This window comes from Pezoporus flaviventris, unplaced genomic scaffold (genome assembly GCF_033815535.1).
Source record: "Pezoporus flaviventris isolate CSIRO_AGI_PZ_B2104156 unplaced genomic scaffold, CSIRO_AGI_Pfla_v1 ptg000108l, whole genome shotgun sequence".
Classification (NCBI taxonomy): domain Eukaryota; kingdom Metazoa; phylum Chordata; class Aves; order Psittaciformes; family Psittacidae; genus Pezoporus; species Pezoporus flaviventris.
The window spans coordinates 1,005,207-1,142,692 of NW_026892656.1; the positions used below are offsets into that span (position 1 = coordinate 1,005,207).

Genomic DNA, 137,486 nt, shown 5'->3' on the forward strand with positions numbered 1-137,486 from the left:
TTTTAAGATTAAGGCTCACAGAAAGCTGTAAAGCTACACACACACATATATATATAAATTAAAAAAAGCATGAATGTCTTGCAAAAATTTCTTTTTTAAAATACAGCTGATGAATCCCCCTTTTTGAATTCTCTATTCCCACTTTTTCTTTAGTCAGGATCTTTCATGATGCATAAACTCCCTCTTGACTGGAGGAAGACTGGAATGTACAAGAATGTACCAGTATGGGAATGTACTTGTTCATTCAGATACAAGTATTTCCAAAGTTTCAAAAGTCAAGGTGGTACAGATCATAAAATCATAGAATATCAGGTTGGAAGGGACCTCAAGGGTCACCTGGCCCAACCTTTCTGGGCCGAGCATGACCTAAACTAGACATCCTAGAGTGCAGTCCCTCCAAATCTTAAGTGTTCCAAGTCAGCAGCAGTATTTCAGTTCTGTGCATGGCAACTGACAAATCCTCGACAACCCTGTGGTTAAAAGAACCTTGAAGGTTTTACATATACAAAACAACAAGACACAGTCCTACATATTTGAAATTGTTCAGGCTGCCTAATTACTCCTGCTGAAACAAGTTATGCATGTGCAGTGAACACAGAATGGGCTTTAACATAGTAGAAACTTAAAGCTTTGTTTAAAAGCAAAACTCTGTCAATGCAGTGGACTAGATCATACATTAATGCCATAAGACTGTCTTTTTTTTCCTGTGTGTGTACAGATGTGTAGGGAAGCCTGATGTCATTTAACTGAATGCTAACCACAGATAGTAATAACTAGCACTACTATTGCAAGCTGAAACAAAAGGACTCATTAATGTGCAATTTGAGAAGCAGAATAGGAAGGGAAGAATTTAGTACAGAATTATTTGCATTTAAACAGTATTAATTACTGTACATCACTTATGTGCATGGTTTACCCATATATTCTTTGCTTTTATTGGATGAAAATATCTCCATTAAATATATAAGCAGATATACCTGTTTATAATATTATATTTCATGAATATAAACCTCAAAAGGTTGCCAGTGTTTATAAACATCTGGACATAAATCCATCTATGGAACATAATGCCAAATTAAATTACAAATTTGACTCAAACAGCATTCAACTCTCAACAGCTCAGGATAAAAAAAATGTTTTACAAACTTTTCTTATAATTCATCTTTCTAGATAACTAATTTCAGAAGCATTGTTATGGTCTAGCCTGTAAGAATGAACTTGGGACTTTTGTCCTTATTAAATCAAGTTATATGAATATTGCAATGAACACTACACAGTAGGAAGTCCACAAAATGGATGGACAGGAATTAACGACCTAAAACCTCAGTCTTGTAAGAGTTGCTCCCAAGGTATATAGGATCACAGTGATGACACATGTCCACTGCAAAATACTATTTTAAACTCATCCCCTTTTACTTTTCACAAAAAGCAACCTCATTAGCTTGCATTCTGGACTAAATTTAAGGACCAGAGCCTGACACTGAATAGGAAAATCAAAACCACCAGACCAGTTCATTTTTACATTTTTAAATAACCAAAAGGATCATAGCAAACTTAAAAGTAGCTCTTCTTCCTGAAAAAGTGTTATGAAAATGAAAAAAGCTAGGGCAACAAAAATTTAATTGAATCAGTACAGATTGCTTTTAAAAAAAATCTGTGGAATTTAAGGAATAATCTTTTCTACAGTCTATTTTAAGCCTTTTTATAGAATACTATAGCATATATAGCAATAAAGCTCTACAATATAATTAAAAATCAACAGAAAGTTAAAGCATACTTTTTCTTATCTAGCAGCTGTGCTAAATATGGGCAAAGTCTATGTACCTTCTCATGTAGTGCATTTAACCCTTCTTTTTCACTTCATACAGCACTGGGTCAGAAGGAATATTGGAAAAATAGCAATGGCCATATTGTATGGGTTAAAATGCAGAGGGAAGAAAAAGACACCTAAACTGAGGTCTGTAAGAAATCCAGTGCTAATGATCTTTGGCTCCAAACAGGAGCTGCACCAAAGCCTCAAAAGGTACTGCGAGGATGTATGTCTAATTTCTCTCCCTTTTTGATGCCGGTATGTTTTTAACTTTGGAAGCATCACATGCGAACAGGTTGTGCAAAAATCTGTGTGCCTTTGAAATGTTTGTAGTATGCTCTGGTTTACTTATTTTCCTCTTTAAAAAAAAAAAATAAAAAAAAGATAAACAGGAATTTGCTAAAGCTGTGCTCTTCAGAAGTCCACCCATTCATCTTGAAAGGACTACAGCCAACAAGCAGTTTTCTTATTCAGTCTGTGAATTCCCTTTGAGAAATTAAGAGATTAAAAAGAAAAAAGAACAAAAAAAGTAGAGTTGCTGTGCCACAGATGAAAAGAAACAGTTGCTAAGTTTTGGCAAAGCTTGCATTCTTCAAACATTCTCCTTCTCAGCTGACTGCTTGATTGCATGATGAATGCTTGGTGACTGGTTTTTCCTCTCCATTTTGTATGTATATCAACCCATATCCCCATACATACATGGCAGTTTCATGGAGAGAAAAATTTTGTAGAGAAATATCAGAAGAGCAAGGTGAAATGCTAACAAGTTCTTGTGACTAGATTCATATTACTTTAGCCTTCAGTGTAGACAGAAGAAAGCTGGCTAGAACAGTGATCCACTGCATTTACTTGTAGGAAACTGCTATCCTCTGGCATGCTGTGAGCTGAATCACCAAAGATACCTACTGACCCTGCTGGAAAGTCATAAACTGGAAAAAATAAAAAAATAATTAATTAACTAGGATAACTATGCAATAATGGAGAGTGTCCTAATACTTATGCAATGAACTCAAAATGGCTTTAAACCAAATAGACAAACAAAACAAACAAGCGAATACAGGTATGAATTTAATAATTATACAACTTACTACGTACCAAAGGAGGAATTTCAGTTCTGCCAGAATGAAGAATGAAGTACAGCAGATTTAATCTAACACTTGCCCATTGAGGTTCTAAACTTCAGCACCTACTGGGTGCTAAAATTGTGATAATTTTTAAAATAAACTTCATGCATGTTTATTGAATTTTATCATACCCAACATATGACAAAAGGCAATAAAATACTGTGGAACTTATTTGCTGTAAAGTAGAACTTGGCACAGAAATTACTATCTTCTACAAGCAATAGTGGCAAGCACTAGAGTAACTGCAGAAAAACCTCTCATCTTTTGGATTACTTCTTTACATACTGTGAGATGGCTCTTTGAAGTTACATGTGCATTGGCTTTTCAATGCATTAATGAAAGACCACAACATAAGAGGTGTTTCAAAGCACAATAAATTTGAAATCATCCTGTGTGGAAAGACACTAAAGCACTTGGGCATCAATGGTACTTAGGTCCTGATTAGGCCTACTATATTGTGCTAATCCTCTATACATAGGTAACTTTCATCTTTCCAAACTACTGGCTAAACTCCTTATGTGCTTTTCAGGTAGGTGGAGATTGTGAAGTGTGCACAGAAAAGTTTTCACCCATGCAGTTCTTGCCATGGAAATGTAAATGAAATTCAAGACTGAGAAAAATCAAACATGAAAAGAATTAGAGGTTTGAATCATCTCAGGTCTCTGTTACAATACTTACAGCAATGAGGAATGGCTGCACAAATATCATACAGGGCTCAATGGGCTTTATTTCAAATACATGACCTAGTGACTGCCCCCCCTAGGTTAGAATCTGGAGAAGCCCTCAACAATATGCTGTCTGCACAGAGGTCAGATGTTACCGTGACCCACTGTGACTGGGTCCCAACACAAACCACACCACAGAGGTCTGAAAACTATCTCCTCTTTCTGAAGAGTCAAGTCTGTCATGACAGGTCCTAGCTACATATGTAGCTCAAGCAGATCTGTTGAAGCCCACAAACAGTACACAACCACCCACAAAATGCCCAGCTGTCATTTACCTGCAATACCAGAGTGTGTTGAAAAAGTCTGATGGAAAGTGTCAAGTTCTGCCTGGTCCACTGATGTGGGAACTAAGCAGTCTTCAAAAGGAGGAACTGTATTGCAAGAAACACTGTCTTGTACATTCTTCTGAGTGTCAGCATAATGTGGAGGGCAGAAAGTCTGAAGCTGCCCATATAACCCTACAACAAGGGGAAGAAAGTTGTCAATAAAAGACCTGGACAGAGACACACGGGATAGCATGTGTAACCATGGCCATAAGAATGATAAAAACCTCAATAGCAGTAGCTCCAGTACTTCAACTATTTTCCACCAAAAAAGCAGCTTTGATATGAAGCTCCTTAAGATTTTCTCCAGCTGTTACTAATTCTGAACACAATCCACTTCATGGACTCCCTGACATTCATGACTTGTGAGAAGCACTGACTGGCTAGGGGCTGAAATTTTTCAGGGAATTTCTCCCTTTACTCTGCAGTTCTACTGTCTTAACTGGTACTTTCCAGACTTCACACTGGGCTGCTGCCTGAAGTATCTAAGAGAATGCTTAATTCAGAATAAAGGAAGACAACTCAAGTAAGGCCTGCATAAAATCTGAGCATCTGTCACTAATGCCAAGACAGATGGCCAATAGTGGGGCATGCATATGAGATCAGAAAGGCTTCCTGCTGATGATCCACGAGGCCTGTTGTTTTTCAGTACATGGTGACAGTCTAACCCACTCATCAGTAGAAATGAATCCATGTGGAAGAAAATCAAAACCATTGTGTTACATGACATGAAAGATCTCCACCCGGGTTTTTGTTCTTTGTTTTTTGCTCTTTAAGTGATTATTAGAGATGTCTAAACACTGAGTAAATTCACATTGAGGTTCATAACAAAATATTATTTACATAACCCAAACCACATTTCTTTATAAAATAGGGACATGTATGTAATCTAAGAGGCAGAGACAGATGTTCTGCAGTAGGTTGGCCTGAAGATTTTTCTCATGGAAGCAAGGTCTTTTCTCCCCTTAAAATTATGACTGGCATGACTTTTTTTTCTGTGCTGAATATATTCTCAGAATACATTATAGAAAACTGGAAAGAAAAATCCCAAACACACCACATTCTTTTACTTATAAAAGCCATTCTTCAGACTCCTGAGCAAAATGTCCAAAGCTTAGACTTTGTAGCTATTTTTTAATTTACAGAATTTACTATTGTCTTGATGTGCTAGTGTCTTGATGAGGAATATGTTGTGCAACACCCCAACTCAAACAAACCTGCCTACCTCAGATACCTTTACAGCATATGCTTATATATGTGTATACAGTCTATGCTTAGAAACATGTTAGGAACATAAGAAAAAAAATTTCTGGATTGTGGCTAGGAGTTAGGTGTGTTTCCATTAACTTTCCTATGAAAGTGTGCATATGAGACTGTTGTTTGTTGAAGATGTACTGAATGTTTATGTACAGATAATACATTTCATAGATAATAGGGATAAGGAAAGGAGAAGGATGCAGTGAAGAACAGGCTGTATCACTTTTTCATTGAAGTAGGAGGAATAATGCATGATTTAGGAGTTTTATGATCCTTTTTTCCTTTGAGACTACAAAACCACACAAATGGTGGCATGCATAAGATGTGCTTGAACTGAAACAGAAAACTCAGTATTTAAAAGCATCAGAATGTGCCAGGACTATGGACAAACATGACAGTCTGAACCTGAACCCAGGAACTCAGAAGAGACCTTATGGGAAGGCCTCTGTAACAATGGTGAGGGAAACACAATTTTTCTATTTTATTCAGTAGCATCGCAAGACGCTTCCGTGTACACAAAATGAGATAAACGCCTGAATTACACGAAGGTAAGAATTGTTTAGATGAGGAAAATAGTTACATGAAAGAACAATGAAACAATTGTCAGTGTAGTGTTGTGTCTGAAAACCTGCATGAAGAGAAAGAGTATCTTGACTTCACATAAAAGAAGGAAATAATAAAAAAAATATATAAGAAAAACAGAGAAAGAAGGAATCATAAGCAGAAGCACAGTTCCTCTTCCACAGCAGGCTAATTGTAGAATTGGTGCTCACTCTGGAAAGGCCGAACACTCATAGATTTCATTGTCTTTTGCAGAGGCTGTGGGAAATCTGCAGCGCTACCTGTAAGATAATGATTTCAATAATTTTTTTCTTTTAAAGTTTGACTGCAACAAAACTAAGTCAGTTGCAAAGCATGTTAAGAATCCACAACTGTCAATCCTTAAATGTTCAGTCCTGACATATAAGAATCAACTCCAGCAAAATAAAGCAAAATGAAAGAAAAAACAATAGCCTTTCAAAACTTGACTTAGAATCTGCATTGCTATTGACAGTTTTTGCCTCCTTTAAAAATGCTTTTAAAACTAATAGGACACACTGTGCAAGTTTACTGTTGAGTCAGACTAGTTACCAGAAACAACCATTTCAATCTATAGTGGTCTTAGCCAGCTGGCAAGACCCTTCAAGACACATGCTGAAATGTCCTTTCACATAGCTCTGTGCTCATTCTCTAGTTGTGCCTTTCTCACAGCATCCTGTTCCCAGTGCAGAACAATCTGGCAGTAACTTTGACTACCACTAGCTGAAGTCTGGCAGAAAAACTGCTTACCTTGGGGTTGAGCTATTGCAAGTCACATCCCCTGTGTTTGCTCATTCCCTACGTAAGCTAAAGAATATTGTCTAGCAAAGTCTTACAATCTTTGATCCAGTGGTACATTAACCTGTATATTGCAGGAAGAACCAGGAAAATGCACAAAGCACTTTCATTAACTGATAAACCCCCCCAATATTTTTTTAAGATGGAAGAGAGAAAGAGAAATAATTCAGCTTTTGCATTTGTTTTTTCATGATTCAGGGTCACAAATATCCATCTTATAAAATACAGAGCCATAAACAGGAAGGAGCAGAACAGCGCATATATTGTTCTCTACTCCTCAGTTATTTTGCACTTTGTCCATGTCTGCAGTGCATCAGGTCACAATGTAGAGGTCTTTGAGTGGAGCCCAAATATGATACAGCAAAATGTCCTAATTTGGTATCAGAAGCTATGCTCTTTATTCATGTGTTGCCATGCCCAAGATAATCAACACTATTGCTGACGTTAGGATGACATGAAAACATGTGTAATTCAGGCCCTATACCCAAACTGTAGTTGGCCCCTTTGTGTGTTAGAGAGCTACATGTAGCTTCAGTTTTGTGTGTTTTCATGCAGTACTGGAAAAACAAAAAAAGCAAACAGTTTGGCTAATGAAGTTCCAGCAACTGAACAGTTCTCAGGACTGCAACCTGGACTGTGTCATTTGCTCTCTTGTTCACCTATTTAAAGCACACACATGCACAAGATTATGTCAATTGTGTTTCTTGGAGTCAGTGCACTACAGCCAAGATCCATGATGTCAAGATATAGAATAAATAGCTTAAACAGTTATTTTTCTGTCATGATAGAATTATTTCCTGAGGAAAGTGAAATATTTTTAAATATGATAAAATAGGTGTATACTGTAAGAATCTCTTCTAAAAGCAAAAAGCTCTTATTCTTTATCACTTACAAAGCTTTGTCCTGAGGGATGCTAACCATCAGAAAATCCCAGGTACATAGCCATCTCAAATTCCCAGCTGAAATTGTGGTCTACATAAGTCTGTGGTCAGGTCCTGATTCCATTGAACTGATGTGGACAAAGAATTCATTACAGATATGTAATGAATGATTGCCACAGTTATAATTTCCATAAGGTAGGAAGTTTGTGATGAACATCTATTTCCTTCCCAATCAGTTCTCTGCCTGGCACCACAAAGAAAGCATATTTTCTCATGAAAATAATTGTAAATGCTATTAAGAAACATACATCATGGGTGAGTAGTCTTTACTCCTATGGTATGTCAAATTTCCAGCTGTCTGGCTTGAACTACTTCAAAATAGCGTTCCTCTGCAGTGCATTTCTACAGTGTCCAATAGGTTAATTTCACAATCAGGTAATAATTTGGTACCATCTGAGTGTGAAGAACAGAAGAAAAAGTAAGTCATAGATATGAGTCACAAATTGTACTGCAAGACTGGTTTGCAAAGGTGAAAAACTTATAAAATTTTGCTTATTTAAATCTGGTTATTTGTAATTAAAAGATAGCTGTTACTAGTAGAGCTGCCTGTATAGATACACTAGTATAGCTAACTCATATCAGCTAACATTTTTTTTCAAACGGTAACTTTTTTCTTTTCCTGAAAATTTTACATGACGTTTTTATTTCTTCCATTACTCAGTCATCACTGGTCATCAGCTTACCACACAGAAACATACACCATGAGTTACAGGCATGATTTTAAAGGATGGTCAGACTCCTAGTGCAAAAATGTTTGTAGTATCAGAAGCATCCAAAATCAATCTAGCTGTGTCCATGTCCAAAGGAGCTTTTCCTTACTCTGTACTATAAACACAAGAAGCTTGACCACTGTGGAGGATTTTTCTATTGCTCTTCTTTTCTTTTCTACCTCACACATCTCTTCCGACTTGTCTCAAAGCAATCCCTTATTTTCACAGTTGCCTGCATGCTGCAGATGCCTCTGTCTTCAGGTACCTGTGCTGAGATCCCTGTAGTTATTCTAGGCTGAAAAGAGTGACCAGTACAATACAAGTCCTGGGCCAGTTGTTTCAGATTTCCAGGACCTGAACTGACTTCTAGTCTGTTTGTAAACACATAGTACAATGGCATATACAATAGCATCAAGCTGGGAAGTCATCACTCCAGTTTCTAGTTTCAGATTTACTGCTTATGTTAATCCAATGAAATATACTAAGTCTACTGAAAGGAAAAGAAAAGCTTTATTTCTGCAGCTCAGTGAGTTCTGAATATTCCACACAGCAAAGGAAAATGTGAATTTCACAAGAGGAAGAAAAGGGAATATTTAATCTATTACATAATATTAACCAAAGCAACAAAAAACCCTCTCTGACATTACTGTGTAGCTGATGCTGAAAGTCACTCAGAACAAATACTGAAATTTGAACTGTAGACAGTGTTCTTCCAAGAAGAAGCAGCTTCACAATGCAAGTAGCTATTAGATACAAAAGGCTTGTCAGTCTTGTATCTCCATAATTTATCTCCAAAGGATAGTGCTCTGAGATCTCCATGAGCTTTTAAGATGCTTAGGTTTTCAGGAAAGCAGTCTGTTGAGAACTTGCTGTCTTCAAATAGCTTTTGGGCAATGAAACTCTTTCTTCCTTAGTACAGCCAATTTAAATGGAGTTTACAAGCTTACATATTGAGACAAAAATGTCACCATTGTTTGGTAGCAGACTGAGCTGAAGTGGCTACAGCTACAGCATTTTAAATCTTGAAAAGGCAAGCTATGAACTGCAGGAGACAGAAACTCACAGAGCTTCCCACAGACACTCTTTATATACCAAATAGTTTAGACTGGTGAGATAAATTTATGGTGTGTTTTCTACGTTATACTGATGTGACCAAGGAAGATGTCCACCTTTGTATTGCTGGGAAAATTTGACCATGAACTCTTGAAATATTTCCTTTTGTGAGCGATAGTTTAGCTAAGCCTTTCAGGCATGCAGGACCAACAAAGCTTTCAGTGTAGCACATAGGAATGAGACAACTATGCTTAAGTTGGGAGGACTACATTCTGACAAAATACCTCTTAGAGTGACAATAGGTTACTTAATCTTTGAAAGAACATTCAATATCCAAATGTGGCTTTTGTATTGCAATGTATTATATCTTTTATAAAATAGAATCTATAGAATCATAGAATAGTTAGGGTTGGAAAGGACCTTAAGAATTCAGCCCACATTGTCTTCCTACCATTTTTAAACACAGAGATCTTTACATCTGCAACTTTCAGTTGCTAACTGTATGCATACAATTCCTGTCACCAATGTCTATTTTCAACATAGGTTTTCCTAGGAGATGGAGGCAAACACAGAGAAGCTAACAAGGGACTAAGGTATAGGTTTAAGATCCAAGCCCTTGAGGTTATCCATTTTTTTGATCCACTCAGAAGATTGTATTAAGCTCTACCTTAAATTTAGATGTGGCGTGGGGCTTCAGTCCATGTGTGACATTTGCCCGGGTCTCTGCTGGTCTTATAATGGTGTTAATGACATGTCTTTCGTCCTTTTAAATCCTGTTTGGACTGCAGGGAGGGGAGGTGGGCACACAGTAACATTGCTCTGGCTTGCTCTAATGAGATGATGCCCCAAGCAGATACGGAGCTAGATTCCCCAGCCAGTGAAAGTCCTGTGTGGAGCAGCAACTAACCTGAGGTGATCCGTGAGCTTCTGGGAAGCAGGATTCCTCGGAAACTGTTCAACTTCAGAGCAACTGGTTGTGATCCCAGTTTCTACAATGCTTTCCCCATGACCATGAAAGGAAGAAGGTGGTAAAGCCATCTATGCACTCAAAGATAACTTTTGTTCCAGGTAGAAAGACAGACCTTAATGTCTGGATGTGTTTCTGGAAGATGAGTTCTTGGCAAATATTCAGCAAAAAAAAAAAGGGAATTGAGTAAAATGTATTGTACTGTGGAAGTAGGAAGGCTAACCTGATCCCTTCCTAGCCGCATATGATAGGAATTTATTGTTTCTGCTCTGGCATGTCTCCACATACGTCATATGACAACAACAACAGCTCTGAAAATATATCTGAAGAGAAACCCGTAACTCTCTATTAGATAAATGGCAATTATCTAAGCCAAGAATTTTAAGGCAGTATAAAGACAGGTTCCTGAAGGCTACTTCCTAGAGTTTTTCAAAAAGTAAGGTGCCTTAAAAATACCTTCACCATCCCTTGAAGAGGTTACTTTGAAGCTTCAAAACAGTGACAAACAACTAACATGAGTGATGAGGATTCTCCTTTCTTACCTTGGTTGTGGAGGCTATTTGGTTGAAAAGAAGGGTTTGTTGCTGACTGGTATGTCTTTAGAGACATTCCTGCAGGCTGTGGAAGGTGGGGAGGTTGTGGCGTCTGTCTCTGCATCATGTGGTGTGGAACTGAAATTCCCTGGGTGCTGATGTGGTGAGGAGAAGGAGCTGGTGCAACAAACCTAGGAGTTCAGAATCACAGAACTGTAAAATACCCAATAGGTAAGAGCTAAAGAATGTTCCTACTTTACTTACACCACTATAATGTTTAGCAGTTTGCATAGAGAGACTTCCAAAAGAACAGGGTGAAGCCCAGATACACAGAAGACACATTTTCAAATTTGACAACTGGGAAGATAAAAGGCTGAATTGCATCCTTATCATGCAAAATTTTTATCTTCTGTGGGTGGGTTTAAGATACCTCACAGGGAACCTGATTTTTGAGGCATTGCCAACTGTCTCATTGTAAGGCATTATGTCAACTGTATCTGTCAATCAATAGCTGTCCTTCCACTCTGTAAGTGAGGGGTCAGTTCTGGTAATTGGACACTAATGAGTTAGATAATAGTTTCAGGCCTAGGTTCAGGTTTCAAGTTCTATAATTTTTTGTACGCTACGGAGTGCTGTTTGAAAATAAACAATCTGAAGTCAACATAATCTAAATAAAGGCCGGTGTTAAATTCATTCCAGTGGGGAACAGTCTGACCACATCAAATGTTGATCTGACCTCAAAGTATAAGCTTACAAGCCTGGCAGAAGAGGAGAACCTTTCAGACCAAACCTGGTGGTGCAGCTGCCACAGAGGTTCATCACATCAGTGGTGTGTTTTGCACAGCTCTGTCTGTACTGGCAGTACAAGGTTACACACTACTTTGAGAATTTCACAGACTTTGTAAGTTTAAGATTTCTCTACACTTCCTTAAAATTGCATACTACAAAGCACATTACAAACAGGTGCAACAGTAATTTTTGCAGATGAGACTATAAGAGTCCTGGTCTATGCCTCAGTGACCAAACTACACACTGGACTGATGAGATCTGATCAGGGAACAAAAGCTCATCCCGGGCTCAGGAATGGCTGAAGGTCACTTTCTCATCCATAGCAGGAGATTCAGGAAGGCTGACAAAATAAAGCCAGGGTATTTCTGCAAAGACCATGAGCGAAAACTGATGTGCTATTCCTGTCACAAACCTCTTTCCCCAGTCCTGAAGGCAAGCTGGAAGCCTGTGCTGAACAAGAGTACCTACCTACCCTTCTCTGTGGTGGGTGTGCTCAGTAGCTGCTGGTAGGAGGGATCAGTGCTTACGGTTAACACTGGCAGGATGCTAAAACTGATCCCTGTTGTTCTGAGGCTGGAACCTCAATTCACTGGATTACTTTCTTTTTAACCCAGTAATAAAGAATGTTTTTCCTGCAGAACTCTAAGAAAACTAATCTTAATGCAAACACAACAGAAGGTGCAACTGTGGTAGTTGTGCTGCAGAACACCTCTGGACTGGGTCATATACATGCTGTAGCTGCACCTCAGGACACACGAGATCTTTTCTGCTGCAGCTCAGAATCAGTATCTGCCACACATGATCAGAATCACCACCCTCCACTTGCTGTGATTATCTGCGTGATTATGAATTAATTTGAAACCTATTCACTATGTTTCTGGAAGATCCATAATTTACATTTGGAGTACAGCCAAGTTTCAAAATGAACTTTGAATTGTTTACTGCCTATTCAGTTTTCTTTGAGAATTGCATTCTTAGGCATATCAGATAGGATTTGAATGGTCTTTGTGCTGTTTAATATTAACTTCATAAACACATATATTATTGAAGGAAATAAAGGTGTCACTACTGAGACACTGAGTCTTTAATATGTCAAATATGTCATTGTTCCAGATAACTGATATCGCGTAGACTTAAAGACATAGTAGGGAGGAATAGGATGAAGTATGTGTGTGTTTCATAATAATATAGAGAATATGAAAAAAATACTGCATAAATAAGTAGTTATATTGTGATAAGAATATCAGAGGTTTTTAAAGACATGCTGCAACTACCTGAGTAGGGACTGGAGTTAGTTTTTTGTACAGCATTCCTGTGGAAAGACTTACTTGCTGCCAGAGATTAAAAGCAATACACAGGTGTATTACTTAAAAAATCATAGGATATCATCCTCTGTGTTCTCAAAAGTCATTTGTGAAAATTAATTTCTGAAAAATGGTTTTAACCAGCAGCCAGTAACAGAGAAAAATCCTTTTCAAAACTCAAATAAGCAAAGTTTTACATCTCATAGAATCACAGAATGGTTTGGGTTGGAAGGGACCTTAAAAATCATCATCTTGTAAAATGTCCCTCTACAGATTTCCTGTAGGCCCCTTTAGGTAGTGGAAGGCTGCTATCAGATCTCCTGAAGCCTTCTCCAGGCTGAACAAGCCAGATTCTCTCATCCTGTTGCCATGGGAGAGGAGCCTGAGCCCTCTGATCATCTTCATGGGCTCCTCTGGACTCACTTAAGCAGGTCCACATCTTCCCTGTGTTGGAGGCCTCAGGGCTGGATGCAGCACTGCAGGTGGAGTCTCATGAGGGCAGAGTAGAAGGGCAGGATCACCTCTTGACTGCTCAGGTCATGCTCCTTTTGATGCAGCCCAGCACACGATTGGTTTTTGGGTTGCAAAATTTCACATTTGTTTTAACATCCAAAAAATCCTTCCAAAAATAATAACGCACTATTTTGTGTAGCCAGACAGGACTCTTTTATAGTAGACTTTAGTGGTCTTTGTAGTGATTTATGAATCACTCACTTCACGAATAGCTGACTTACTTGTATGGGTGACTAAAGTAGTCTACTTTTACTTCCCTTCTGCCTACAAAAAGAGAAACTTAATCTGGTCTCAGTCAAGATTTGTCCCTGAAAAAATCGCAGTGTGTTACTGGAGGAACTGTAAATTTACTTTTTTTCCTGAAACAATTAGGACCAGTTTGTAAATGCCCAAAAGTCATGAATTCTTCCATTTTGGTAAAAATAACAAACCCTAAACTTTTTACCAACCTGTGATAAAACATGCTTCTCTCCAATGATTATTATGTTGCAAGTTTTCTTATTTTTTTTTTAAAAAAAGAAGCAAATCTTCTCCCTTAACAAAAATATTCTGGCCAGCACAAAACGAAATCTTTATTCATCATTTTGTTCAGCCACCAAATTTACGCTTGTCAAGCTCTGGCTCACACCCTGCACAGCCATGATCCCACAGCAGGTTTCTATCTCCATGGTGTCTCAGTAGAGTAGATTGCATGTGCCAGAAGACTTTAATTTTATATCCTTCTTTTCAGTCATCAATAAGCACCTAAAATCCTTTTTATGCTCAATCTGTAGGAACACAGGAACTGCTTTTTCAGATAAAACCAGTGAATCAGATAGCCCAAAGAAGGGATGGTAGGAAGAAAGAACCGCCCCTCTGACCGGCATCATGAGCTCCTTCATGAGAATAAGAAAGGAGATTTTAAGTGGAATTTAAAGTGGAATTTAAGGAAGCCAGGTGCAAGTGGCCACCTCAATATACAGATTCCCTGAAGACAGAGATACATAACTTTAAAATCTCTCTCAGCATTTTTTGTGGCTGTGTTGAATTAGAGAACTGAACTTCTTACAAATTCAAAGGAAAGGAAAAAAGTGCCTTTGGAAAAAAGTGTAGAAACAGGCTAGAGAAAAACTGGTTTTGAAAGGAAGTTGTTGTGAGGTGGGGGTTGGTCTCTTTTTCCAAGTAAACAAGAGATAAGACAAGAGGAAATGCCTTGAGTTTTGCCAGAAGAGGTTTAGATTAGATATTAGGAAAAATTCCTTCATCAAAGGATTGCCAAGCACTGGAACAGGCTGCCCAGGGAAGAGTTCACCCACCATCCCTGGAGGTATTTAAAAGATGTGTGGATGTGACACTTAGGGACGTGGTTTAGTGGTGGACTTCGCAGTGTTAGGTTTATGATTTGACTCAATGATCTTAAAAGTCTTTCCCAACTTAAATGATTATATGATTCTATGGGTTGGGTTCAGGGTTAGACATGCTGCCACTCCACTTTTAAGAGTTTGTCATTTATACGTACACCACTTTTACCCTTCAGCTGGACACTGAGCCATCGACCGCAATTCTCTGCGTGCAGCCATCCAGCCAATTCTTTATCCACCAGGTGGTCCATCCATCAAGTCTCTCCAGAGAATATAACCACATACTCAAATAAGCAAAAAGAAGCACTGTTGCAGAACTTTTAGTTCTGCAGTAATGCTCAACTGAACAGTTCAGCCCTACATCCTTCTTTCCACCTTTACACAATCTCTAGAACTTCCTGTGAAGGTGGGATGTCTCCTGCTTCAGGGACATGCTACTAGCTGTGACTCACAGGAGGGTAAAAAAACATCTGGAACACCAAGTCCAAATGAAGAATTCTTTTCTGGTCTCACACCAGTTAACAGACTACTTCTTGCACAAAAGCAAGCCTTAGAAAGCAAAATGTATATATTGGGGAATTCAATAAATAATAACAAAAATTAAAAAAGAAAAAAATTAAGCACTTGACACCACCAATTCTGGGGCACTGAGCTGTACATGTTACTTAAGCCAGATAAACACAATTTAGATTTTTTTATCTGGGTTTTGATTAAATTGTTTTTCCACCTTCCTCGAATGCCCTTTTATTACAAAAATATGTGACAAGGAAGCCAAGTACATATTCTTTTTATATACATATACCTCTGGGTACTATTACCATTTGGTACTTTCATTTAATAGTTGTAGTGTTTCATATTAGGGGAGCACTGAAAGTTAGCATGAAAGTGTTGGAACACACAAAATGCAAATATGCATTTTTATTACATGTTGTCTCATTTGATAAATGAAGTTGCTTCTTGGATCTAAACTCTATACCCGACTTGCAGTCTGTGCACAGTGAGTTTCGTACACAGAACGAAAACAGTGTAAGATGTATCCCATGTTTGGTTCAATTTTTTCACATTAATAAGGCTTAACTAAGTCCATGCTCTCTCTTCCATCACCTAGGTGGAAAAAGATGTGAAAGAAGCTCTCTAATTGTTTGTCTACCTCACGGTACCTGGAGATGTTTATTTCCTTTGGCTCCTGTCACTCAGAAACCTGGGTCTCCTGTCCAAAATGGAAGGATTACATGACTGGCCTCCAGACATGCCAAAGCAGCCAAAAGCTTGGTTCAGCTTCAGCCCAGTAAATGCAGGCTATCACAGAGGTGAGTGACGGTCAGCCAGACCTAGCTCTGGAATTACCCTAGACACATACAGTGCATCATGAACCCCACAGCATGAGCAGAGAGGGAACAAATTCCCAGTTTGCACCCTTAAATCCTGCAGCCTTCTCAATTGAGATAAACAGGGTGATTCACACCTTTCAAAGACTTGTATTACAAAGTGTTGGCTTGTTCAGTTCGCATTTTCACACCTATCAGACCATCACGAGGTGGTGTACATGACAATGTATTCACAGGGCCTCTAGGTGACTGGACTGTATCAGACTCAAGATGCAGATTCTGCAATAGTTTATCTTTTAAACATTTCCCTTAATCTGTACTGTATGCTCTGTAATCCAGCCAAGGCTGTTGTAATACTTTTTTTTCTTTTCTGAATTTAAATTACCATTTGTCACACTACCTAAATGAAGATACTGCACCTTTCTTTCCAGTCCAAAGTAGCTCCACATATGGGAATTAGCACTTAAAGCCTTTTTAGAGTGAGTGCATACTGTTAACTTACGAGAAAGGAGTGTATTACACTAGGTTTTTATTGTTCTTCTGTAGAGGGTTGTAGTATCCTGCAGTCTGTAACACACTCAAGGACTTCATGAGTTGAGTTGTACTCTAAACATGCCTATTCTGGTCCTACACCAGCCTCAAAAATGGGCTAATGAGAAGATTGCTGTCTTTCATCATGAAATTTACACCTGTAACTACTCTTGATCTGTCCCTGCCTGTGAACTCATGCTCTGGCAATTGCTGGGTATGGACATTGGACAGTTCATGCACTGCAGAGAAAACTTTATTGAGAAGTAAAGCCTCTGGGTCAGGAAAGAGGTCACGCGCAGCCCCAGAGTTTACACAGAGGGCCAGATCCCTGGAAGAGGAAAAAGTTCAGGACAGTGTGGCCAGGAGTGGAGAGGAAGGACTGAACCACTGGATGAGCTACTATGATCATGAAATGGCAAGTTTCATCTCAGACTGGTGTACAAAAAGCTCAACAACTTCCAGTGGCTCGATGACTGGCTGAATTCACATGTGCAGTCTGAAACCAATTTCACCTTTTGTCAATTCTCCGAGCCACCATGCTCTTCCATCTTCCTGATACAAGGCAGAGTGAGTGCTGCTTTTCTCCAAAGAAATTATGCTCTTTTATCAGTAATTGAAATCTAGTGAATGTTCCTTTGAGGTTTATAATTGGACACTTTGTGCTGTCCAAATTACTGGCATTTCTGTCACTCAAGGAAATTAAATACTCTGAATTACAGTAATGAAACACAGCAATTTATCCTTTAGAGCACTGAAAAATGGGGAGATTGGGAGATTATCAAAATAATGTTTAAGTATCCTTATACGTATAGTAAGAATTCAGTATTTTGTGTAATGATGTATTTTCCTGACCTATCCACTGAAAAACTATTTGCTTAGGTTTCTTCAGTTTTGCAATCTGGTAGATTTCTGGTTCAATGAACTAAGTGGAAATTTACAATACCGTGCACTATATAAATAATTTGAAAGATTGCTGAAAATAATTTAGGGAATGTCAAACATAAAAATTAAACCACTTCCAAGCAATCTGCTTTCACATCACTGAAATACCTACAATCATGGAAACATCAAGGTCAAAGGGTTGCTACGTACCCAGCATAAAATAAATCCTGACTATAAATGAAGCTCTCAAACCCAGTGAATTAAAAAAGCTTTCTTGCCTGTTGGTCTTAATAAGATGCCAAGAAAAAAGGGGCCAAGTGCCTGCAGAAATACAGAATGTCTCTCCTACTGCAAGAAAACAGAAATATGAATCTCAGGGCCTCCATTCTATAGGTATGGCTAGGCTCCTCTGGAATTTAACATCCCACCTAGTATGACTTGCCACACTAAGGCCACTGGTGGAGATCAAGAGGGGATTTGTGGAAGTCCCTGAAGAAGAGATGGATGGTGATTTGGAGAAAACTCCAGGAACAGACTCGCCAACAAAGTTTCAAGGTGACAAGCAGGTATTCTTTATTGCAGCACCGGGAGACAGGGGGGACAGCTCCTCCTAACGTGTGTCCCAGTATTGCTAAGCGGGCCATCCTTATAAGGTCACTGGGCATATTACAACATTTTCCAGCAAGTTTTTGGCATGCATACAAAAATATGATGGTGGTCTTTAAGGGTCGTTTACTTTTCCCAACAATCTTCATAACCAGCTTAATTAACGTTACAGACATAGCAATCATCCTGTCCTTCTACTTATCAGTTAGTTTAACCTCTCCCATCCTGGACATCAGCTAGTCCCAGATACTCCCCAGTACATGTTTACACCAGCTTAATGGGTTTATTAACACCACAAACATAGCAATCATCCTGTCCTTCTACTTATCAGTTAGTTTAACAGTGCCCATCCTGGACATCTGCTAGTCCCAGATACTCCCCATTTCCAGGTCCTGTCCTTCTACTCTGCTTTTCTTACACCTCTTTTACTAAGGTCCTAAGGACCTGAAACTATGTCAACTACCTTCAAGCACAGCAGTTATTTTCCATTACAAAGCCATCAAACTTAACATTACTTAGAACTGATCACATTTTGTGCTTTTGTGCCTCCTTGTCTCAATGGAAAGCTCAGGCTGGGATAATAGAATCCCTTTCATCTCTCCTGCCCGTGGTAAACCCATTACCAGAGCAATCATTACCTGGCAGATGCTACCAGTGACTTTTTTCACACCAACAATTCAGTTTCCACCTATCTTGGCAGCTCTGAAGGCAGTCCCACCCCAGACTTACCATGGGAAAAGTAGGGGCTGGTCTTACCTCTCTGAGTCCACAGCTGAGAGCAGAGGATGGACAGCAGTACCCTGTACATTATGTCCTGGGGAAAGGTGGCTGCTGGTGTGGGACAAGGACAGTGCCCCAGATGCTGGTGCACTTCCACTTGTCTGTGTGCTGGGAAACATGGCTGCTGAAAGCAAAAGGAGAGAAATAACCCTCATCAGGCAGGTGACAGCATTGATAATGGACCAAATATTAATGGGTAACACCTCCCCCTAAAGCTGTAGTGCCAATTATTAGCAGCTGTTTTTTCTCAAGTGTTGTTTTCTGTCTGAAGGAGAAAAAAAAACCCCAACCAAACAATCAACTAAACAAACAAAAATAATCAAACGCCTCAAAAACCAAAAAACCCAAACAAGCAAAAAATCCCACAAACAAACACCACCACCACCCCCCCACCCCCCTTAAAAATAACTAAACAATCTTTGCTGCTCCCAAATGATATTTTCATAAAACCAGGCATGATATAGCTGTACTCCTTGTCTTGGGAGTTTTGTCTGAATAAGGCTTGAAATCTTCCAGAGCTGCCTGTTGTAGAAGAGGTGTGAAATACTTCCTAAGATACATATTTGCAAAGCTAGTGAGCAGAACACACAATTTCATGAATAGCGAAATACTTCCTACATTTTCCCCTCAGCTGTAAAAATCCTACATTTCTTGAATAGGTTCACCAAAATATTGCTGTTATTGCTCCCCGTCTTCTCATTAATGCATACAAAAATTTCAAACCAGCATGAGCATGAACAGTTTTGTAATTTTCTATGAGATTCCTTCTGTATACATTACAAATAAGGAAAGGTTCTGGATGACTAAAGAAAAAGCAATACAGGATTCCCTCCAAATAGCCTAATTAGTTGACCACAAGTTCTGTAACCTCATTTTCAGAAGTTCTTTAAATAAGAGAGTCAGAAGGTAAGATACTCATTACCAAATCCCTCTGAAAATCCAGTTACTCAATTATTTTTACTGACATCTGAGTCACATAGCTTATGTTGATGGTGAATGACAGCACAGCCAAATACAAGTTCTTAAATATTTTATGAACCCTGAGAACAAATTAGACAGGCTCTACAACATGAAAATGATCTCCCACTGTTTGTCATATCTTTCAGTCTCTTTATACAAAAAATATTAGTTACTCCTAGTTTACAGAATAGAATCGTACCTGTAAAACTTATGTTACGTTAGTGAATATGTTGGACCTAATGATTCAAATTTAGTGATAAAATCCTATTATTTAAATGAGTTCCTTAAAGGCCATTGTCACTGGTAGAATATCTTCCTAGGCTAAAATGCCTGCATGGATGCTGTAGTCCTGGCAAAACAAAGACTACTTTAGAAGTAACCCCACTACAGGTCAATTTTCAGGAAAAGGGTCATAATTTTGAATGCCTTTTTCACAGGTCACAGTTTTGAATGCTGCTACTACCTCATCTCCCAAGTCCTCAGCCTATTTCTGGAAAGCATCTGTTCATCCTCACAAGCCAGTCTACATTAGATAGTCACCAGGCTAAGACAGAGTGAAGGAAAGGCTCAGGAGTTCAGATATTTTGTAGTCTCATTTTAAAGAGCAGGCTCATTTTAATCAGTGAATCAGACCTGTCTGCCTGGACATATTTCAGCTGGTGAAGATGAAACATAGTGCAAGATGACAGATAGGAAACCACTTTGTGAATAAAAACATCTAATATAGATGCTGCAGAGATAATATCAAAGTTTAGGGAAAGCTAGCATGAGCCACGCTGGTAGGTAAAGCTGCAGGAAGAGAGGCTGCCCTACCACATGGCCAGGAGGACCAACAAAAAGCCAGCAGCTGCTCTTAGCACTAGCTTCTACTGTTTCCTAATTCTTATATGGACCAAAGCTTCCTAAGCACAACCTAATCTGTGCACAAGAAAACAGCAAGCACAACATAACAGCAGACATACAGCAGCAGAAGGCATCTCAAACCTTAAAAGAAGTACAGAGGATGCAGACCCCACAGGGAGATGAGTTATCACTTATGCCAGCAGTGCAACTAAGAAAGGACTGAAGAAGAGCCCATCCTAAGACAGGGGCAGGTGGCTTTTGTTGCTTTTTCACTTTGCTCATGCACCCCAAAAATCGCTCTCTCAACACTCATCTTTCAAAACAGCATCAAAACAAATGCAGAGGGGAAAACAAAGGAATGACCTTTTGGATTTATTACTTTATGCTTACATGCAGGGTGGAAGAGAATGCTGAAAACAACCAAATGCACATTCTGGCAGAAGAAACACAGAGAATATTTCACAGATCAGTACACTGCAGAAGAAATTCTTTATTACGTAAATAAAAAAAAAAAAGAGAGACTGTTTAAATAATTCCTTGCAAAAAATAGGTTAGCTTGCATTTTTCCATAAGAAAAATACTAATATGCGTAAGAAAATACATTAACTTAGTTTCCCAGTACTGTGATCTTCGAGTTTAAAATAAATTTCTATGAGGCTGTGGCCTTGGCAGGGGGGCTGGACTAGATCATCTCCAGAGGTCCTTTCCAACTCTAAGGATTCTGTGATCAAGAGTAAAAAGACTGGACTCTGACCAGATTTCCAACATAAAGTAACCAGAGCTATTCTTCCCTGTAATAGCTGCTGTCTGCCACAACCATGAAAAGCATTTTAGGCACATATTTTCTAAGTTGTGCTTGGGACCAGTATTATTTAATATATTCATCAATGATTTAGATGAGGGAATTGAGTGTACTATCAGCAAGTTTGCTGATGACACTAAGCTGGGAGGAGTGGCTGACACGCCAGAAGGCTGTGCTGCCATCCAGCGAGACCTGGACAGGCTGGAGAGTTGGGCAGGGAGTAACTTGATGAAATATAACAAGGGAAAGTGTAGAGTCCTGCATCTGGGCAGGAACAACCCCAGGTTCCAGTATAGGTTGGGGAACGACCTGTTAGAGAGCAGTGTAGGGGAGAGGGACCTGGGGGTCCTAGTGGACGACAGGATGACCATGAGCCAACACTGTGCCCTTGTGGCCAAGAAGGCCAATGGCATCCTGGGGTGTATTAGAAGGGGGGTGGTTAGTAGGTCGAGAGAGGTCCTCCTTCCCCTCTACTCTGCCCTGGTGAGACCCCGTCTGGAATATTGTGTCCAGTTCTGGGCCCCTCAGTTCAAGAAGGACAGGGAGCTGCTGGAGAGAGTCCAGCGCAGGGCAACAAAGATGATTAAGGGAGTGGAGCATCTCCCTTATGAGGAAAGACTGAGGGAGCTGGGTCTCTATAGTTTGGAGAAGAGGACACTGAGGGGTGACCTTATCAGTGTCTATAAATATATAAAGGGGGAGTGTCACGAGGATGGAGCCAAGCTCTACTCAGTGGCAAACAATGATAGGACAAGGGGTAATGGGTACAAACTGGAACACAAGAGGTTCCACTTAAACTTGAGAAGAAACTTCTTCTCAATGAGGGTGCCGGAACACTGGAGCAGGCTGCCCAGGGAGGTTGTGGAGTCTCCTTCCCTGGAGACATTCAAAACCCGCCTGGACACATTCCTGTGTAACATTATCTAGGTGTTCCTGCTCCGGCAGGGGGATTGGACTAGATGATCTTTCGAGGTCCCTTCCAATCTCTAGCATACTGTGAAACTGTGATACTGTGTGATACATGTTGCTAAGTGGTCTGTGATGCAGTGGTAGCACAGGTTCTCACATCACTGCCCAAGACCAGGTGACTCTGTCCTTAGAAAAAGTTACCTGCAGCCAGGCATAGGCAACCATCTGTCCTTTCTCTGAACTAGAGCAATCAAAAGCCCACTGCAATATTTACCACCATAGCACTACCTGCTACTGCAGTACCTTTCAGCTAGGTTTCCCAGCAATTTCTCTGTACTTTTCTTCTTTTTCTGGTAAGAAACAGCACACAGTTTAAAGTAAGAGTTAACTCTGGCAGATAGGATATTTAAGGAAGAAAAACCATACATATTAGCTGAAAAAATACATCCTTGTACACAGCATATGTTAAAATGATCACAGCATGACAAAAGAATGTACGTGGACTCCCATGGTGCCTTGTAATGAAGCCTCCAAAAGCAGCACCATGAATGATGGTGTAGGAGACAGTATAACTCCTGCAAGCAATGCAACACATCTTTTGTCAGTGCAGCTTCTTGCTGCATAGAGGTACTGGGCTGACAAAAACACCTCTGTGGGCACCCAACAAAGTGAAATCACAATACTAGCAGCTGCTTCCCAGCAGAAATGCCACTATTAAAAGCTCTAGTGTAGACACAGCATTGGTCCCAGCTACTACTTGCATCTTGCAAATATTAGTTGAAGGGAAACATTGTCAGCCTTTGGAAGTCTACAAACTAATGGTAGTCAGAAATACTGTCAGTTGATAGATCATTTCCCCAGTAGAGCTAACCTTAAGAGACTGACAGAAAATTTTGGACACTATTTTAAGAAACTGCTGAAAAACTTACCACTTTTTCATGGGAGCTGTTTGTGTGGCAAGGTTTTTCAGTGGTTTAGCTGTTACATGTGAGTTGCTTGCTCAAAATGGTGGCAGGAAATATCTACACAAAGGAATGTCTTTTCAGTGCCTCATGCCATTAAACACCTAATTTGAATGGTATAAAACTGAGCAAATGTCCATGGCAACCATCAGGCTCATTGGCTCAAATATACCACCACCAGGGGGGTCCACACAGAAAGATGTAGAGTTGAGTCAAGTTTTACTTAACAGAACGGCTTTGTAAAAAAGGCTCCTCTCTCTACCAATATAAGATAAACTAATACACTCAAAGTAATTTTCAAAAGATTTGGATATTCTTTAAAAAAATCCCACAAAACAAACCAACAAGCAAAAAAAAAAAAAAAAACCCCACAAAATAAAACAAAGAATCATTTATGCTTTGTTCCTCTGTGTCCCTTAAAAAGCCCTAGCTATACCATGATTTGCAAGATGGCTATAACCTGTTAGGCCTGAATGTCAATCTTAGATTGAGTTACACCCACAAAATTTCATCCAGAGAGACACAGGAGCCATGCTTTCATTTCTGGAGTCTTACCACAAATCAATTTATCAACACATAAAAATTTTCCATGAGAATATCTATGCAAAAGCTTCTCTAGGAGAAGCTAAATTTACATGCATTTTCATAATGCATAGGAACAAATTAGGTGGTTGGAAGAGAAAAAGCTTATTCTACGAATAATGTTCCTTTAAAGAAGAAGACAGAAAAGTAGCATTTTAAATGTTACAGAATCCAAAGTCTGTAAGATTTACTTTTTTTTTTAAAAGGAACTAGACCTGTAATTTCGCAGAATGTTTTTTCAAGGCAGAAGAATCACCCTCCTCTTTGCAAATTACCAACAATGGTATAATTTACTATCTTGAATTTATTCCTGTCAAATAAGCACACTGTCAACTTATTTCTGCGCCCAAAATACTTCCCCTCTTACCATTGCTAGCATGAATTTGAAGCAGGGCTGACAATTCTTTCCATTGTCATTTCCATAGAGTAAGACAGTGCGAAGGTTTAATTTTATAGCTCAGTCAGTTAAAATTACATAAATTACATTCATTTGCAAGAGTGGTGGGTTTGGGTTTGGGCTTCTTTTGGGAGGTTTTGGCTTGGTTTGGTTTGGTTTGGTTTGGTTTGATTTGATTTGGTTTGGGGGAGGGTTAATTACTATATTTCACCTTCTATTTCTATAAGAAATATTTACGCAGTCCTTGTGAACAAGTTTTACTATCACACAGAAGGAAAAAGCTGAAATGATTTTTGCTCTTGAGAGCATCACCTTCATATATTCTCCCCTCTTACCTCCCCTAGGGAGCCCACACTTCCCTACAGGACTTCGTGGTCAGGAATATGTGGGCATGTGCTGTTTCGAGCCGGAAGTGGTAAACCCAGCAAATGTAAAACATACTATCTGTGTTGCTTTGATTCTACTCAGCTTCTCTGTAAGATTCCAGTGTGCATGGAACTTAAGAAGCCATCATGCATTAAGAAGCAGAGCAGAAGTCAAATTACATTATGTATTTAATTAGCCTGTCTCCAGAGTTGTTCCTCCCATGGCATCTTTACATCACATCTCTGTCTTTCAAGACATTCTTCTCTTTCAGTGGACTGCAGTTTCTGAAGTTCTGTATCATTATGAAGAAAGGAACTAAATGGTGATGTTGCCTTGTTGCTTATGATGTTTGTACCAATTCATTAGTAAATGTTCTCTTCTTCACAATGTGAGCCTGACCATTACACCAGTATTTGGAAAACCATTAAGATGCTTCAAAATGGAAATCATATACTCAGAAATAAATCTGGTACACAAAGTCTGAAAGGAAATACACTGACCTCCTTAAAACAGGTAACATAATAATATTAACAATTTTCAGCCCCCTGTAATGTGTGTATGGTCCTACCTGGTAATGCATCATATTTAGTGTGAGTTCTGGATATGTACGTCATACTTAAATGCAGCCAAGAAGGTGACAACAGAGATCTTCTTAGTTGTTGGTTACCCTACATCACCTCCTTTTGCCTTCACTCCATATGTATCAAATGCAACTCTTTTTTACTGCAATGGCCATAAATACCTCAGTTCTTCCTCCTCATTCTTTTTTTTCTTTCAGTAACAAGTGACAACTACTTCCCAAGGCTGTCAGCTTTAACAAACAGACTGCTTTTTCCTCAGACATCTCCCACACTGCCCTTGGTGCCTAATGGTTAGGGAGCTCACCCACTAGGACAATTGCTTTAGTAAAGTTCTTTCATTTTTCCTGTATGAATCTTATATACTCTACCTGCCTGTTGTATCTACCTACTGCCCTAACATTTTCTTAGATATAAACTCCTTTGGAAATTAATTTTTTCTTACTATGTGTGTAGAGCACCTAGCTCAGTACTGTTTTATTGGAACAAAAAAAACATGCACAAGGAAAAGTGTTACTTAAGTAGAACACATCTTAAGTCATTGGCATTATGTAGTAGTTGGGCCAAAGGTCATAGTACTGGACATAAGATGTTATTTAAATAAAACTTGGAATTGCAAAACCTTCTCTAACTTCCTTGATGAAATTTTTAATTTCCAGCTTGTAAAGAAAATCATGCACTTGACAAGCCTTAGTAATATCATTTGTTTGCTCTGAAGCAGAGCAGAGTGTGATATTCAGTAACTATTTATAAATGAATGACACATTCTGGTTTGTCCTTGAATATGAAATGTTCATGTTTTAACCAAACAGCACAGTAAAAATAAATTTCTTGTATACTGCAGTATTTATGATTCTTTCACCCTTACACGTTCTATACTGTACTATACGAAGTAAGCTGATATAATTTCACAGAAGAAAAAACATCATTTATATGTTTTCATTATGAATTAATTGCTCACATTTTCATCGTATGAACTAAATAAACCCCAAAGCCCATGTGTTTTAAAAATTAAAACCTAAATGCTACCAGAAATTTTACACTTCTGTAGAAACAGACTTTGGATTTCTATTTTACAAAATATCATTATGCACAGCCTTAGAACGGTATGCATGCTTGCTAAATTTTAGACCTAAAATGTAAATGTAATTTTATGTTAGTTTTACATAAAGAATCTGTCATGTCACCTTACTGTATTAATAAGATTGTACTCAGTTCAGATTTCTTTTATAAGGTCACAAAGGCTGAAAGCTATGAAAAAAAGCTATGCACTCTTAACTTTAAGTAATAGATATGTAATCAAAAATCATTGTTGTATTCGATTTAAATATATGTGTTTGCAGATTTTGTACTTTAACAGTACAGAGAAATGCTGATCATTGCAGCCATTATAGTTCATTAAGTGGAAATGCACTAGGATCTAAATGTCTACTTTTGTCATACATTTTTCTAATAGTTTGCTTTCAAACATTTATTCTGTAAATCTCTTGGGAAAGCAGAAAACATACCTTCGCTTTAAATGCACAAATGATAAGAAAAGTAAACTTCAAGTGAGAAAAGTTTGATTAATGGCATTGGAAGAATGGAAATCTGTTCCTTTTTCTACTTGAAAAGTAACACAGACAGATTTCAGCTAATATGCTGTTTCTAACAGTCCTCAGCAAAAAACAAACAAAAAAAACCCAAACCCAAAAGCAGTCCCCAGCAAAAATTTTATTTTTCAGAGAAGTCTCAAAGTTTTTCTTTACATTTAGGAAAAATGCTGTTTTCAGAGAAGTCTGAAGGGTACCTTCTCTAAGGCAGGACACATAAGCTTTCATATATTATGCTTTTGTATTCTCTTGGGGCATGAATAACTTTCATGTTGCCATTTCAATAAAATAATTCCCTCCCTGTTGGAGTTATCTCACATATTCACATAATATATGATTATGTAGCAGCCCTGATGAGTAGTTAATGAAACAATTCATTTCAACTGTATTGGGTGGCTGTCAAAATGAAGTGACATGAATTCATCTATACCTGACATAATACCCACAGTAACTAAAGTGAACCCACACAAGTGAATAAAATTACAAGAAATTTGCCAGGTTACAGATAACTGTGAACACATGTAAGGGAAAGAAGTTTATTACTTACCAAGAAATTAATGCTGATAAAAGTATGTTGATTAATATTATAAGAATTGCTGAACTATAGGAATCAGTGGCAAGTAAGAAAAAAAAATAAGCCACTACAAATTATTGTATCAAAGAATGTCCATAGTTAGTAGTGCTTAATTGAAAGACAAAGCATGATGCTTTGATGAAAGACAAAAAATAATGCCACAGTCTCAGAAGCTGTCTGCATCATGACTGCAGACACTAGCAGCTAAGGGGTGCCTGGAGGCAAGTTTTATTTAGCCTAGGATCCTGACAGTTCATGGGGCAGCAGTTTCTTCAAGCTGTCTGGACTGGTTTGGATAGACCAAGCATCAGGAGTCTGAGACTTAATCATAGTCTGAAAACTACATGGGTAAAAGAGCTGAGTGCTCAACAGATTCCAGTGAAAATCTCTGAGAATGTCCTCAACTTCTGAAAACCTGGTCTTAGCTCATTGGACACACTGTCCTCACCTAGCTTCAATCCTGTTGGGCAGAGAAGTGATTTCAAGCAGCCCTGTGGAAAAGGACTTGGGGGTGTTGGTTTACGAGAAACTGAACATGAGCCAGCAGTGTGCACTCACAGCCCAGAAAGCCAACCGTATCCTGGGCTGCATCAAAAGGAGCGTGACCAGCAGGTCGAAGGAGGCAATCCTGCCCCTCTACTCTGCTCTTGTGAGACCCCACTTGGAGTATTGTGTGCAGTTCTGGTGTCCTCAACACAAGAAGGACCTGGAACTGCTGGAACAAGTCCAGAGAAGGGCCATGAGGATGATCAGGGAGCTGAAGAATCTCCCATGTGAAGACAGGATGAGAAAGTTGGGGCTGTTCAGCCTGAAGAGAAGACTCTGTGGAGACCTCATAGCAGCCTTCCAGTATCTGAAGGGGGCCCACAAGGATGCTGGAGAGGGACTCTTCATTAGGAACTGTAGTGGTAGTACAAGAGGTAATGGGTTTAAACTTAAACAGGGGAAGTTTAGGTTAGATATAAGGAAGAAGTTCTTTACTGTAAGGGTGGTGAGGCACTGGAATGGGTTGCACAAGGAAATTGTGAATGCTCCATACCTGACGGTGCTCAAGGCCAGGTTGGACAGAGTCTAGGGTGACATGGTTTAGTGCGAGGTTGATGATCTTAAGGTTCTTTCCAACCCTAATTATTCTATGATTCTGTGATCATCACCAACTAGTGTGTAGCTCTCAACAGCCTTGACAAAACGTATCATAGGACTGATAGTTTTACAAGCCTCACAGTAAAATAAAGTCACTTATTAATGTGGGCACTTCATATAATGTCATTTTCAGCACTGCACATAACAGTCAGATAATTCTTTCACTTCCTACATCTGTTTCTCAATTGAAAGTTGAACTCCTAGATGTATTCTGCCTGAAAATTAAAAACAGATGTTTTTACAACTACTAAAATACTGCATTAAAAAATGGCAACATCCTACCCATCGCTGTCCTAAGTTTTGAGATACTATCACTCATAACTTACCAAATATTTCAAATTTAGCTGAAATGTAAACAATTGTACATTTAGAGAGGTATGACAGCGTTATGTATTTTAATACAAAAATCTAGATACTTAACTGAAACAAAAAAATAGGATTATCACCTTTACAGCACAAATGTGGTTCTTGGTATATTTATAGCTATAATATGAGAGCTCATAATGCAACATTTAAGTTCATTAATGTAGATCTGTTTGAAAACTGTTATGTGATACATGAATAAGGAAAAGAAAAAATACTCCTTCAATTTTTCAGTGAAGCTTAATGAATTCAAGACGCCTACAAGGAATGGTAGAAGTGAACTGCTAGCACAAGTCAAATGCCTACAGAGCAAAAATACTGCTTTTCATTCCAGTTGGTCTTTTAATGGATAAAATATGATTTCTCCTGCCTCCTTTGAAAAAAAACTGTTAAAAATCTCTTAAAAATCTATCTTTTCATATTATATTACAGATTCGATCCTTCTAATGAGATAGATATGGATTTTAGAGTGCATCCGACTCTGCAAAGCCATCCCTAATCTTCAGTGAAAAATAATATAGCAGGCTGTTTATTTGTCTCTTTCTATACCTGGGTAAATATTGTGAGCAAGCCCTGGGGAGTGTCCCAAAGTATTATCTGCAGCATCATGTGGCGATGGGGCTGGCTGGAGGGGCTGGACTGCAAGGCAGTCATTCAGGATATCCAGGCCAAGCTCTGAGCTTGATTGCAACTGAAACACAGGAGATAAAAAGGGAGAAAAGAAAAACAACAACAAAAAAAAACAAACAAGAAAATAAATCACACAAATCCTTAAGACACCAAAAAATTATAATGAAGAAATGGTGAGGGGTTAAAGAAAGAAACAGAGCACAAGCAGAATTCTTCTCTTTTAAATACTGGTTAATAACATTCTATTACGGCAGGCATTTTTTGAATCTGAAGAAGGGAACTTGTTCAGATGCTTAACAATACTATACTCAGAACAAGGGCTACTTGTACAGATAATACCTTATTCTGGTTTTATTGCTATCACTAGTAACATGGCTTTTTCATGACATTAAGTGCATGTGAAATTAAAGGCCAGATATATCCAGATTCAAATCCTTATCAGTTACATTATTAATGAGCATTATTTGACTTTAAATTTCTATGGAATCTAATATGAAAAAAATTCTGCCACCTCCCTCAGTACCCTTGGGCAGATTCCACCCAGCCCCATAGACTTGTATGTGTGTTAGTGGTGGAGGAGGTCATTGTCCGTTTTCCCTTGGATTTTGGGGCTGTGTTTTCCTCCCTGTCTTCCTGCTCAGGGGATTGGGTACCTGGAGAACAATTGGTCTTACTATTATAGACCGTGGCAAAGGCATTAAGTACCTCAGCCTTTTCTCCTCGTCCTTTGTCACCCTTTCACCCCACATCCAATAAAGGATGGAGATTCTCATTAGTCCTCCTATTGTTGGTAACATATTTATAAACATTTTTATTGTCTTTTACTGCAGTAGCCAAATTAAATTTAACTGAACTTTGGCACTTCTCATTTTCTCCCTGCCTAACCTTACAACATCCTTGTAGGCCTCTTGAGTTGGCTGCCCCTTCTTCCAAAGCAATAAAAGAGTAATAAACTGTTTTTTTCCCCCTGATTTCCAGCCAAGGCTCTCTATTCAGCTGGGCTGGTATTCTTAGCCTCAAGCTCATCTTCTGGCACATGGGGATGGCCTGCTCCTGAACCTTGAAGTTTTCCTTCTTGAAGAATGTCCAGCCTTCCTGGACACCTTTGCCCTTCAGGGCTGCCTCCCAATGGACTCTGTCAATCAGGCACCTAAAGAAAGAAGAATTCCTGTTTGCTCAAGCCCACTTCCATGTATATGCTGTGGCAGAGAAGTAAAGACACACAAATGGAGAAAATTATAGTGTCTGCTACTAAAAATGAACCTGAAGAACGTAAAACACTTTGGGCACACACTTACAGCTGCTTCCAGTGTTTTGAGATGATATGGATTCTCTTCTTATTTTTTTTTTATTTTTTGCAATGCTTAAAGGTAACGAGGGTGACTTTTCAACACATCACACTGCCAAAGCTCATAGGAGTACAAACTCAGGGCAGAAACCAAGTGCAGGGAGGAGTCGTGATGTGAAATAGAAAACGTTAATATCAGACTGTACCAACAATCTCTTCATTATAACTGCAATAGCACCCTGAAAATCATAAGGAGGGTTTTGTTGTTTCCTCCTCTACATTCACCCCTGGCAAAGCATATCCCCGATGATGAAGTTTCCGTGTAAGAAACGCCTCATGCAGCAGCTGGATGGGGGTGGGATTCAACAACAGTCAGTCCTCCATCACTTTCAGGGTCTGTTTTCCTGTTTCTCACTGACCACACTCAAAAGAACTGGTCATTCGTAGTCTCAAAAGTTTTCCAACAAATTGTATGATTAAATTCCTTAAACACTGCTGCCATTCCTAATCCCTTTTTGCCAACATCCCTTTCAGGAAAAATTGCTGCACATCATGGTGCCTGATTTATATTTCATTTTGAAAACAGGAAGTAAAGGGATTAAAGTTGGGGATTAAAACACTTTCTCTTTACTGCATTTTTTCTGCAGAATAGTTTCTTAGTTGCCATGGGCACTGCTCACTGACCCTTAACCCCTGAATGCACTTCTTTTTGCATTAGTGACATCTCTTAAATGGAGTCCATAAAGAACAAATGATGGAAAATATCCTTATGTTCAACTGCTCACAAAGCAAGAAAATAGATTTGCTTCCCTTTCAATCTGTTCTCTCTTTTGCTATTTTAACCGTGAAATTTTAACAAAGAGTTTTAATAAGGGCAAGTGAAACCTGAAAGATGCAGAAGCAAACTGGGCTCATAATGCAGAACCTGGCAGTTTACTCCCCACGAGGCAGATGTTCATAAACAGAGCAATTTCTCCAGATTAATATAGTCACATAATGGACAATGTCACCAGTAACTGGATTAGTGCCCGAATAACCTGCTGAAATACCAATGATGTAATGCTCTAAACCTCCATGGATTCCTCTTTCCTTAGAAACTGAACATTCTGAGTTAAAAAAAATAGAAAGAAGTTAATTTATTTCCTGTGAGTAACACATCAAGCATTATGTTTCTGGATTCTCAAATACTGAGAAATGAAAGGATAAAATGGAAATAAGTGTTGTGAAATTAAATAAACCAAAGATACTAGCTAAAGAAAATCACCAGACATTGTTTACTATTCATGTTCTCCACTAAATCTAAATGGTGATGTAACACTGTGTTTATTTCAGAACCTATAAAGAAACTGGTAGCTTCATCAACTGTGCAGTAAAATCAACATGTCACAATAAAAAAGCCTGCTTCTACTGTAAAACAATGTAAATAATGAATAATCAAAAAATGAGCAGCCCTATAAGAAGCAAGAGCTCTGTATTATTTTGCTGAGGGAGTAATATATTTGCTGACATGACTCACATACAAAGGTAGACAATCTCTCAAAGCTTTACAGAAAACTTCATGTTAACCTGTAATGAAAACACTTGTATGTCTTATTTTCAGAGAAATAATGTTCGATAGAGGATATCATGTTTTTAAGCATGTTTTTTTCCCCATTTCTTTTAATGTTTTCATGGTAAGATGGACAGGTTTATATATATTATACATAACAGAGCTCTGAGACAGAAGTGGTAAACTGTTAGAAAAGGGATATAAAATGACTAGGATTCAGGACCATTCAGTTATTGAGATCTGCCTCTGAAGGTAAAGATTTTATATCCCCTTTTTGTCAATACAGGGGTTGCACAGCGACAGAAGAGCAGTATCTGCAGGATCATTTTGAGCTGTGCAAGGTGGGTTCAGTACAGCCCCTTCAGTTCAGATGGGAAATGTGATCAAGGTCAGTAGAAGCCACCACTCTGCAATGCAATTCCAGGAATTCCTTTGGCCAGACAATCCATATCCTTATTTCATTATTTCTAATCTGCTCCACACCTAGTGTGAACTGCTGTTCTCTACTAGGCTCTACTACAATCCAAAGTAGAACTGCCTGTCTTTTATTCCTCTTCAGCACACCTGAAAAGAGTCCGTCAGATATCATAGGAACAAATCCTGGAAGAGCCCATTTTCACTGGGAGAATGCTTTGACAACTCCACAGAAGCCACTGTTCAGCCGTCATCTTACAATTGATCAATCTGTGTCAAAAGCAAAATTATTAGGCAGAAATGAACCAAGCTGGAAGTCTATGCACATATCCCTTGTCTCCTGAGGTCTCACTGTGCCCTTCATTTCTTAGTGATTTAGAAGATGTGCCATATACACTACAATTCAAAAAACCTCTACCAGCTGTAGCCAGTTTTCAGAAATATCCTTTGCACTGCCTCTCCCAAAACCATGGCTCCATGCTACTTGCTTTCTGGCAGAGACAATACGAAAATTGTGTCCTGGAAGAAGACAGGAAAATAGACACAAGCACAATTGTGTTAGACTAAGACTAAGTACAAATCAAATACATAAATAAGGAGCAAAATATAATTAAGACTAAAAGCTGCATGCTTTAGTTGATCTATGCCTCTCTGTATAGTATTGAAAAATCAAGTGGAGACCTAGGAGGTGTTAAGCTATTTTGTCATCTGAATCCATGCATAGTTTCCTCCAGACCCATTTGATTCAGCTAAGATGATGTAGGTATCCAAGAGACAGACAGCTTTCAGAGGCAATTGTCAAGTAATCGTTCAATATATAAAAGCTCATCTGTATAATGTATCTGATCCATAACTAAATTACACAAGATCAAGACATAATCTGGGCATTGTTAAAATTGCCAAAGAATCAAAGACTGGGCAGCTGACGGATGGTATTAGTTGGTATAAACTGTCTTTCAGTTCAAGGCCCAGACTAAGACTTTTACATTCCCTTCTAGTGTTGCTTATTTGAATTCCTGAAAAGGAATTATCTTTTCATTTTCTCCACAAAGATGGAGCTAACCAGTTGTGTCCTTATCCATTATGTTTTCCTTTAATTAAATGGAAACAATCATTTTATCCATTATATTTGAAAAATCATGGCAGTCAGGTGAAGTTCCTGACGAGTGGAAAAATGGAAATATAACCCCCATTTTCAAGAAAGGGAAAATGGATGACCCAAGGAATTACAGGCTAATCAGTCACAACTCTGTGCCTGGCAAAATCTTGGAGCAGATTCTCCTGGGATGCATGCTAAGGCACATGAGAAACAACAAGGCGCTTGCATAACTTGCAATGTAATGCTTAAATATTTTCTTTAGATTTACAAATACAGATTCCTTCAGCAAGACTCCTGTAGAAATAGCAAATGGTTTTCATGATATGTGAAAAAGGTAATGTTCTTATGCTTGTACAAGGCTGTGTGATAGCTTGCACAACAAATCAATCTTTATAAAAAGCATAATGCCAGTATTTGTCTTGTATATTGCTTTCAAATCACTGAGTATGTAGTAGTGCAAGCTCTGGATTTTATTAAAAATGCATTATATAATTATGCCTTTACTAACTTTACTAAAAATACATACAAACTAAAACTATGGATTAATATTTTCAAAACCATATCATCAATTCACAGATGAAAGAAATCTGCTGTTTACTGAAAACACAAAGTGTAAACAACTGAAAATAAGCTTATGTGTCAAATAGTGCATTTTGACTAGTCAGAGACTCTACAAGATGATTCAAGGAACAAAATTACTGAGCCCTGCTGAGGATACCAAAGCAAAGCTCTCAACTGTAGCCTTTCTTATTAAGGCTGCCTGTATGTTCCAATATAATTTCTAATGGAAAATTTAGTTGAACTCTTCACATGCAAAAAATGACAGAAAGAAACAGGGTGAAAGATGAGAGAATATAGGAGTATCTGGACTGGAAGAAAGTCCTGGGATTGGTTTTATCATAGCATATGCACGTCAACCACCTACATAAGTTCAGTTTGGGCTGCATATCCCAAAGACCCAAAGCTATGAAGGTGGAAGACAGAATAAGAAAGAAAACTGAAAGAGAAAAGGATTATAAAAGCTGAACAAGAGAAAGAAAAAAGCAGAACACATAAATTAAGGGTAGGCAGCCTGAAGGTTATTTTAAAGTAACAGTTCAGAAGCAAATGCTTATTCTAGACCAGGCCCAAGGTACACTGTGTCCATTAGCAGCTGGCATTTCAGGAAAAAGAGTGAGAAGCTGCAAATAAGCAGTACAGAATAACCACACTTTTCCATAATCTATTTAGCTTGATGCTGACTTCTATTCTGAAGCATGACCTTCAAGCAGCAAAATATTCCTTGCAAAACTCATCTTTATTTTTTAACTCTGTCCCATTACCCACAGAAATACCCGGTTCTCTTTGAATCCTGCATGGCTCTTACCTTCCATTATACATTCAGGTATTAAATACCACAAGGTAACTGTTCAACTTACAAGAAATCTTCTAAGTTTGTTGTTCTTTCAAAACTGAAAGGAGGAGATGAATAAGAAGAAGACAGATTTCAAAAGATATTGTAGCCCAGTGGCATGTTGTGCACTAGCATTCCTCTTAGCATCACTTTATGCTCTCATTTTGGGGGCAGCTTACTTTTCAATCATTGAGCTCCCTGCTTAGAAGGAGATCTACCCATATTGCTGAAGAGGTGTTGAAATCCAGGCACAGAGAGCATTTTTTACTTTTTAAAATAAAATAGGAAGTACTGCTTTTTATCACACTAAATTATCTTTAAATACATCCTGAACATTGTGATGCATAGAGATTATGCCTAAAATGTTTTGCTAGACATTTTCAGCATCTGTTCCCAGGTGTGTGGTATTTGTGTACATATTTTCCCTTATGTTTATGAAGAATTTTACAAGTGATGATTAATGCAGGCATAGCGCTCCTTACTCTGCTCCTTTCCTCTGAAATGTAAATGAAATTTTATTGTACTATCCCCTAAATTGCTTGCGTTAAATATATTTGTGCCATCATCTTCTTGGTTTATAGGATTTTCATCCCATTACCTGGAGCAATTCCCAGTTATTTGGTGGATGGCCAGAGGCTGGAGTTTGGGAGGAGAAGGGGAACACCAGCTGCCTTAGAAGATTTAGAGAAAAGGCATTTTTGCCTCACATGGTAAGCCATAAAGAATAGTTGTTTAAAATAATTCAGAGATGGAAATTTATCTATATCACATTGCATAATCTGGCCCCATCTTAGAGGGCCAAGGAAATCTTGGAAGACAGATCTAGAAAATCTGGGCTGAAGAGTCAATGTAAAGTTTAGCACAGCAAGTAGTTAATTCCACTGTTATGAATATACTTCATCCTGCTATTTTAAGTCTCTGCAACATAAAAGACTCATTTGCAGGTACAGTCTTGGAAAGCCAGCAACTTAAGACACCACAATAATGTCATTTGGTGTGTTGGGGGAGGTTAAAAGGAGGATTAAAAGCAGTCAGGCATGATATATTAAATGAATCCATGACTAACGGGGTGTGACAGCAAAGGGTTTTATTCTTTTCAACAGAATAGATCCCTAGGGCTGAAAGTATTACTCCACTGTGCCTTTATCACCTTGGAATTTTTATGGTTATTTTTGATGAATTCACATTTTTGTAAAGACTCTTTTGACATTAAGCCAATTTTCACTTTTAATTAAAACCATAAATAACTTTAATTTTGTAGTAAAAGGTTTATTGTTTCTTACTTATTATTACTACCAGGAAATATTTCAAATACCAAAGCATGATGTTAGTTAGCACTTATAAGTTCTTAAAGGTTCAGTAACTATGTTGTACCTTGTAAACATTGTTCATTGCAAACTTTATCCACACTTTAAGTATCTGGCTTGATAGAAGCCACTATTTTTCTTTTTGTGGTGGTTTGGCTTATTTCCCCTTCCATATATCAACATATCACAGGTGATCAATGCACATAAATAAATCCTTATCGAACAGGAATGAGAAATAAGCAATTTTAAGTTTAGAATGTGCCCATAGAGAGTCAAGCAAGGAGTAAAAAGAGCCAGGTCTGGCACATAAGGAATGGAAAACAAGCAAAGTGAAATAGTGAATGCAGGAAGGAAAATCCCACAAGAGTATTGCAATCTGTCATAATGATAGAAGGGAGATAACACATTATTTCACTTTCAAAGACAGTAATGTTACAGTGCAGCTGAATAGCTATATTCAGGTCCATTTATGTCAGTTTTATCTGACACATCACACACATTTTTCAGAATGCAAAGTCTTGATTGGCATTTAGTCTACACGCCTGTAAAAGACAAGTGTCTGGGTAGCTGAGTTGCCCTTCTCAGATGTGCAGGACAGAGCTCGCAGACCTCCTTTGGTAGTCCTCCTGTGAGAAGTGTGCACAGAAGCAAGGGAGCCAAAGCACTGCTTATAAGGTGAAAATTGATGCTCAGTTACCTTGTCTCTGATACAGAAGTTGGCATTCATTAGTTTAAAAGAAATTCCTCAAAATTACTACAGTGCAGTTTCTCAGAGGCTGTCATGGAATCTCTGCCGCCATGTCCTGCTTCAACAAACCACTGAATCAAAATGTACTCTTTCAATTTATATACTGCAGCCTCAAAAACTGCCACGTAGTGCTGCACAAGACAGTTTCTTGCAACTTTCTATGAACGGTTGTGCACTTAATTTTGAAACTTCTGAACTGTAACTTGTTTTACATAGGGCTCTGTTTCAAAGTTTTGTCTATCCCTAAACCAGTTCATGCGTTTCCCCTTTATCAGAACCAATTTCCTTTAAAATGAAAGCTTCCATTTTTATCCTCAATGATCTAAGGAAATATTGCCAGTGATTAATAGGAGTTGTAATGAAAAATGCTCAGGAAGAGAAATCATTCCCTTAGGTCACAACTCAGATCTTAAAAGATGTGCTTATACATAAACAGCTGCTGACTCATGGACTTGACATCCACAGAGAACCAGTGCTGTGAAATGTCTTGGTATTTGGAAGTGTCTGGAATATGTAAATATAATTTCCACCTTTATCTCAAATACAGCCCATCTTACCCTCAGAATCCATCCTTTCACCTGAGACTGGCTATGTAAACTGGATTTTGTATTACTGTGCATTTACAGATTAGCGGAACTTGAAAAACTTTAAAAAAAAAGGTTTTCAAAAAATGTCTTTTAGTCACCTCATTATGTATCTTTAGTGATTAATCACCACATCAGAAAATAAAAAGCATTAAAGCATGCAGCCTCATTAAGTCAATATCATTTATATGAAACCCATATGAAACTTCCCATTAACAGTTTTTCTAATCAACAGCCTGATGTCAGCACAGGTACTTGAAGATGCATTTTAACAGCTAATATTAGAATACTGACCTCTCCACATAAGCTTTACACCAGTCAACACAGTAAAAAATTTACCTTTTTCCTTACTTGTTGGTCTTTGGAAGAATGGGCTTTCACATGTTTTCTCAGAGAGCTTGGATCTGTGTATCGTTTTGTACATCCTGGAATCTGACATGCATAAGGTTTCTAGGTCGAAAAGAAAAAGGATAAAGCAGCTGTTATATCACAAATTATTTTAATTCCAGTAAGTCTTTATGAACCTTGGGATGCTGCAAACCACATTATTACAGAACACAAATGTTTTACATTATTATAAGCAGAATGCTCAGTAATTTATTAGAAAGGAATAGGAGGAAAGTAAGCCTTATAAGAAAGACAAAAGGAAAGCTTTCATTATGGCACCTGTTACTGTTACCTTTTTTCGGTAATCAGTACAATAAATATTGCTAGTTATACTCACAATTCTTCCACCCTCAGAGCAATCTTTGACTTAATCAGAAATTACACTCTTTAGAGAATCATGTAAGAAAGTGCAGTAAAGGCCCAGAGAGACTGTTTAGGATTATAGAAGAATCTGCTTCAGAAGAGAAGAACAAGAAAAAGTGTTAGTTCACTACATTACAAAAAGAGCAAGCAAAAACCAAAGCAAGCACTGAAGACTGAAGTTTCAAAAATACTACATACAAAAATACAAATTTTTATGTGAAGTGCAAGACAAACTCCTTTAGCTTATATTTTCTAAAAAAAAAAAAACATTTTAGACAGATTCCAGATACCTTTATATTTTTCTTAAAACCCAACACATCTAACTCACCAAATAAATCTAAATCTTTATAAGTAACTCCTTCTGCCTGTTCTAACCCATCTGTCTTCTCTGAAGACTTGTAGGTTCACAATACAGGTGACACTTCAGGTCCAACGGTTTGCTGAAATCAGCTATTTTGCAATTTAGATGTTTATGTTTCACAAAGCATTTCCATAAACATCTGTACAAATGATTAATTTACCAGCCATACTATTGACTATTTGAAATTGATCATTTAAGTTTTGTGACTGCCATTTAATTCAAATAGCATTGTTCTCATTTTGTTTCTGGACTTCTGCCCTTTGGAAACTGTTTGTCTCTGACAAAACATCATCTTTCTTATGAAACAAAATGTTTTAAACTAATCTCAGATGGGATTCAAATTCATAAGCAACACTTTGTTGGAATGAAAATTTTGAGATTTACAAAATTATTCTTCCTCTCTTGACTTTTCTTGTACATGCCCCAGGCTCAAGTTCAACTGAGTTTTTGCCAGAGAATAGCCATTATTATCACAGACAGTTTCTGTGTCTTTTCATAACGATTTCAGGTTCCCTAAAGACCATTCAAGTGGGAGACAGTTACTGCTTTTAGCTGAGGCAAAACCTGTGGAGCTGCAGCCTTTTTATCAACTAGTTTGGCCCATCTTCATCCATGCTTCTGAAACACCTTAAACTGCCTCACCAGACACTTCTCCCTCCTATCTCTAAGGTTATGGGCTACCTACTGACACCAAGCTGGATGAAAGGAGCACATGGTCTAATGTACAGGAGACTGCAATGTGACCTCTGCTTCCTTACAGTGTCCACGTGTGTCCTCTGGTGCTTGGCACGGTCACTGGAGTTGCTGAATGCTTTCTGGCAGCCAGGGTGCTGACAAAGGTACGGCTTTTCACCCGTATGGCTCCTTAAGTGAATTTTGAGATTTTCTAGTCTGGAAAAGGCTTTCTTGCATCCCTCAAACTATAAAAAAGAAAGAAAAAACAGACTCAACAAACTGCAACATCAAGCACAAGAACAACAAGAACAACAGACTGAAAGGGCTTTCAGAAACCTCCAGCCTGCTATGGTTGGATGACCCTCCAGAGATAAGAAAACATGGCTTCTCAGTGTGGGTATTACTACAGGGTTTGAACCATTGAGACTGTAAGAATGTATTTATCCTCCCTGCACATGACTGAATGAGGAAATCACATCCCAATCCTATTTTACACATGGGACACTGAGACCCAAAGAGTCTGGTCAGCTCAGAGAGGCGCACTTCTCAGTCTATCTGGGAAACATAACCCTAGCTGATTCACCCAGTAGCAGACAGAAAGCAAAATGGTCACTGTGAGGTTCCCAAGTCCTGTGCTAGCTACCTTTATCTCAGGTCTAGGCTTGAGGATATTAGCAACTGAGCTGCATCTCTCAGGAGGCACCCCAACCTACTAAGCAACAACAAAATCATGCAGAGAAATGTCAGTCTGCTCTACCTTGCTGATGATAATTCAAAAAGTGAAATGATTTCTGAAATATTTAAATATATATATCTTGGAAATAGGAAAGAAAGAATAGAAATTCTTTTCTATTTGTCATATTTTTGCCAATGTTTATATGAGCCGAAAACCTGCTCATCTATTATGTTCCCATAGTATACTTTATCCTAAGGGAAAATAAAAACCATCAGTTCTATCTGACACCAGCATTTTTTATACATCTTTGATTTCAATTAGACTTGAATATTTATGAATATTAATTAGAAGTATAGGCTTTTTTATTTCAATCAGTCAAGATCAGTTAATCCCATTAGTTTTAGCTGCTGCGTATTCTACTGTGCAGCATCTAAAACATGCACTGTATAACATGCTAGTTTGCATGTATACTTGCATAAAATAATAGTGCATTAACAGAGATGTCAAACATTTCTAATGCTAACAAAAAAGTTTTCCACCACTTCTCTACCTATTCGTTTTACTCACTGGAAAAGAAACAGGACATTTTTCACTGATGATTGAATAATACAAATAAACTTTATTAGATATTATTCAGTGCATGTACGCTTACAAAAGCACAGACAGGAAAACACTGACAGAATTCTGATTAAAATTAGCGTGGCTTTCATGCAGAACTGCAACACACCCAAAAAAGAGGAAAAAAAGGATATAAATCTTTCATCACTTAGGTACCGTAGCTTTTTAACTAATGTACGAGAGAGTTACAGCTTTGAAGAATAAAGTGTAATACACACATACCTGTATGAATATATAAAGTAGCAATATTAAAATTAAACTTAAGAAATTAAGATTGAGAAAGGGGATGAAGCCCCCCCAACTATATCATAAGTAAGTGCAATTTCATCTTTCACATACATCAAGTTCAGAAAATTTCTCAGCCCATAAAGCATATTTATTTATATCCTATCCATTTAACCAAAGCAAAGCTAGGGTGCCTTTCAGATTAACCAGTTTCAATCACTGAATATTAATTTATGCTAGTACATAGAGTGTTGCCTTTATGAAGGTTTAGTACACAAGCAAAACATTGTTGCAAGTGTAAACATTTTTTTTACTTTTAGGAAAATATTATTGGAAAATATTCCAGGATAAATAAATAAAAATTTAGACAGACATCTCTTACAACTGCATGGATAAAAATACCATGTTTTATTAAGAAAAAGTAAAGAGCAGAGAAAGCATAGAAACCACGAGTGCTGAAAGACTGATATAACAAATGGCCTTAGGAAAATAAAACCATTTAAGAGCAGCTATGCTAAAATAACAAAGAAACCTACTGATTAGCCCATCTTATGTGGATAAGTTATTAAATTCATAAAAGAACAACCATCCATTCTAATGACAGTAACAGGCTGTATGCAAGTATGAAATAAATTGTAGCATCTCAACTATCAAATTATGTGTTGCAGAAAAGGTCATTCTAGCAAAACACAGAAACCGCAAGCCTGTAATATTAGAAAGACCATCATAACACAACAGTTAAGGAATGTTACATTAAAAGCCAGGCTTTTTGAAGCCTTAGCAGTCTCCGATGCTTAAAACAAAATAAATGAAAAGACATTATTTCAAAAAATGCAGAACATGCATTCTTTCCTGATAACCAGATTTCAACGCAATATTCTAGAGAAGACATGATTACCTATGGGGGATAAAAGCCAGGTAGATGGTAGTTGAAATGGAATTCTTCATAGTTTTTAAGTTACTAACTGGTAAAAGAGGAGAATGCAACACCTTCCTTACAAGTAGTCACTTCAGTACATGGCATGCATGGCAATCTGAAGTTTAACATTCCTAAACATACTCCCAATTACATCAGTTTTTCTGGAAGTATTATGTAGAATTAATTATATAATGTTTTCCTAAACTGCAATACAGAAATTATACTTACTAAGCTGTTATTTTTACACTGGCATAAAAACTGAAACTGCAAAGTAGGTCATAAAGAAAATTTCCTCTCTCGACTTCCTAAACTTGGGAGGATTTTTCCAAAACATATTCATTAGAGTGTCCACATCCATATTTACTTCTCCTTTTTATAAGAATAATTGTCAAAAATAAGAAAAAATGTATTTACAGTGAAAGGTTAAGCATCTCAATAAAAAGCAAAAGTAGTATTTTAAAACACTCATGTTTTCATGGGCGTGCTGTTCAGCTTTCTATAGTCAGAGACCATGTCCAGTGTACCAGGCAACAATCCTGTGAAATTACAATATAATTACATAGATTTGTATAAAATAATCTGTGCAGCATGTAGAGCCCTGTTGGATGCACCACGCACTTCTGAGCCCTGTTGGGAACTAGATGACAACCTTGATTACAAAATATATTTAGACCCTTACACTGTAAGAACAGCATGGTTCTGTGTCTATACTTCAATGTTAATAGAAGTCTTCAGTAGTCAAATGTTTAAGAAATTAGTCAACTTTCACTGTAAAAGGAACTGCTCTGAATATCTCAGTTGATCACCAGGGTAACAAAGACTGAAGTCCTTGCTTTGGCAAGTATCTGTCAGAGATCTGATCCATTCACAGGCAAGTATCTATTCTTTGTTTTTAAAGTCAATGACAAGACAGCAGAGCTTCCTCTTAATCCAACTATCCCCTAGTATTATCTGGTATTAAAAATCTTTACTTTTTCCTATCTGAATTTGTTTTGCTTCAGCATCCAAACTGTGCATTTTCTTTTGTCTTTTTCTTCTCTATTAATGTGGTAAGTAACATAAAAGATAACTTCTAGCTATTTTCTGTTATCAAATCACTTAACTAAGTCCCAAATAATTTATACATATAAAAATAATTCACTTTCTCACTATAAACACTTCTTTCTCAGATCTACTTCAAAATTTATTCTACCACCAAACCAAATAAAATTAAATACTTACAGAAATACTGATATCTTGGCAGTATTTAATATTACAGTGATGTTTAATCCAACATTATGTTACTGTTTTATTCTGATACTTTCACATTTGTGCTTTTAATATCTTTTTTTTTTTAATCAGTTATACACAGTGATTCTCAAATATTTTTCAGCATCAGTGCATTTGGGGAAGGATCATCTTTTATTTTTCAAGTGAAGGATAAGCATTTCTCTAGTCTGCTGCCATTTGTGGGGAGATAATTACAGATATTATAATGAATACATTTCATTAAATGTTGCCAGTCTGGTCTTCCTCTAAGGTTATGGGGACAGAGATGTTTCTCCTTTTTAAATCTGATATTGCTAAACATCAACTTTCCTATAACCATTAAATTGCAACATCTGGCTTTCTGTATATCGAGAGGTAGCCTGTGTCCACACAAAGTCTTAATAACAGACCTGGATACCTCAGTGACAGAACCTTCCCTCCTCAACTTGAGGCTGTTTCCTCTTGTCCCATCACTTGTTACTTGGGAGAAGAGACCAACACCCACCTCACTACATCCTCCTGTCAGATAATTGTAGATATCTCCTGCCACAGAAAGTTAAAAAGTATCGTATAGTTTAAACATGAAAAGCCTTGGAGAAACCTAATCATATTTTATACAACCAAACACAGAACAGCAGGCATTTCACCAGTGATATTTTATATTCCATACCAAACTGAACCCCATCAATTCTGGGACAAAATTCAGTGAAAGACTTGCAAACAGCATTATCCACCAATGATTCCACTTTTGAACTATATTTAGGATCTATTCCTCAAAAAATAATTAATAAATAATACTGGACTATTTTTAAATATTCTGTGCTTGTCATTTACAATTTAATACTTTTTTCAGTAAAATATAAATACAGAAATATAGTAGTATTTTTCTAGTTTTTTCATCTTCCATGCCAGACTGTAGAAGTAACAGCTTGATAAAACACACTCTCTCAAAGAAGTGGTATTTATGTGAGAAGAAAGTGAAGCAAGTGGGACTCTGCAAAGGCAAAGGGCTCCAAGATGTTTCCGTGTATGCTTCTATGTCTTCAGAAAGACAGTAAAATAATTTGATATACCATGTGCTGAATGATACAAACTGGTATGAGTCTGCCTGCTTGAAGACAGTATAAAAAGTTGACAGATGTACTATCCGGACATTGACCTGATCCCATTCACAACAGCCAGTTAGTACCTGAGATTCCTTTGTCAAGCTATTTGACTTGCTTATTTTAGTAAGCATAAGCTGAACATAAGCATGACAAATAAAAGTTTTAAATCCTAGACTTTGAAGAACTTATATTTTCTAGATGAAAATATAAGCCATTTCTGAATTTTAGGAAACATATACATGCAAATAGAGAAAACGGTATTCCTATAAAAAAACAAGGAAAAAATAAATCAGAGTAGCATATACGTAGGCCCCAAATAAAATTTTTGAATTGTCCAGTAGTCATGTAGCCTTTTGAAAAGGTTTACTAGCAGATAAAGGGCAAGTTAATTATGTAACAATGTTTTATGCCTTCCCGTCAGTTGAGTTTGAATGGTGTGGTATGCTGACCAGGTAGGTTCTTCTGTGTCAGTATCAAGGCAAGTGGTGTGACAAGGACAAAGTATCTTTCCCCAGCTTTACATTTATCATAAGAACAGATTTAAATGCTGTTCTTTTTGTATGGCTTTCAAAAAAGAACAATACATTGCAAACGTTAATTAATAGTCTTTTTAAAAGCTTTTCCCTTTCTCAACATCATTAGCAGGGTGCTGCTGTGTGAGAGATGTAAGGGCTTTCAAAAAATTGAGAGTAAGACCCCATATGAAAACCTTTCAAATAGCTTTTTATTCCCCCAGACTCTCCTGCCTGGCAATCTTGTGAACGACACATAATTAGTGTCAGACATCATTCAAACTGCTGACATCAGGTGCTCACCAACAAGGAGGCTGCAGGCTACAGATGAGATTTAAAAGCCCAGGTTCATTTCATGTAAAATAATCACTCTGCTTTTAACCCTTAAAGTGTTTAAATGGGGGAAAATGTAGTATTCAGAGCAGCACTTCATTATAGAGCAACGATTTCTATCTGAACAGAACACATTTTGAGACATTGTGACTAAATGCTTTGGTAGATTCATGGTGCTTATATAAGGCTGTATTTTTCTCAATGCTGTGCAAAGGCTGATTTTATAGTTAATCTTATGAAATGAAACAGTATCTCGGAATTCTTTGCTCAAGTAAATAATGATAGACCATGCTTATGTCTTCCATGTGATTATGGTAGATGCTTGTTTGCCCAACCATTCAATGAAAATTTGGTCCAAAGCATATTGAAGTCAATAAGTAATTACTCTCTTTTTATTTTCCTCTTAAAAAAGCAGGTTCCCTCCACTATACTATCCTCACTTCCAGTCTATCTGGTAGATTCCAATAAAATTTTACAATCCAGCATTGCGTAAATATAAATGCAAACCAAGGATAATTACAGAAAAAGCCTAAAGTAAATTGTTAATTTATCTTCTTTGTACTTCCTACATCAAGCTAACAGGATTATTATTCTCAACAGATGAAGAGAGTTTGTATTATGATTCCAATGTAAGACTTACAGAACTAGTTGGTACTTGCGGCTATAAAGCTTTTGACTAAGGAGCACGTAATGCTTTTTTTTGTGTGTGTAACACTAGAACAAGATTAATAAACGATATCCTATTTGATTTCAGATTTCCAATACATACATCTCCTTGGGTATATTCTAATCAAGAAGAGCTAAATACTGTTGCTGTAACTAAAAAAATGCAATGAAATCAACAGAAAAAAAAATAAACTAATGCAGAGCAAAAGTCACATTGGCTAGCATAAGAGAAATTAAATTGGGCTACTTCTTCAGGCTACAAGACAGGCTAGTCTCTGTCACAGTCTTTGAGCGAACTCATTTTATCAGGAACACTGTACACAGTGATTACTTGAGTTTATCAATAAAATTTAATTTTAATCTCCTTTCCAAGGAGATCAGTATTTATAGTGAAATCTCTGGTGTTCATTCTGACAGGTGAATCAGCAACAGTGGATTAAGGATGCTATTGAATTGCAGTAAAGGTAGAAGAAGAAAACAGGTAAGGAACTGTCCCCAGCCACAATACTCTTTTATTGTGGAAACTCTCTTTACAGATGGCTATTTTAATTTATGTGTTCTTGATAAATATAGCATGCTCATTTTCCTTTTCATTTCAATACTCTGGAGATCATACTTCTTGCATTCTTGAAATCTTACCACACCGTATATTCTTACTTTCTAGGTAACAACATGCCTAAAAACACAAATAGCTCAGTGAAAATGAAACACAATACCCTGAATGTTATTTATCCCACAAAATAGTGGTGTCAAGGGATTCATTCACCATGGAAATGCCTCTTGTTTTCATTAGTTTTAGTAAGTGTGGCCATTTCAGCCTTGGAAGTTATTTCTGTTGCTGTAGAGAAGGTAAATATTATGACAAGTCCCTTCAAAAGAAACTATTACTGAACACATCGGCTGCTACTAATTAAAAAAGCATATGGTACAGAAACCATTAGAGGAAGAATGAACAATTTGGAAATTCTTTCACTGCTTCCTTTTGGAAGAGAGTGCCCTTGTATTTTTTGATTTTTTTTTTCCTTTTTTTCACCTTTCATTCTTTTCCTCCTTGGCTTTTCTCTGATCCTCATGTAACTAAGCTCACTATCTGTATTCTTGCAGCTTTCACTAGCAAGTTGACATAGTTCTAAAATTGCTCACTGATGGGAACTACAGACCAGTCAGTCTCACCTCTGTGCCTGGCAAAATCTTGGAGCAGATTCTCCTGGAAGGCATGCTAAGGCACATGAAAAACAACAAGGTGCTTGGTGACAGCCAGCATGGCTTCACTAAGGGGAAATCCTGCCTGACCAATTTGGTGGCCTTTTATGATGGGGCTACAGAACTGATGGACAGGGGTAGAGCAGTTGATGTCATCTACCTGGACTTGTGCAAAGCGTTCGACACTGTCCCACACAACATCCTTGTCTCTAAATTGGAGAGACATCAATTTGATGCATGGACCACTTGGTGGATAAAGAACTGGCTGGATGGCCACATGCAAAGAGTTGTGGTCAATGGCTCAATGTCCAGCTGAAGACCAGTAACGAGTGGTGTCCCTCAGGGATCGGTGTTGGGACCGGTCTTGTTCAAGGTCTTTGTCAGTGACAGGGACAGTGGGATTGAGTGTGCCCTCAGCAAGTTTGCCGATGACACCAAGCTGTGTGTTTCGGTTGATACACTGGAGAGAAGGAATGCCATCCAGAGGGACCTTGACACGCTTGTGAGGTGGGCTGATGCCAACCTCATGAGGTTTAACCATGACCAGTGCAAGGTCCTGCACCTGGGTCAGAGCAACCCCAGGCACAGCTACAGGTTGGGCAGAGAAGAGATTCAGAGCAGCCCTGTGGAGAAGGACTTGGGGGTGTTGGTCAATAAGAAAATGAGCATGAGCAGGCAGTGTGGGCTCACAGCCCAGAAAGCCAACCATATCCTGGGCTGCATCAAAAGGAGCGTGACCAGCAGGTCGAAGGAAGTCATCCTGCCCCTCTACTCTGCTCTCGTGAGACCTCACCTGGAGTATTGTGTGCAGTTCTGGTGTCCTCAACATAAAAAGACATGGAACTGTTGGAACAAGTCCAGAGGAGGGCCACGAGGATGATCAGGGGACTGGAGCAACTCCCGTATGAAGACAGGCTGAGAAAGTTGGGGCTGTTCAGCCTGGAGAAGAGAAGGCTGCGTGGAGACCTCATAGCAGCCTTCCAGTATCTGAAGGGGGCCTATATGGACTCTGGGGAGGGACTTTTCATCAGGGACTGTTGTGGTAAAACAAGGGCTAACAGGTTAAAACGTCAACTGGGGAAGTTGAGACTGGATATAAAAAGGAAGTTATTTACTGTGAGGGTGGTGAGGCACTGGAATGGGCTGTCCAAGACGTTGTGAATGCTCCATCCCTGATGGTGTTTAAGGCCACGTTGCATGGAACTTTGGGTGACTTGGTTTAGTGGAAAGTGTCCCTGCCCATGGCAGGGGGATTGGACTTGATGATCTTAAGGTCATTTCCAACCCTAAATATTCTATGATTCTATGTTAAAGCAGATATTATTAATGCTAACCCCTCAGAGAAGTCGTCTAGAATTGAATACTTCTTCCTTCTAGGACACTTGCAAGAACTAGATAAACCTTTGTCGAATAAAAAGTCCTGTTGATTACTTTTGGCATGGCTTTTTATGGACACAGAAGCATAATTTTTGATTTCAAGAACCAAAAGTTCTTTATTCTCCCTTAAGCAACAACCACCTCATCAGTGGTGAGAATTTTTCACAAATTTCTTATAACAGAATTTATTTGACATGTTTCCATCAGGGACGTAATGTTTCTTGAATGTCTCTTCTGGAATTAATGAGAAGTTCAAGCCACTCAATCCACAGTGTATTCATGGTCCGTTCAGTTCACAATGTGGAAAAGACTCTTTCTATTACACTCTGGTAGAATCAAGACATAATAAAATAAAACTAAAAAAACCTCTTGGGTAATAGTTATTTCTATTTTTTCCTGTATATTATTAACCATTTATAAAAGCACACCTGTGAGCCAATTAATCTCACTTAACTGGTAAATTAAAAACAAAAAAACTGTAATCATGCCACAAGTCTATGAAAAACATAAAGCTAAAAATAGGATTTTTAAAATTTTAAATTCTGTATTTTGACAAAAATTCTTCTCTATTTAAAGGAAATATATTATCATAGCATTAAGGCCAAAGAACAGGCTTCCCGACCTTCCTCAGATAGTTTCTTCAGAAGGATGAGAGAAACTTGATAATATACATCCTTTTCACTGGATGCAAGTCCTCTGCTTTTGTTAGAGGATTTAATTCTTTTTCTTCATTGAGTAATTCAGGTGCTTCACTATAAAATAAAAAAAGGAATTTAGCTGAAATGTCAGATCCACAATTCTGTTTTAAGAAAAAGTCTATTACTATGTATTTGTAACATTTCATTTCATAGAATACAAAGCAAGCAGGCTGGGGAAAAAAAGCTTTCCTTTAAAATTATCTGTTCACACACATTTTCTTTTTGTCCCAAAAGGATTGATTGCTTAATCATAAAACAGAAGAAATTACACCTATATTGTCAAAAGTAGTCTAAATTGAGCATGGTATGTTCCAGCATAGGAACTTCAGATGTCTAATTAAATTAAATGTATAGTTCTTTTTTTTTCAATGTACTTATCACTTTCCTTTTAAGTAACATTTTGAATGTTATTACATACAATAAATCCCTCCAACATCTGTGTAAGAAAAGAGGGAGAACATTACTCTTGTTCTACATAAAGGACCTGAGGCCAAATTCATAGTGGAATGGATATGGTCATACATGGAATGAATATACATAATTAAGCTGAGCAGCCTTACCTCTTTTATAATAAATGTGCAACGGTGACCAAAATATTGTAGCGGTTGTAGTCCTAAAATACATCTATTTTTAAATAAATTATTCCAAAATTTTATTCCTTGCGCTGCATTTTAGTAGATTTATTTTTTTTTAACATAATCTGTGCATCTTTGTAGCTATGGATATCCACTGTATTTGGATATTTGACTAATTACTTGGCTATCCTCTAACTGTGCTATTAACTTTGAATTTCCATCTATTTGGTGAATAGACATGACACATACTACATTTTTCCACCTTCGATTCATAATACTCTCTCTTTACCATGATAATTCCAAAGGAAATTTTAGTCCTGACAATTGTACATAAAAAGCAAACAAGGGATTTCTAACTATTTGGAGTCATATAAAGCATACAAAAGTTAGACTCATGGCTATATTCATCAGTAAACATTCATCATTTTCTAACATTTCAAGTGGTTCATTTGTGTTTACAGTTGTATCACATTCTCTTAAATGGTCAGAGGCATCCAGAATACACTCTGTAATATTTAAAGTCCAGCCTACATACTCCAAAACTACGCAGTTACTGACTAAAAAGAGATCATATTATAATGTTCATTTCATGAATTTCGGAACTTTTAAAAACTACTGAATTAAAATTTTATGATTTCAAATGAAACATGAGAAAATAAGCACACTTTTAAAATCTGATTAACTAACTGATGCTTTATTAAAAAGTGTTCAGATTAGTATTTGCATGGCTAGTGAAAAATATGAAACAGAAAACTCCCCAAGAGTTACTATTCAGTGAAACTGTAAGCATGTGAAAACTGAGCAAATGTGAAATCTTAATCAACCTTAACTGTATTACTGCCAGCTCTTACTATAACAGCTCTGTCATAACCAGGTCCCAATTCTGCATTCCTTGAATATGCACCACTTCCTCTGACGTCAGTGAAAAAAAAAAAACAACAAAAACCTCCAAACCTCTAAAGGAAGGATTAAGACCCATATCTTATGGAGAAAGAACATAAATCAGAAATTCTTTTTGAATCTGGAGTATTCATCCTTTTATCTTCCACCCTGCTGGGAAGTGTAATAATATTAAAGGCAGAAAGGAGCTTTTTTGCTTCATTTGTTTTTTTCAGCTGAAAACATGCTTTTGACTATTTGCAACTAGATCTCAAAATTCGTAACAACTCAGACAATTCTCCCACATGTTATAAGACTGTGAGTTAAAAAGAGAACTGGGAAAGCTTACAGAAACCCACCTGGTGAGCAAGCTCTCCAGATTCAAAAGGGTAAGATGCAGTGGATATGAATGGATGTGAAGAAAGCAAGCTGTGACTGTCAGAAGATGGTGGTAAGAATTCAAGTGCCGGCAATACTTCAGTGCAGTGAGGCCTCAAAAGGAAAATTAGTTTTAAAATGACCAACAGAACTGACTAATGGGCATTATTTAATTAGGGATCATAAAAATGGAAGAGGCCATATGTTGGACAAGGTAAAGTCTTGGTTAATGTTTAGTATTTCTTTGCAGTAGAATTAAGGGAAATAAAATAGTTATGCCTTGACTGTAACATGAAAATTAAAAAAAATTGATGAAAAATCAAGAGGTCAAAAGAGAAAGCTCAAAGCAGAAATAGGCGCCACCTTCGCTTTAGGATAGCAAATCACCTTGTTTCTATGCACCATGTCAAATTTTGAAAGACTTTTGCTGTGATCTTATGCCAGTAGAAACAGTGAAAACAGCAACAACAGAAAACTCTAGAACTTGTTTTCGTCCTTTTGCTGCAATGTACCCAAGTGCAAAGAACCAGTATGCACAAATACACACAAAAGGAAAGAAATAGAGGCTGCTGCTCCTCTCCACCCTTCTCCTTCTTAACATCAGGAAAGGCACAGAAAGGAAGCACTGTGATATTAGTATAAGGGCTAGGGTTTACAGCTTTCTGACATCCCATTTAATAGTGCAATGTACAATCTGTGAGTAACAAGTATTAGCGCTGGACCTTGGTTTGGAAGCAGACAGTACCACGGCTAAATCAAAACGTGTCTGGGTACCAGGAAATGGACCAGAAGCTCAGAGCAAAGGCTGAACACAAAGGACACAATCTGAGGGACCAAACAACACAGGGACCCAGGCCACAGCCAGCAGAGATGCTGGCACATATTCCCTGCTTGTAAAACTATGGTTGGGGCGCAATATTTTTTTTCTAAAGAGCTCAGCAGTCACCAGCTTCTGCCTAAGGGTGATGGCCACCACTAGTCTTACCTTACTCAGTACAGGGTTGGTATTCCTCCTGCCACACAGACTGTACAGAAAGGTTGAAGTTCCCAAAACCAGAAGATCAAGGTAATCCAAAACCTATGTGGATCCCCTTGAGAAGCTGTATGCATTTAAGTCACACACACATGGCTTTTGGTCCTGTCTACCAAGACACTATCTTATGCAAACAAATCACCACAGACAAAAAATGTGTAGTGAAGGGCCCATGATGGGTTAATGCAAAAAAGTTCTCTTTGGGTAAGACAAAAATGCTGCTCGTCTCTGAAAACTTTATTACAGGAAAAATTGAGGTATATATATATCTATTGAAGTATATATACATATGTATATATATAGGTATATATATACACAAAGATACTATGGTGTTGATTATTTTTCGTTCTCCATCTTTAGTAGAAAGTTACATAATTCATACAACATTTACATTCCACAACTAACCTTTAAAATACCAATGACATCTACATAGCTTAATAAAGTAAGCACATACTTATTTCATGTTAGGCATTGCTTAGAGATGTCCTAAGCCCTTTTCTTTCCCTGGTGCTCCTGAGAAAAGTGACATGGCAGTTATGAAGAGAGAGAACTGTTAAGTAATTTAGGAATAAAGCAGTTTCTCTTCTCTACAGCACAGATCCTCTAATGCATCTATTAATGCATTTCTTTCTCCTGAATATGTAAATAGATGAGTCCCTTAGAATCTTGCACGAGTCGTTTTCATCAGACAACTGGGGCTTAAGCTATAATAAACCTTAAGTGATCATTATCAAGCCAGGGCAAGAAAGAGAAAATAGAGTAATTCAGTAATAAATGTAAGGTTTTAATGGAATAATCACAAGCACTGATGGATCTAATTATTTTGTTCCTATTGTACAACAGATGTAATTTTCAAGAGAAGGTTTTACAGACCTTACAGAAGCAGAACACCTCAATAATAAATGCAAGGGTAGAATGAGAGAAGCCAGTCCAGATTGTGCTAGGCCAGGCAGAAAAATGAGATGCACATAATAGGAACAGGAAGAAAAAAAAAAAAAGAAGATTGGTAAGCATGGCATATTACTAAAGGTAAGTACATATGCCCATTCCTCAAGTGAAGTGTTTATTCACTTAGTGTTACAAGACCTTTGTTTATGTATGTGGTATGTCTGGCACCACAATCGGTTGGGAATACTTAAAGGATATTTTAAATTATCAGAGATTAATGACTGTACCAAATTTTTACTGCTCAAGGATACAGCCAAAAAGGACAAAATCCAAAACACCCGCGGGTTCAGAGGCACAAGTAAGGGATCAGCTGTGCAATTTTCTGAGGGCAAGGGTAAGAAACCAAATTTTACCAAAGAAAAATAAAAGGATGATTCAGTAAATAACCATTCTTAGACATACCACCAGCGTATGATGTTAAGGGTTTTTTTTTAAGGTTTTTCTTTTCCTTTCCTTCATGGACACTGCATTCTTCTTAGTACGTATTTCTGCCTGGCAACCTAACATTTACCTCTTTCACTGTGAATCATTACAGCATTCTGTAGTCCTTGACACTAATCTTTTCCCAATATGAAAGGATATCTTAAGAGAAGCTACAACAGATGTAAGAGCTATTTTTATACTGTTGGCCAAAACCATCATGCTTGGGTTTTTTAACTGACATTAAAAACTTTATTTTCTATTTTAATGGCTTGCACCCTGAAGACAAAGCCAGATATTAGACATACATATAGACAGGAGCACAACACAAAGATTAATTGAATATGAACAGCAAATGAAGCTTACAGGAGCTAATGGAAACAGAAGACTAACTCTGAACCTGGGTTTATGTCTACCTTATAAGAAGAGCAATTCTAAAAGTGTATGTTGAAAATACAGCAGAATGGTCTTCTATTACACTTTAGCTATCTGGAGTATCTCTTTGAAAATAACTTTACATTTACACTGCTGCTGGAAAGGTCAACACCTGGCTAGACAGATGTCCAAATGAGTGGTGAGCAAATCTGGGATCTGTATGACATTTTAAGGCAGACTGGTAAATCTGATAGGTGTTTGTTATTGACAGCTTTATACAGAATCCAGATTATCTTCAGATAACAACTTCTCTGTTAGAGTGTGTGGGAAGGACAGAATGATGAGTGAGGGGAAAACTTGCATGGCTTCAGAGACCTGGAAAAATCAAGGGAGTGAAATGAATAGGTAATCTCAGGATGGATCTTACTAGACAAAATAGTTACTGACTCTAGTCATACCAGCAGCACTGTGAAAAACATCTGTGACATCTATATTCCATTCTTCCCTTTGTACCTTATGTACCAATAAATCATTCAAACCAAAGTGGTTAACCTTTGAAGATCACCCAAGCTTCAGACCACAGAGGTGACTCAAGGAAGGCTCAGTGGAATTTCTGGGTGTTGCACTGGAAACTTTTATTTCCTCTAGAAAATTGACCACTCACAGAAAAAGTAAGAGTTTTGATTTTTATAACTACTCACAAAGGGAATCAGAGTGCAGCAATGAAGGATGACGGTAATGATGAAATTGCTCACAGGAAGATGGTGCTACAGTTTAATTTTTTTCCTCCATTAGTGTTTGTTAATAAGAAAGCCCACATCTAATCACCTTTGCCAGCTGTCATGGTTTAAGTGCAGTCAGTAACCTGCTCGCTCACTCCCCCCTCTCTCCCCGTGCTGTGCCCCACCTCCCCCGGAGGGACAGGGAGGAGAATCGAAAGGATGTAACTCCCACAGGTTGAGATAAGAACAGTCCAGTAACTAAGGTATAACTCAAACCACTGCTGCTGCCACCAATAATAATAATGATAAGGGAAATAACAAGGAAGGAGAATACAGCACTACTTGCCGAATCCCAGCCGGACCGAGCAGTGAACTAGCCCTTACGGCTAACTCCCAGTTACATCCTGGGCATGACGTGCTATGGTATGGAATACCCCTTTGGCTAGTTTGGGTCAGGTGTCCTGTCTCTGCTTCCCCCTGGCTTCCCCTCCTCCATGGCAGAGCATGAGACTCAGAAAGTCCTTGATCAGACTAAACATTTGAGCAGTAACTAAAAACAGCAGTGTTATCAGCACTGTTCCCAGGCTGAAAGTCAAAAAAACACAGCACTGCACCAGTTACTAAGGAGAGAAAATGACTGCTACTGCTGAACCCAGGACACCAGCTCTGCTAGAAGTAACCTTTCAATGCTTATTAACAGCATAATCTGTAATTCAAACCCCAACATATTTATGGGATTTTGATGTTAAAGCTACACCCCATAGTGATTATTTTATCTTTATGAAAACTATGTATAGATCAAACATTAAACACTTTCCAGTAAGCACATGCCAGCTGTTACTCTGTTACTTGCATTACTTTATTACTTGATTTTGTCCTACAGCCTGAAAGCCCATAGAAAAATCTGCATAAATCTTCTGCATTGAGCTAATTTAACATACATACATATATATATATGTATATATATACACTTACCTGAAACACTGCAAGCCACTATTGTCCATAAAGGTCTCAAGGGCACTTACTAAGATTTTCCTTTGATTTCTGCTTCAATTTATTGTATGAACACTGCTTCAAAGGCTCAATTGTTTCTTCAGTATCCTGATGTCCCACCAAACAAAACTGAATTGCTTGAAATACAGCCCATTGATGCTTTTTTATCACTACAGAAGCTGATGGCAACCTTCCACCTCTTTTGCTGAATGATGTAATTGGCCTGCCAGAGAGGATCTGGGATTTTAACATGTTCCTTGTTTGGCTGAGCTAACCAATTATTCTGCAGTTGCTATCAAGTCTGCGGACTTTTCTTCATTGGGGTCATTAAGCTTGTCAAAACTAATTTGTCACCACAACTGCTGACCCATATTGCCTCTGACAGCAGCACAAGTGTCAAACTAAACAGGCTTTTGAATTACAAGAAAGTAAATGACTGATCACAGTGCACCAAGCATCCTGACTGTATGCCACAGTCTGGCCTTCTGACCCCATGAAAGGTGGAAACAGTACCAGCTAAATGATATGGGGTCACCAAATGACACTACTAATCATTTTGTAGAGTAAGTGAAAAAAGCTTCAGCAGCTAAAGTGAAAGAAAACTCAAAGACAGTGTGCGAGCTGCAATGATGGTAATAAAGTTTTGGGTTGTTTTCTTTTTAATTAAAAACAGACAATGAAAGTCACTTACTCTAAAAACAGATTCTATGAATAAAGTTATCAGCTGACTCAGGCTAAGTTTTTGCAAAGCTGCTCAGACCCAGAGGCTGGCTGCGGAGCACTTTGAGTCAAATCCAGCAGATCATTACTGTGTAATCCTCTGTGTATTCTTGACCACCCAAGTGACATCTCAATCAAGCCAGTAGGAGATTCTCCATCTAATTTAATACTGGCCACAACGTGCTAAGTATCAGCCTATGCTTACTACAGTGGGGTAAAATTTGTCCCAGAAAGATCTGTATACACCTAGAATTTGTTTCACTGAAGGTACAGGGTATAAAGAACCCTGTATAAAGGTATAAAGAGTTATTCCCTTCTAATTATCTGTGCCACTGAATTAGTCTGGTGGCAATTCATAACTTGATTTTATTCTTTGCATCACTATTGTAATTATATTCAGCTTAATTATTACCATGGCCTCAGTTGCTAGAGGGTGTTTGACAGGAGAATAAACTTGCAAAAATAAGGGAAAGGTTTCAGAGGACTGCCTTCTCTCAGCAGATTCCTAAACATTCAAGGAACCAATTCTAAAGGGACCCTTATCCTCAGTACTCTGAGAGGTCCTAGTTGGTTTAATTACAATGACTTGTACTGCCATAAGCTCACCCCATGAATAAATCTTTGCAGTGTCAGGACCTTCACTTATATACTACCCTGAAATAAATACAAGAAAAGTTCTATAAATACTGTGAAAGCAAGAGATGATCGGTTTTCCCCACAGAAGCCTTCAAATACCATTATCTTTTCTCAGTACTTTTTGTAGAGCACTTATTTTTCTTAGCCTTTGGAAAGATGCGTCTTTAATGAAAACAGGCAGATGCAATATACCTCAGCAAACAGGATCCAGTCTTAAAACACAATGACTGTTGTTGGCTTTTTTGTCTAGGTGAATTACACTTGTTTAAACAAGAGTGAGTGACTTATGGTTCATCAGCAATGTAATGACTTTGAACACCACTGTTCCCATTTAAGAAAGGAAAACTAAAGAAGGAAGAGGAAAAGAGACTAAGAAGAAAGAAATGGAGAGCTGCACAAGATCCCGGGATTTTTTTTTTTTTTTTTTTTTGGAGTCCTAATGATGCCATTTGGTATTTAATCTCTGGTGACAAGAAGTGTTTTTTCCCTCTTTTAAACAAGAAAGCAAATTCAACATTAACAAAGCCCTGTATTCAAAGCCAAGATTGGTTGTGAATCTTAAGTTGTTCCTTGCTTTCTTTATCCCTTCCCCCTGGAAAGAGAAAGTAGCCACAACTGAAAAAAAAAATGTTTAAAAAGCAACATTATTATTTTGAGCTTGTTTTTATTTGGGGTATTTATATTTGGGATAGGGTGTTACAAAAAGGCTATTATATTCATTGGCAGAAAAATAAATAATGGCAATGGTCATTGCAGAGCGAATAATTGGGGAAATGCCAAATACTGCAACTTGCCAAGCATCACAATCAAAAGCTTTTAAAAATATGCACATTCTTTGATGAGCATTTTTTGTTGTTAAAATCAGGCATGGGTGGACCAATCACAATAGAGGTGAGGGGAAGCAGAGTAAGGAAAAAAATAGGTCTTCATATTCCGTAAGTACTAATCACTTTTAGAGGGAGCCACTCCTCATTTAAAGCAAATTGCATTATTTCTTGATACTTTTATTTCATGAAAGAATGTTGACATTAAAAGTTAGTATATGCAGACAAAGAGAAAAGTGAGGGTTTTTTCTGTTTTACTTAAAGGTTAGCATCCACAAGCAACCAGATAAACTGTTGCTTTCATGTGATATACATTAAAATTGTACAGTCAATGTGTTTGGATGGACCAGTAAATATCCAAAACCAGTATTCCTAGTTTACATCAGTGAAGCTTAATACTTATGTTTTTATGATTGCCCACTAGCAGCCTAAAGCATATGAAATTCAATGCAAAAATAATGGCTAAGACCATATGAACTGTTCCACAAAGGTTCAAAGTCAGGAAAGCCATTCCTTAAGCTGCAAAGACGTTTGTTCTTTGCGGGGTTTTTGGTTGGTTGGTTGGTTGGTTTAGGGATTTTTTAAGGATTCCAATAGAAAGAAAGAGAAAAAGTAATCAGTATAATTTTTATTCTTGGTAAAACAAAGAACTATACCCACTAAAGACAAATTCTTACTAAATATAATTTACCTTATGTCATCAATAGATGTCAGGGGCTGACAATAGCTGTCAGAGAGAAAGAACAGGAAAAGATGCACCATGCAAAAGATCCACAATAAACAACTTACATGCCAGTAATCCTCTGTCATCTTCTTGTAACTTCCCTAATGCGCCTAGAACATGTAACTGCTCCAGGATCCAACAGAAGAAATCAGAATTGTTCAGAATAGTGTCACAATTTTAACCAGAAATCTGGGATCTGTGACTCCTGAAGGCACAGAAAGAGAATGATAGCAGCAATGAAAATACTTGCATCTTGTTACTGATTTTTCAGGACAGCCATTCATCCCAGAGCTAGGTTTACCAAGTCTTAAGGTCAAATCACCATTACCTAATTAACATTCTGCAATATAGAAACACTCCTGTTTTCTGTTTATATGGTAATAAAGAACATTTTTCAGTTTTAAACTTACAGATTCCTATCAATCCATCCCCTTCCTTGGCATGTGGATCTGGTTACTACAGGAAATCCACGTTTTTTAATGTCAGAATGGACAGAAGCTGTTTAAAACTTCACAGTTGTGAAAGAGAGTGCAGCAGAACTTACACATAAGGACTGGGAGTAAGGCTGTAAAGTATTATTTCTAGTTGAATTTAAATCACATCTCTATCCAGTCTGAACATTTTGCTAGTCAATATACTTTAGCACAAAGATTTATAAAAAGCTGATTTTAGTGACAGGCAAGAGTAGCCAGGGAAAAAAAATTTTATCATATTCCTATATATTCATGCTGTCTGTACAAGAATATGAATAATTGCAAGTAAAGAGACACAGCTTGTATACCCAGTCGGAAACATAGAAAAAAGATTTAGAAAAAAAGGCTGAGTGAAAAGCTCAGGATCAGTATGCAGACATGAGTTAAAGTTGTGTCACTGCTGCTCTGTTCACTATTTCAGCATTTTGTATTCATTTTAATTAACTATAAATATCTACACAAGTGTAGGAACACAATAATCAAACCTAAACAAATATTAACTAATATTCCATATTACAATATGTACCTGAGAATATAATGTGCTATAGGAATATGTTGTTCTATGAATGTAAAAAAAAATAGATGCACTTACAAGCGATTCTGTACTTAGTTCTACCTACATAAGAAAAAAAACGTATCCAAATCTGCATTTTTAGAATTATCAAAGCATATAGTAATAATCCACACTAAAAACCAGTTAAATATCGTGGTGAAAAATCTGTCATAAAAGAGAGACTGTGTGATGGTTTGTGTTTGTATGTTTGAAGGTTCACAAAATAAACTTTAACTTAGTGATTTAAATATTCAAAGATTCTCACTTGATTAATATATATGGACGAATTCAGTGAGATAAGGCTGCTGATGCGTACTGGTGCCAGCTGAAGATGACTCCAACTTTAACTGCTCAGTGCTGCCTAATGGTTTGCTAATTGCTACAACACTTCTTAGGGTTGCGATGATGTTAACAGTGTTTCCTCATTCAGAAGCAAAGGTAGGCAGGTTAATTTATATCACAGAATCATAGAATCATAGAATAGTTAGGGCTGGAAAGGACCTCAAGATCTTGTAGTTCCAACCCCCCTGCTATAGGCAGGGACCCATCACACTAGACCATGTCGCCCATGGCTCCATCCAACCTGGCCTTGAACACTGCCAGGGATGGAGCGTTCACCACTTCTTTGGGCAACCAGTTCCAGTGCCCCACCACCCTTACAGTAAAGAATTTCTTCCTTATATCTAACCTGAACTTCCCCTGTTTGCGTTTGGACCCATTACCCCTTTTCTTATATTTAAGCAAGTTGGCTTAATACATATGCACATGATTAGGGGAAACCTACCCTATTAGATGACTTCCAAAATCAGCAAAACTTAAGGAGAGTAAGTGCCAGTGAAACTCAACTACTGGGGAAAGCTTTGGTTTCTGCCGTTCCACTGTCTGCAAATCATACTATGCCTGACTATGTCTTATCAGCCTGGATTTTTTCTCAGTAGTATTTAACTTTTTCAACTTGTTAATACTTCCTTGTATTCCCAAGGAATACAAATTCCTTCCTTCCTATACAGGTATTTTTCCACAATTGATAAAAAAGAAAAGGAAAAAAAATCTAGAATGACAGGAGGCTCATAACATCACCATTTTCCTACCTGTTGCAGAAAAAGCCATGAGGCAGAAAACCTCCTCCCAGGCTAGACAGGATGCTTGCAGCCTCATTAGTGTATTTTAGGAATAAAAAGCTTCATAATCTGGATGCCTCATAATTTCCACATAAGTGAGTAAAAGCCTGGCGTTGTTGAAAACTTCATACATTCATGATACATCTCAAGAAGGTTTACAGCACCTGTGGAAGCTTAGCAGCCCTAGGAAATAAAAAGCCCACAGCTCCTCTAGGTTTTAAGCCTCCTTTTTTTGTGACTATGGGAATCAGGAGCTGAAACATCTCACCACCACCACTACCCCTCTGGCAAGTTAAAATGGTGCACAAAACCAGGATGCCCTTGACTAACCTTTATGTGTTGGCTCCACATTGAGATGCTGCTGTGTAGGCAATGGCAGCAAAGGGTGCATTTATAAACAGCTCAACATTTGGAGAGTGTAACACAAACAGAATGGAGGCAATAATACCCCTGCTCTTTGCTGTACAATGTTCAGTTATTTCTCTGTTTCACTGCATAATTTCCCTTCCTATCTCAGAAATTATGGCCTTCTTGGTTGTTTCATTCAAAGCCATTCAAACCTAAGGGCATAGAAATTTTGGAAAATTCATATGAACAGTCACTAGTTTTTAAATTACCAAAATTACTCTCATGATAAAGAAGTTGATATTTGGGAACAGTATCTCATCAACAACTACACATACTAAATCACAGAGTTGAAGATGCAAATTCCTAGGTAATTATCATCAATCAAATGTAAACAATACATCTGAATAACTGAAAGCTCAAAATGATAAACAGTGTTATTCACAAAATATTCACCAGAACCCCAGAAAATTCAGACCCAAGGTCAGAACCAGCAAAATAATATAAAAGATACAAATAAGAGCAAAATTTAGTTAACATGACCTCACACAATTAAACATCTCAGAAATACATAAAATGTACAGATGCATTAAGAGGCACACTCTCCCATTCAAATGAAAAATAAATATTTAGGAAACGCGTAAGATATCACAAACTTCTCCAGGGAATAACAGTGAATGATAAAAGACCATCCCTCATTTTCTAGGATCGTATAGGAGCTTCATACATATGAATCCGCAAGATGGAGCTAAAATGAAGTCAGTCTACTCTATTCTTCAAGAACATCATTATGCAAAGTTTCATCAAGGTATCAGTTATATAAGATCTGTGCTTCCAGCACAATGTATTTTGACTTGTGGCATGTATTACGTTTGTTAGCCTAAGGAAATAAATAGGAACATCTTACTGAACAGCAGTTTAACTCTCACCTCAGCCATCAGTGAAAAACAAGGGTCAATTGTTTTAACAGGATAGAATATCTGCTATTTAGACCTGTGATCGTATCATGATTTGTACTTAGTATCAGAAAATAGAAGGATTATGTAAAAGACTGTGGGGGTGCGCGTCAGCTCAAGAAAAATAATTTATTAAATCATGTTCTATAATCAAGTCTAATGAAGATGGACCCATAGAAAAAGTACTAGTGAATCTATCTTCTGTCTGAATAGGTACACACTGTCTGGCTCTGTTGTTCTCCTGTTTCTTGCTTTCCTTCTTTCAGAATTTTATTCTCACTTCCATGTATCCATCTTCCGGCAAACTAGCTAATTAAATACCACATTGGTGACAGTGAATTTCTGAGTACTATGTGATTACTCCATGGACTCTTGCCAGCTTCCTAGCTCAGCCAACAAAAAAGTTCTGTGCTGTTCAGCTGAAGCAAGTTCATCGTGTTTCTGCATATACTGCCTATTGACCCAGTAAAAGATGGATTGGCTTTATACTAAATGTTCTTGTCCCTGCAAGTACTTGCAATAAAGAAAATAAACAATAAAGGAAAGATTATAGCATATGGAATGAAAAGTACCACTGTTGCAAATATGTCAGTATCATGATTTTCATTTAATAAAAAAGCTTCAGTAAGGGTCTAAGCTAAGAAAAGTGAAAGGAGGAGGCAAAGAATGTAAAGGAATAAAAGAAGGGAAGACTGGAGGAAACTTGATTTATGCAGGGCAGAAAAAAAAACAGGGAAAAGTCTCTGTGAACAGATGCTCTCTTTCAGTTGTTTCAGCATATGCCTGTATCAGGTGGAGGATTTGAATGCGACTTTTTCCTGGACTAGATTTGTTTAAATTGTTTTCTAAACTGGATTTGGAGAAAAGTTGTTACTTGACTTTGTGTCCCCAAATTGGTGATATATGTCCACTGCAGGAGTTGGGTTTAGATGACAAAACTCAGGCAAAAACAACCCTGGTTGAACCCTGGTTTATTCCCAATGGTCAACACTGAGAAGACCTAGAGAAGGTTTACCTGGAGACCCTGCAGACCTCTGATATCAGATTTCCAAGTTCCAAACCCTGGGAAGTGTTCACATCCAAGGCCTTTTATTAAATATTGTCATAGATGCACCTAACCAGACATGCTGCCTACAGTTTTTAGGGGCGACTTGGTGTTCAGCAATACCATTTGAAAGTACCTCTGTAAACCTTTACAATATCAGGAAAATGGGAATTTAAGGAGCTAGGATAATCATAGAAAGAAAAACAACCCCCTCCTAATTTCTTGGTCAGATTCCTGGGCATATTTATAAAGCTCAAACAAGTAAACAAAACCTACTTCATTTAACAATACATTATCCTCAAGATTCTAATAGATTGATATATGGTCTCCCAAAGAAGCAATCCTAAAGTCCCATCTATGTTGTTATAGTACAAAAGCATAATACTCATAATACTTAGATACTACATATGCCAGGAATATGTGGTATCTATGCAGCAGGTGAATATGTATAAGCAGGGAATCATTATAACTTCAAAATTCATAAACCAAAATCCTCTCAGCCAGATGGTACACAGTGTCCTTTCCAGAGCTCCAATTTTAAAAGCTAAGACTAAGGTCTAGATACCAGCCATTTTTGGAGCTGAACAAATGAGATTTTAATCCTTAAAATTATTTCTTTCTTTGCCATACAGCTAAACAATGTCCCCCCGATTCGATCCTTGGAATGGAAATTGAACTTTGAACAGCTTCTCTAAATAAATACCTAAGGAGTTACCGGACAATTTTCTTTTTTTACATGCTCTGCTCATGACCATTTGGTTACACACATTCCACATCGCTCTTGCAATTACTGTTTAAAAGGAGCTCACATGCTCCCAAACAGACAAAATTAGTGCTCTTAACAGTATTCCTAGCATTAAACACGTTACTTATTGTGTTTCTCGTGATTTTAAAACCAACTTGCTAAGTTGCAGTTTTACTTTCTTCTAACTTCTTGCACATGAAAGCAACAGGTTTATTAACACTATGATGTCCAAAGTAAGGAACTGCTAGCACAAGCAATTTATCATGCAGACCTTATCAATTCCTAGTAATGTTTTCACTGTATATTATCCAAAATTGGGGCTTTTTAGGATATTTGGAGAACTTGATATAGAGATAAGCGTTACAGTTATATGTCCATATCATATGTCAGTACTGAGTCATTTGAAGAAAACAGTTTTGTTACTCTTTGGTCAAGATGTATAGACCCCTTGAGAGGCTAAATACATCTAGGTTCTGTAATCATGCTCAGCAAAAAAAACTTCACAGGCTTGCATTGTATTTCCTGTGTCATTAGCATGATAGGATAAGGAATCCAGACATCAAGGGTGTTTCTTCATTTTAACAGAATTCTGAGTATAACTGAGACAGAACAAGAGAAATACTGTGGTTTCATTTTTGGCATATTTATGAAACACTAGTGGAAACAGAGGGTCAATGTAAACCCAGCTTAGGGTGCAAACAGTCCACATGAATGGAACACTTTCTTCATGGATGGAAAAAGACAGTGATACAGGTCTAACTTTGGTACAAACATCCTACATTTGGACGTTGTGATTTAGCAGAATCAGCCTGGAATGATTACAAGAACAAACTCCGCATTTAGTTGTTCTCAAAATACCATGTGTGAGAACAGCTTTCCATTTGGTATCCACCAAGGACCAGCTTTAAACATTTCAGGAGTTTTGTTCCAGTACCCTGCTGTTCTAAATCAGTGATACTGGGCTCATGTAAAAGTCTGAATATTTATTTCAACTGCAATACAACTTTGCGGGTTTTTTTTAGAGTTGTTCTGAATTGCCCTCTGTGAGTTCATTACTACTTTACAGAATAGCAGACTTTAATTCCTTTGTTTTGTTGCAGAACTATTGCATTTACTTGCTAATGCAGAGGCATAAAAGAACATGACATTCCAAAATGCACTCTTTCCCATGATTTGTTCTGCTTCTAACTGCATGTGGTAAGACTACTCTGAATTTTAATATAACTGCATAAATAACAAAATAAGAATGTTTACTATAGTATTGTGATGGCTAAAAAAAAAAAAAAAAAAAAAGGGCTGGCATATGAAATACAGCTTATTTCTAGCAGAATCTCAATTTACTCTTGCAGTGAAATGTTAAAATTTTAGCAAGCTGACCTATTCTTTAACACTAATAGGTTTATTGCAGTCTTCTTTTTCAGTGTCCATTTACAGAACAAAACCAATCTTTTCTTTTGTCTCTGTGGGCCTTTCCTTCTACTCATGGTACAAAGCTCATTCAGGGAATAATAAAAACATAAAGAATACAAAAGCTCCAAGCAGCTAAAGAATTTCTTTTATGGAGAGACTTTGTTGATGGTACATTATATGTGTAAGGCTGAAGTACTGTAGGCATCAGGTTTGGATTCACAATACCACTAGCATCCCAAGAATCTTTCCATTTGCTACACAAAGGAGAGCTAAGAATCTTTACTCCAAACACCAGTCTGCTGCAGTGCCATCAGCTGAAATGAACAGCCTTTCCTTCTAACGCCTATGCTGAGGATGCCCTTGATTCATATCTTTAATATTTTCATTTTAATTAAAAATACCAACTGCATTCTTCAGATTAATTTTGTTCATGCTACAAATACACATCTCAATATTTTATTCATCATTAAAAATAAAGAGAAAAAACTAAGTATAATATTTCTAAAATGATGTTGAGAGCTCTAGTCTCTTTGGTCAAAAAAATAAATCGGTTTGCAACTGAAAAACTTACAAATACATAACTTTCTGCTTAAAAGTAAAAAAGTATTTCATTTAGGAGCATGATGCATAATCTAAAGTGAATAATGCAACAAATTTCTACAGTTTTCTAACTACAGTGCTAAATATCCACTGTCATATCTCAGTCTAGAATTATAATTTTATACAATTTTATCATCATCCCATCTTAAATTCTGTAGCTTGTATTTAGCTTACAAATCTGAAAAAAATTGTTCAATGTGAAAAGGGAATAATTCTTCATGATATTGTAATAATTTAAGCAGGAGACACTAGAATAGCTATAGCACCTAAAACAAGTGTGCAGTTTGAGCACAGGAGTATGGGATCTGGAGTGAAGATTTATTAAAAATTTATTGTCCATACAGCAGACGAGTACTTCTGTAAATAAGTGTTCTCATCTGCCAAGATGCGCCACCCAGATTTTTTTTCTTTACCAATCTCCTCTCAGCTCTCCAGGTATTATTTCATGTGCCTGTGATGACCATGCTTTCCCCTCCTATCTACACTCTCTCACCTCTTCAGCCCTTTCTACAACTCCAGCTCCTTCCCATGACCTGCTCCTCACCAAATGGTGGGGACAAATGGCAACTTGTGGCGCAGCAAGGTTGGAATAAAGTACACTGACTGCACAGGGTGTCTCCACCAGTCTGAATAAATGCCTTATAACTTCCTTTCACTTGACAGAAGCTAGTAATTTGGGCTCCCAATGTATCCAGTCACCAATTTTTTTCACAAGCTACAGGAACTTCAGACCATGCTCTCCTGGTCCTTCTCTGGGTGATCAGAAACTGCAATAGTGAACCCTTCTTTCTATTGACGAGGAGAAAGAATGAGGATCAGAAGCTCGGATCATGAAACTTCACATTGTATATGTATCAGATCTATCCCTTTCTATATTTAGGCTTCATGCATCTAAAACAATTTTGGTTAGCTGCCATCTATATATCTTCACCCTGTTTATCAAGCCCAATTATGAACTGAAACAAGCATTTTTTTTATGGAGCTATCCAACTTGTTTAAAATCACTGTATTTCTTGGAAGCTACAATGCTCATTGGTAAAATATTTAATCACATCACTTTATCCTTACAGTCACATTGACTCATTTAATGTTGGCTTCCATAGGTTCAGCTTACCTAAATGAAATTCTTACTTTGTTAACTAAATTTTGCTTGCTGAGTAATGCCAGATATTTATTCAAATGGATAGCTGCAGGATTTGATCTTACAGTATTTAAATATTCTTTCCAGATGCATTCTTTCAGTCTCCTTTCTGTGAAAAAAAAACCTCAAATTCTTTGCCTCATTTTCTCCACTGCAAGGTGTATTTTCAGAAACATGTATATTTCTCAAGCATTTTCTTTCATGCCATGTTCAAGGTCTGTATCATTACAAGTGACACATTAGATTTCTCCTGACAGCATTGGCCTGGAAAAGCTACTTCAAGGAGTGCACCCTTTTCAGGTGGGTGACAAAAAGGTGGCAGAAGTATGGAATGCGTCTATAGAGAGCTCATGTCCCTATCAGAGAGCATGAACTTGCAGCTTCTGCTGGAAGTATTGCTGACTGGCATTTACCTATTTTTCTCAAAAGCCTTCAGATCTACTGTTGCATAGTTTCTGCAGGCTGTCTAGTCCAGAAATCCACAGAATAACTGTTCTTACTGTTACTAGGTTTTCCTAACAATCTCCCTTCCTGAGAAGTCTAGATCAATGAGGGACAGACCAAGAAAAATGGATTGATCCTTTCGAATAACATTTCATGCACTCAAAGAATTTATGCCTGCTTTCCACTCTTCTTCAGTCCTCCATTCCTAAGCTAAAGCTAACTTGCATGTAGCCCTTGCATGATGTCTACATCAAGCTTTCTAAATCTCTAATCATTCACACTGGTTTCCTGGATTTGAGGGATGACTCTTTTCAACTGGTCCATGTCTACTTGAATTGCAGTGTTAAACTGTACAAGTTATTACTGGAACAAGAATAAACTGAGATGGTATCCCACATCTTAGAAACAGTACTTCTACCTAGCAATCCCTGTCCCCTAAAAGTCTAATTTGCATCAGAACAGCATTATTTATTGATACTCATCTTGAGGGCTATTATCATATTTTCTTTTCCCCTGAAAATCTGTTACATGGCCAAATGCTACCAGGCCCTTACAATGTTCATTATTCTTGCCTAATTGCAATCCTCTATATTTATTCTTACTGAAAACCAACTGACAAAAAATAAACAAATCAAAACAAAAGCAAGATAGCTTTGTATTCTGATCCTAATCCTTCAAGATAAAGTCTTTCAGCTTTATCTGCAAACTGAATAAACACGTCAGACTACTAAGCAAACTAGTGACTAGATGGAACAGATCACTGTGAAACCCTACACAAGTTACTCCCCTCTCTGACACAATCATTGGGGTCTGCTCACAGGGTACCTCTGGCAGGATCACTCGGCCTCTTTAGCATTCACCCTTTAACAGTTCTGTGATTACACTTCTCCAATGCTTACAATATGTATCATATGCAAGCAGCAAATGCTTTCATAAAGAACAGTCACAGCATCCAAGAACTCACGAAAGTCCTCTCATAAGTGGGATTAGGAAAAAAATATCAAATCCAAGCACAACAACAAACTGCTCTTTAGCGCAATGCTGTGCTTTAAATAACAGAGCAGATATTTCAGAACAAGGATGATGTCATGGATGTGTCTTTGCTCAGTTGAGAGAATAAAAATTATTTCTTCAGTTGTCTGACTGCAGTCCTTATTTGCACACACTGACTCACCAATAAAGGAATCTGTGGAGGAAGGAATCATCTGAGTCATGCAGCCTGACTCAGCAGCATCCATAGAGCTATTCACTGCATTTTCCTGAAGTCTCAGCTCAGCTGTATTTACATGTCTGCAGTGATAACCTCTGCTGCCTCCTTGTCTGTCTAGACTCCTACCACATTATTTGTGTCATCAGGATTTTTTCCTACCTCAACATCTGATGCCTGAGTAAATAGAGACTGACCAAGTCAAGCTCTCTAAACTCATTTTCACCTGGTATCAAAGCATACCTGTCCAGTGTCAAACTACTAGCCTAATTTTGGTCTCCACGTATTTTCAGCTAATTTCTTTTTATTTTTTCAAGAAACATATATTTAAATTAAAAACTCAGATTCTTAACACCCACAAATACCAAACACTATGTACTGAGGACACAGTCACAGAAAACTTTCTGCAGACAGCAAAATGCCATTTGATTGGCCACCTAAGATTTCTATGGTAAATATGTCCATGTCTGTTGCCTCTGACAGGACCTTAAAACAGGATGTAAGACTGGAATGGATGTCCCTAGTCATGTTTTAGCACAAGTGAATGTGAGTGTATAGTTTTAAACCTGCATTCATTTACATATAAGGCATTTTTGTTTGCTTTGCATTTGGGGCTTTTGCAGGATTTTTGGTTGGGGGTTGTTTGTTTTTTTTTTTTGTTTGGTGTCTGTTTGCTTCTTTGTTTATTTTAGATAAAGCTTCAAATGCACATGGACTGAAAGTGTAAAAAAAAAACCCTGTTTTTTTTTCTTATTTTTTGTTGCTCCCTGGTCAAACATAGGTGTCAGGAGCAAGTCTTGCCTCATATGAAGAGTGACTGCAGCTGAAGTCCAGCACGAACACCATTCAGGTTTGACTGCAAAAGGTTTAAAGCCCCATTTTGTACACTGTAGCTGTTATATGAAGTAATATCTTGTTTCTCACTACTTTATGTGGCTAAAATTGTGGTATTAGAGGCTTGATCTAGGCATTTTTCACATTACAGCTTATTATGAATCACACCATAATTCACAATAGATACTGAACCTGCAGTGGACTACTGCTGAGCAGCACCTGTCACAACCAACACCTTACAGCTGAAATAAGTACATCATGATTCAGTGACATAAGGATCCATGGTGCCATAGCGGTTGGTACCATAGTCAAGTGTTTGGGTGTTCATAGCATGGGACTCGATTTGGGAGGCCATGTCTACTGGAGGCTGGTGGAGCTGTATGCAGCCTTGCTGTTTTGGTAGGAGGCTTGCCAGGCTGGTCAAGAAAGCTTTAAACTTGATAGTTGGGGGAGGGGGACATCATTCCATCCCAACACTCCCAGTCAGTTGCCAGCACCTATAATAAATTCTCGGAGCAACAGAGATATTCCAGCTGCTTCAGTCAGTGAGCTGGCTTTATTTGGAGCTTGGCTCAGATGCCTCTATACAAACACTTGTAGCATGGGGAACAAACAAGAGGAATTAGAGATGTGTGCACATCTACAGGGGTATGATATAATAGGCATCACAGAAACATGGTGGGATGGCTCCTATGACTGGAGTGTTGGAATGGAAGGTTACAGGCTCTTTAGAAAAGACAGGCCTGGCAGGTGGGGAGGGGGAGTTGTCCTTTATGTTAGGGATAGGCTGGAGAATGTGGAACTCTGTCTGGGGACAGGTGAGCAGTCCACAGAGAGTTTGTGGGTCAGGGTCGGAGGGAGAACAGAGATGGAAGACATTACTGTGGGGACCTGTTACAGACCGCCTGGTCAAGAGGACTCTGGATGAAGGACTCTATAGACAGATAGGAAAAGCCTCACACTCACAGGCCCTTGTCCTCATGGGGGACTTCAACCACCCTGATATCTGTTGGAGCAACGGTACGGCCTGGCACAAGCAATCCAGGAGGTTCCTCGATTATGTAGAAGACAACTTCCTTCTGCAAGTAGTAGAGGAGCCGACAAGGAGAAGTGCCATGCTTGACCTCGTGCTTACCAGCAGGGAAGGGCTTTTTGGAAATGTGATGGTTCAGGGCAGCCTTGAATGCAGCGATCATGAGATGCTCGAATTTGAGATCCTCAGGACAGTGAGAAGAGCGTGCAGCAAGCTCACTGCCCTGGACTGCAAGAGAGCAGATTCTGGCCTCTTCAGGAACCTGCTAAGTAAGGTTCCATGGGATATAGCCCTAGAGGCGGGGGAGCAAAGACTGCTGGTTGATAATCAAAGATCACCTGCTACAAGCTCAGGAGTGTTGCATCCCAACCAGAAGGAAGTGCAGCAGGAGGGCCAGGAGACCTCCTTGGATGGATAAGGAGCTCCTGAGGAAAATTCAGATGAAAAAAAGAGGCTTATAAAATGTGGAAGCAAGGACAGGCAGTCTGGGAAGAATACAGGGATGTTGTCTGGGAAGCTAGGGACCAGGTTAGGAAAGCTAAGGCCCAGATAGAATTAAACTTGGCTAGGGATGTGAAAGATAACAGAAAGGGTTTCTACAGGTACATAGCAAAGAAAAGACAGACTAGGGACAATGTGGGCCCTCTCTGGAAGCTCTCAGGAGAACTGGCTACACAGGATTTGGAGAAGGCTGAGGTTCTTAATGACTTCTTTGCCTCGGTCTTCACTGGCAAAGGCTCTGACCACACCACCCAAGTCTTGGAAGGCAGATGCAGGGACTGTGAGAATGAAGACCTTGCACCCACTGTAGGAGAGGAACTGGTTCGAGACCATCTTAAGGACCTGAACATGCACAAGTCCATGGGACCTGATGAAATCCATCCGCGGGTCCTGAAGGAGCTGCAAATGAAGTTGCTAAGCCACTGCCCATCATATCTGAAAAATCGTGGCAGTCAGGTGAAGTTCCCAATGACTGGAAAAAGGGAAATATAACCCCCATTTTCAAGAAGGGGAAAATGGATGACCCAGGGAATTACAGACCAGTCAGTCTCACCTCTGTGCCTGGCAAAATCTTGGAGCAGATTCTCCTGGAAAGCATGCTAAGGTACATGAAAAACAACAAGGTGCTTGGTGACAGCCAGCATGGCTTCACTAAGGAGAAATCCTGCCTGACCAGTTTGGTGGCCTTCTATGATGAGGCTATAAAACTGATGGACAAGGGTAGAGCAGTTGATGTCATCTATCTGGACTTAGAATCATAGAATCATGAAATAGTTAGGGTTGGAAAGGACCTTAAGATCATCTAGCTCCAACCCCCCTGCCATGGGTAGGGGCACCTCACACTAAACCATGTCACCCAAGGCTCTGTCCAGCACAGCCCTGAACACCACCAGGGGATGGAGCGTTCAAAACTTACCTGGGCAACCCGTTCAAGTGCCTCACCACCCTAACAGTAAAGACTTTCCTTCTTATATACAATCTAGACTTTCCCTATTTAAGTTTTAACCCGTTATGCCTTGTCCTATCACTACAGTGCCTAATGAAGAGTGTCGTGTCCCCCCCCAGCATCCTTAGAGGCCCCTTCAGGCACTGGAAGGCTGCTATGTGGTCTCCACGCAGCCTTCTCTTCTCCAGGCTGAACAGCCCCAACTTTCTCAGCCTGTCTTCATACAGGAGGTGCTCCAGTCCCCTGATCATCCTTGTGGCCCTTCTCTGGACTTGTTCCAACAGTTCCATGTCCTTTTTATGCTGAGGACACCAGAACTGCACACAATACTCCAGGTGAGGTCTCATGAGAGCAGAGTAGAGGGGCAGGATCACCTCCTTCGACCTGCTGGTCACACTCCTTGATGCAGCCCAAGTCAGATCTCTCTGCTCAAATCTAGTTTCCAGAAGGAATGCTCTGGAGAGGTTATCCAGCTCTGCTGTGCCCAGACTCACAGCGTTTTTCCACCTATGCTACGGAAAAGCAAATGATCAAGTGCCAGGCTCCCCTGGCTTGGAAGCATTGCGATGACTTAATGGATTGAAAAATAGATTAAATAACAGGTGTTGTACAAATTGCAAGCAAGGACTGAAAAAGTAAACAAGCACAATGTTTGCATGATGCTGCTTCATCCTACACCACCAAAAAAGAAAGCAGCTTTTAAGAAAGTGCCATCCCAGTGAGGGAACAAATTCCACATGAAAAGGAATGCACTGCTGCACATCACTATTACACCAGAGCTCTCTTCAGCTCTGGCAAAAAAGTCTGAACCTCGAAATTTTATTAATTTGTTTACTTTGTGGGCCAGAGTTGTATTTGTGAGGCTTATGACACACACAGGTGTGTTAGGCTCCTGATAGACATAAGGAAATACTCAACCACTACAACCTACAGTTCTAACATAAATTTAAGAGTGATTTTTCATAATCCTAGACAGGATGTAAAAGATAAAATTAATGCACTATACTCAAAACTTATACATGTGCAGGATAAGCCAAATTTTGCTTTAGATTTAAATATTAACAACATTCTGTAAGTCAGACTTCTTAACCAGTCAATTTATTTTTATTTTAATGAACATCCCTTTTATTAAATATCTAATGTTCAACTCCATTAATACACGCAGTAAATTACTGATTTGTACTTGTTGCTAAGGCTTACAGTTCAACATATATAGGACATTGAATTAAGTTAAACAATACGTGTTTTTAAGGCTAACTAAAGTGTAAAACAAAATCCCACCCCATAAACAGCTGAATATAGGCTTCAGCTCAAGTCTTACTTGTTATCTAGGTCTTGCTTTCAGCCACCCCTTCCTTCCTTATGGGAAAACCTAACATGCTGATCTGAGAAATGTTCTGGGATCATCCTCAGTCCTTCACAGCGAATAAGGATAATTTCACATTTAACCTAAATGTGGCACAGGTTATGCCTGTGTGTGGCACACAGGTGTGCCACAGTAAAACTACAGAGTTTTGCTTAGCCAAAAGTGCACCAGCATGTGTGCTCGCTACAGTGTTTATACGCAGCAGCCTCACCCCGTCCTGTGACATCCCTGTACACAGCAGGAGGCTGCAGGGGCTGGTCTCTCCAGCATCTTCTTCCTTATGTCTTGATACGAAGACCTACTCTCCTTCTCTGTTGCTCCACCTGGCCCATTGTTACCAGTTGCCCCAGCTCAGGCTCTCTCCTCTCACACTGGCCTGGGTCATTAAGTCCAGAATATGACTAAGATAGAAACACGGGTCTGTGTCACTGCTTATGGGTTAAATCCTCACACAGCAAGCACTCTATTAGCAGATCTGTGGGTAACTGTCGATCCTGAGACTCAGGGAAATAATCTTCTAACTAGCTTGATATTTTACCTTTTGCTACATATCACATGAAATAAAGATCTCTTGTTACTGCCTTTTTATTTTTTTTTTTAAATTTCCTCTTTCTTTTTTTGTGCTCAAGGGATTAAACATAGGGGAACTGGATGACCAAATTAAGCCCTCCTAGAGAATGGACAGTCCTTCCTGACAGTTATGTGGCTCTGTGCGTACTTTAAAACTCCCACACAAGGCTGTACTAAATCCCTCTCTCCTTACTGAGTGAAACATTCAAGAATACTGCCACATACAATTTATTACCTTTCTTGAGGTTTTTGATGATTGCTGTTGTTCAAAGCCATTAAATCCCATCAGCAAATGGCAGAAGGTCACATAACACCACCACCACACAGAAACACTTAAAACACTAGAAGGATTGATTGAGGTCTCCATGGTGGACAATGTAGCTCAGAAGATCTTCTGATACAATTTTCAACAAGCAACATTTCTATTGTTGAAGAAACAGCATACACAAGCTCCTTTTATTATCGTGTGATCTGGTCTTCAGAGCTGAGAGGGATACAGACCAGAGCTTTTTCTCTCTCTTTAAGAAATGCTTTGCCATTCAAACTGCTTTTTTGAGTATTTCAAAGTCACATACTCTTTTACTAAGACTATGTGTGCCTCAGAGAAATACATGAGCCTAGGCAATAAGCAATCATGCTAATTTGGAATAATTACTATTTTTCATACATTTTATTTGCAATAATATGACCATTTGCCATAAAGACTGTAAATAAGACATGTGAGTTCATTAATTCCAATAATCACATAGCAGATATTCCATAGCACTTTTTTCCATAACAGAAATAGTTGTTAGCTGAATCCAAACAGTTATTCAGAGACAACATGATCAGATATTGAGAACACAGGCTAAGCTGGAATTTCCTCAATCCCAGCCTCACAAACAAAATATTATTGGATACTGAGCAAGTAAGTACTAAGTCCAACCAAGGATGTAAATAACCTTAATAATTTCAACATCAAGTTTTGGACTTCTGCAATGCACAGGGAAAAGAAGGAAGCCAAATTAGCAGCTACCATCAAATTTTCTGTCAGACTCTTATACAGATACAATTGGTGTTCCCTCAGAACTCAAGCTGGGTTAAGCCCTTATGGAACAGACAGAAGAATCTCTTTTCTGTACTTAACTGGGAACCAAGAATGAAAAACAGAGCTATGTCAGCTCAGCTCTGTCAACATCAAATGCCTGCACACATCCTAAACCAAAATACAAGTGCCCATGGGACTTCAAAGTCAAGAATATGTATGTCTATGGACCTGTCCAAAGCCAGGCAGTAGTTTACCAAGGGATGCCAACAGGGAGACAGGGTTTCTTCTTCTGGGTCTGGGCCACTTTTATCTCACTCTCCCTCAGTAACAGATAAAGACTTGTCCTTTAATAATGCTCTGTGCCACAGAGTAAATGCTTCATAGCTGCACTGAAGGGCAATACAGCATCTCCCACCCGTAAAGAGAAGTATCTTCCTTCCTGCCTTTTCCTCCATTCCAGTGTTTAAGTTGACATGTCAGGCTTAGGAGTTAACTCTCTAGTTACTTATCAACACAGTGACAGGAAGAATTAAAACCTAGTCCTGTGAATGTAGTATTGATTATCACTGCATTAGAATTGAAGTAATGTGTAAATAAAACCGCAAACATTTTACAGACACACACACACAAGTTTGAGAGGCATATAAACCCCACAAAACTTTCATATATTGGCTAGTTTACAAGGACAAATGATAAAAGACTAACTTGTGTTTCCACAAAGTGATATCAAGAATAGCACTGTTTCCCCACTTACAAGTAACAGAACTCTCAGCTATTTCCACCTGAAGTAAAAATTCCTACTTCTAAACTAATTCCTTTCCAGATTTGTGCTTCCATGCCAACCTGTCCTTTTACCTGAGCTATAAAAAGAAGGTGGACATCAAAAAGTACATGAATATAAGCGACTACAGAAGCTGTTGAAGGTAATAATAATCTCCCTCAACTTAGAGGGGAAGAAGCAATTGCACAAAATAGCTTACTCATAGTTTTTACCAAAGGTTTTAGTGTTTTCACATAGAGAAAACCTTTTACTTCTGAACTGAGTACAATGATTAAAAACTCTGTTACCATTAACTTATGAGAAATGCCCCCCCCCCCCCCCAAATGAACTTCTGGCAACCCACAGTCCCTCCCAAAAACACACAGACAAAAAAAGACACATACATTAAAAAAGATAACACAGAAAATGGCAATTTACAAGGGAACCTATCACAGATTTTTCAAAAGATGAAAATTACTTATAAAATACTGATGAGACAATTGGAAACTATTAGAAAAAACATTTTTTTTTCCTAAATTATTCAAAGTTCCTAAAAAACTATTTGGTTTCAGCATTTATTTAATCACAAATAATCTGTCTTGGGTGTAAAAAAATTTAATTTTTTCTCAAACTTTCAACTTCATTATTGTAGGCTAATTTCTCTTTCAATTTAATATTTAATCTAATACCACTTCCTATTCCACATTTAAACTTCATGAGTATTTATAGATATATTCTAGTTTTGCACATTTCTGAGACAGAAAATACAGTTTAAATCAGAGACAGTCTTGTAAAAAAAGCCAAAATAAATGTTTTGTGACTCACTGCAAGTATTGATCCCCTTTCTGCACTAGAAAGGATACGGGACTGTCAAGCCCTTGCTTTAAGGAGCTAGATGGTTACCCAGTCCTGTAGGAGCTCATGCTTTTTAATGAGGCAAGCCCCCATTCAGCTATCACTAAGAAGCACAAAACCAACTAGTCAGTATGGGTTGCATGTTCCCTTTGTGATCCCCTCTACAAAGTGATTGGAAATTAAAGAACTGAGCTTTGTGATGAGCTGTAAAGACTGCAGTATTCCCTAGATCAACCCTTGTTACAAGTGATGGCAGCCCTCAGAAAAGCATAAACACTGGCTTGAGCCTTCCAGCACTTTAAATCTGTTTTTCTAATTAGTATGAAATGAGTTTTACAAGTTGGCAGCAGCAGCAAATTAATAATGGCTGCATCATACCAGCAGTAAATGAGGAACAAGAAAAGATGCAGAGAAAATCTGTGCCTGAGTAATCTTATCCCAGCTTGGATTGGAACTTTGTCGGAAGAAGGGTCTAGAATCAAAAAACACATGTTAAGTACTCTTTTCTCTTATTTGTTCAGTTTCTATGCTAAAACACTGAAGCATCAGCATTGAGATTAAGTAGACACTGAATAGTCATGTGGTCACTGTAGGAGCAGCATCCCATAGACAGTTATATTTGTATCGTGCTCATACAAAGCTATGGCAAAAGCTGACCTCCAAAACCTACTGGTTTATAGCCACTAGCATCTCCTCTACCCTCCTATTTGCTGGAAGAAATCAGCAGAGGCATTGCAGAAAGCTCAAGATGTCTCAACCAATGATCAGATGAATCACCCCTTCAGAAATGTCTGTGTCTGCCTGTGTGCATTCTGAACTGAATTTGGAGAGACTAGACAACTTGCTGAGGAGAGACGAATCTCATTCCTGGAGATTCACAGAAATTGTAACAGGCAAGAACAAATGCAAAGAGCTGCGTGACAGCCCACATGCTTATGGTGGCTTTCTTCACCATGTGTGCAATACAGGAACTCTGATTGCTAACAATTACAGATTTCAAGTTACAGAGGAAAATAAAAAAGATAAACAGGTTTTAAAGCGTACTGATCCACTGGGCTTGTTTCTAGGAAAGATTCATCTGCTAACAGTGATTTAAAAAATCATCCACCGGCTGTTTTACTCACTTTGGAGAAAGGCCAAAGTGCACATATTTCTGTAGCTGAGAAAGAATATCAGTATTGTTTCTATTTGCACATGATGTTGTTATTCAGAACACATTTTGAGAGGTATTATTTTAAATTTATTTGAAGTTTGCCTGATATATGGCAAATAAATTAAAATTTTAAACAGTATTTAAAACTTAAATAACAGGGAAATTTTTATATTGTGGAAGAACCTGTGTGTTAATTTCAAATAATACTGAGATAAAAATGGTACAGTCCAGTGATGTTTAGTACCTTCTGAATCCTTTCACTTTTTAAAATATAATGTAATTTTGGTAATCTAGACTTTAATGAAAATTAAAATAGGTGACCCTGTTTTCTTGATTATTCATTGCTTCAAATATACTTTAGGCAAGAACAAACTTTCTTTTCATATCAGCTGAGTGGGCCTGCTGAGAAACTGAATTTAGTGCAGATATCAGTTGCTCTTGAGAAAAAGAAAGAGAAATCAGGTTTTCAGGCTTCTACATCCCTACCCCCAAAGGCAGTTGATTTTACAAACTTTACTGTTTCAGTTACTGCTAACAGCCCAGCACATTTCTGCTTGCACTTGAGAGCAGAACAAGTTCTGATTCATTTTAAACGGAAAAATACAATGTTAATTTACCAGGAGACTAGGAAGGCACAGCACTTACTCAGATTGGTTAGCACACAATTTTGCCCAACAGCTAAGAGGTTTCCTGCTAAATCCAGTCTGCTTCCCAGTGATGCTAACCATGCTTTATGGAGCCTGGGGAAGTGGAAGCCTTTAACTGCTAGTGCTTAGATCCCTGGCTGAAAGCAAGGGCAGCTGAAAGATCACAGTAGCTATAGGACTGTGGGATTCAATAAGAGCCTTGAGAAGTACTCTAAGCTTTCCAAATCTGAAAGTGAGACTTGCTAAGTCATGTAGATAAAGGGATCTTTCATGATGTAGTTATGAGCAAGTGCTTTCTTTACAGGTGATTAACATGCAGTCATCTTCCATTCTTGATATTCCATAAATCTTATTCCTTCAGTGACTGTTTCTCTTGCAGTTCAAAAGAGACATACACAGCTTGTTACTAAGCAATAAAGATTACTTTTAGTGACAGCCACGGAAACCTTTAATTAGATGAGTCAGTGGAGGTTTACAACTGAATAAGCAGCTAAGAAAACTGGAAAAAATTGTTACAGAAGAGATAACATCTGATGAAAAGTGTCATGCCCAGCCATTTATTTATGTCTTAAATGAACCATCTATTTACAAAGGAAATAATGATGGAATGCAAAAGTTATGAGATCCTATTAGAATCAATTGTTTGAGTACACCCATCAAGGTAATAATACTGTATTGAACAGTCTTTACAAAATCCCTTAAAATTTTTACAAATGAAATGACATATTCTGATCAGAAAGTAAGCCCCCTTTTGCACACAGAAATCTGTATTTTACTACTTTGTGAGCTGTTGTTTTTACTTTTATGCTGAACCACTACCACTATTTTTTTTTATTTTCAGTCTCAGCCTTGAGGACCAGGTTTATTTTAATGGCAGAAATAATGCAATAAATATTTCCAGGCAATTATTTGGCATTATGTTGTGTTGTACTAGGATCTTTTTCCTCACTAAAGGAACAAAATAATAATTTATTTTATGCTAAAAAAAACAACCTTTACAGAAACCAGAAATCCCATTATGGAAAATCAGAAGCCAAGAGTCTGAAAGATTGTCTTTTTCACAAGATTAGGTATATTCTGATCACTGATGATATTTATCATGCTTATTTTACCGTCTCCTCGTACTTGAACTAGCTTCCTTATATTCATTTGTGTCAGCCCTGCTTGTAAAGCTGTTCCATCTGATCAGCCAAGAGACTACAGTGGTTTCCTAGAGGGCTTTATGTAAGGGAAGCTCAGCTACTTTCAGTAAACCTTGCCTTGTTATTGACTGAATCATATGCATTCCTCCTTTTCAACTCCTCCTTCTTTTATTCTCATGCAGGAAAAGGAGTAGATTTCTTCTGGATATAGTAAAGAGTTATAAAATTCTCAATTAAAAAAACATAATAAAGTACTGAATGTTTTTGGTATGTATTATGTGCAAGACAGACTAATGTGACCTGCAGCTAGGGTTGTTTTTTTTGTGCTGCTGGGGAGCAGGAGTAATGTGCTGCACAGGTCATACCTAGCCTCAGCTAGCAAAGACTAAGGTGGGAAGCTGGAAAATAGGACTAACATCACCTGAGATATGCTTCACTGTGAATGGAGGCATACAACACAGAAGTTTAGACAGGCTGCAAAACATTCTAAATGGCAATTACTTTTAGTACTGCTAGAATACAGCCATTTCTGTGCAGAAAATCATCCAGTACTGCCCAAAGTCACTGCTGATTTCCAGTAACAAGTTTGAGTAATCCCAAATTATTGCCATTTTCAGAAGGCAAGAGAACAATCCTATCAAAAAGCTTCTCAAGAGACTCTAATTAGGTACTAAAAAGTCAAGGCAGCCCAAGCCATCAGGCATTACTTGTCCTTCCTGCACTGCTAGCAAGAGTGAAACACCAGAACAGGCTGTGCCCAAGTACACACCAGCACGCTGTGGCAACCAGAAGAGAGACCCAGGTTCTTAGGTTAGGAACTAGTATATGCCCCAGATCCTTCCTAGACTCAAATCCCAGGAAATCAAAGTGCTGGAGAGTTGGGGTGGGACAGGGTGATGCAGATGGGACACTCCATCAAACTTAAACTACTGTTCCTTGGTATGAGAGTGACATTAGCTGTTGGATGGTGATTAATTTATTTGCAAAAGCTTTTCAGCCAGAAAAGTTGCTACCCAAGAATTCACTGTATTCATGTCACTGAAACAGTTATCAGAATCATTAATTTATTTTTGATGATGTTCTTTGTGAATACTTCTGAAGTTTACAATAAAATTAGGTAATCAATCTTCAAAACTTGTTGTAGTCTACTCTGGAAGTCCTGTTCTTTTGGTGGATTAATTTGTTGTACCCCATACAGCTGTACAGAAGTTTGGTAAGTGTTTTTAACATATATGTTTGTCTTTAACTACATTTTGAAAGTCCTACTCTAGCTGTTAATACCTACTTAGCAAAAGAAAGCCCCACAGTCTGGGTTGATACTTTGCTCTAGTCAGAAATTTCTTTAAAAACTTGTCTCACCAAAAACATTCCTATCAATCAGTATTCGACTTCATCACCCAAACTGGTGCTGAGAAGCACACATATTATCCTTCTGGAAAACTAGGAGTACCTGCTGCCTGATCCAACCCAGCCTAACTTGTCACCATTGCCTAAGAGGTCACCACTTGAAACCTAGGTGACTTCCCTTTCTGAACTCACCATGTACATTTCCCATTTATTCAGACAAAAGGCACTCCATGATCATGACTTTTGGTAATGACAATTTCATCTAAGCTTTTGCTGAAAACTTCCATTCCTTACTGAATTATCTGTCTTTCCTTCCACTTTGGACTGGAAGCTGTAACACTACAGTATTTGACTTTGTAAGAGGGTAGCTTGGAAGCCTTTTTGATATTATAGTGGTTTTCTGCATGTTTTTCATAAAAAAAGTACAGGCCTACTCCCTTTAATGGAGAATGGGAGCCCAGGAGCAACATCCTTCCTAAAACACTTTTATGTGAGCACTAAGTAAAAACAATTTTAAACCAGCATAATAACAATGACTAGGCTGGAATTACTTTTTCTTTCCATGGCTGACAGCACAACAGGCACTGAAATGACTGAAGAAATTGGTGTAACAAAGATAGACACCACAATATGTATTTCTGCACACACATGCTTAGCTGAATATAGGGAAATGTGAGTCATCGGCTCCTGCAATATTTCCAAACCAATCCCAGTATTTATGGCCAGTACCAAGCACAAGCAGTAATACAGTACCAAACAGGTGACAGAAAGCATGGCTGAATGGCTAAATATTTATCCTGATTCAAGGCCATATTGGAAAGGGCTTTCAGAAACCTGCTCTAGTGGGAAGGCATCCGTGTTCGCAGCAAGGGAGGTTGGAACTAGATGATTGTTAAGGTTGCTTCCAACCCAAACTATTCTGTGATTCTATGATGTTTTCACCATCATCTGTTTGCAGTAAATCTATTTTTTAGAAGACAAATACAATTGTATTATGTGTTGTGGACACACATGGCTTCAAGGAGACAGCCGTACTTCTGATATTCAGCAGAATAGGGTTAATTTCATCCCACCCCAAAAGTAGAAGGGAAAACTAAACAGAGAAAACAATCACCTAAAGAGAGATAGACACTAGGCTACAATCATCCTTGAATCTGGATGATTGCAGGTGTACAGATAGCTTGAAAACAAGTACTTTCCTTCACAGGACACTGATGCCACAAACACTTAAGCATGTGCTTCACTCACATGCCACAGCATCCTTCCTTAATAGGACTGCTTCTGTGAATCTGAGCCATGAACAAATACTTACGTATTTGCACACTAGTGAGCACATAGTTATTTTGTTTCTAGTTTTTTTAACTCGCTACAGCAGGCCTATAAATAGCCAACAGTGCCATGGAAATTCCTTCAGTCATCTACTGCCTCTTCCCATATGCAGTGCTTATACATTGTCTCCATGCTACTGATAGAAGACACCATCTAAGGTATGCAGATAAATATAATATTTGAGTAAAAGTGAATATCTATGGTGCATATATCTATTTAGTATAAGTATATATGAAGTTGAAAAGAAGTAATAAGGACACAATTCACCAGACTGATAAAAAGAATGATTAGGTCTTTTGATAAGACCTTTGCAATGCTTCAGCGAGTAAGACACATCAACTAAAATGATTTCATTTCAGTTGATCAGCCTTTCACAGAATCATAGAATGGTTTGGGTTGGAAGGGACCTTAAAGATCATATTGTTGCAACCCCCCTGCCATGGGAAGGGACACCTTCCAAAAGACCATGTTGGTCGAAGTCTCACCCAGCCTGGCCTTGAACACTGCCAGGGATGAGAAAGAAAACCTTGATCTTTCTAGGTAAAGAAGATATTCTGCGAAGTGCAATGGACCAGTGTCAGTTTTTCTTGCAAGGTCTCACTGCACTCTGTCCCCTCTCCATATTCACATTATTTTCTCCCTTTTTTAATTTTTTATTTTTTTTATTTATTTGGGGGACGGAGAGGTAGCAGGGGCAGCTGTAACCATCCAGCAAATACCTACTCTGAATGCAGTATTGAAAATTACAGAGGCTAACTACACAAGCTGCTTGCCCTTTCTTATTTTAAATTCCTGTTCTATGATTAAATATGGAATAAATTTCAATGTCTGTCTTCCCAAAGTTGTTACTGTCTCTCATATCCCTCCAACAATGAACATACTTTTATTCTACCTTCTTGAACGTGTACTAAGACTTAAGAGTTTGCAGAAAGCATTCCATTATCTTCAAAATTTGGTTTCTAACAGGCCGCACAGAAGGCTTAAATGTCAAATTATTTGCTCATAAGCAGGAGACTGGGATGCATACGTAGCAAAGAATTACCTTTCACACCATAAATAGTTGATTTAATTCCCACTTTGCAAAATGAGGAAGGTCAAGATAGAAGCTCCTATTTTTATGCAGCACAACCTTTAACAAAATAGATGTAGCAGACACAGCCCTAGGAGAGACCTAGAGGAACTGAGTCAGGAATGGACTTGCTTGTTCTACTAACTCACATCAACAGCTGCATTTCTGTACTACCAATAGTCTGAGTGAACATATGCAAGTGTATATATTAAGAAACACCTGAAGATGAAAGTGTTCTGTGTGTTTTTTAAATGATAACATATCCTGTTGAAAATAACATTGCATGGTATAACTGAAGTCTACAGCATAAACACTATCAATGATTTATGCAACACCATCAACTTGGCCTAGAAACAAATCCCACAACAGAAGAAAAAGTATGCTTATAATTAAAGCCTAATGTGTTCTCAGGGAAGTCTGGAAATTAACCAATCTGGATATACTTTTTATCTATAATTGTGCATAGTTAAGATATGATTTGTATGGCATGTAGCAACCATTCCTATATATAATACTGGTAAACTACTCTACAATTTTTCTAAATGAAAAGTAATTTCTAAGCATGAGCCATTATTGCCCCCTTGTTCTAGCAAAGCCAGGTAGTCTGAGAGAGTAATGAATTTTCAAATATCCATATATAGTTCAGAAATGTCCAAGGAGACATATAAAGCAACAAAACTATGCAGCTACACTCTGCTTTATGGTATCAGTTGTACAGAAAGAGTTTGAAATGCATAAATACCAGTCACATTACTAAGCCAACTACATTTGTGGTGCTTATGATGCAAATATCATGGAAGCTGCAGATAAATTAGCTGCAAGTGGAATTGCAGTGGAGTAGAATACAACTAGAACACTACAACATGTTTCAGGGAAGCTGCTCAATGGATACAACATACATCCTTACAAACAGAGGACGACAGATACAGGGAACATTATCAAGAAACCATAAAGTATGGACAATTAGGGCCTGTGCTGATCCAATCACCTTACAGGCAGCCTGGCCTGGCAGGACTCTACAGAACTGAGCTAGCACCACTTACAGGATGTCACGGGAAAGCAGAATAGGACTGTCTCCTTCAGACAAATCCCATCTCCTCATGTTACAGCACCAACCTTCTACAAGAACAGTGAACATCATGTTAGAGTTTTGACCGTGAAAACCAACATATTTAGCTTCCTAAGTCAGAATTTTGTAATCATTTAGTCTGAAATTAAATTAGTTACAAGTCTCACTAAGCCACATACCCCATATATATGTCTTAGGAGAAATTTTTTTCCATCAAATACAAAAACAATGCAATATTTTCCATTTACCGCCAACAAGAAGAACAAATAAGCAACACATCCTTCAGAGAATTATATTTACTCAGTATGTCTTGACTTTGCAACCACACAACCAGTTAAATTGCACAATGATTTATTATAGTTTCAGTTACAGGTATATCTAGCAATCACACCTACAAAAAAGGTCTTGATATGCAAACCTTCTGTCCAAGTTTACTGTTCCAGTAAATAAGGAAGGCCACTGTATCTATATAAAGTTTTATAAAGTGACTACAGTGTACACATCAGTTGAAGGTTTGTATGCCATTGCATTGTCATCATGCACCCTAAACAGAAACCACTGATGAAAGCACTTGAATGTAACCCATTACAAGGCAAGCAAGAAAACAATTTTAAAAACACCTGGTGCAACAGGTAAATATATGGCTAAATTCTTACCTGGCATATGCTTTTTCACAGCCATACACATCAACCGACTTACATAGCATGGTATCTTTAATGTAAATTAACCATCCAGACTAAGAATGTCACATCAGAGCCACACATCACTCAAAGCTGTATAGCCATAACAAAACACAATGGATTTATCATGAGCATTTACAGTTTGGTTCCATACTGTCAAAAAACTAAACAGTCAGCTTCTCTTAACTCCTTTGCTCTCGAGAGACCCCACCTGGAGTAATGTGTACAGTTCTGGTGTCACCAGCACAAGACCAGCATGGACCTGCTCAAGCAAGTCCAGAGGTGGGCCACAAAGATGATCAGAGGGCTGGAGCATCTCATCCAATGCAGACAAGGAGAGAGAGTCAGGCTTGTTCAGCCTGGAGAACGCTCATAACTTCTAACAGTGTTCCAGTACCTGAAGGGAGACCGCAAGAAATCTGGGGAGAGACTTTTTACAAGGGCTTGTAGTGACAGGACAAGGTAGGTGTCGTGATTTAAGCCCAGCCGGTAACTCAGAAACACACAGCCGCTCACCCACTCCCCACTTTCTTCTTCCCCCTGCTCCTGAAGGGACAGGAAGGGGAATGGAAAGAATGTAAGTCCTGCAGGTTGAGGTAAGAACAGCCCAGTAACTAAGGTACAACACAAAATCACTGCTACTAACACCAGTAACAATAGCGATAAGGGAAGTAACAAGGAAAGAGAATACAACCACTCACCACCCGTTGACCGACACCCACTGACCCAAGCAGTGATCTAGCCCTTCCGGGTAACTCACCCCCAGTTTATATACTAGGCATGATGTGCTGTGGTATGGAATACCTCTTTGGCTAGTCTGTGTCAGGTGTCCTGTCTCTGCTTCCTCCTGGTTTCCCCCCCCACCCTGGCAGAGCATGAGACTCAGTCCTTGGGCGGAGTAAACATTGCTGAGCAGCAACCAAAACCATCCGTGTTTGTTACCAGCATTGCTCCCAGGCTGAAAGTCAAAACCACAGCACTGCACCAGCTATTAATAAGGAGAAAAATGACTGCTACTGCTGAACCCAGGACAGAGGAATGGCTTTAAACTGAAAGAGGGGAGATATAGATTGGACACTAAAAGGAAATTCTTTACTATGATGGTGGCAAGACACTGGAACAGGTTGTAGAGAGAAGCTGTGGCTGCCCCATCCCTGACTGTGTTCAAGGCCAGGTTGGACGGGGCTTGGAGCAACCTGGTCTAGTGGAAGGTGTCCCTGCCCATGGCAGGGGGTTTAGAACTAGATGATCTTTAAGGTCTAAGGTCCCTTCCAATTATATAGGATCAAATGATCCTATATAACTGAAAGAAAAAAGCCCCCAATACCCCTTAATACCACAGTGTATGATGTCTTTGACATAGTTTATAAATATACCTCAGAATCATTTAGGTTTTCCTTGAAACATTTAAAATCCATTTTAAACATTGTTTCAGAGGTCAAAGCATTTTAAAATTATCAGATTGTGACTTCATTTTTTAGGCAATAATAAAACATTGTTAAACCATGCTTAAAAAGAAGTTATTTAGATGATACAATATTCAGAAGAATACTATTATATATAAAGACAATCAGACATTAATATCTGCAGTAGCAGATTAAAGAAAACTCCCTCCTGATTTCAACTCTCCAGATTAAAACCCTTCCTGAATGACTGGAACATTCATTTTAATGACAGACTGTAGCCCAAATATTTGCTTTGATCAAAGCTTTTTAATTGCTTGAAATTTTAATTTCTTTGAAAAAAATAATTTTTTTTCCTCTATTTGAGCATGACTGAAAAATATTCTTCAGCTACATTATACAGGTCACGATTCAGTAACACAATACAATGCTTATGGTTTGGTCTTAAGTTCTTGCAAGCATTTACCTACTATTTAAAGTACACTTTAGTTCTTAGTTTGACTGATTTAGTTGAAAAGTATTAATATAATGTCCAAAAGCTGAAAGTATTAATATAACATCCATAATTCTTAACAGTAAGTTTAATTAACCATGCAAACAAGCTACCAACCAAACTATTTCTGGTTTCTCTCTACTTCAAGGTACAATTGCAGATATTAATTTTAATGCTCCTGCCACTTTAAGTGAGATCTATAGAAGCAGGTAGATACATACACAAGTCACATTAGAAAAAATGCACTAGAAGTACTCAGGTTCCCAGTTTATGTGTTTCTGATTTGATTTTGCAGCTTCATTTGCATTGCAAATTTTCCAGTGCTGTCTTCTTGGGACCATGTGATTATATATGCATCTCTACTGATGTATCAGTTAGAGTAAATTGTACCTTGTCTTACTCCTCACATTACTGATACAGCACTTAACCCTGTATCAGTAGAAGTAAAGAATACTATAGCAGACAGTTACAAGAAACTGGTTTTTTTTTTTCAACAGCTCTCAATTTCATACTGTCGAAGATCTCTCCTACAGTAGGGAAATCCCAAGCAAGGCAACATTGCAGAACCTTTCATCTTGTCACCATATCTAAAGAACTGCCTTCAGGTTGAGAAAACAGACAAAAAAGCACTTTGTGAGAGAAAAGAGCAAAAGATGCTTGAGGATCTAGCTCATTAGCTATTCTCTTAACATGGCAGAAAACGCTCTCAATATACACAGGTAAAAAAGTCATGTTAAATTATAGCATTGCTTCAGAAATAGCACAGGGTTACATGACATGTCACCAGGTGGCACTATTAACATAGTCTTCAAGTTCTTTCAAGCATGTGAGCAAATTTTTAGCCTTAGAAAAAGCTGTTGTTGATGTTGTTTTGGTTGCCTCGACAGCAGACTTGTTACAGGCTGGGGGACAAAGCCCCTCTAAGAGAATTAAGCGTTAGTGAAGAGACAGACTATGACTCCTGGGTGCAAATCCCACGCTGTTTACAGCAAATTCAAGGGAGTTGCATTTGCTAGACTTCCCTGAGCTTACTGAGAACCACAGACCTCTTTTCTGAGTCTTTCCACGGGAAAGATTGCTGTCTTCAGAGGCATGGCCAGTTGCAAGGAGCAGCTGTGACAGCTGGGTTAAACTACCCTTTATGTCAGTGCAGCTGTAATGACAACACTTTTGCCCATATTAATAAAACCTCAAATCAAGTAGAAAGAGATTTTCATTCCCCCTGTGTCCTAGGAGATAATCGTGTTCTTTGCACTCGGAATATAAAATTCAAATACTGACAGAGAAGAAGGTACATGGTAGAAATCTAATTTTACCCAACTTTTGCAGTGATGTGAACTGTCCAGCAAACCTTCCCTTAAAGTGATATAACCTGGGGCTGCCCTTCAGCGTTCAATTCATGTAATTTAAAAATTTGGAAGAGATTCTGAATATTATATCTCCTGTTCTTTGCACCACTTGCATAATGAGACTTCAATTATTCTGCTTATGCTGATGGAAAATTATAGAGCTAAATATGTTCAACTGGAGGGCGTAATGACAGTATTTTAGAGAATTCATTTTTTTATCTTAAGCAATGTTCATTCCTGTTTTAATATTTCATAACCCTGAGTCAGAAAAAACTGAAGAGGAAAACGTCAATGACTATCCTGCTAGAACAGTCAGTTACTTCTTCTTGCCCTTTAAACACTGTTGCATAGTGGACTATTCAGAAAGGTACTCCTGAGATACTGAGTTTTGGAGATAATTTTTTAAAATCCAGCCGGCTATATACACTAATGAAGATGTTACATATCTCTGTGGAATACTAGCCACTAGTGTCCTGAAATCCATCATGCAGAAATATCAGGTTGCCACCTCTGACTGGGGGTTATGCTGTGTGCTTTGGATTTATTACAGAAATCACAAATCTTCTCACAATCCTCTCAAAGAATGTGCTGAGGGGTATAATGAATAACTCTTTGCATTAGAAAGATTAGTAGGACTTTGATCAGTGTCCCAGGAAGCATCAGGTCACAGTGAACTGTACAAACTGATTAGGGTCGACCATCATCAGTCTACATGTAAGCATGCCTGTTACTGATTGCTAAATCAACCACAGCAAAATATATTCATTAATAACCATTCATATCTGAACAAACTAGGAATTCAGCTACTTAATTTGTGTTGAAGTAGTTGCGAGAGTTTTCACTATCAATCTCGTCCCACAGAAAATGAAATCAAGCATAGGATCATGATGAAAGAGACTGTATGTTAGTGGTTCATTTTGAAACTGAAATTGAAAGAGACTTGCATGTTGGTGGTTCATTTTGTTGCTGGTTTCATAGAAGAAGCTCAGAATTCATAGGTGAAAGTATCTGGAAAAATCTGAGCCAACAGCCATGTGCATTTTAAAGTAAAAGACACAATACTTCTATTTTGTGATATTTCTTTTCCATTCCATTATAAGCCTATGAGTTTAACTACTGATAATGAATTAAACAGATGAAGCATTAAAAAAACCCTGAACCTACCCATCTTCTCCTTCTTCCTCCGTTAAAATGCTCTTGTGCCTACAGCACACTACTGTATAGATCACACTGAGAATATATAACCTGTGCAAACAGTCCTGAGAAATGCAGGAGGCACATGTCCTGGAAAATTTCTTCTCTCTCCCTGGGTGAGGCATTTAAGAGATCACAACCCACTGCAGCAAAACACAATTCTCAGACATCCTGAGAAACTGAGGCCAAGGTGAAAGCTACACTTTGTCAGAAAACTTAAAAGCCTCTCAAGAAGTTCTTTTCTATGTCAGTGCTTTATCTCTCCCAGCCAGGCAATCAATTACACAATGCTACTTGGCAATGTCTCTTTTTAAATTAGAAACAGTCCAGCCTAAATAAAATAATAAAGATACAGTTGACCACAGCTACAGCTGTGCTTATATAAATCAATACTCCAGGAGATGAAGAACAAGCCTGTGAAGCTGTCAGAGTAGCATGAAATAACCAGGACACTGCTCATAGGATACAGCCACTACAATACAGAGGAGATCCTCATTCACTGCTTAGTCCTAGTCTCTGTTTGCCCTGCACCAATATTCATCCTATACTGGATAGAGATCACTGGTCCTTACTGCTCCATTCTAGTTATTGCTTTTTAAGCATTTGCCCATGGTCTGCTTAGGCTTCAGTTCTAGCCCAAATCCAAATTTGTAGCACAGGTCCTTCAGATTGCTGGTTTCAGCCATCAGATGACAGATGCTCTTGACAAGGTTTTTGAAGCAGTGCATTTCTTGGCTTCCTTCATTAGGACTATAACGTGATCATGATACACAACTCTACCCTTTATCGTTGCCTAAATGTAACTGCTAGAACTGACAATGTCTATTGCCAACAGAGATTTACACTTACTTCAGTTACTTGAACTTTAGGGACAATATAAAAGGTACACATTTTATTTACATTTTTTTTTTAATGAACTTTCCTCTTGTCTCTCTTTTACTCAAAATCACCTGAGTTAATTCTGTTCAAAGCTGAATAAACACTAAGACTGTGAATGTAACGGAAGATAAATGACAGATGTTGTTGATGCATCTACTCTGGAATACACAAAAAAAAAGATTCTGTTTCTTGCTATATTCTGCTTTCCTCTGTATTCTGACATTTTTTATTAGGTCCACCTGATGTTTGTGCAGATAAGCACCACTGCAAAAGACCTTTGAAGTGCAAAATAAAGCCAGTTATATTATAGAAGCACATAGCAGTCTGATCTATAAGATATGTGGATGTCAGTTTGGTAAAACACAGAGTTTAAAAAGGAACAGAGATGACTGAAAATGGAAGCTGCCTGTCACTGCAAACAGAATTCTTATGTTGGTCACATCATCCAGCTGCAGAAAGATCTAAGACTCTGAAGTAACAACACATGCAATGACACATGTCCTGACATAATTATAATAAAGTTGTTTTCATAACATCGAGACTTCTGGGTCAAAAAAGTCCTTTTCTGAAGAGCTGTAATTTTTACTTGATGGTGGGACGTTTTCTTTTTTTTTTTTTTCCTGTGCAGGGCTTAGAACTATTCAATACTTCACTGTTTGCAATGAAAAAGTCACACTGCTTTCCTTTAGGGTACTAGACATCTCACACTCCCCACCACCATTATACAGCTTTTTAACTGGGATAAGAGAGGCCTGTTCATGCCTAAGTTGCTTAAAATTACACAGCTAAAAACTGCAGCTTACGGTCAACCCTTAAGGCGGTTCAGTCCTATTCCAAGTCAAGGGCTTTTGAACTCCAGCTGCCATTTACTGGAGCCTAGGAACACTGTCTTCACTCAGCATCTTGGTGCACAGAGCTAAGCATTGCATGGTATGCAGCTCAGAGACTCAGATTGTTCATTTACCTAACTGTGAATTCCTACTTGTGAGTCAGAACTGTTCAGCTTGAAAGCCACTGTAATTAAGCTGACATGCCATTCAGTGACCTTGGCATAATCCTAATGAGATCTAAGTCAAAGACAACAATTACTGGAAAAATAGAGGTATGGTTCAAACAAAGAAGAAAGTACTAACATTTTCTGAGAGCAAGACCAATGTACTTTACAGCAGAGAAACATAATAAACTCCTTTATCAGCTAAGTCTCTTTATCCACCACAAAAAAGTGGCTTGTACCTGGGTAGTACATCTAGCAATAGAATCAGGTAAACAAATTACTCTAAGAGATAAAGTGACTGCAAACTAAGGCCTTTACACCATTTCTTTCAACAGACAAAACACAATGCAGTCATTCCTTTTAAAAAGTCAGCAATCAACACTACTCCAGAGTTAGCTGAGTTTTCTAGTTACTATTGTACACTGGAGGGTGAGAAAAAGTGACTTATCAAAGCCACTGTCCTTCTCATCAATGGTCTCCTGCCCAAAAGGAGAAGTCAGTTTTGTTCTCTATTGGAATGTTTATTAGCCTTTGAAAAACAGAGGTATTTCCTCCTACTTAGAAGTAACAGAAAAAAGCAAGTTAATGGTTAGTGTTTGATGGGTTTGTACAGCAACACTGAAAAAGCTTGGAGGCAGCTGAAAAAATGGAGGCAGCTTGTTTTACAGAAGACATTTCTATTTGTATTTTATTTCTAACAAATAAAACAGAGCTTTCTGAAGTTGCAGTTCTCAAAAATCAAAATGTCTGTTTACATACACCTGACAAAGAAAAGCTAATCAAAGCAAGTTTTCAATAGCATCATTACTAAGAATATGATTCATAACTAGCTCCAGATTCTAACACATCCACACATGTATGGAAAGCCAGTGAGGCCAAATGTCACATTTTCTGAGATGGATCCCCTGTGAGATAGGCATATGGACCATGTACTATGTACTTGCATGCTTACAGGATGCATCTCATTAACTCTTCTTCAATAATGAAACAATGGCACGATAAAATCCACCTGACCTGAATACCACCAGTAAGTTATTCTAAGTGTTAATGACATTTCCCCAGGAAGCCATGTTCAAGGACAGTCAGGTATTCACTGTGAGGTGCCCAACATGCTATGGAAAATACAGCGAAAAGCCCCTGTGTATCTCTGTTGGAAGGACAGTGACCAAGATCTTTGCTGCTTCCCTACTCCTTCATTACATTTCTCACTTCAGACGAAAAGCTCTTACCCATGATAACAGTTGATTTACAGCAAGTTTCAGGTCTTACACCATGAGAACCAATGTAGAAATTTAAACAATTGAACTGCATTTTACAAGGTCATGATTAACTACCAAAAAATAATACCAATTTTTAACAGCTGGGTTTTGTGTGTGTCTTGGTGTTTGTATTATTTGTTTGTTTTTTCTTTCTAGCAGTTACGATATGCTCCAGAATTTTCCTGACAAAAAAAAAAAAAATGGCACTAATCTGCAAAATTTGTCAAACATTTTCAAAATCAGGCTTATTGAAAACTGGCAAGGATGTTTTACGATTCTGACAGTTCTCTCTCATAAGCAGTCAACAGGTACACGTGCAAACTATCAAGATACTAACACTTCACAAGTTACTACCTATTAGTTGTGTTGTAGTATACCACAAGTATATAACCAGTCTCTTCCAAATGCAAATTAAAATGCGTGTCTGACCTCAGGAATTGTAGTGGACTAAGTGTTCAGAAATTACGATTTATCATGGTTGTGCAGGTGGCCAGTAACATGTAAAGCTCTGGTAATATAATCATTTGAAATTGAATGCCCATATCCATAAATCAGCTCATCTTCTGACCCTACAAAATCTCATACATAATTATATCAGCAAATAAAGGAAACTAGAGCATTTTTCCGTAAGTTAAGAAATTCCATCAGCTCTTCATATCAACAACTCAAAGAAGCTTAGATGACCAAACACTGCCAGCAACTCTGGTATAACTAGACTGAGAAGACAGAACCTCAGAACAAAACATTTCATCTTATCCCACAGGCTAATACAGATGAAAATACTCAAAGAAAATAAATAAATCAAGCAATCAAATAAATAAACAAATACAACACAATATGCCTGCTTCTTACCAGGGATAGCTGGGTTTCTTTTACACTTTTAGCTTTTTAAAAACATATGTGCCTTACACAGGTCAAATACTTCACAACTTCCTGGGCAACTTTAAATAACACATTTCAATTACTTTATACATCTTCATTTGTTTTAGGAGTAGTGACTGTTTGTGGAGGAGGTTTTTTTTACGGAATGGACAATTATTTTTCTGGGACTCAAATGAAACATTTTTCTTTGTAAAGTTTTTAATTAACTTACAAAGAAAAGCCTATCTGTTATTAAATTTGATGCACAGGTCATTAAGATAAATAGCATTTTTTCTCAGCTTTCAACTTCAGAAGGAAAAACATGCAGTTTCTGGAAACTTTAATGATCAAGCAAGCCGAAACACTGAATGAGTTAATGCAAAGAATGCCAAGTACCATTCAAAAATTGGAAGAGTTCAAGCTATTTAATTCAGCTTACTCTTGCCATACAAAGGAATCTTAAAAAGTAGTTGTTTGGTTTGTTGGTTTTTTTTTTAACAAATACATTTTGATAAAAATGAAAATTCATGGAATACATAATACCACAGGGTATACACACCTAATCCACAGTAATGGGTCAGATTCTAAAACATTGACAGAACATTTATTCTGTCTTCCTCAGTGTCACTCTAAAGATAAAACAGAATAATTGAGTTTGTGATTTTTTGGCAAAAAAAATACAAAAAACCTTGTTGTTTTTATGGCTTATGTCACTAGTCCACTCAGGGAGGCTCTAAGGATCACAAAGACTGCACCTACACGGTCTTACAATGACAGAGATGAGCTAGCAGCCTAAACTCTGAGCTTGCTGGGTACATGCTAGAAGAGATCCAAATACCACATACCCATGATTAGTGTTGTGGACTGCTCCCTCTGCACAGAATTTTGTAAGGACTGTGAAAAGAAATCTTCACAACCAATACAAAATTGATTTAATCCTGTCTATAAATGTTGAAAATTGGGGGAAAAAATGTAAATATGCACAAAAAAAAAAAAAAAGAGTAGTCAAAACTGGCATATTGTCCTCACATACAATGTAAAGCCTGCTAGTCTAATTTTCTCCTTTTCCTTTTGAAAGCATGTCAAAGTTATACTACACACCCATGTCCTTCCTCCCCAGAGTCCAGAGAAACAAGCAGTGGGTTGTTTATGAAAACACATCTGTTTCCAGTTTCTGCAACAAGCACAGACTGTGACAGAAATGTTCTACGTCCACATACTGCCAGACATGTTCTCTGCATTCACACCTGAGACATGATTCCCCCAGTACATCTAAAAGAAAACTTGCAGCTGCCTCTTACTGAACATTGCTGTAACCTTCACTTGTGAACTGTAAGTCATTAAAGACCTCATGCTTCTCAGTTATATTACATACTATTGAAGAAAAAACCCAGTATCTCAAGATAATGCTGAGAGACAGATGATAACCAACTAGCTTTTACTATTTTCTGGAAATACAAATCAGTTTGTACTAACATATTTGAGCTAAAACTGTATCAGAATTTCATGGTCATGGAAATACCCAGGTTCTGGACGAACACAGTCCTCCTTCCTATAAGCAATCAAGAATTGTCCTTATTCAGATCACTTCGGTCTTCTCTGTGTCCCTCAGGTTCAGAGAGTGGCAGGATATACCATTTCTTTTCTGACCAGATACCATTTTTGCTTGATGGTAACAGAGGGTCTGTCACACCAGCACAGACCAGAAGGATACTAGTACTAGAGGGATTCTAATAGTTCAGCCTATGGTGACGGATTCAGTGACCCATCTCATCTTATGTAATGGAAAAAAATAAAGCACCCAGATGCTAATATGGTGAAAGAAGTATAAGAACTAAAGTTAGTAAACAGAACCTGCTATGATAACTTCATTTTTGCTGTCTTCTAAGCCTTGCAAAGAATATCTGCAACATATTATCACTGCGTTTCTTGCACTGAAAACCATAAATGAAATTAAGACATTAACCCCAAAGCTTTTCATTGCGGGTGGCTGAAGGATGAGGGGAGAAAATAAGTTTCCAAAGAAGGCATCACCATTTTTTCAAGATGTGTGATGATTCAAAAGCACTATTACAGGTTAGTGTTGCGTTCAGTGGCTTTTCAACAGCTCCTGCCAACCAGAAGCAGAAAACCTCTGCCTTCAGAGGAAATGTCAACTCTCACAAAACCATGACAAACTTTTGAGGACCTTATCACCCTTAAAGCTGTTCAACAACCTTGCAGATTGCTTGCTTTTAATTTGGAGCCAAACTCTCCACTGGTTCACTGAAACGCCATGTTCACAACCCAGGCTTCACAGACACTAATTTAGCTGAGTTTAACTTGTGACATGTTGTATATTTTCAGTCACTCTGCATGCAGAGCTATCCATTATAATGATTTCTACAGTATTTGCTCAATCTGTATGTCTCTTTTCTTGACAAGTTATAGGATAATGGACCTACTTCACTGATGTAGACATAAAATTAGTGTCACAACCTAGTAGCTCACATTGTTAATTTACACAATGAATTCAGGCCACATTTGTCCAGGGATTCAAAAGCCAAGAGTCCTTGTGAGTCAGTCAGAGCTGGGCAGCCTTGTTTCTCAACAGTGGCTCATTTCTAAAAAAAAAAAGGACTCTTGATAATCTTAGAAGTCTCAACATAAATATTCCTTAATTCAGTTTATGTATAGCCCACTCTTTAGACAAAGCAAGCCCCATGTTCATGCAGTCTACCAGCTTCTGTAAAAGATTAACATCAAATACCTTAAACAAGGTTTGACAAGTGTGTCTGAATCACTTGGAAACTCTAAGATCACAGGACTGAAACTTTGTCATACCAATTATGTAAAGCCACTGGAAAGAAATCCATGCATTTTTGTAAGCAGGCAAAGCAGGCTTTTCATGGAACAAAAGAAGCCTTGTCTTTTCTATTATGTGACAACTCCTAATTAGAAGCAACGATTTTTTTATTGTTGGCCCAGATAAGCTTGTTTGCATAGCTGTAATTTCTTAAAACAGAAATCTGAATGTTACTAGGAAAATACATCCATGGGCATCCATTCTAGACCTTGAAGAACAGTGGTACTGCTTGGTGTTTACATCTGATTAACCATGGAGGCAATTCTGCTGATGTTAAACAGTAAAAAATAAAGAGACAAAGCAATTTAATTTTGTTTGAACGTATTTATAGAAATGAACCAAGAGTACCCATAAAGGCACGTTGTCATCTTTTCCTTGAGCTTGTGCCGGTTGATGACCAATAGAATGCATTCAAAGAGGGAGAAAAGAGAGGGACGGAAATTATTTATAACAACTCTTTGTAATGAGCAAACTGCCTCATGGACAGATGAGGAACACTACATCTCAACATTTTATGCAGAAACTGCTCTTAAAAAAGAATTTCTTACCACAGTGACATCTCTCTAAAATGATTCACTTGTGATCTTGAACTTTGTAATGATGTGTATTAATTCTCAAGAGCTGAATACTCACAGAATAAAGTTTCTATATACCCTTTAAAATGATGGTAAGAAAGTATCAAACTTAAATTAAAACAGCCTTTAACAGACAGGAAAATCAAGCACTCCTAGTGGATAGCAGTGATACCAGAAAACAATCACCATATGACTATACCAAGGTTTAGCAAACCAAGATACACTGAACAGATCTAACTGGGTTCCACAGCAGTTACAGACAAAACTGTCACAGCATTCTCCCTAGCGCCTCTTCTTGAATCTCCTTCTCTCAGTTAATTCATCTCTCCACACAGACAAACTGCACCTCTCTGTTTCCATGCAGCCTTGTTTGTCCAGCAGTTTTTCAAACCCTGTTAACACAAGATCAACAGCAATTGTATTTCTATAACAGAAGACTCCACTGCACTGGCTCTATTGGTAATATCCTTGTCCAAAAAGCCAATTTCAACCATTTATAGGAAGTCATGTTCTAAACAGTGCCTAATCCTACTGTCCAGGTCCTTTGGAAACCTACTCTGCAAGCATCTCTCCGTAAAAGTACACAAGCTTTTACCACATGCTAAATGCCACCTCTGCTAATTGGGACTACAGTGGCAGTAGAACAGAATTTCTTCAGGGATCAGAGTGAATCAAGCTGATTCTTGTCTTCCTCAGGCAAATTTTTAAGAGTGATTCTTTTTCTTTTTTTTTAGTTTACCATTTATTTATAGTTTGGTACAGCAACAAAAAAAAAACAAACAAACTTAAAAATGTTCAATCAAAATCTTGCCCCAGGGAAATGAACATAAAAAATATAATCTTATAAATAAAATATAATATTTGTGCCTATCCACAAACACAGATAATAAATTAGAAACCATTCCACACAAATATAAGTGTTTGTATAATTAGGAATGTTCTTTGTTATTTTTGGATACTTCACAACCATGTTCTGGATTACAGTGAAACTGAAAAGATGACTGTTTGAAAAAGTTAACTAAAAATCTGTCTTAAATTTTCCAAATATCTAAGTCAAAAGCAAGAAAAGCTGGTTCAAATACTTAACAGAACAATCAAATTATTCATTAGAAGAACAAGAGTAAGGTTTCATAAATTTTACGCTGTAACACAAAATATGGGTTTCTGGCTACTGGCTTTCACCTTCATCAGTTCTACATCTGCATGTAGAAAGGAGTTTGCTTTGCATTTTTGAATGTATGCGATGCGATGATACTAAGGGTCAGTACTTTGGATACCAAATGGTTACTTCAGGTGCTCAACTGGAAGTTGTGCATCTTGAGCAGCCACAGGAAAAGCGTATATCATTACATTCTGAATTACGGATGCATTAGGTATTTCATACTGAAAGAATAGTATTAAAAGAGCATTAGTACCATTAGTTAGAGATAAGATTTATTTGCTTGGGCTAGGTGCCATCTGATGTGATCACATGAGTTTGAGCTGTTAGTGGAGGCACACCCACAATTCATAATTTGTTTTTCCTTTAAACAGCTAAAACATCCTAACCAAAGCCAGCAGGTTAATAAAACTGCACAAGTTAGGAAGTCTTAGCTTTATGGTTGCAAATTAAAACACCATTATACCGTCAAATTACTCATTCATCCCTTCCTTTTCTATGGTATTTCTGTTTAAGTTAGTTTAGTGAATTAATATATATATATATATTCTACTTTTTCACAACTCCAATGCAATATAGGATTTGATATGTCCTTATCACCAAAAAACAGAGGCATTTACTGTATGTAAAATATATAATACATACTACATATAACACACCATATGAAAGCACACTGCTAAAGCCTTTAGATGAAAAAAAAAAAAAAATCCCAATAATTTTTACAGGATGGATTTAACGGTTTTAATCAAAATTTCATCTTGAACACCATCTTCCAAGCACATGTTCTTCAAGTAGCATACATAGCTTCTATCTAAATATGCTTGCTCACCCTAAGATGTTTACTTGTGTCTCAAAAAAAGCATTATACAACTGTGTTAAGTTTCATGGGGTTTTATTTTAACCGTATCTTCTAGTTTACATGCTTAGTAGGCTGTGTGTGGCAGGATAATTTTTAATATTTAGCAGATGTTACATGGATATTGCTTCAAATCTGAGAGGGATACTAGCAATGTTATTGGTTTATATCACATCTAGCAGCTGTGATAAAAAGTGCAGTGTGAGTACTACTATTCCATACTACGAAATATTAATGTCATTGTGCTGAAGCATAGCTCAAATCTCACAGAAAGCAGAAAGATTTAACTCAGTGTCAAAAGGGGAAGCATTCCCAGTGTATCTGAATGAAACTGCAAGGAGAGAGCCTGAAATTTAACAATATGCTGCTGCTATTTACAGCAGAATAAACATATTAAGCTCAGTGATTGCACATCATGACAAGAAGACTAATCAAGTACCACTTATTGTAGCTGAACTTGAAAACTAGAGAAATACTCACTATAAAAGAAAGAAGATTGAGTAGAAAATAACCTCACAGGTTGAGCCAAAAAGGGCAAAAGTTCAGCATTTTCCAATTGCTGCTGTGGAGTTTCCACAGCTGCTGAAAATTCTCTTTTTTCTAATCCAGAGGAAATCTGAGGGAACCTCAGATACCACTGGGTGGTAGCTGCTGGCAAATGTTACAGATTTTATCTCAAACACCAGCATATTAACTGCTTGCATTTCAACATCCATTTTTTATTCAACTTTTTCTTCTTTAACTTATTCCTACAAAGTACAAGCTAATGCATAGATTAATATATAAATACAAACCATTTGACATGCTATACCTACTTCATATAAAGAATCATAGGATCATAGAATTGTTTGGGTTGGAATGGACCTTCAAAGATCAACTAGTCTAACTCCCCAACATCTTTCAATAGGAATAGACTCTATATATATTTTACCATGTCATTAATATTGGGGTTTTTTTCAGTCTTTGAACCAGGTCACTGAAAAGAAGAATGCATTCCAGATGGAGTCAAGTTAGAACAGAACCTGAAACATGTTTCAATGAAAAGTGAGGGAGACCAATACTTTGTAGCAGCTATTTAATGAATTCGTATTCCAAACAAGTCAAATTCAAGTGAGGACTTTTGCATGCAGGTACTCTTTAATTTCACAAATTTCCATGTAATAAAGCAAAGCCACGTATATTCACCTACTTTGGCTTCCATTAAAATAATGCTTTTTAAAATTTAAATACCTTCAAAAAATGGGCAGGAATGAAAAATACACCACGACTCTTCAGTACACAGAGAAAGTATACTGGATCAAATTGCCAAAACCTAATCTGAGCATGCACCTTCATCAGAGAATTCAGTTAAAGCTGGAAAAAAAGATCCTGATTCAGAGAAGACCAACAACATTAAACAAATCTATCAGAATCAGTATGCAATTATTTTCCACTCCACCCTCGTTTGTTTCATGCAGAGGGACAAGTATATGCTGAGATTTTGACCTTAAGAATGCTTGACTATATGTTTGGATCTGATTATCATAACCATCACAAGTTTTTATGTGCTGCTATCTGATTAATACTCACCCTACAACACTTTCATATTCTAGAACTGAAGAAGACTGATCGTCCAGAATAAGAAGGAACTAATGAACAAAGTATCATTTGTAGCTATATCATTTCAAATTTTTGTTACATAGATAAATAGGAACTATTTCAGATGTGGCAAAACTACTGGTGAAGTCAAAGGAATAGTCTACTTGACTCTGATTTTAACTGCAGTCCTAGATGTTCTTCAAGTCTCTTCTCAAATACATGATTTCATCATCACAGAGTGGTAACAGAGAAGAATAAAATGATTTTATGAAGTTTAGCTTGTAATTAGTTGTGCATCTGATTCTGTGTCACAGTAACACAACTTGGAAGTAACCCTCACCTTGTAATACCAAAACCTTGCAAAGCTTACTAATCTATCACAGCAAACCACTGGGATACAGAAAACAGTGTAAGATGATACACTTTCTGCACTCATCTGCACAGAAACAAGTACTGCATGATGATTATACTGACTAGGACACACTGTAATATATGCTTAATGAGAAGATTGTCTCTTGCAAAATGTTAAGAACTATCAACACATACAGTGACTACCATGTGATGTCACTAAGGTAACTAGTGTAACTGGCTTCCTTTGATTACAGGACGTCTTGATAAGTTCCTTCCAAAGACCTATTGCTTCTGATACATATTCTCTGTAGTAAAGCTGGTTGGCTCACATAACAGACATGACATCTTTCCTTCCCTGCTTTGTCTACTAGACTGCCTTTTATTAGTCTGTAAACTGCAGTGGACGTAAACTTTTACTTTATAATGTTCTTAGTGAAAGAGGCATAAATATAGAAAGACTGTAGGCGGACAAATAAAGATTATGAATCATTGTTTTCTCTTAAATGCATACATTCATACAGGTTTTGTGAAAAGCTTGAGATTTCGTTTGCATATTTTTTGTTAATTACAGAAATCATACTTCGTGATCACCTTGCCCAAAGTGTTCTCTTTAGTACCTCACTTTAAATCTCAGTTTAAAACAAACTGAATTGATATGAATGTAAATTTCACTGCTTGGTGAAACCGGTATGAAGTCTGGCTGAAGAGCAGTTTCCTAAATCTATTGAGGTACTTCCGGACCATGGCTCCTGGGCATTAGAAAGTCAAATACTCTTTTCCAAATTCATACCACTTGTGAAATGATGAAGGGAGAAGATAGCATGCTGTTCCTCTCAAACCCTGCTAAAGAATGCTATTTCTGCATTCTGTCCCAAGAAAGGAGGTCTATGTTCCAGGTTTCTACCCACGTTATGAGGGTTATCATGTTACCCTATTTCTACATTTCATTACATTTATAACATTAAAGCAAGCATGTGGCTGCTGGTTCTGATATGCAGACTTCTTGGCACTATCTAGCAATGATTCAGCAATACTTGATGAAGTTCAGTGAAATTAATCACCCTTTTTAATGTTTATGAAAGCAATCCTCTCTGAGAAGCTAATACAGACACCTCTTACATTTTTTTGACACAGCATGACATGGCACACGCTTTAGTTTAGATTTAGTTATCTTAAAAATGTTACCATATGAAGTATTCTATCCTCTTAAACATTAACATATTTATCACCAGTGAATGACAATTTCTTCAAAGCTAAGAACTCCTGGAGGAGGCCACATAACAAGGTCACTTCCCACTTTCTTGAGAAGGTCACTAAGCATCCTTTCTGAATAGGCAGGGCAGAGTATAGAGTGATACCAACACACTGTTTCCCCTGGTCTACTGGATCCCTCACCATAATTCTCCTACTAGAAGATGCTGGGTACCTCCATTACTCTTTTTACAGTGCTCTTTTACCATTCCAGCTCTTTCTTCATACTGTTTTCTGCCCTCACTCACCTCTGTCCCTTTTCTCCAGGTGCTATTCTGTTCAAATATTACTTTCTTTACTCCTAATAATTCGTTTTTCTCCTTTTCTCTCTCACCACAACGCTGACAAGAACTCTGATACAATATATCTGGAGAGCAGAAAAGACTGTATCATGGAATTTTTTAAAAAGTGTCCAGAAAGGCCCAGTTCAGAGTATGGTGTGACTAAAGCGAAAGATAAGAGTCTCCCTAGTGTTGTGGCCTAATCTCTACCAAATCCTTTAAATTTAAGAGAGAAATCTAGGAAGATACCTGCTCTCCCTCAAGGAGATTGGCCCTTTGCTGTAACAAAAGTGAAATAAAAAAATTTTCTCTATCTACTGCACAAGCAAACATCTACATCATGGTAAGAAATTTACTTAACTAGGCACACAAATAGAAATAGACTCCTGGACCAATTTAAATTTCATAACATATAAATAAGTATGTTATTTTCAAGTGAATAATATTCAGCAGTTATTCCTAGAAATTATATACTCATTATTTTACTAGATTATGCTGAGGACTGGAAACAGCACTGGTGAGATTACTTTCTGCTGGCACTAAGTAAGCACACAGCAAAAGTAAGCTACTCATCATCCAAGTCAAGAATCTGAAGTAGAGAAATTACAGGTTGTTCACTGGAATTTAAACATAAAGTGATTCTATGCTTTACTGGCTGCATTGTTATCCCATGTGATTACATATGTGTGAGACTGACTTGCAATGACCCTAAGAAAACCAGTAAGAAAAACTCTGTGGGTTGACTGCTCATTGCTAGAATCTGCAAACAGAGAAATCATGTGCAAAATTCCTAATGTATTCATGAAAACAGGGCTGTGCGTCTATTTTTGTTAGTAATGAAACAAACAACTGCCTTAAGAAATACCCAGCTCTTCTCAGTTTTTCATGGTAACATTATGCAAGATCCTGAAAATTCCTCAAGTCTAAAAGGAGTAACATAAGGCAAGAGTAAAATTGTGCCATTTATTCTAGAGTACTCTTCCTACATTTCCTTCATACAGGTACTTAAGTACAGAGGGTGCTTTAAACTGTACTTTATCATGGTCTTCTAAGTCAATTTTGCAGTCTACAGTAAAAGACTACAAAATTCGAAAATAACATTTTGTCCACCCCTGTCTCTCGCTGCATATCAAATTAAAGACTACCTTTCCTTTCAGTCTAGGGTCAAAGATGGAGCAGTCATTCATTCACACAGGCTAGTTAAAAAGGCACACAATTAAACTGGAAAAAGAAAGGTAGAATTACAAATTCTTCGTTATTTTCGTGAGCAATATAAGACCTATTACTGGTAAGAGAGACACAATTCAGACTTACTGTGCATTTGTTTGGCTTCTCTCCTGAGTGGACTCTCATGTGAATCAGCAGTTTATAACGGGCATTAAATGGCTTGTACCTTCGTGGACACCCTGCCCAGAAGCAAGTAAAGTCCTCTCCTTTCCTCTGGTCTATATGAATCTTCTCTATGTGCCACACAAGTTCCTCTTGCTGGTTGTACAGTGCACCACAGTCTAACCAACAACAGCCATACTTGCCATTGAAATCGCCTGACTCACTGTCTTCATCAAGCAGGGAGCCCGGGGCAGAAACAGCCATAGCCAATGGGTGAACACAACTGGGGAGGTTGTGTGGATGCCGGTGCTGGTGAGCGTGGTATGGTGGTGGGGGCCCTTGAGAAGGAGGTGGTGGTAGCATGGGTGGAAGAGGCATGTCAACCATATGGCTCGAATAGCTGTCCAGCTGTCCATCTTTCAGGATGTCCACCACCTGGTTGTCTGCAGGCAGCATGCCCACCTGGATCACCATGTTACTTGCAGCGCCCATCTCCAAGCTGGCTTGCTTCAGCTGCTGCATCCGCTGGTACTCGCCAGCCCCATTATCAGTGTACCCTGAGAAGGTGACATTGCCATTAGACATGAGGAGGACTTTCTGGGCAGATGGAATAGAGCAATTTTGGGGCATACAGCTTCCTCTCACTCTCAAAAAATGTCCATAGACCTCAGGCTGTGGGGAGACATTTGCTGGTGATGTCCTGGAACTGTTGATATAGGACACCAAAGAGGTTGGGGATGTATGGATGATTGTATTGAAGTCAATCCCAATGCCATCAGACAGAGGAGACAGAGAGAGTGATCTTTTTTTAGAGCACGCTAATTGAGACCAGGCTGAGGAATGGTGAGGACTAGTGTAAGAGGAATGCTTATTTTCTGTGCCATGTAAGTAGGATAGTAATGAGTTAGATATGAAGTTACCTGACACGGATGTTCCAGGTGAAAAATTTAGTAAGTCCCCAGGCTCACTGCTGCTTTGAAAACCTTGGTCAGGAGCAACAGAAGGAAGTGTCTTGTACCCATGCGCCCACTCTTGCTTAACACTCGAAGTGGACTGACTTTCTGACAAGCTTAATGTCATAGAGGCCAGAGATTCATGTGACAAGAGCAACCTAGAATAAAGGCACAATAAACTAAGTAAGCAGTTAGACAATTCAACAGAAGTCTTTCTATTTTCACACACACATAAAAGTAAAGAAAGGCTACATGTGAAAAAAGTTCTCTGGAATTTTAAGTACTCAAATTCAGCACTCTCCGTTAATCTATCAGCAGGCATACATGGGCAATACATATGTAACAAGGTCACTTAGAAAACAAACTTCAAAACTTCCAGATTTTAAAGAAAAGTTGCTGTAAATGTTCTTGATATATCACTGAAGAAATCAATGCAAATCTGTTTATCAGCTGTAGTATAAATAGGTTTGGGCTTCTGAAGCCAAAGCATTATGCTCCTGCCTTGTACAAAACTCGTATTGATTTGAGTTTACTATTATTTTGCTTCAAAGAACAGGAAAAAAACTTATTAATAAAGAATAAATATTTAACCTGAACATAATTGTAAGGCATACCAATAGTAGTCTTTACAGAAATAACAAAAGTTTATAAATACAAATATCTAACTTTACAAAAACAAAATTAATAATGTAGAAGAGCTGCTTGAAGTGGTTTATTTAGTTGTGATCTGACGATGCATCTGCCACCAAGTCAGAAATCTAAATTTTCATGAAAGTGTAATCCTGCTATTATCATTGTTTTTCACAGAAATAATGTGAAATTTACTTATACTGCAAATATTCTACTGGTAGCTTAAAAAAAAGAGCTCATAAGCTCTTAACAGTACTATTTTATACTGAACGGTATAAAACAAATATAAGAACATCAAGATCCCTTGTTCATGGCTGCAAATGCTGGGTAAAGACCAAGTGGATTTACGTCTTTATCTTTTCAGTTCACACGCCAGACTTGGATCTCCTGTCAGCCAGTGGAGCTATCAGTGTATTAATTTCAATTTTAAGGAGCTCTAGCAGTAGAAAGAACCAGGTATGCAGCTAGATAAACCTGGAGATCTCATAGACACAGAAGCCTCTGCGCCATTTGGGGATTAATTTCTGGATTGATTATTTTTACAATAAACTTTTTAAAAAGCATAGAATTTTAATGATGGATACAGTAAATGGGAAATTTGGTTTCTCTTTCACACCTAAATTGCATTTTTTAAGGTAGATAAGTCAATCACTGCTTCTTACTGTCTCACATAAAACCCACGATCCACAATACTTCCCCCTATCGTACAAAGACTTCAGGAGGTCAAATTAACTTTAAAAAGACAGCTAATATGTTCTAATAGGTACCTTGAATACTGATAGGTACTTTAAATACCAGGTGCTGAAATATATTTTCTAAAAGCTCTAAATAAACAGTATATGAAATATTTGCATGCAATATTCCACAGGCACTGTCATGCAGGTAGGGAATAATGTATTTACAAAGGTATTCCTGTAGTTGTTTATAATTATTTTACTGCATGTTTTTATATTGCTACAAATATCCATTTTTGAAAAGAGAAAAGTATATACCATAAAGAAAATTAATTAAATAAAATCTCATCTGTTCCTTGATACATACATGGTTACAGCAAGCTTCTGAGGAGGCACTTCTACCTATTTGACTTGCTTCTTTTTTTAAGAGGGAAGCAAGTTCTCATATCCACTCAGGGTAAGCAATATTGCAGTTGCTTCTGAGTTTCTGCAAGGTACTGCTTCAGGAACACAGAACCATGGGATAGATCTGTTTAGGCTCATACTTGCATCGTTTGTCTGCACTACAGCCCCACTGCAGCAACCACGGCTTCGTTTGAGATAGATGAAACTTCTCAAGTGGTGGTTGGTGGTAGGCTGAAACTGGGAATCCTATTTAAAACAATATCAATCAACCCAAGAGAGCTAGAACAGATCCTAACAACTGCTCTGGAGATATTCCCAATGAATTTACCACATTTCCATGATTTTGCTTTTTGTGAATTGACTTTTCGCCTCTGAGATCTGTGGATCATCTTTCAATTAGATCAGCAAGGTTGAAAGAATGTATGAAAACACTATGTAAGGTCATTCAGGTGAGAGAAATGTATATAATTTTCCATGCTCAGATCCAGCCTTAGAAGTTAAAAATGAAAAATCACAGTGTCTTTGTTATCTTATTCTGCCCATCACATGAGAACACCCTCAATGATGGGATTTTTTTCCTACTAGTTATTGCAGCATTTTCAAACAATTGCGAGTCAAACAACATGAAGAAAGAAAAGCCATTTTGCAGTGACTTTTATTTAAGGGCTGGATCGTGCTACAAGAACACAGCTCAGTCATTGTTGAAGAGCTGGAGGAGGGGAAATGATTGTCAGGGCACTCTGGCTGCCCCCTCAGCTCTCTTTTGTCTAGAGGGGAACGTTGGCACAGGCTGAGGGAGAGACAAAGCAATTTGCAGGTGCTGCATCTGTGCACTGAGATAACTCATGAACAGTGAAAATGTAGCTCTAAATAATTACCCAGCCTTGCTGTGGTGACCTACAGGATCGATGGAAAATGCTCCTTTGCTCAAGATACTTGCTTTGTAATGGATTGTTGATTTGCTGAACATTGTTTTGTTTGTTCATAGGCTACTGTTACAAAGGTTATGTTACTCCATCAGGGTTTAAATGGCACTTTCAAAACACACCATTGAAGAAAAGCACAATTAACATGTTGACTACAGTTTGCATTGAGAGAAATGAGAAAAATGGGATTGCTATACCAGGTCAATGTGGAGCAAGATTCAGATCTAAAGGGATAATTATTTGTTTGAAAAAAAGAATATTCATGCTGTTGGGTCTGTTATCAATGGATTTGCTAAAGTTCAGTTCATTATAGAGCAGTTAAATCATGTTAGTATGCTGTGACCCCTAAACAGCTCCAAAGTCTGCAACAGAGCAAGAGGAGTAAGTAAGGTTTGATTTTTCCATACTAGTACAGATATATATATATATATATTTATTTCTGGAAAATACAAATAGGGTTGGTTTGGGCTTTTTTGCTGGTTTGATTATTTATTTTCTTTTATAAGTAGGAAAAAAATAAATCATCATTGTAACAAATCTGGTTTTGTAATGTCAAGAATTTTAATCAGATGCCTCACAGAACCAGTCTCATTCAAAAAATTTCTAATGCATAACACAAAGGCACATACCCACCAGTGAAGCCAAAGAAAAACTGCATTTCAAAAGTCTCAGAAGAAAACGAGCAAACAAACACTTTGGCCCAGAATTTCAAGTACACAGTAAGAGCCAGATAATCTGAAGAAGCCCCAGATTAAGCCTCTAAACTCAAAAGCAGTGAACATTCCAACTCCCAAAACAAAGAAAATTCCTTTAAAACCCAGCCTATACTGTGACTAAGTAGTTTTCTGGGGGGAAATAAATATAGCTAATAGGAAAATGAAGGGTCAGCTATACCATTGTTCCAGATTCTCAGATGGTATTAATTGGCACGTCTACTTATTGTAATCTAAACCAGTTTGAGATCTTTCATGAATGTTTACAAGGGATTACTTGTAATTACTTTCTCTTCTTCCTATGTGTACAGAGGCCATAATGTCAAAGTGTAACCTTATACATAAACTCCTACATACACAAGACTCCTACCCACAAACATGGAAGAGTGAAAACTATGTTTTCTTATCTTTTTGTTTTGTCTTCAGTTTTACTAGCCAAAATCCTTTTTCTCTTTCCTAGGATGCTTTCTGACTTACATCAAAGTCAATCACAATATTCCATCTGGTTTCAAGCAGAATAACTGAATACTCTGAAAAAGTTTTTGGGAAACTCAGAAAAGATGGGGAAGGTTTTACCCATCATGGAATATATATCTGGAAAATGCCAAGTTTTTTCTTTCTTCTATCAACAAAAATCAAAACAAGTCATTTTGGTTTGATTCAGTTCAGCAAGTAATTTGGTTTGGATTGAGCTGCCATTGCACAGTTCATGATGCCTGAGAGATACAATCCAGGGAAGGCACTCAGCCCATGAAGGATTGTGGAGTCACTCTAGGCAACTGGTTTAGGCCGATGCAATATATTGCTGAAGCAACTTTAAAAAAAAAGGAAAAAAAAAAGTGTCTCAACAATCTGTCAATTAAAACCTAATTTTAAACTTGTTTTGCCCTATTAGATTGTCAACTTGAGGGCAAATTGCTGAAACGGACATTCTTCGTGTGGCAAACTGATTTTATAACATCTTCATTGATACATCCTTAAAAGAGACTCTAGGGACACTAGAGACTCTATTCTGCCAGAGTTTCAACTTCAGTTCACCCTTAGTAAAAGTTTCTTTAAAATAAAAACAAAAATGTATAACTCGGTGCTGACATAGTACACCCAACCACACATTCAGATTAAAACAACAGTGTTTGGAACCATACAGGCACACCTACAACTTACTAAGTAAGTAATAATTACTTAATGATATTTTTATATCATCAGCTCTATCTCAAAGGCATAGCTCTGGATTTGTCATTTATCATCACCTTAGCACTGAACGGTTTTTGCTGAAACATGTATACATAATTAATCTTGTAAATTGTCCTGGGGAACTCAGCTTTTACAACTGAAGCAACAAGAAATGTCACAAACTATCTTAAAGTAGAGCAAAGCAAAATTTTCTTCCAGTTACATAACACCAATTTTAATTATTTCAACAATACTCCTTGCCTTGTAATAAAGTGATGTAGCAAAAGGGAAACTGTCTTGAGAGTGAAGACCTTTGTGGTCTTTTGTAAATAAGAACAGTTACATTTCAACTCAGTAAGCAACTGTTCCAATGAGTCACATCTATTAAAAGTGGGAATTTAGCTTCTGAAATAATATGCCACAATGTTTTAGCACTGTATATTTAAGTAATAGGCTAGGATGTGCTTAATGTATTTGTATGGATAAATATTTTCCCTTCTTTTTTGCTGACACTATTCAAAGCCAAACCCTCAGAAGTTTAATTAAAGAATTAATATTTATCTGTGATTTAGTGATATAAAAAGGCAACGTTTACAGGGAGAAGCCATAGTTTTCATTAAACTACCCATGAGAGCTAGGAAAATGGACAAGGTTTTAGGGACATAAGTATAACAGATAAAATTAACTGTTGGCTCAGTACAGATTGGGAACAACAGATTTGATTTATTTACTCATGTAAACAATTGAACAATTTGAAAGCAAAAGTTTTTGATGAGGAGGAGAGAAGGCATCTTGGTTTTTTTTTTCTTGACATTACTGTTAACTTGACAGGCACCAACATAGCACTTCTAGTACTATGTAAGTTTAAAACAGGTCACTGCTCCTGAAGATGCAACATGTGGACTATGTCTGCTTTCATCCTCCATAACACTTCCTGTCCTTAGTACAAAGATATAGTTAAGTGACTATAAAAAAGACCTACGAAACGTAGAAAATGTGTGGACAAATTTCACCCATGGTTTCAATGACCCAAACAGGATGATTATAGCTGGTGTCAACTAAATTGCAGTGAATAAATGGCATAACAGGGCATCATTCAGGCCATTTTATTCATCATAAAGTTTGCATTTATATTACAAGAGTATTAAAATACCCTCTTTTTAAAGTGCAAAATATAAAAAAGCAACTCAGGACCTTGTATCTGATGGAGAAGGACTCAGGCTGGAAACATCCATAGACCTCTGTAAGCTAGGGTTGATGCTGTTGCATGCTGTTGAAACCTGATTAGCAGGAAGTGAAACGGGTCCCAGCTCTTGAACTGTCATGGGACTGCTGGTGACTATTACATTGTTGTAGCTGCCTTTTCCAATGGACTTGCACTGGGGTCCATAACCAAGACCTCCTAAAAGTAAACAAGGCAGGTTAGTATTCATCTTCCACAAACTCATGATGAGGCCACAGAACTCACTTTGCAAAGTAGGAAAAGTGACTGGAACCAAGTATCTCCAGGTAAGGACGCAACAGTGAACAACTACAAGGATTCTGCAAGCCTCTCCCAGCACAAAAAGTAGTATTTTAAAGGGGAATTAACAAATTCTTCATGTTTAAAACGTGTGCTGAAGTACACAAACTAAAGACCAGGCATCATGGATAAACATCTTAAAAAAGACCACTTTTTTAAAAAGAAGCGTCCAGGTAAAAGAGAAGCCCTTGGCTGAGGGACAGCCAAGCTCTAAGTGCACCATTATCTGAAGGCGGGAAGAGAGAATCCTACTGCCTTGAATCCTACCAAACACCACAGCTCCAAGCCACTGCAAACCCTTCCATCATTCCTACCACTAGCCATCCAAAAAGCAAGGGACTACAGGCATGCATGCAAGTGCAACCCATGTAACAAGGCTGGTGTGGGGAAGCACATAGGCTGCGCAGTTTCCCTCGCAGCAGAGAGTTACAGCAGTAGCCCAGCATCCCCCAGAGGTCTGGGAAGAGGAGTTTGAGCTGAATCAACCAGAGAAGCATTCTGGACTTTCTTTAAAAGGCCACAATCTGCTCTTAATCGCTGCTGCCATGACTCAAACTGATGGTTATTACACAGTAGCCTGAGAAGATTATAAAGGTAGCCGGCAAGCGGGACATATCTGCAAAATGCTCTGTGTATGTCATGCTCTGATTTATGTTACAGATGGTGGTTTGCAAGATCCTCTGCATCAAAACAAGATGAAAAATGTAAGTTGTAATATGGAAGTTACTGGATATAGCAAAGGCATATCACAGATGGAAATTAATATTGAGATAATTCACATTTCTAGCTGCTCCCCCATGTTCAGAACACTACCCGAAGCAGGATAGCAGCATCATGGGAAATAGTGAAAAATGCTTTCAATTTAAACCATTTTCTAAATTGAATCTGCTTTTGACTTGGTTGTAAAACTCACATAGTATTTTTTTCCAAGATATTCAAATGGGCTGTGAAATCCACAAAGTACCTTAAGGCATTTATGGTCCTCACAGTCATAGGAAGAAAATCCAGATCAAAAAGGATTATCTTAAAATTTTGCAATTCACCCTAGAAATGTTAAATTGTAGCTTTCCTTAAAGAAAAAAAAAAAAAGAAAGAAAAAAAAGGGGGAATGTATAACTGTTTATTCCTGTTTCTGAGGCTGCTTCTGAGGTCTATGACTTCTTTTCTAATTATTTTTTTTTTTACTAATTATCTACATATATGTGAGGAGGACATATGTGGTTCTCCATCCACTATGATCCTAAGCACTTTGTAAAGTCATATACAAATATTACAAGTTGATTGCATGACTCACCACCAAAATGTACTCCTTGGGATGAAATAGGGCAACCCTGTAGGAAAAACAACTTACTCATTGCTACAACTTCAAAACATTAATGAAGAATATAGCATCTGGCTGAAAACTCAAGGGTAAGGAAAGAAAAAATATTTAATAACCTAAAATACTGAAATTTAACCAGAAGGACTGGAAATTTATGAGGAAAAACATGTAAGCAGAGCTCCTTTTACTGCAGTCAACTCCATTGTGGGTACCAGAAAAAAGCCCTTCAGGATTGTAGGACTACTGTCTGCTGTCACTGAAGATGTTCAGTTAAATCAAAGGAATAGGAGAAGGTATTTTATTTTCTTTCCTGTAAAGAAGTTTATATTTTGAACTCACTAAAGCTGAATCACTGTGCTACTCAGCAGTTGTTTTTATAATGTTACAGAGTGTTAAAATGAAACCAGACAGCAAAAATGAGGCAAAAATCCTAAATTGCCCCCCCCCGGGAATAAAATGAACGCCATTCCTCTTAGCAAAAAGCTGAGTTGGGTGAAGTTAAAAATTTACATAACATTCATATCATATGAAATACATACCACTACATAATATCTTTATGTGAATATATCTGTGTGAATATTACATACATTTATCCAGCAACTTTTTTAGAAAAGTGCTCTTGTAAGATTTTCATTCAGGGACAGACCATATATCGGTTCAAACAACAATCTGCAACTGATATAGTGAAATTGCTATTTACACGTGATTAACCTGATCTGCTTGAAACTTACAAGTCAGGGGAAAAAAAAAAATCCCAAAAGTAAAACCAGAAAAAGGAGTACTGTCAAACCAGTTCTGTTAAATACAGAAGTGTCATCTGCATTATATCCTGCTTTCCCTTTCAGTTATAGGGTCTGCTTTTATTAACCTGTGCATAAACAGCACCTGAGTGAATCTGAGAACAGCTAAGAGAACTTGTTGTGTAAGGGTAAGGATGACAGCCAAAGATAATTAGTCACTTATCACCAAAAGGAAAAAATGAGAATATGAGAGATTGTATTATTGGGATAACAGACAAACATAATGCAAGACTCTGGTCCTGATAAACATTTGCCTGTCCATTTCTCTGATGCAGAAGATAAAAAGTGTTCTTTTTATCATTGACAAACACTTGCTATTAAGGAGAAAAACTGCAATTAATCCACTTAAAAGGCAAGGGGGGTGTGAGGGTGTGGGGAAGAGAAATTATCCAGAAAGAAACTATCACCATTAATGGTTAGACTTGATGATCTCAAAGGCCTTTTCCAACCTAGTTGATTCTGCAATGCTATGATCATCTCCCACCACTGAAAAAGACTGCAAAGTAAAAGACTACTGCTATGAAAAGCAAAGTCATAACATCTTATCCATTGTTTCATACTGGTGTAAATGTGCCAAACCCCCATCATTAATACCTCATCTGTACCCTGCAGGCTACTGGCTGCTACTAGTTTGATCTGAATCAGGCATGAGCATATTGAGATATCAGAGATGTCAGAGCTCAAGATAGGAAGCTTACACTGACTTGGAGCCAGCTGCAGTAGTGCAGAACACATCTGATCTAGCACAAAGTTAAATGGGTGCAAGATGGACATCTAACCTGGCGTGAGCCTGCTGCTGTCAGAAAGCTGTCAGAAAGTGTGTTCAGAACCACTGAACAAATGTGAACTGGCAGAATGACTATGTCCCACATCAGCATCTGACATCATATAGCCACAGTGCAACAGGAGCCCTCAGTACAGGTCTGCTGTATCATTGACCCAAAGCCTGCAAATTTCAGGACAATGAAAGGACAACCAGGAGTTCCTTAATGTCTTAAATTCCCATCAGCTGAGATAAATGGGAACCTCTTTGAAGGACATCAGTGGAGTTTGAATGAGGCTGTAGAGTCTAAGAAAAATACATGGAGTTAGTATTTTAAATGAGCAAGAGAAGCAATTGACCCTGGAAACCACAGGCCTGTCAGCCTGACCTCAGCACCAGGGAAGATCATCCTGAGTGCAATTGCGCAGCATGTGGGAAAACTGGGGGATCAGACCCAGTCAGCATGGGTTCACAAAGGGCAGGTCCTGCTTAAACAACCTGATATTCTATTACAAGGTGGCCCACCTGGTTGATGAGGGGAAGGCTGTGAACATTGTCTATTTGGACTTAAGTAAGTTCAAATAACACTGTCTCCCACAGCACCTCCCTGGAGAAACTGGCTGCTCATGGCCAGGACAGGTGTATTCTTTGTGCTCTGCCATCCAGCCACTTTCCAACCCAGCAAAGAGTGGTGGTAAATGGTATCACATCTAGCTGGTGACCAACCAGTAGTGGTGGCCCTCAGGGCCCAGTGTTAGAGCCAGTGTTGTTTAGTATCTTCACTGATGATCTGGATGAGGGAATTGAGTGAGCCCTCAGTAAATTTGCAGACATCACCAACCTGGACAGGAGCGTTGATCTGCTGGAAAATAGGAATTCTCTGCAGAGGGATCCGAACAGGCTGGATTGATGGGCTGTGGCCAATGGTATGAGGTTCAACAAGGCAAAGTGCCAGGTCCCGCACTTGGGTCACAACAACCCCATGCAATGCTCCAGGCTTGGAGAAGAGTGGCTGGAAAGCTTCTCTGAGGAAAAGGACCTGGGGGTGATGATTGATTGAGCTGAACATGAACAGCTTATGCCCAGGCAGCCAAGAAGGCAAATGGCATCCTGGCCTGTATCAGCAATAGTGTGGCCAGCAGGGCCAGGGCAGTGATCATCCCCCTGTACTCAGCACTGGTGAGGCTGCACCTCAAATCCTGTGTTCAGTTCTGGGCCTCTCATTGCAAGAGAGACATTGAGGTGCTGGAGCAGGTCCAGAGAAGGACAATGAAGCTGGTGACGGGTCTGGAGCACAAGTCTGATGAGGAGCAGCTGAGGGAACTGGGGTTGTTTAGTCTGGAGAAAAGGAGGCTCAGGGGCACCTTATCACTCTCTACAACTGCCTGAAAGGAGGTTCTATCAAGGTGGGGGTTGGTCTCTTCTCCCAAATAATAAGTGATAGGACAAGAGGTAATGGCCTCAAGCTGCACCAGGGAAGGTTTAGATTGGATATCAGGAAAAAATTCTTCACTGAAAGCATTATAAGGGATTGGAACAGGCTGCCCAGGGAAGGAGTGGAATAACCATCCCTGGAAGTGTTCACAATCCATGTAGATGAGGCCCTCAGTGACATGGTTTAGTGGTGGACTTGGCAGTCCTGGGATAATGGTTGACTTGATGATCTTAAAGGTCTTTTCCAACCTACTTGATTCTATGATTCTATATATCATGAGATAGTCCAATAAATTGTGAAGGTGGAATTAGTCCTGAGTTGGCTCACAGGAAGATCTACAATTGATTAGCATGTCATTTATTCCAAATAAACATATTACACAGAAATCAAAACTGCTCTTTCATCAGTAACTAACAATTAACAAATATAAATAGTAAAAACATTTTATAGAAATACTTTAACCCATTCACTTTCTCATTTGTTAGCTTGTCTATTTTCCCTATTTATTGTCTACAGCTGGTTAATAGCTACGTTTCACTCACATTTGACATGCAAAAGTATTTCACTGCAATCTTTTGAAGAACATTCAAAGAATACAGAAAAATACAATGAATTTCATTTAGGTACACTGAATTTCAGATCAGGTTCTCTTAATTTATATCACAATCATAATTTTTGGAGGCATAATCTGATATTAAATTATTTACATTTAAATACAGGCTCTTTTATCAGATATTGATTGAAAACCAACTGATTTCTTTGTCTGCTTCTCCAAGTCAAGAGTAGTAACTTGCTAATCCTGCCAAGTAAGTCAGGTTATAAAGTAAAACTGCTTCACAAAACCTTTGAAACTGTAAACTATGGTTCCCATGTATAAATGATAAAAAAAAAAAACATGTAACACCAAAACAGTTTTAATTTTTTGGTGTTCTGAAACATGTCGTGGTTTAAACCCAGTCAGGTAATTCGTTCGCTCACTTCCCCCCCTTTCTTGCCCTCCCCCTGCTCTCGGAGGGACGGAGAGGAGAATCAAAAGAATGCAACTCCCACGGGTTGAGATAAGAACAGTTTAGTAACTAAGGTACAACACAAATCACTACTGCTACCACCAATGATAATAATGATAAAGGAAATAACAAGGGAAGAGAATACAACACCTCAGCACCAGCTGACCGATAACTCGCCCCCCAAGCCCAACCAAGCTTCGACCGATACCTCCTCCAACCCTGCAGTCTCCCGGCCCTTCTGGCTAACTCCCAGTTACATCCTGGGCATGACGTGCTGTGGTATGGAATACCTCTTTGGTCAGTTTGGGTCAGGTGTCCTGTCTCTGCTTCCTCCCAGCTTCCCCTCCTCCCTGGCAGAGCATGAGGCTCACAAAGTCCTTGGCCAAACCAAAACATCTCTATCAGCTCTGTTCCCGAGCCGAAAGTCAAAACACTGCACTGCACCAGCTACCAAGGAGGAGAAACATGACTGCTACTGCTGAACCCAGGACACAAATGCATACATACAAACCAGACTAAATTCAATCATCTCTTAGATCAATAGTATAAAAGAAAGCTATTAAAACTATCAGAAAAAAAAAGCTATTAGAAGAAATAAAAGACTTGCAACAAAGGAACAATAGGTAATTTCCATGGGGGATTTTCTGTCTGTTGAAGTATAATAATTAAGGGCTTTGGAAACAGTTGGTTTCCCTTGTAAAAAAAAAAAGGCTGCCAGTCTTGTTTGTATGGATTCGGTATCAATCAAAATGGGGAGAAAGAAGCTTATTGTAAGACAATAAAAACTGAGAGGACAGAGACCAGTTCAGTAGATAAGACTCCATCAATGTATTTTTCATGTAGATTACATATGAGTCACCAAGGCCTTTTCAAACCAAATTTGTTCTTTCTCTACAATATGGTGAATCTTCCGGAGGTTGCAGGCCTCAGCTACCATGTACATCTTTGCTCTGTGTCACTGTATCTGCAGGGGTTTTGGCACCCTAGTTGAAGGGGCTTCTCAGTAGCTGCTAACTGAAAACACTCAAAGGTTTGCTTGGAAGACTTGTTTCCAGATGGGAAATATCCCAACTCCTCTTGCCCTGGGACTGCCAAACCTTTCAGGCTTCCCCTCCTCCAATTTTAATCATATTATTAATGACTACTAGAGAGCCAGCATTGTCTACTTGTCCTTAAACATAATGGGCACTATTCTATTGTTTCTACAACAACTTAAGAGGAACTATTTCATGCCAACTACGTAAATAGAGACATCAGCTACAGGGCAGTGGATATCAGACCCTTTGAAACCCTCTTTTAAGTGTGTTAAACTGTGGCTTCAAACAAGGCAGAGGGAAAAGAGAGAATTGAGAGTGAAGAAATTAGACCCACTGTAGGAGAGGATCAGGTTCGAGATCATCTTAGGAACCTGAATGTGCACAAGCCTATGGGATCTGATGAAATTCCACAGGCCCTGAAGGAGCTGGCAAATGAAGTTGCTAAGCCATCATATTTGAAAAGTCAGGCGGCATTCCTGACAACTGGAAAAAGGAAAATATAAGCCCCATTTTCAATTTCAAATTCAAATCCCCATTTACTGTTGCAGCAAGTCCAGAGGAGGGCCACGAGGATGATCAGGGGACTGGAGCACCTCCCGTATGAAGACAGGCTGAGAAAATTGGGGCTGTTCAGCCTGGAGAAGAGAAGGCTGCATGGAGACCTCATAGCAGCCTTCCTGTATCTGAAGGGGGCCTACAAGCATGCCAGGGAGGGACTCTTCACCAGAGACAGCAGTGACAGGACAAGAGGTAACGGGTTAAAACTTAAAACAGGGGAAGTTCAGTTTAAATATAAGGAAAAAGTTCTTTACTGTGAGGGTGGTGAGGCACTGGAACAGGTTGCCCAAAGAAGCAGTAAGTGCTCCATCCTTGCCAGTGTTCAAGGCCAGCCTGGACAGAGCCTTGGCCAACATGGCCTAAGGTGAGGCGTCCCGGCCTACAGCAGGGGATTGTAATTTGATGATCTTTAGGTCCTTTCCAACCCTAACCACTCTATGATTCTATGAACTGGAGGAAGACTAGCACCTGCCTCTATTACAGGAACAGCCAAAGTCTTTGCCTATTTGGGAATCTGGAATTCTTCACATTGGTAACATCCCCTGAGCCCAAGTCTTTGATGTAAGACCTTGAGGCTTGTAGGTGGATTACACAAAAAAAAAATTAAAAAATCAGTCAAAACTACATTAGTTATGAGCAATTTTTGGACAGCATGCAATCTGGAATTTTTCAGGGTACAAGTAAATTACTAAACTATGGCTCAATAAAGTTGCCAGATTATCATTTTTATCAAATATGATAGTTTCTCAACTAACTACACCACATAATAGACTACACTTTGCCTTTATTTCCTTAGAAAATACAATTTTAAAAAATAAAGGTTTTCTAGTTCTAAAATTGAGATCCTAAAACCTCACTGGTTTTAACTATATGGTTACCATCTCATGATTTTCTGAACACTTAAAATTAACAATTCCTTGTTAGTAAGCAATTTCCTCCAAAGCCTCTGGAAGTGTCTACTCTGAACAGTGAGTTAGACCATTAATCTACTAGTATCGGCAATTCCCATATCCTTAACTGTTCACAGAGACTTAATCTTTATAATCAAGAAAAATAATCTGGAGGAAATACACTAAACAGGATTATATGGCCACATTGTATTATGAGAAAATACTATGTATGCACTTTAAAATCTCTCCATGCTTTGAATCTCGGAAAGGCAGTTTCTTCACTATCAGAGTGCACTTGGTAAATTAGCTAGCACTAATTTCCAGTCTTATTTGCTATTTATTCATTGTATGAAGTAATCAAGCATGTACTTTCAGTTAGTCTATTGTGAGACAAAAGAGACTGACAAAGCACAATGAAAAACAATGTCTCCCTTCAAGTGGAACCAAGGTAAAAAATTATCCAGAACTGACTGGTGAAAACAATACCTCACAGGTGATTAACTTAGCTGGTTTAAAGCAGACAGCAATGAGATCACTGACTTCTATGGAACACTTTAACCACTAAATGTAAACAAATGAAATCAGTGGTCTAGTAATGACTAAACTAAGAATATATTATGAAATATGCAGGTTCAAGAAACTTCCAGGAGAAAACACACTGTAAAACAAAGATTTTCAATTAGATCTGTAGACATTTACAATCTCATGTTAATTTTGAATCAGTTTTATTCATATTAGGAATGCCTTCCACTTACTAAAAAGCTACTTTGAAAGCTACTTCATTTTCTTATTTTGCTTAAAAAGAAGTTATCAGTTAACTACTGCACAGACCAGTAAATATTTAACTGAACTAAAATATAAATGTTTTAGCTGCAATGGGTAACTCCTTATTTGTTATCAGTGACATCAGATGACTTTGTTTTTGTCCTTGTTAGGATAATACACAGCATATGCTCTTCTAGTGTAGAAAACATACAGCTCTTCATCTACGGTTTATGCCACCACTACTCCAGTCTTAGTTACTCAAACCAGCTTCTGGTGAGTTTCTAACTACAAAACTTAACCTGACAATTTAGTTTGTATTTCTGAAAATAAATACAATGAGCAGGCTCCATATTCTTCTCAAATAAACGGTACGAAACAAGAGAAACGCCACCAGTAATGTAATATATTACTGCTATATTAATCCAATGCCAAATAATACATGAGGCAGACGAAGAAACGTACAAATACAGGCTAAGAAAGTTGGGGCTGTTCATCCTGGAGAAGAGAAGGTGTATGGAGACCTCATAGCGGCCTTCCAGTATCTAAAGAGGGACTCTTTGTCAGGGACTGTAGTGATAGGACAAGGGGCAATGGGTTCAAACTTAAACGGGAAGTGTATATATAACAAAGAAGTTCTTCACTGTGAGGGTGGTGAGGCACTGGAACAGGTTGCCCAAAGAAGTGGTAAATGTTCCATCCCTGGCAGTGTTCAAGGCCAGGCTGGACAGTGCCTTGGGCGACACGGTCTAATCTGAGGTGTCCCTGCTCATGGCAGGGCGTTGGAACTTAAGGTCCTTTCCAACCCTAACTATTCTATGATTCTATAATTCCATAATATCAGGTGAAAAAAAAAAAAAAGTTTCATGTTTTAAATTTCAGTATTGGCCAGCACCTCAAAATACCATTACAATACTGACAGAGAAAAAATTATGACAGTCAAAATGGAAAAATACAGATATTTGAAAGAACAGAAAAGAATTGTATTGGAATTAGAGATAATACCTTTCAGTTCCAGTGACACTGGGAAAATACTGTTTGAATCTGACCAAAATTAACAAAGAGCGTACATCTGCATATGCGTGAGAGCACAGACTGTTATTTCAACTGAACTGCAAGTGGCATTACTTGAGGGGCAAAACAAAAAATAATATTGTTAAAACTTCCTCATACATTATGAATGGTGGGACTCAAATGAAATGTACAGGGAAACATGTTGCCCATTAAATGGTGTTGCATTCAAACTGCAAAACAAGTGTACCAATTCTGGTAGTGTTGATGGAATACTTCTTTGCTGATACCACCTGACTGCAATGCAAAACAGCATAGCAAAGGAAACACTTTAGAATAATAATTCTGTGTACTTCATAAGACTTTATCTCCCACAGCTTCTAGCACTGCTCAATCTGCACTGCACATCTGTGCTTTTCTTCAATTAGAAATACATACATGACATTTTTTCCAGTAAGGCCTACGTTTTTTTTCCTCAATTGTAATTAAAAAATGCTCAGATCTGATAATTTCTGTTATTTCAACATCTTTAATGTTTTAGAAAATGCCACACAGAAGCTTTGCTATCTGTAACCATAGGCACATACAGATCCATTACTGAAAAGACTTCATGGTTCCATGTACCAAAGCAAGGCAGCACAGCAATGTACTCCCTGTTCAGAGAGTAATTTGTGATTTCTTGCTGTTCATTGGACTGCTATCTAACACAGAAACAGCCTTCCTTGGTCACATCTTTTACTTGCTTCTCCTGTCAGCCTGGTTGTATGGGCAGTAAGTAACCTTGGGAATAAAGACATGGACCCTTTCCTTTATCCAGACCTAGACACAGGGATGCTAGCTCCATCCAACAGAGAACCAGGAGTAAGGGGACAGATTCTCATCAGGGTTAGGCTGCCATAACTCCAACAATCTGTGACAACTTCCCTCTAGTAAAACCTGCCACCAGCTGTGCAGGAGTCCTGAGCAGAGGATAGAAGAGCAAGGAGGTTGCCTTCTACCCCCAGCATGAGCCAGGTCTCAGCCTTTGCACCATAACGCATAGGTGCCAGACTGCATTGTATGTCATGATCCAGCAGGAGACATCTATTCATCAAAAAAACATGCAATAATGCTTTGTTCAGTGTTAAACTGTAATCTCATATGAGGGTCTCTTTCTAAGTCTTTACAGATAAGCCAAGGTATTTGACACTGCTTTTCAGAAAAGGATCTTTCCTCCCTGAAGAAAGTCAAATGCTCAAGCATTCAGAGCTTGTGCAAGCAGGAAAAAAGATTAAATGCCTACCTGTTGAGTAGTGCTACTAAATAAGAACAGGTGGCAAATGTTAACATGGGAAGAACTACAGAAACTGGCTCTTGAAGTATGCAAGCAGGAATGTGAGTAACTTACAATCACATTCAGTATATTTTTGTTTCCCAGATTAAAGTCCGCTGCTCAAGGATACTAAAGGGTAATTTTTACACCTGCTTTGCTCCTGAGATTCTGAGCAGTACAAACAAACAATTTTTTCTTTTTCCTTGCACTAAAAACAAAATACTGATAATGCTTTTTCTGCTGAAAGATAATATGAGTATGTTATCCTAGTTGTCAGTTTAACCAGGCAGAAATAACAAAATAAAGCCCACATAACCTACGTATTCTAAGAGGATTTATGCTCAGTTAATTACTTTAACTATTGCTTTCATGGTTCATTTAAAAGTTTCATGCTTCATTAAATACCAGTATGTTTTATCACCTCAAAAAAACTTTTCAGTAAAAAAACAAATGTCTTTTCAAGTTACAATCTTGTTAACTGATATATACATTTCAAGCATGTCTATCAAACACTATCAACAAATGAATTCGATACAGCAGCAGTATCTCAAAGCATTATGCAAATCTTATTCCAGACACAATGGAAAGGTTGTTGGGTTTTTGTTGGTTTGGTTTGGTTTGGGTTTGGGTTTGGGTTTGGGTTTTTTGCCTGAAACAAAAGTCCTTTTCAAGAAAAAGAACTTGGTTTTGACACATGCTATTTTCATCATTTAAAATGTTCCCACTCTGATCTCTGGTTGTTCCACCTTTACAACAATCAACTCAAACATACCTTTGATTCAGTAGCTGTGTCTGTTTTGTGAAAAGTCCTTAGGATGAGAAAGTCAGAAAGTCACATTCTTACGGAAGCATAAAGATCAATTAAACTAATAGCTGCAAAGATACAGAGGCCAAAAGCCAAGTGCAACTCATAAAACTAAACTTCTGTAGTTCAGAGAACTTTTTTTCTACTATAAACATTTACTTACTTATGCAGAGCATGCATTTTCTCAATTCAGGATACAAGATTACCTGAGAGCACTTTAGAACACTTTATAGATGTAGAAATTACTCCTTAAAAGTCCACCTGCATGATTACCACAACTTCTCTGGTAAGTTTTACCAGTATCTTCATATGCAATCTTGTTGTATGAAACTTATATAGTCAGCAAGGTGCATTGCACTAATAAAATGACAGTAGTTCTTGTTATTTAAGCTGACTTCTAGACTAGGCTACTATCAACGTTCTTCACATTATAATCTATTCAGACTTCTTAAAAGCCGAAATGTTATTACATCATGGTCCTTCCACCTTATCTCTTCAGGTCAATGACAGGCAAACCCTGGGAAAATGATAGAAACAACCAGAAGTACTTAAAATCTGTATTGTCACTAGATGCTCCCATTCCTCTCAAGGCTTTAGATATTTCCCTTTCAACTTTTTTCTTTCATTACCCCAAGGCATGCTAATTAATTGGAATTTCCCAGGTCTTTTGTTGTTGTGACCAGAAAGAAAAGACAGAAAAAAAAAAAAAAAGCTCCTTCCTTCTTGGTGGAGTCCATCTACCTTCCACAAAGACAGGGTAATAAGAGGGAGGATTAAGGCCACTTGAATAGTTTAGGCCGAGTAAAGACAACTCCAGCTCCTGCCCTTAGCCGTCATCCTTGCCAAAATTGGTTTATGGAGAATGACATCTTAACCACAGCTATTACTCTGTGAAGAAGAGGCTGCTGTGCTGGCAGGGTTTGGCATCCAAAGTTGGCTACTGAGTAAGGTCTGATGCAGAGACACAGGAAACCACACTGGCATACCAAAGCAATGGTGTGTGTACGTGTCTGCAAGGGCTGTCTGAAGGGCGGAAAGAAGAGCTCATGGACAAAGGTGTAAAAAGGGAAAATGTGTGTGTGCTCTGCTGAGCTGAAATACCTTTGTTAAAGGGTGAAAACCTACACAAATGTCCTGAAGGATGCTGAAATCTTTTTAAGAAGCTGGTTATCCTGTGTATCTCTCCTTTATACCCCTAAAAAAAAAAAAAAATCAAGTGATATCTATCTTTACATCAGTTTGACAGAGAATGTGATATACAGGTAAAAGTAAAATGTTCAAAACTGATTATAGGATTTTTGAAGACTTCACACTATTGACTTTAAGTGAAGTTAAATTCCCAAGCACATAAGTAATTTTTATGAAAAAAACTGGTCTTCTGATCTGCTTATGGAATTGTTCAAACTTCTATTATACACAGGTGCTCATGTATTCTTCTTCACACCATTTATGTGTGTTTCTTTCATATTCTGGTATGATTTTCATTAAATTGCAGGGATTCAATTCTCTGCAACTCAGGGATTGTAATTCCCTGAAGTTAATGTGAATTGGATATAAATCAGCATCTCTTACAGTCAGCTGTAGCTGTATTTCACTATTACTGAAACCCACACTCTATTTTACAGTTTGTAAAATTTTACATTCAAAAAAAAAGTTTGCTTTTGAAGTACTTCTGATGTGCACTGCATGCTAGAGATACAAAAGAAGGCACATTCCACTTCCAAAAGATCCCAGAAGATTAAAATAGGCCAACACAGAAGTTGACGTGCTCGCAATTGAAGAAAAGACAACAACCAGAATAATGATTATAGTATTTTTCCTCTTTATGTGACCACCTCCTCTTCCTCATGCAATATTCAAGAATCAAGTCTGAACCTCCTTCTCCCCCACTGCTGTCAACAGGGGGAAGAAATAAGATGGAAAAGCTCCTCAGTCAAGATAAGGACAGTTTAATAAGGAAAGGAAAAGCTGCACACAGAGGCAATACAAAATAAAGAACGTACTCACTACTTCCCATCAGGAGACAGGTATCCAGCCACTTCCTGGACAGCAGGGCCTCAGTGTATTTAGTAGTTGCTCAGAAAGACAAATGCCAACACCACAAATGTCCCTCCATCCTCCTCTGTTCCCTCAACATGACATCAAACAGCATGGAATAGCCCTTTGGGAAGTTTGTGTCTTCTGCCAGACTCTTGCTCATCCCAACCTACTAGCTTTTTTCTTTGTGTGATGGTGAGGTCGTGGAAAGCCTTGACACTGTGCAAGCAGTGCTCACCAAGAGCCAAAACACTGGTGTGTTGTCATTTTTGTGTTATCAACACTTTCTAGTGAAAAATGCAAAGCACGGGACTACATGGGCTGCTATGAAGAAAGATAGCTCCAGCCAGCTGGACCAGAACTCGATATGGAGGAAACACAAAGAAAAGTCCAGAGACTTCTCTGGGAGAGGCAAATGTGCGGGGAACCAGTTCACTGGTAGGGAGGGTAAGAGAGGAGAAGCCCTTCCCAGTGATGTCTGGACTTAGGCATCACTCCAGACTTTGAACTTACTTCTAAAAGCATCATCAGAGTCTATTTTGAAAAGAGGAATGCGTCACCATTGTTTTAAAATCTTACTTTAAAATATATGAGAAAAAGGAAAAATAAACATTGGATAGGTATTAAACATTCAGTTTCCTGTCCAAATAATGTAGTTGTAGGATTTAACAAGGCTTGCATTTTCAGGAAAGTCACAAGTTTTGTAACCTGGTATGTCTGGTTTTCAGACAACAGCAAGAACTTTGAATATGAGTACTTTTAACTCTGAATAATTCTCTGAAGGTCAAATTCTGTTTTATCACACAACAGCTACTGCTTTTTAAATCAGAAGGTGTTTTTTCAAAAAGGTATTTCTGCCAGAGAAATCCAACCAAAGAGGAATCCCAAAAGCTCAGCCAAAATTGCAAACTGAGCTAAGTGTTGCAGGCACCATAGAGGTGATGCCATTTCCTCATGCACACCCTTTCCAGAAATTATATTGGCTAAAGCACCACAATTCCTTCCCCTGCTCTTCCCAGGCCAATATGACTTGGTTGTACAGGAGGATTTACCTACCCAAGATGCCCTGAAAGAGACAGGCAGAGGGACAATAGCTCCTCTCTGTAGAATCTGGGCAGTGGGACAAATGCAGTGGTGGCATGAAAAGCTGTGACGTAAATTGCTCTTCCCCCCATGACTGAGAGGAGGACCCCAGCCACAGCCTGCCCTCTCGGTTGCTCCAAGAGGACATCAGCTATGCACCAGGCTGTGACAACCTATCTCATACAAGACAGGTAAAACATAGGACGTGAAGCCCAGAATAATAACTATCTCATAAGAATACGGATGGTCACAGGAAAATGTAAACCAGCAAGTGAATTTTATATAAAACTTCCAACAATTGCTCAAAGATCCTCTCCTTAGGTCTGGCTTTACTTCCATATAAATGTATGAAAGTACTTGTTACATACATCAAGTAGGTATCCTTCCTTTTGTTAGCTCTTCCTGACTGGCCTCAGGATCAGAAAACAAACTTAACAACCGAGACTGCCCTGTTCCTTCTGCTTAACATGCAAGACAACTCCTACCTAGTTTTCTAGGTGAAAAGTCCAAAAGCATATATCCTGAGAGAGTTTCAACAGGCCTAACTGTTGGAAACACTAAAAATTTGTCAGCTAAGATGAAGCTGTAGGCTTTTTTACAATTCCATGTTAAAAGTCAGCTGCTGAAATTTGAAAATCAACAGCATTTTCTGCAATACTAAATAAAAATATTTTAAATCCTACCCACATACTTTACATGAAGCAAAGTTTTGCTTCACTGAGTTACCTACTCAATAGACCTTTTAATTTCTGGTCCAAAATAGGTACTAGTCAGTTTCAGGTCTAATCTTTGCCTCATGTTAATAAGAGTAAAGTTTTCATAAAACTTACTTTGAAAACAAGTTACTGGGTTGTTGTTTTAATCTCATTCCACAAGAACTGCAACACAATTATAGCCTCACATAACAAAATATCTGCTATATTAAAATATATGTTTCTCTTTTGGTACTCTACTTGGGTACTACCAAGAATACATGTGAATCTAAACCATCACAGATAAGCATGTTTCACCACCTAGTGTATACCTACATGGACAAAAGTACAGCTATCCATGTGCATTTAACTTTGCAAATTCCTAAATTAACAATTCATAAGAAGGCACCTATAAAGTCTGAAGTCTTATTTACTACATTTTGATCTTTTTTTCTACCCTTCTAATCCTGTAATGTTCTAAGTAGAGTGACACAATGTCTTTTCAAAAGGCTGCAGCTGAAGGGCAGGAAAAAACCAAATATTTCTAGAGTTATCAAGAGGCTAAAGTATGGTGTTTCATCGAACCTACTATGCAATCTTTGTGATAGTTTGAAAGGGTACAATGTGATCAGCCAAATGGATGAACGCCCATCAGCTTGACCATGTGCAGTGAAGTAAATCTTCTGGAACAGGTTATCTCGTATCAGTAAAGGTGTGTAAATTCTTAAGTAGTTATGGGACTGGACCATAGCTGTGATCAGAGAAAACCTATACAGTTTATTAACCTAAATAGCTAAATGACATAAATCTCAATAGCTACAACCAAGCTTTCTACGTTAAAGAAACACAGACAGACATGCTTTGTTAGGATTGTAACTTAGTCCCTGGTTTCTTGTTTGCAACCCTTACAAAATCATCTCTTTTTCCATGATTTTTCTAGAAGAAAAAAATCTTAGTCTAGCTATATCATACTAGGTAGTCACAAATGAAAAAAAAGGATTACTATCATTATGTTCGAGTCTGGTTTAAAAAAGCCCTTGCAAAATTGAAAAGCATCTAATTTGAAAGACTCATTTCAGTGATCTGTGGGTAAAGAACTATTTAAACAATTCAGTTTGACTATTAATGAACTTACAGGTTAGTATATGATGAAGGAATTCATGACAAGAGCAATCATGGAATCTGCTCATGAATATTTGTTCTTGTTTTGCAGAATTTTTAATTTTTTTTTAATCTAATCAATGTGGATTTGTTCTTTCATAACATAATATTGTCTAGACTGAGAAAGCATATATGTTAAACCATCTGCAGGCACTGGATAAATCTGAAACCTGCTTAAAAATGTGCTTCAGCTGCAAACCTTGTTTTGATGAGTTTATTCCTAATTTCTTTACCTAAAAACTCAAAAGCTGGTATTCACAAAATCTTCTTTTCATGATAGCTAACAATGAACTGATCATTACATGTTTAAGAACTGAAAAAGCTGTGCAGTACCTTTATACAGTTTTGCATGGTGCCAGCAATAGCAAAACAGATCATTTTGTTTCTATTTACAATTATACAAACTAATTATATGACTAAACGTTTGCACAGTGCTTTAATGTTTTGGGGGCTTTTTTTCCCCAAGAATTGCTCATGTTTATCAGCTGTCATTGTAAGGAAACTAAGATCAGGGTGTCTCAGCTGCACTCTGCAGTGCGAGAACCCAACTGAATGGGAGCACTGGAGATACACGTTTCTCACAACAGCAGGGCATTTGTTCAGTCCAGTTCCCTACCTATAGCTGCTCTCAGTGGCACTTGAGTATGAACTTGTCTCACACCTGCACTGCACTCAGTCCCTACCTCTACTTCTGTAAATGAAAAACGAGATTTTCAAAAACTGACAGTAAGCTTTTTACTTTACTTCCACTACACTCAGACCCCAGGGTCAGTCAAAGTGAGACCACCACTCAAGACAGTAAAAAAGCTAATCAGTGAAATGTGCAAGAGACTATTGCAAATTCAAGCTCATCATAATGTAGTCGGTGTTTTAAGACTTCATTATCCTGACAGGCTTTTGTGAAAATATAAGAAATTTAAGAAGAATTAGAATACTTTGTAGGTACTTCTACATCCCGTACACTGCAATAGTAAGAATTGCACTGTGTGTGATAAAACTGATTTATTTTTTTTTTTCTGCAGGGTATATTGTACTTTATGCTGTTTAAAAGGAATAAACCAAGAGCTTCTTTTCTCTTGCAATGTTTCATTTTCTTGCCTGTTTCACTGCCTTTCCTTTATTTTCAGCTTCCACATGGGAACTGTCATCCCTTATCTCGGAAGGCCACAGAGGATCTGAGTGCAGTAACTTAGGGTTAGAAATTTTGTTTTCAGCAGCCTGTCTTCCCCTTTCAAATATGAGGCCATAAGACAATTATAATTTGTATTACAGAGAAGCAAACATAAGACACAACCGGTACCCGACTATCTCAGGTTATGCTCTTCTCAGTGTTCCAACCACAGGACGACAAACAGTCCAACAAGACTGATGCCAGTGTTTGGTATAGACAAAGGCAGACATTAGTGAAGTAAAAATAAAGAAAATGAAGTACAAAAAAGAAAGCAAAGCAACACTGCATCTTCCTGGAGAAACCTGTGAATCTTGAGGCACAATGCTTTCTAGGTATCTCCTTCACGAAGTACAGCTTTGCAAACCTTCTCAAATAACCTGAATGTCATTCATACAGACTTGGTCCTTGATGTTCCTTTCGGCATGTAGCAGGGCAATTAGCAGAATTATATTGTGGTTTAAGTAAACATGGGTACGAATGCTTTGTTCTTCCTCCCACAGGTATCCCTTCACATACTATCAGCTCTGACACCCAAATGAATTTCTATAAGCATTGGTCTTACCAGAATTAAAAAGCAAAGTAATAAAGGAAATCTTCATAAAAAAAACCCACCACATATTACCTTGTTGTGTTCTTGTGCAAGGACACTTGGATTATTCACAGCAGATGTTTCACACTGCAGCTCTACCTGCTCTCTATGTCTTTCTGTAGCTGCATGTAAAGTGTGTATTTTTAACACTAGAATCTCGTTGTGAGTGCTGTCACAGTCACTGTTCATCACTTTACAAAGACACTGGAGACTGAGCGGGGATTTGAACAGTGCTTTGAAAAATCTAAAAATAAAAGGCAGTAATGGTAGGGAAATAACCAGACCACAATGAGGACAGGAGAATATAGACTGGAAGCAAACCGCAATCATCAAGAGATGGAAAGCAAGAGTTACACACATCACTGCCCTCTACCATTTCATGGTACCTGTTACAGGACTACTTTCCCAAAGGAGCTTCTGACATGTGCTACCAGTTTGGAGAAATAACAAGTACTAACCTGTATCTTTACTGAGTTATTAGGCCTGCCACAGGCACTAATTTAGAATGTGCTACTACTCATCATTGCCAGGAATTCACCCTCTACATACAACTACAGGACTAATGCAAAGAATCATGTTGTGAAATTTTGAAGAGGGAAGAGGCTCAGCAGCATCCAGGAAATGTTTATTAATATTTATAGACAGGGTACATTTCAGACAAAAAGATACATACTGAAGGCGCATGACAGGTAATTGAGAGGTATGGTCACAGACACTGTGCAGATATTAAGACACCTCTGTAATTTCAGCTGTAAATTTTCTGTACAGTAATAGCAGCAGATTTTGGTAGTAACTCAAATTAGCAGTGACTCAGAGGAATTGCTAGTGAGAAAGCAGCAAAACTGGAGATCAGGGAAAGAAATGGTAGCTTTCCACAAAAGCTAACAGACATGAACACAATACAGATATGTCTTTAACAAAAAAAAAAAAAAAGAAAAGAAACTCTGGCATAATGTCCTACTGCAATACAAAAAACAGTTTAGTGTTTCTTTGCTTTGGTGATGAGAGTATTACCAGAAACAAACAGCAGAAATCAGTGGCCAGTATTTTTCTGGTCACAAGTTAGACAGCTACACTATTTGATTCACTTGTACATAAGGATAAAGTAAGTTTGCATCTCGTATTTTGAATCTGTGTTGCACTAGTCATGAGCCTATAAATTTAGGATGTGTACATATCTATGTAAACAGAAATACTGTAAAGAATTAGAATACTGACCAGAAAAATTGTTGAGGATCACACCCTAAATTTTATCATACTGCATTAGGAGCAGCAATTCACTTATTTTAATGAAGTCATCTGAACTTCACATTGCAACCTTTGCAACCAAGTATTAGGTATAAATGACTGAAAATACTGATACTCATTTTTTTCTTACACATATATAAAACAGTATTTGAAAAATGTTTGCAGTTGGAAAAATCAGGCGCTTTGCCAGTCTTCTACATCTTTTTATTTAACAGCTTGTTTTTGCTGTTCTGAAATAATGCAGGGTTTTAGAGAAAAGACACTCCTCAGTCCACTTTCCTACTGTCATAGCGACTGTGAATGTCTTCTACAGGATGCACACAAAGGAGTGTCCTAAGGAGTGTCCTTTCCATCTCCTAGGAGGAAGATTTGTGTATTTTGTTTTAGGTTTGAAGAGAATACTTCAGCCAATTGCCCTTAAAAAAAGAAATTAAAAAAAAACAAACAAAACAAACAAACAAAAAAAACTAAAACAAAAGGAAAAAAAAACACCAGAAAAACACACTGTTATTTTTTCCAATTTAAATGCCAGGGCACAATGATAAGAAAATCCATAATTCTAAATAGGTCCTTCAAACTACATAATATTCAGACCCAAACTATGAAAATGGATTTACAAACCCACACAAGAACTGAGCCCAATATGAATCATAGAATCATAGAATGTTTAGGGTTGGAAAGGACCTTAAGATCATCAAGTTCCAACCCCCCTGCCACGAGCAGGGACACCTCACACTAGACCATGTCACTCAAGGCTCTGTCCAGCCTGGCCTTGAGCACCGCCAGGGATGGAGCATTCACAACTTCCTTGGGCAATCCATTCCAGTGCCTCACCACCCTAACAGGAAAGAATTTCTTCCTCATATCCAATCTAAACTTCCCCTGTATAAGTTTCAACCCATTACTCCTTGTCCTACCACTACAGTCCCTAATGAAGAGTCCCTCCCCAGCATCCCTATAGCCCCCCCTTCAGATACTGGAAGGCTGCTATGAGGTCTCCATGCAGCCTTCTCCTCTCCAGGCTGAACAGCCCCAACTTTCTCAGCCTGTCTTAGTATGGGAGGTGCTCCAGCCCCAGATCATCCTTGCGGCCCTGCTCTGCACTGGCTCCAACAGCTCCTTGCCCTTTTTATGCTGAGGACACCAGAACAGCATGATGTACTTATAATGAACAAAAGTGCATAAGCACTTGCTAAACTTGAACAAAGAGCAGTATCAATAACAGAATTATACCTGTACTTGAATTAAGATTCAAACTCCAAAAACAGATTACGAGATCAAAATTCCAAAAGCCACCACAACTGAAGATATTTCTGCTGAAACTGACGTAATACCGCTTTACTATCAAACAAAATTCACTGGTAAAGTTACAGCAGTCAGTAATGAGTATTTTGCCGTAATTGTATTTACACAACAAGCTTATCATGAAGGATAAAAAATAAAAAACACTCTTGGCTCTTACAGCTCATATTAAGACAGTTTAAAAGACTACATTAAACATTTCATAGCAGTATATTTGTTGTGGCACCTTACAGCTAGTATCCTATTTAAAATTTTTGGTTTGTTCAAGAGAGAATAACGTCTGTATTTACTTAGTCACTATAGGCACTTACATCACACCTGTCACTATGTATTATATTTTTATCATTGCCATTATGACTTGAATTACAATAATGCTCAGAAGCTGCAGTAGGCTGTAGATTCTGCCTGTCACTGGGCAAATATAAAATAAATAAACTTTTCACCATGAACCCAAACAGAGAAGAGAGACAAATGGGGAGAGTGAGAACAGGCAGATACAGAGCTAAAATAGGACACAACAATGCAACAAGACAGTCTTCAGGTAAAGGCAACAAACTCGTGGGATTGCTTTTGCTCAGGAACCCGGATATACTTGGTGGGTAACGCGGGAAGATGGGGAAGTCTGATGTGTACCTCAAGGTGATTTGATTTTAGGAGAAAACAGCCAATGAACTCAATTATATTCTATTGCCTGCTATGTAGCACTCTTATAGCCCACCAACTAGATGCCTTAAGGTCACCAGTGGCTGGCCCTGACTTCCCTCTGACCATCATCCCAGTAAAGAATGACGAAACCAGATGAGCTCAGCAATGACCAGACGAATTCCGTGGTGTCATCAGCAGGCAACAGTCCAACACTCTGTCTCTCAGCACACCGTCTCTCCTGCTCTGAAAGACTGTTAAAAGAGATGGAGAACGACATCACGCACCAGATGAACTCAGCAGCTTTATAGGGACTGGTCCATGCGCTAAGGAATGGTATCTCTCTCTTTGTGTGTGTGTGGATGTATATATATATGTACACACGAGACAAGAGTGATGGCATATTGAAAAATGTGGGATCTGAGCATGACATGAATGGTATGGAATAATGGGTAGATACTGTCCTGGGTTCAGCAGTAGCAGTCATTTTTCTCCTTATTAGCTGGTGTAGTGCTGTGGTTTTGACTTTCAGCCTGGGAACAGCGCCGATAACACCGATGTTTGTAGTTGCTGCTCAGTAATGTTTACTCCGATCAAGGACTTTCTGAATCTCATGCTCTGCCAGGGAGGAGGAGAAGCTGGGAGGAAGCAGAGACAGGACACCTGACCCAAACTAGCCAAAGAGGTATTCCATACCACAGCATGTCATGCCCACTATATAAACTGGGGGCAGTTACCCGGAAGGGCTAGATTGCTGCTCAAGTCGGGCTGGGTATCGGTTGGCGGGTGGTGAGTGGTTGCATTCTCTTCCGTTGTTATTTCCCTTCTCATTATTATTATTGATGGCAGCAGCAGTGATTTGTGTTATACCTTAGTTACTGGACTGTTCTTATCTCAACCCGTGGGAGTTACATTCTTTCAATTCTCCTCCCCATTCCTCTGGGAACAGGGGGAAGAAGAAAGGGGGAAGTGAGCAAGTGCCTGCATGGTTCTGAGTTACCAGCTCGGCTTAAACCATGACAGTTCTTTCAATAAGCTCCAGCAGCAAGTACCACAGCAAAGACCAGAACAACATTCTGCCATGCCTACATGAATACCAAATTTTGACAGTAAAATCAATTGAGCCATGTTTTCACATCTGCATCTCCACATTCCTTACCCAGTGCCCCTTATGCTGTACCCAATATACACTGAGCTGGTATCTCAAGTCAGCTGAAAAGATGGTATGCACTTTTACAACTAGCCATGAAGGACATGCTCCACTAATTCTAGTATAAAGTGTGATACTTGCAAACCCTTCACTCATCTAAGACAAAATTTACCCTGGGAGAGATAAATGGTACAGAAACAGAGACAAAAAAACATGCGCAGGCTATTTATAATCCAGTTAGAAACAGGTCAAATAGATATATTTTAAAACAGTTTTTTTGTCCAGCTGCCTTGGTTTAAGCCCAGTAGCTGAACCCAAGACACCAACTTAAGCCAAAATTCAAACATGTAAGCATGGTCTTTTAAAAAATTTATATGAATTTCCCTAGCTTCTTTGAAGTCAGAGAAAACTAATTATCAAATTCAGCTTCAGAAAGACCAGTCATAAGTAGAACAGAAAAGAAAAAAATATAATTGGTGCAGAAAATTCCCATTTTTGTTTACAGAGGAATTACTGAATCATAGAATCACAGCATATCTGAAGTTTGGAAGGGGCCAATAAAGATCATTGAGTCCAACTCCCTGCTCCTCACAGGGAGCATGTATTTATAACTGTGTGAGACGCTGAAAGTAAATGAAGACCATTTTTGCACTTTATGTATAGAGTAGATACCAGAAAAGAAGCTTTACTTCTTGCTGTCTTCTGTCTGTGAGGGGTAAGAGAGCACCTAAAACAAAGCAAGGAGTTGGTATATGTCCTGTTCACCATCCTCAAACATGTCTGCAGCAGTGGGGACCAAATAAACGAATGCATCACCATGGTGAAGATCATGTTATAGCACTGCTAGGAAAGGCAATATAGTTTAAGAAGAGCACAGGAGTAATATGCAAAAAGCCAAACTCATCTGCTGTTCAGTATTTGCACACATCTACACTCAACTGTACTCTTTGGCCCCCTGTTACTTTGTGTAAAGGCACAATCAACCTATTCTCTCTAGGTACACATGTAGAAATTAATTTTGTGTTTGGTGTCAATAAATTGCACTTCAGGTGGAGATCTCAAAGCACGGTATAAACCTAAAAATAACTTATCCAAAATTTGCAAATGAAGAGAATAGAGGCAAAGCAAATTCACCATAAAATACTCAAATCTTATTTCACTCAGAGGGAGAGGTGGCCTCAATGAAGTTTTTAAGAATTTTCAGGTACAAAACTTCCAGAAATTTCATATTTCAACTGGATTCTTATCCCAAATACCCTCTATAAAAAGGTGGGCGAAACATGCATCCCTGTATGAAAACAGATTTTGTTACTGCCACCTCCTGGTGATGTAATAAAATTAAAAAAAAAACATGCACTCTTAACAAAATAAAATGAAAATACAGTATTTTGGTCTGTTCTGGTTTGCTTGTTTATGATGTTTTGACCCAGGACATCAGATTTTCCTCTCTGCAAGCCTGAAGGAGGATACAAAATTCATTAGCCATTTTTAGGGTGACTTTTAGGATGCATAAGCATCCTTTAATCTTTAATCCACCTGCCTTGATTTTATCCTTTGGGAATTTTGCTGGGGAAGACATTCAAAGGCATACTGAGATCTTCACCAGAGGCTGTCCATGAGGTCATGAGCTTGGTATAGCCTCCATCACCCAGCTTGTCCACAGTTTCTTTGCACCCTTCCAGCTGGAGATACTCTTTGGATGCTATCGACAACAACAAGCTGTCATCATGGTGAAAACAGGCATCATAAAGCTATTGATAAATATACCCCATCACCTTCAACTGATTTGCCTCAGTCTGAAAAAATAACATTTGGTCTAAGAGAATTGTAAAATATGAGCTTTACTTAAAACTGCTCCTTTGCTATACTGTCCTTATATGTCCTTAGCTATCCTTTCAATAGCTGCAGTTCATTTTAAAGCTCACTGTCCACACCCACAAATTAGAGGATAAAGGTATGAGTCCTGGTACGAGAGAAGTTAAATTACACTCTTAGCACAGAATGTTAAGTGATGGCAAAATGGCTAATACTCTTGAGGGATTTTACAGTTCCTGTGTAAAGTAAATCCTTTTTGGCATTAAGCCTAACACTATTCAGGGAATTTTTGTAAGTCGCCTGGGGCCTTTATAGTACATATATATTTTTACATGTATTTTTGTATCACCAGCTATTTTTATTCTTTTAAACATTTTGTTCTTAAACAAAATTCTGAATGCTTAAGATAAAGACTCTAAAACTACAGAGTCAAAGTCAATGTAAATCACTGCCTTCCATCACTTTTGTTCAACAGTTGGACATTTATGATAGGGAAAAAAACAAAATGTTCAGACAGATGGGGGGAGGAAAAAAAAAAACAAAGAAAAAAAAAACAAAAAACCAAGCCACCAAGCCACTAAACCTGAAATAAGCATTCCAAAGGAATATCTTGCAACAAGAATATATGCACCATATTTTACATAAAATGAAGTAAACTTCTTGTACATTCTATGAGAGGCGTAGCAAGAACCACATTGAACCTTCTCAAACCTGACCAGGATTGCTGGTCATTCAGCCCCTAAAATTAATTGCAGAATTAAACGTGGGAGTCTCATGTTCTCAGCTGTGCCCTTTTAGAAAGTCCTAGACCAGTCAGAAGGATCCACCAAGACCCATACCTACTGTCTTCAAAATGGATTTCCCCAACAAGTGCCAGAGCTGCAATGATTTCCTTGCCTTGACAGATCCTGTGCTGTTTTTCAAGAATACCAAGGCCACTGAAGCATATGCAAAGCTGGATAAAACTAAGATCATTGTCACTTAATCACTTGGCTGTACCTAAACATCGTCAATAACAGGCTTTAAGACTGCTGACAACTGATTATAGAAAACAACTGCAAATGAGTCTTGAGTTAAACTTTCTGTGAAGTGCATGGAATACTGATGAACATCTTTTTTCAGACTGTGCCAACTGACACATAAACCCAACAGCACTAGAGAGCAAAGTAAGTATATTAAAGAGATTTCAAGTGTGGCTCAAGTTGCTTACTGATTAACACTTCTGCATATAACACCCCTCACAGACCTGTGCAGTTATTGTTCAAAAGTGAAACACGGCTCTTTTGGCAACAAGAAACAAATGATTCTCCCTGACCAAGTTCACAGTTCTCACACAGCTTAGCAGCACTGGAACTGCTGCTCCTTCTAGAGGCCTCTGTGGAAAAAAAAAAAAACCAACAACAACAACAACAACAACAAAAAAAAAAAAAAAAAAAAGTCTAATAAACCCCAATCCCAAGACTTAATGCCTGTCAACTGTTTCCAGGATAAGGAAGAGCCTTAATGGTCTCCAACAGGAAATATGCCCATCTTACACATGAGCATTAAGTAACTGATTCATTTTATGAGAAAAAATTTACAGTCACATTTGCAAGAAAATACGAAATAAAATGTGCAATGACTTTTCATTGTACAAGGAACAAGTTTAACACTGCAGGAAGCACAGAAATGGACGATGACTGCTTTCTTTTCAATAACCCTGGAAAGGAGAACAAAAGGCGTCCATGTCTACCTGCACAAGTTTCTGCATTTCTTACTAACTAATGCCAAGATTTGCACCCAGATATTCATTAGTAGGAGCCCCATTCCAAGTATTTTCATGTCAACTCTTCACAACTGTATCATTGTCTTAGTCATGGACCCACGTGTTGACTACACTGGTTTTAGTAGAGCAGTCAGGGTGGAAAAAAAGGCCAGACTGGTATCTCAGGATTGAACTCCCTGCGTATGCTGTCTCACCAGCTGGAAGGAGAATGGGGGATGCAAGGAGATGGCTACAGCTCTCATGACTGAGAGCTGCTCACAATTTCTAGAAAGTCTTGGCAGACATACCAGCTGAAAGCACAGTCACAATAAGGAAGACCAAAAGCCAGGCTGACAGGCTGCCTCTCTCCTCCCCATGTCCCTTTTGGACCTCTCCACCAGGTAATGAGCACAGCAGCTGGAGGTGCAACAGCTACACCACCTCCACCATCAGCGCCTCAGCATGGAATTTCAGTCACAGTGGAAATTCTTCATCCATCAAATCCGAACTGCTTTAAGTCTATAACACATTGTCTTACAGGACAGGTAACGCCCCCCCCA

At 38.1% G+C, this 137,486-nt stretch overlaps 1 protein-coding gene across 2 annotated transcripts; it reads right to left on the reverse strand.

The window, feature by feature from the left end:
• Positions 1-1,232: 1,232 nt before the first annotated feature.
• Positions 1,233-110,468, reverse strand: GLIS3 (GLIS family zinc finger 3). 2 transcript variants are annotated; one of them, XM_061477760.1, is made up of 9 exons: positions 110,264-110,468; positions 103,581-104,706; positions 39,846-40,007; positions 38,316-38,426; positions 29,514-29,655; positions 18,870-19,014; positions 10,830-11,011; positions 3,935-4,117; positions 1,233-2,739 (listed from the first exon to the last, which is right to left on the reverse strand). In XM_061477760.1, exons 1-9 carry the CDS (start codon positions 110,392-110,394, stop codon positions 2,603-2,605), a joined length of 2,319 nt encoding a protein of 772 aa, XP_061333744.1. In that variant the 5' UTR covers positions 110,395-110,468; the 3' UTR covers positions 1,233-2,602. The 2 variants fall into 2 exon arrangements, with proteins under 2 accessions (XP_061333744.1, XP_061333743.1); XM_061477759.1 differs by having other exon boundaries at positions 18,870-19,017.
• Between the last annotated feature and the right edge of the window lie 27,018 nt (positions 110,469-137,486).

Coding starts and splice junctions, on each gene's coding strand:
- GLIS3 (XM_061477759.1), bottom strand. CDS start 110,394: ATGACAGTTCAAGAGCTGGGACCCGTTTCACTTCCTGCTAATCAGGTT. Junction 11,012..18,869: donor TCAGCTGTGGACTCAGAGAG/GTAAGACCAGCC, acceptor CTGAACTCCTAG/GTTTGTTGCACCAGCTCCTT. Junction 4,118..10,829: donor AAATAGCCTCCACAACCAAG/GTAAGAAAGGAG, acceptor CCCTTGTTGTAG/GGTTATATGGGCAGCTTCAG.